The 144,179-nt window shown below is 37.9% G+C and overlaps 1 protein-coding gene across 1 annotated transcript; it reads right to left on the reverse strand.

The window, feature by feature from the left end:
• Positions 1–27,347: 27,347 nt before the first annotated feature.
• On the reverse strand, positions 27,348–114,468 carry ZNF280D (zinc finger protein 280D; the record flags this gene model as incomplete). The annotated part of the gene is made up of 19 exons (XM_080691626.1): positions 27,348–27,963; positions 31,762–31,817; positions 44,432–44,477; positions 54,986–55,022; positions 55,170–55,288; positions 59,727–59,789; positions 69,025–69,165; positions 69,303–69,580; positions 71,410–71,544; positions 76,200–76,346; positions 77,525–77,625; positions 78,258–78,415; positions 81,304–81,527; positions 96,976–97,085; positions 97,436–97,603; positions 106,475–106,592; positions 111,309–111,448; positions 111,542–111,607; positions 114,336–114,468. 19 exons carry the CDS (start codon positions 114,466–114,468, stop codon positions 27,348–27,350), a joined length of 2,856 nt encoding a protein of 951 aa, XP_080547752.1.
• Positions 114,469–144,179: the final 29,711 nt, after the last annotated feature.

Here is a 144,179-nt window from a genome sequence, read left to right on the forward strand (position 1 = left end):
TAATCCCCAAACCAAATAAAGATACCTCAAGAAAGGAAAACTACAGACCAATATCCTTAATGAACATAGATGCAAAAATTCTAAACAAAATACTAGCTATACGCATTCAAAACTATATCAAGAAAATAATACATCATGACCAAGTCGGTTTCATCCCAGAAAAACAAGGCTGGTTCAACATACGCAAATCAATACATGTTATTCACCACATAAATAGAACCAAGAACAAAAACCACATCATCATAGCAATAGATGCTGAAAAAGCATTCGACAAAATCCAACACCCATTTATGTTAAAAACACTGCAAAAAATTGGGATAGAAGGAAAGTACTTCAACATCATTAAGGCAATATACTGCAAACCCAAAGCCAACATTATATTGAATGGGGAAAAACTGCAAGAATTTCCGCTACAGTCAGGAACAAGACAAGGATGCCCACTATCACCACTCCTTTTCAATATAGTCCTTGAGACTCTTGCTGCAGCAATCAGACAAGAGAAGGAAATCAAAGGAATTCACATAGGAAGAGAGGAATTAAAATTATCCTTATTCGCAGATGACATGATCCTTTATCTGGAAGACCCAAAGAACTCAACCAAAAGACTTCTGGAGCTGATTGACAAATTCAGCAAAGTCGCAGGTTACAAAATCAACCTAAAGAAATCAGTGGCTTTTCTTTATGCCAACAACGAATCCACAATGAAAGAAATAAAAACAACAATTCCATTCACTATAACCTCAAAACCAATAAAATACCTAGGAATAAACCTAACCCAAGATGTAAAAGACCTCTACAACAAAAACTATAAAACATTAAAGAAAGAAATTGAAGAAGACCTTGGAAGATGGAAAGATCTCCCGTGCTCATGGATAGGCAGAATAAATATCATCAAAATGGCCATTCTGCCAAAACTGATCTATAGGTTCAATGCAATTCCCATTAAAATACCAGTGACATTCTTCAGAGACCTAGAAAAATCAATCATGAATTTCATATGGAGAAAGAAAAGACCTAGAATAGCCAAAGCAATTCTCAATAACAAGAAACACGCAGGAGGCATTACAATCCCAGACTTCAAACTATACTATAGAGCAATAGTAGTAAAAACAGCATGGTACTGGCACAAAAACAGATATACTGACCAGTGGATTAGAATAGAAGATACAGAAACAAACCCACACATCTTTAGTCAATTAATCTTTGACAAAGGGGCCAAACACATACGCTGGAGAAAAGACAGCCTTTTCAACAAGTGGTGCTGGGAGAACTGGCTAACCATTTGTAAAAAGATGAATCTAAACCCCTATATCTCACCAAACACAGGAATCAACTCAAGATGGATCAAAGACTTAGAAATTAGACCTGAGACTGTGAAGCTAGTAGAGGAAAGCATAGGTTCAACACTACAACATATTGGCACAGGCAGTAACTTTCTCAACAAAACCTCCAAAGCTCAGGAAATTAAAGCAAGAATAAACAAGTGGGATAACATCAAACTAAAAAGTTTCTTCTCATCAAAGGAAACTATCAATAACCTAAAGAGGAAGCCTACAGAATGGGAAAGGATCTTTACCAGCCACCATTCTGATAGGGGGCTAATATCCAGAGTATACAAAGAGCTCAAAAGACTCTACACTAGCAAAACAAACAACCCAATCAAGAAATGGGCAAATGAACTAAATAGACACTTCACAAAAGAAGAGATACAAAGGGCTAATAGATACATGAAAAGATGTTCTTCATCACTGGCCATCAGGGAGATGCAAATCAAAACTACACTGAGATTCCATCTAACCCCAGTCAGAGTAGCAAGCATAAAGAAATCAAATAACAACAAATGCTGGCGAGGATGTGGGGAAAGAGGAACTCTTTTACACTGTTGGTGGGAATGCAAACTAGTTCAACCACTATGGAGATCTGTGTGGAGATTCCTAAGAAAGGTGGGAATAGATCCACCATATGATCCAGCTATACCACTCCTGGGTATCTTTCCAAAGGAGTTGAATTCAGAGAACTACAGCAACATATGCATACCTATGTTCATAGCAGCACAATTTGTAATAGCCAAAATATGGAACCAACCCAGATCACCATCAACAGATGAATGGATAGCAAAACTATGGGAAATACACACAATGGAATTCTATTCAGCCATAAAGAAGAACAAAATTATATCATTTGAAAGAAGATGGAAAGCCCTGGAGAACATTATGTTAAGTGAGATCAGCCAAGCACAGAAGAAGAAGATACATATGTTTCCTCTAATATGCCCAAACTAGGAAACACAAAGAATACCAGAGGGACTCCAGATATTGAAGGGGAAATACTAGCTAAGTTTGGATGGTAAGATAGGAGAGGAGGAAGGCCGGTCTCGATTAATAAGGGTCTACACTTGAACATGTGTAAAATTATGAATAAGACATGGTTAACCTGGACAACCATTGGTGTGTGTGTGGGGGGAAATGTGGGCGGGGGGAGGGCACCAAATATAGTGTAAATGTATACTATTTATGTTCAATAAAAAAAGTGTTATATAAAAAAAATAAAAAAATAAAATAAAAAAATAAAAAAAAGTAGTATTCACATAAATGAAAAAACAAGTTAGTTGGAAAAACATGTTTGTTAATGTTCAAATAAGTGCCTGAACACTATTAATTAGGCACCAGAATTTGTTTAGTCCAGACAGTGATTCTAAATCTATAATGCATGCAATAAAATAAAAAACAGTTAAATAGCACAAAAAAAAAATAGATTTCTATGCTTTCAGTTTGTAACTCTTCTCATTCATCTATTCTAATTATGTACACATTTGGTCTTATAATGGTGTCCCAGAGATCTCTATATTCTGTTCATTCATTTTTTTTCATTACCTCTGAATGTGCTAATTCATCAGGCTCATCTTCAAACCATGATATTGTCTATTCCACCTGCTCAAGTCTATTTGGTGAGATTTTAAACTTTTTTTAAAAATCTGACTTACTGAGCTTTTTTTTTTTTTTTTTTTTTTTTCAAAATTGCCATCTCATGGCCAGGTGTGGTGATGCACACTTGTAATCCCAGCACTTGGGAGGCTGAGACAGGAGGATCGTACAGGTTCGAAGCCAGCCTCAGCTACTTAGTGAGGCTCTCAGCAAGTTAGTGAGACCCTGTTTCCAAATCGAGTATAAAAAATAGGTCTGGGAGTGTAGCCCAGAGGTAGAAAAGCCCCTGGGTTCCCCCCCAGTACCACACACACACACACACACACACACACACACACACACACACAAATTGCCATCTTATTAATGAATTGCTCATTCACATACTGTGTTGGTTGTTTTTCTGAATTCATTCAGCCATTTATTTATATCTTCTTGTAACTCATTGATTATTTTCAATGTCATTCTTTTGAACTCTTTGTCTGGCATTTCATCCACTTCAATATTTTTTAACCAGTTGCTAGAGAGTTAAAGGGGAAGCAGCTTCCATTCCTTTACACACAGTCCAGTCTCCCACCATATAGATTCTCAGTGAGTTTTCATGAGAAGTACTCCCCTGGAATCAAACTAACTCTCAAGGCAGCATCTTCCGTGTTAGTGTAATAATACTGCTGCATGGACCTGGAGATAAGAAAATTCAGGGGCTCAAACAGACCTTTGTAGAATAGATTCCGTGCTACACACCATGAGAATACAGAGAAGTTCAGAGAGTTTTTCCAGAGACAGATATTCAGATCAGCAGGATCTGAATACCTACTGATGTAAACTATCTTCTGTTTAGAATATATTTCCTCAGAGCACCAAATCCTGTGCTCTTGTGCTCACTGGGACTCTTTCAAGCCCCTACCTCTAACCGTGGCAATGTAATTGGCACTGGGTCTGCCTCTCCTTCACCCTGTGAAAGAGAGTCTCTGTGTTTCTCCAGACCTCTCTGTCCACTATTGAACTTTAGTGTTCTCCCATAGTCACCCATCTTAGTACAGAGTTGCTCTCCTCTTCAGTTGTTTTCACTCTAACTTATGGAGAAGCAGACGAGGCTGGGTGCTTCTAATCTGCTATCTAAAATCAAGTTATAGAGTCATTTTTTATTATCAAATTTTGCTTCATGCAAAATATATTTTGGTATAAGTTATCCAAACATGATTTAATGGAGAATCTTTTTTCTCACTAATTCCATATTTGTCCCATACTATTTATTGGACTTTATTTATGTATTGTATTATGTTCCATTAATCATTCCATATGTACATGATATTATGTCCAAGTATTGGTAATACTCACAATCATGAAAAATGAGTGTGCATCTATTTATCTTTATTTTCATCCGTGAAAATAGAAGATAAATAAAAAATAAGCCCACCCTGCCCAGCTTATTTTTTATTTTGAAGCAGGATCTCATGTTGCTGAGAGCCTTGCTATGTTTTATTGGTGAAAATAGAAGATAAATAATAGAAGATAAATAATAACAAAGATAATAAGTAATTTCTAAGATTAATACTTTAATAAATTTAAGACAAAGCATCAGCCTTTCAATGGTCGATTACAGACTGTTGCATTTATATTAAATCAGAATAATAAAAATTCTAACAGCAAAAAATGTAAAAACTTAAAATACTAGTTAAATATTTTGGTATCAGTGAATGAACTTGTACTATTAAATTTAGTTACCCTACTTAAGACCTCTGACATAACAAAATCTTTTTGTAGTTTTATGGCCTCCTCCAAGGAATGATTGGTAATTATGTTTAGTGCCGCAAATGGTGGCTTTCTGATTGCCCTGTTATTCTAGTTCATTAGGGCGAGGCTAGAATGAACTTGCACATTTAGAATTAGACTGCAAAAGGGTACAAATGGTAAATGAGCCTTGGTACCATTTCCAGATTAGCATGTAAAAACCCAAAAAGTACCCTTTGTCCAGAGTCAGTTTTTAAATACTAAATAATTAATAATACTTATTTTCTTTAGAAAATAAATATGCTAAAATTGGAACACTAGTGAACAACTATATTTGTTAATAACAGGTTTAGTCAACATTAATCATCATCTGTCCAAAAAATACAGCTGTTTGTAACACTAGATGGTTTTTTGGTGGTTTTTTTTGTTTGTTTGTTTCTTTTTTTGTTTGTTTTTTGTTTTGGTGGTCCTGGGGTTCCTGAAAGCCCTTCTACCTTCGGGCTACACTCCCAGACCGATTTTATTTTTGGAAACAGGGTCTCTTAAGCCAGCGCAGCTGGCTTCAAACCTGCGAGGTCCTCCTGTCTCGCCTCCCACGCGTGGGGATTACAAGAGTGCACCACCATGCCCAGCTACTAGATGGTTTTCCATGGTCTCCCAACATGGGTAAAAATAGAGAGTCACAGTATCAACTTCGAGTCATTATGATTTTTGTGTCATAATATTTTAGATGAGTTCCACCTATAAAACATACAAATCTATTATATTCTGAAATTTATTTCAACAATATTTTTAAAAATGGTACTGGGGATTGAACCCAGGGGTGTTCTATCTCTGAGCTCTACCTTCAGCCTTTTTTTAATTTTTTTTTTTTTTTTGTAGTACTGGGATTGAACCCAGGGGCATTCTTCTACCTCCAAGCTACACTTACAGCCCTATTTTATTCCTTATTTTGAAACAAGGTCTCACTAAGTTGAGGAGGGCCTCACAAGTTGTTGAGGCTGGCCGAAACTTATGATCCTCCTGTCTCAGCTTCCCAGCTGCTAGGATTACAGGAATGCACCACCACATCTGGCTTCCTATTTAAGTTTTAATTTTTAAATATTTTAAATTTACTTATTTACTTTTATTTTTGCAGTACTGAGCTACACCCCAGCCATATTTTTTATTCCTTATTTTGAAACAGGGTCTCACTGAGTTGTGAAGGGCCTCACTAAGTAGCTGAGGCTGTCCACAAACCATGGTCTTTCTGTCTCAGCCTCCCAAATGCTGGGATTACAAGTATGCACCACCATGCCCAGCTTATTATTTTTTTTTTTTTGAAGCAGGGTCTCATGTTTCTGAGAGCCTTGCTATGTTACTGAGGCTGACCTCAAACCTTGCTCTTCCTGTCTTAGTCTCCCAAGCACTGGGATTACAGATGTGTGCCTCTACACCTGGCTTAACAATCTTTCTATTTCAAAAGCCCGGCGTGGTGGTGCAGGCTTGTAATTCCTACACTTGGGAGGTAGAGACAGGAGAATCACGCAGGTTTGAGCCAGCCTCGCTGGCTTAAGAGACCCTATTTCCAAATAAATAATATAAAAAAGGGTCTGGGAGTGTAGCCTGGAGGTAGAAGGGTTTCCAGGAACCCCAGTACCACCAAAAAACAAAAAACAAAAAACAAATAAACAACAGTTTAGTCTGTTTTCACGCAGTTTTTAAACTTGTTCCTACCATGATATTGTGATTTCTTTCTTTGCTTTTCATTTGTTCTTTCTCCCACATTGTTCTCTTCTATGTAATTTTTGTTTTCTAGCTTCACTTTATTTTTACCATATTCATCATAGTGATTCTTCATTATTTTCTTCCTTTTTATGTATTATTCATTTGCTTCAGTCATGTTTTTTTTATTATTTTTATTATTCTTATATCCCCCACCTTACTCTTACAAATAAAAGGCACAGACCAAAAACTCCATATCATGGAGGTAGGAATGAGTCCAAATACATGAGTGATCATGTTAATCAAAACAGACTAAGAGGAAGCAGGGGGAAGCCTGTCAAGTGGTGTGTGCATGTAGGTCACTATCTCTATGACTTACGTTATGATATGAGACTATAACGTACCAACAAAAGTGTGTAAAAACATATTAAGCTGATCTTTTGAATAAAAGAAGCCAGACAAAATGATATAATTTATATTTTAATGTATATAAAAATTAAAAACCAAGAAAGCTAAATTGTAGTATTTATAGATACAAATTTTATGTAGTCAAGTATAAAAAAAGACTCACAATTACCAAAGTAGACCCTGAAGATTTTACAAAAATGCTATTAGAACTAATAAGAAAAATTAGCAGTTACAGGATACAAAACGAACCCCCACAAAACCAGTTGGGGCCAAGTGCAGTATGCTTGTAATTCCAGTACTTGGAAGGCAGAGACAGGAGAATCTCAGGTTTTCAGCCAGTTTCAGCAATTTAGCCAGGCCTTCTGCAACTTCATGAGACCCTTTTTCAAAACTAAACATAGGACCAGATTATAGCTCATAGGTAGAACATTCCTTTCTGGGTTCTAGTTTCAATCCCCAGTACCAGATGTGTGTAAATGCGTATACACACACACACACACACACACACACACACACACACACACACACACCAAACAAAGCCATTTGAGTTTCTGTACATTAACAATTAAAAATTCAAAGGAAATCAATAAAATAATTTAATTTACATTGAAAAGAATACAATGCTAAGAAATAAACTTAACCAAGGAGGTGAAAATCTTGTATACTAGAAATTTTTATAAAATATTGCTGAAAGAAATTAAAGAAAATGCAAATAAATAGAAAGACATCTGTCTGTGTTCATGAGTTAGAAGAGTTAATTTTTTTTTTTTTTTTGGTGGTACTGGGGATGGAACCCTTCTGCCTCTGGGCTACACTCCCAGAACTATTTTTTATATTTTATTTTGAAACGGGGTCTCTTAAGCCAGCGAGGCTGGCTTCAAACCTGCGTGATCCTTCTGTCTCTGCCTCCCAAGCATGGGGATTACAAGCATGCACCACCACGCCTGGCAAGAGTTAATATTTTAAGATGGAAATATTACATAAAACAATCTATAGATTCATTGTAATGTCTATCAAAATTCCAACGGTGTTTTTGGAAATATAGAAGAATCCATCCTAAAATTCATATGGACTCCAAGGGAACCTGAATAGCCAGAAATAAACATGGGGACACATGTTCAATTTTTTTTGGGGGGGGGGTTTCATCAGAATTTCTCAAATGAAAATGGCTTTCTTTCTTCTTTTTTTAAATTTTATTTATTTATTTTATTGGTGCACTGTATTCATATATCATAATGGGATAAAAATAATACTTTTGTAGACATACATGCACACATGGCCCAGTTAGCTCCTACCCGATCCCCACCCCGTTCCCTCCCCATCCCTCCTTCCCATGCTTGGCTTAGTGGTTGACATCTTGTATTATAGCAATTTATCCAATATTAACGTTGATATTCTCACATAAGAGTTTCATTTGTCTGATACCAAGCTTTTGATGACTTAAAGATAACATTTCAATATTTCTTTTTGCTTTTTTTCTTACCAGAGAATATTTCTTTCTTTTTCTTTTTTAAGGTGAAACTATCATATATTTATTTATTTATTTATTTTTCACAAAAAATCTATCCTAATATGGAATATGGACTCTAGATACCCAAAACGATCTCGAAGAAGAACAAAGCTAGAAGATGTATATTTGCTGATTTCAAACCATATAAAGCTACAATAATTGAAACAGTGTAGTACTGTTCTAAAGGCAGATATATAAACCATTGGAGTTAAATAAAAGCCTAGAGATACATTCTTCCCTATATTGTCAAGTTATTTTTGACAAGGTTTCCACGAACATTTGGTGGAGGAAATAATTATCTTTTAACTAAATATTGTTGAAAAATAATAATTACATGAAAAAGAATAAAATTGGACCCTTACCTAACACCATATACAAATATTAACTCAAAATAGATAAAAGATCTAAATATAAATCTTAAGATTATAAACTTTTAGAAGAAAATCTGGGTTATAAAACCTCACAACATTGAAATTGGCAGTGATTTCTTGGATATGATTTCAATGGCACATGCAACAAAAGGGTAAACAAACTCCCTAAAAATAAAAAAAAATTGTATATCCAAAGACAATGTAGACAGAGTTAAAAGTTACTGATAGAATGGGATAAAATATTTCCAAATGCTATATCTGAAGGTATATTAGTATTCCAACTAGAAATCCTAAAAATTAGCAACAATAAAAGCAAACAATACAATTTAGAGATAGGTAAAAGACTAACATAAATAATGAATCTCCACAGATAACCAATCTTATTTGTCTGTTGGATGGAAAATCTTGTTTCTCTGGTTCTGGTGTGAGTTACCTATTTCTTCTTTGTAGTTAATCTCTTTAAGTATTTTCTCTAGTGCTGGTTTTGAAGACATAAATTCCTTCAGTTTCTGTTTGTCGTGGAAGTTTCTTATTTCCCCATCTAATTTGGTAGAAAGTTTTGCTGGGTAGGAAATTTTTGGCTGGAAGTTGTTTTCTTTCAGAGTTTGGAATATGTTACTCCAAGCCCTTCTGGCTCTCATGACTTGGTTTGGGAAGTCTGGAGTGATTCTAATTGGTTTGCCTCTGAATGTCACTTGGCCCTTTGTTTTTGTTGCCTTTAAGATTCTCTGCTTGTCTTCCACATTGGTCATTTTGACAATTATGTGGTGTGGGGATCCTTTTCTCTGATCCTCTCTAAAGGAAGTTCTATAAGTTTCCTGGACCTGTGTATTGACCTCTTGCTCTATGTTTGGAAAATTTTCTGCTATTATTTCTTTAAAGATATTACTTATCCCTTTGGTTTCACCTTCTTTTCCCTCTTCTATTCCAATTATTCTTAGGTTAGCTCTCTTAAAATGGGCCCATATTTCTTCAATGTCAGATTCCTGCTGTTGGAGGTTTTTTTCTAAATTAGAAACTATGCATTCATTTTTTGAATGATCTTCTTCTAAGATCAAGATTCTATTCTCCATGTGGTCTAATCGGTTGTTTGTACTTTGAATTGAGGCCTTTACTTCATTAATTGCATCCTTTATCTCTTTTTGACTCTCTCTGAATTCTTTTTGAAACACCACTATTATTTCTACAGTTATTTTCCTGATTTGATCTTCTAGAAATCTCTGAATTTCTGTTTTATCGGGTTCTGATGTTGTGGGGTTGTGGGCATTCATTGCTCCACTGTTATTCCTCTTTCCCATGATTTTGAAAGTTTGTGCCTTCTCTGGGTTCTTCCCTTGGGTCACTATGACTTCACTTAAGGTGCTCTGGATCTTGAGTCTGTGATATCTCAGTTACCACTACTCCTTTAATGGGTTGTATCGCAGAGTCTCAGACCCTGGGAGTCAATCTAGGCTGCTTTAGACCATGGGGTGGTGCCAGGTTGGGCGTTCTCCTATGGTGTGATATCTCTGCCACTGCCACTCCCCCACTGGGTCAAGTCCTTGGGAGTGCAGTACTGGGATTTCTCCTCAGGGCCTGCAGTTTGACTCACTGTTGTTGAGTGCGCAGATGTAGCTGTAGTGAACTCGGTGAATTCGCTGCTGCTGCCGCCTGTGGCAATATGGTGCTGCTGTCATGCCCTCGGCCGTGAGGCTGGCGTATTTCTTTTCTGGTTTTGAGCTCCGCTCTGAGTCCCTGCAAGGTGTGCTGGGCCCAGACCCTAGGAGCTTTAGATGCTCCCTGCGCCGAGAAATCTGCCGAATTCCTCCTGGCTGATCTGCAGCGGCTCACCTCGGCTCGCTGACCGCTGCTCCTCTCTAGAGCCTGGTGGGCTGTTGAGTGCGTTGGTCTGTAGCCGTCCGGTGAACTCACCCTTGCCGCCGGCAGTAAGGCACTGCTGCCGCATCCTCGGGCATGAGGCCGGCATATCTCCTCTGTAGCTCTGGGCTCTGTTCTGAGTCCCCCTCCTCTCTGGGGCCTGGTGCTGCAAGAAAAGATGGCGCCGGCGCCATTCCGCACCGTGGCTCCAGCTGCAGCACTGCAGTCTTGTTTCTTTTTGGTGTCTCGTTTTTCCAGCCCTCTTTTTCTCTGTCCCCTGTAATTACATTTTTTGTTTCTCTGCTGATGGTGTTTTATGGCTATGAAAGGCACTGATTTTGTGGTAATAGAGATTAGTTGTTAGCAGGGCTCGTAAGCCCCGCTTTCCTCCGTCTCCCACATGTTCAATTTTTGACAAGGGTGCCAAGATCATTCAGAGGGTACAGTCTTTACAACAAATGGTGCTAGATTTGATAATGCTTTTTTGGAAGTGACACCAAAATCATAGACAACTAAGTAAAAATAAACAAATTAGGGTATTTTTAAAAATTTCTTTGTATCAAAGACACAGTCGAGCTGAGCATGGTAGTACACACTTGTAACCCCAGCGTTTGAGAGACTGAGACAGGAGGATCATGATTCCTGGCCAGCCTCAGCTACTTAGTGAGTTTGCAAAATAAAGAATGAAAAATGTGCTGGGTGTGTTACTTGGAGGTAGAATGGTCCTGGGTTCCATCCCCAGTACTGCAAAAACAAAACAAAACAAAAAAGCACAAACAATGGAGAAAAAGGCAAACTAGGAAATGGGAGAAAACATTTTAAATCATGTGTTTGTTATATGATTAGTATCCAGAATATGTAAAGAATTTCTACAATTCAACAACAAAAGAAGCAATTAAAAGATGGGCAAAGACTTAAATATCTTCTTTGAATCTTATCCAGAGAAGACATATGAATGGTCAATAAACATGTGAGAAGATGGTCATCATCACAAAACATTAGGAAAAATAAAAATCAAAACTACTAGATACCATCTCACATCCATTAGGATGACAGCTATAAAAAAGAAAAACAAAAAAATTATTGGTAAGAATATGGAGAAATATAAACACTTGTACACCCTTACTGAGAATGTAAAATGTTATAATTGCTATGGAAAGCAGTATAACAGCTCCTAAAAAATTAAAAATAGAGTTAACAAATGATCTAGAAGTTTCACTTCTGAGTGCATACTCCAAATAATTGAAAGCTGAGTCTTAAAGAAATATTTGTACATCTATGTTCATAGCAACTTTATTGACAATAGCCAAAAGGTAGAACTCAAGTATCCATCAATGGAAGACATAAGCAAAATTATATATGTATTAGTACATATATTATATACATTATATATGAACATGATACATGAACATTATTCATCCTTAAAGAAGAATGAAATTTTGACATATGAGATTTGTGCTGCGATTACAGGCATGTGTGCCACTATGCCCAACTTCCTTTACTATAATTTTAATAGTACTTTGGAGGAAGTGAGGTAAAGTATGAATTTAAAACATAGTAGCCAGGCATGGTAGAGCACGCTTGTAATTCCAGCGCTTTGGAGGCTGAGACAGGGGGATTGCACAGGTTTGAAGCCAGCCTCAGCTACTTAGTGAGGTTCTCAGCAACTTAGTGAGACCCTGTTTCCAAATCAAGTATAAAATAGGTCTAGGAGTATAGCCCAGAGGTAGAAAAACCCCTGGGTTCCACACCCAGTACCACCCAAAAATAAAAAGTAAAATGTGGTAAAATTTTGCATTTGCCTAGGTCTCCATCAACAGATGAATGGATTGCAAAATTTATGGAAAATACACACAATGGAATTCTACTAAGCTATAAAGAAGAACAAAGTCACGTCATTCATATGAAGATGGAAAGACCTGCAGAACTTTATGTTAAGTGAGATCAGCCAAGCACAGATAGAAAAGGGACATATGTTTCCTCTAATATGCCCAAACTAGGGAGTATTAGAAATACCATAGAGACTCCAGATAATGGAGGGGAAACATAAACAAAGCTAGAATGGAAGGATAGGAGGGGAAGAAGGCTGAGGTTGATTAATGGAGGAGCTACATCCGAATATGTGTAAAGGTGCGAATGTAGCATGGTTAACCTGGACATTCAATGTTGGGAGTAGGTAAGGGGGACTAGGACGGGGAGAAGGCACCAAGCACAGTCTGAATATACGCCATTTTCAATGATCCACATAAAAATATGCCTTTTTTTTTTTTTTGCAGTACTGGGGATTGAACCCAAGGGCATTCTACCTCCAATCTACATCCCCAGGCTTAATTTTTTTTATTATTTTTTAAGATTTTGTATTGGTTCATTACAGTCATACATCTTAATGGAGTACAAGATGGTGGAGACATACATGCATACACCACCCAATAAGCCCTTATTCCATTCCCACCCCATTCCCATCCCCTCCCTCCTTCTCGTGTTTGGCTTAGTGATTTATATGTTTGTTAAAGTACATAATATGCTTTAGAGAATTTCCTTTTTCCACTTTCCATCTCTTTAGTTAGGTCACCTTATTTGCTCATCTATAGTATCTCCTTCTTCATCTAGAGTTCCTCCTATGACCCATTTTATCCCTAGCTTCCACATGTTAGGGAGAACATTCAATTTCTTATTTTTTGTGACTGACTAATCTCACTTAGCATAATGTCCTCAAGTTCCATCCATTTACCTGTAAATGATGTAATTGTGTACTTCGTTATGGCTGAGTAAAATTACATTTTGTTCATATCCCACAGTTTTGTAATCCATTTATCTGTTGATGGCTGGTTCCATAGTGGTTAATGTGCAATGGTAGCAATGGTGAATTGTGCAGCTATGAACATAGATATACATGCATTAGTTTGGTAATTTTATTTCCATTCTTTTGGGTAGATATCTAGAAGTGGTATTGCTGGATCATATGGTAAGTTCATTCTCATTCTTCTGAGGATCCTCTATACTGTTTTCCAAAGTAGTTACACTAATTTGCAATCCCACCAACACTGTAGTAGAGTTCCCACTTCTCCACATTCTCACCAGCATTTTTTGTTGTTTGTGGCAATCTCAGGGTAGTTTTAATTTGCATCTCTCTAATTGCTAATGATGTTAAGCATTTTTTCATACATTTATGGCCATTTGAATTTATTCCTTTGTGAAGTGTCTATTTAGTTCACTTGCCCATTTTTTTATTGGGTTATTTGTTTTTAGTGCTGAGTTTCTTGAGTTCTCTGTATATTCTAGATATTAGTCCTTTATAGAAGGAGTAGTTGGCAAAAATCATCTCTTCATTCTGTTGGCTCTCGATTGAGGTTCTTGATAGTTTCCTTTGCTGTATAGAAGCTCTTTAGTTTCATGCAATCTCATGTATTGATTCACCAATCCCAATACCTCCAGGACCAATACCCAATTTGAAAAACAATAACCTTCCTATGTTCAGTTACTGTCATGCAAAAGATCTTGCAATTTATACATACTCATTATACTACTCAGTTTCATTTCCATTAAATATTGGAATTGGGCTCCATTATTTTCTTTCCACAAGTTTAGTTCAATATCAGCTTATATTACTATATAGCACAATCCAAACTATAGGTTTAGAAAGAACTGTGGAGCTCAGGTTACCTGGGTAAAGGGAAAGGTGTGAAAACTGGTAGAGAGATGGTTCTCACTAGTTTTATTGAGCACATCTCTAAATCTGTGTTATTGATTGTAAATAGGTTATGCCACTTAATATTTGTGAAAACCCTATGAGGTATATATTGTCATTTTCTGTTTTATAAATTAATAAAAAAGAGGCTTGAGAGCTTTGGTAACATTTTCAAGATTAGCTAAATTATATGATATTAGGAAACTTTGAAAAACTCAGCTGCTGTGTCTGCTCTGACTTTGTCTTCTGTTCTACTTGGGGTGGTCAGCTCTGAGTTAATGAAACTTGACTATAACCAGAGAGAAGTCAGAAATCAGCCTTTAACTGAGGTAATAATATATTATTGCCCATTTCATTTCATCATGTACCTTTTTCCAGTTGCTACAGCAAAGTTACTTCTCTAAATAGAATAAATCTACACTTTGCCAAGAGGAAACAGGATTTACTCTCAACAGTTTGGCCTTGGTTCCTACAATAATAGTGACAGAGGATAAACAGATTCAAATGCTGTCACTATAAATGTAGGAACCAAATATTTGTGGTTTAAAAATAAAGCATCACAAACTAAGTGATGGTTACATTAAAGTTTATTCTTGCTACAAATGACAAAATAACAAAAGAAAATAATGATGATGGGTGAGTTTGCATCAATTCAGACTTTGTGCTTACTTATTCATGAATGCTACAAGGATTTCCCCCAACTCATAAAAAATTTATAAGAATGCAGAAGGAACATACTGAAAAGTTTTTAAATATTTAGTAATTGAATGGCAAGTTTTCAAATTATGATGGAAAATTAAAGTCATCTTTCTTGTTCAATGTAATAAGCCTACATTAGAATTTTGAAGTAGTTTGTTGCTTAGAAGAGATCCTGTTTATGTCCTTAGAATTTACTTTCCTTCTATAAGAATACAAAAATGTGAATATAATTCTAGATCTATATAAAGAAAACCTTTGCTATATTGTCACTTTCTCCAGTCTCTTCATCTCAAGCTGACCTATTAGCCTTTCTTTAATCTTGCTTATTATAAGAAGTACCTGATTATTTAGCTGGAAGCTCCTTAAGGATAGTTCAAAATAAAGAATAAAAAATAGGGCAGGGGTTTGGAGGTAGAGTGCCCCTGAGTTCAATCCTCAGTACTCAAAAAAAAAAAAAGAAAGAAAAAAGAAGCAGAAAGAAGAAAGAAAGAAAGAAAGAAAGAAGAAAGAGGGAAATAAAGAAAGAAAGAAAGAAAAAAGAAAGAAATGAAGAAAGAAAGAAAGAAAGAAAGAAAGAAAGAAAAGGAAAAGAAAGGAAAAAGAAGCATTGTCTCATTAAGTTGCTGAGGGACTTGCTAAATTGCTGAGGTTAGCCTTGAACCTGCAATCCTTCTGTCTCAGCCTCCAGAAACTGGAATTACAGGCCTGAAGCAGCATGTCCAGTCCTAATCAGTTTTAAAAAGAAAGGAGCCAAAGTAATATTTGAATAGATAGTGGCTAAAGTATTCCAGAAAGTCACTATTCTACAGATTCAAAAATTTTAATAACTCAAGCAGAGTAATAAACAGAAATCTATACCCAAACATATTATGAATTGACAGGACACACAATTCCAAGATCTTAAAAGCAGTCTGAGAGTCAGCAAGGTAGACAGTTGCCCTTCTTGGCAATAAACCCAGAGGCCAAAAGAAAATAAATGGCATTTCAATATGCTGAAGGAAAAGTACCATTCAGCTGGGTGTGGTGGCGCACACTTGTAATCCCAGCATTCAAGAGGCTGAGACAGGAGGATCCAGGTTCATGGACAGCCTCAACTACTTAGTGAAGTCCTCTGTAACTTAGTAAGACCTTGTTTCAAAATAAAGAATAAAAAATAGGGCTAGGGTATAGTTTGGAGGTAGAATGCCCCTGGGTTCCCTCTCTAGTTCTGCAAACAGAATAATACCATTCAATTTACAATTCTATACTCAGAAAAGTTTTTTCCATAATGAGGACTAAAACAGTGACAAGTAAAGCTGAAGCTCTGCCATCTGAAACCCCCAGTGAAGAGCATCATAAAGGATGCATGTGCTTCAGGCAGGGGAGTAGACCCAAAGAGAGGAGTGAAGGAAAGGAGCATGCTCAACCTGAGGGTAAGCCTGGGGGAATCTGACTGTGATATGCTAATTACCCTCCTGGGAAATTCTCAGACCTGGAATGCAAGTGAGTTCCTCTAAAGGAAATTAGGTCTATCAAGCATTTGCAGCACAATTTACCAAGTGGTTAAAACAAAACAAAGGACGAAAGCACATGACAGCTGCAGAGGCTCAGCATTTAATGAATGAATGAAAAGGTGGATGGATATTAAAATTAGCAGAGGCTAAAACTGGTTTCTCCCCAGTCATTCTGGCCTGCAAATGTTTGGGCCAACAACATATTGAAAAAGACAAAGACAAATAAGAAAAAAAAAACCTAGGAAATTGTACATCATGCACTACATACTTCTTGTCAGTAGTGATGGGAGCTGACTCACAGCTGACACTTCTCAAGGGTTATGGAATCTTCATTTGCAATTCACACTGAAGTACTTAGCTCTCCTTGTTTGGGTTGAAGTTAAACATAACTGATTAACTTTAAGCACTAATTAATTAAAGATACATGGTATAATTTCTAGAGTAGTAAGCAGAAGTTACCAGAAGCTTTTACTTCTCTTATATATGGGGAGAAAAGTACCCCACTGCCGCCATCTGTCCCCTCTTAGCATATACGAGCGTGAGAAATGCTTGTCTTTATTGGCAATGCTTCACGGAAGCAAAAATGCCCCGAGAAGGAAGTGTCATCTGGCAAAAATACTCCCTGCTCTTGGATTTCCATACTAATAAGCTCCAATGATGTAAAACAGGATCCCAAGAATTAGGACTGTGGAAGAAGTTGAGTCCATGAAAGATAAATTTTCTAGTAAAATGTCTGAGCCTTCAGAATTTCTCCGTATTGTTTCAGCTGTAATAAAGGGCAGCCAGAATTCAAGGGCTGCAAAAATTCTTTTCAGTTTTTCTGCAGGCAGGTCCTTTGATCTAAAGATTAGCTCCCAGCACCTCTCTGCCAGCAGGGGAGGCTGCAAACCTACCTTTGGCCCCAAAGAGATGTAAAACTGTCTCTGGAATCTGGGCCATTTGTTTCCCTCTGAAGAGATGCTAATAAGCTCTTCTCTGGCCTTAACAAAAGCCTACCATTTGTGACTCAGCAACAGGGCATTAAAAAACCCAAAAGTCTGCTTCAAGATTATGCATTAAAGAACAATTGTAGAAATCCAATCACCTGTGTTATAATGTTTTTGCCCTGTCTACTAACTGTAATATAAGTATTGCCTTATAAAGGATGGAGGAGCAGACAGGACCGAACAAATCCTCAACGCAGCCCTATGGATCTTGATAAAGGAGGGCCTGGACTAAGCCCTAGAGACAAAAGACTCTGGAAGGATCAAAGGAGATCCTAGAAGACTGAATACAAAATGGACTTTGGGTGTGACCCCCGCCTTTGAGGATGCCTGTCCAGGTGCCTTTCTGGACCCCCTAGGGTTTACCTGTGAGGCCAGAAACCTGATTTCAGTCATAAAATCCAAGTAGGCTGACTAATTGCCCAGTCCCAGACGAATCTTAAACTGTGACGCCATGGATCTTCTTTTATCCTGTTTATCTTGTTTACACTTAATGACTCACTATTGTCCTTTGGTGCTTACACGGGGTATAGCGTATAAGTACTGGTGATGGAAATTAAAACTTTGTCAATTGCACAAGAAGCATTTGTCCATGCCAGTCATTTCAGATTTTTTTTTTCCGGAGAGGAATCTCCACTTTTAGCATCATAAACAGAAACTTAGTTTATTTCATAAAAAGGGAAAAATTGCTGTAGAGAAGTCTCTGCAGAACTACAACTGAAGCCCTTGCCCACCTTTCTGAGAAACTCGGTCCCGAATGGAATACTGAGCTAGTCGTCGTACCCCACATGTGTCTGGAGACCACAGTTAGGTTTTTCAGTGTGACAGTAGCTGCAACCATTACTAAATAAAGACATAATTAACTTTTCTCTTTCTTGGTCTTAGCAGGGGCTTCTAACTACCGAAATGTCTATATGTTTTTATTTAGCACATTTTTAGTTAACAGTTAAAAAATCAAGAGAATTTATATCCCCTTCTGAGCCTGCATTTCTGAATGGCAGTTTTGGACTACAACTGAGTCACAAAGACCACCTTTAGAAAAGAGTATATGAACTCAAGTGGAATTTAAGTATTTTTAGGCTCCTGCTTGGGAAAGGGTAAATAGAATTAACTTTGTTTTAACAAATTAAGGACACATGGTGTAATTCTGGAGGAGGGTACCCACTAAAAGACTGAAAGAAAAGGAAATAATAATGCAAAGTATATAATATCCCCAAACAGTAGGATTTTTAAAATGCGAAAAAGAAAGAAAGAAGTTTAAAAATAGGCAAAAGGCAAGATAAATAGAATATACAAAACTGATCATTTCCATAGAGTAAATGCTACAATCAAAAGACAAAGGCTTTCTGACTGAATTTTTTAAAATTATGTATATGTCACTGAAAGATTGAAAGTATAATAGTGGAAAATATGTATCATGTGAATACTTGTTATAACCCAACTTAAGCAAGGAATAAGAGACTCGGGAGTCCAGGAATAGGTGTCAAATGAAGCTTTTATTAGCTGGCCAGCAGTGGTGCCCTCAGTCTAGAAATCTGAATTGAGGGGTGCGCTGGTTGCCCAGGAGAGGGGCTTATAAAGGAAAAACCACAGGCAGCTGGCCTTGGGATGAGCCAGAGCAAGCAAGCCATCTTACAGAAGCAAAACTGGCGCCGGGCGTGGTGGCGCACGCTTGTAATCCCCGCGCTTGGGAGGCGGAGACAGGAGGATCGCGCAGGTTCGAAGCCAGCCATGCTGGCTTAAGAGACCTTGTTTCCAAAAACAAAATAGGTCTGGGAGTGTAGCCCGAAGGTAGAAGGGCTTCTAGGAACCCCAGTACCACCAAAAAAAAAAAAAAAAAAAAAAAGAAGAAGAAGAAGCAAAACTGGCAGTTATCTATATCTTGTTTGGCAAGAGCTTAATGTCTCAACTTTGAAAAAAAACAACTTACTTCTACACAGTGGGGAAGAAAGGAAGTGGTCGGTAAGTGAAATAGTGCAAAATGGCTGACAGAAACAAACTACTTTGTTTCTTACATTCCCCAATGGGTTTTGTGAATATTGAAGCAAATCTTTGTTTCAATGGCACTCCAAGAGTATCCATGGTGTATAATGGAGTGTGTAGGTGCAGCAGGAGTTGATAGAAGAAAACCTGAGGCATTTCATTAACATGGGTTTGTATACACTTGAGGAGGTAGGTTGCATCATGCATAAAAGGCAAACTGTAACAATTGGTCCTACCAAAGGCATTAGCAGGGTCAGGAGGGGGTTTCTTATCCAGCTCCATGGATCAGACACTCTGGCTTTTTGCAACAACTTTTAGCTTGATCATAAGTAAAACAAGCATAATATCTGCCACGTTTGCTTACAGATTTAAGGGACACTGAGACAGTAACAAGGCGGTTACATCCTCCTGGGGAACAATCCTGGGTTCCAGCTATTCTCTCTTTCCATCTATCTTTATCCTCAAAACTTTCAACTATTCTGAATCTATAGACAAACTGAACATTTTTTTATAACCTGGAGACCTGTTAAGAGTAAAACCATAAGATTTATTAACATCATTTTAGGTAGAGACGTTTTTGGGAGTCATCTTAGTAGGGTAGTCAGTTGGGAAATTGTCCATGTCTCTTGATTCTTTTTTTTCAGCTGGTCTGCAGCTGCTTAATGTAGGTCCAGTGAATGCAAGAGGATTTTCCTGCCACCTTGATCGTGGTGAGCATGGTCAGTATTATGGTCAGGGACCTGTCCACCTGGGTTCCAGTGATGAAGAAGGCAGCTTTCTGATGTAAACCTGGTCTCCTGGCAGGTATGAGTGCAGGGCAGGTAACATGTGAACACTGACCAAAGGGTAGGCTGTGTCAATAGTCTTTTTTGTCTCCACCCAGACTGATTTCAATGCCTGCAATGAACTGATCAGGTCACAATTAACATTGTCCCAATGTAAGAGCATGAGTTTTGGTAAAATCAGTGATGATCTACCAAAGAGAATCTCAAAGGGTTTAGGCCCTGTACATAAGGAGTACACCTGGCTCAGAGAAGGGCAAAGGGGAGGAGTTCCACCCACTTTTTGCCAGTCTCCAGAGTCAATTTATTAGGCCAGTCTGTTCTCCTTCATCTTGATTATCAGTCTGGTCATGTAACAAATATTCCTCACCCAGCAGACAGGGTACAAGGATGTGGCACACGCCTGTAATCCCAGTCTATTCCCATAAGTAATTTGCAAGGCCTTCCTGAGTTCTCTATCAAATGTCCCACTTCAAATTATTCATTCAACAGTACATATACTGTTTCTTGTCCTTTGATTGTTTCAGATTGTTCTTTTTTCAGCCCCAGGTAGTTTCTTTACAAACAACCCAATCTTCTGCTGAATATGGCAAATTGCTGTGCAGTTCTCTTCTATAGAATTTAGTCCTAAGAACTTTCACTCTGAGTCTCAGGCCTCACTTCTATCTTTTTAACTCAGGGTATCTTTCAGCTTTTGCTTCATTTCCCATTTCATGTGCTATGGCCTTAAAACTCTCAAGGCAGTAAGAAAAGATAATCGTAAGGCTCACCTCATTTGCTTTCTGTCTCTCCTGGGTCACTGTCCTTCATCCTAATGTTATTGTCTTCAAAAACTTTTTATTTGTGTTTGTTTGTTTGTTTCAGGTGGAAGAATACTCCAAATTGGCCAGAAGTGAAAGTCCTAAAATTATTTTTAATAATATGATAAAATCATTTTTTAAAAATCTCTAAGGGAGCCAGGCATGGTGGCATACACTTGTAATCCCAGCATTTAGGAGGCTGAGACAGGATTGCGGTTTGCGGCTGGCCTTAGCTACTTAGGCCTTTTGCAACTCAGTGAGACCCTGTTTATAAATAAAGAATGTAAAAAAAAAAAAAATAGGGTTAGGGGTGTTGCTTGGAGGTAGAATGCCCCTGGGTTCCATCTCCAGTACCACAAAAAAAAGAAAATCTCTAAGGGACTAATAAAATACTATGAAGATACGTTTGCATAGTAAAATGGGAAATGCTGAGATAGATATACAAAGGTCTAGATATTATTAAATAGGTCCTCAGGCATTAAAAAATGTTCATTTATTAAGTGTATCAGTCACTGTAAGTTAGAATGGCATCATATTACCTCAAATTTCAGTGACTAAAAGAAACAAAGGTGTTTGCATATTTATTTATCAATTTATTTATTTATGTGGTACTGGATTGAACCCAGGGGCATTCTACCTCTAACCTATATCCCCAGCTCTATTTTTTATTCTTTAAAACAGGGTCTCATTAAGTTGTGGAGGGCCTTACTAAGTAGCTGAAGCTGGCCAAAAACCTTTGATCCTCCTGTCTCAGCCTCCCAAGTACTGGGATTACAAGTGTGCTCCACCACACTCAGCCTCTCATTATTTTATTTTATTTTATTTTTTTGTTGTGTTTTTGTTTTTGTTTTGCGGTACTGGGAATGGATTCTGGGGCATTCTACCTCCGAGCTACATCCCCAGCCCTATTTTTTATTTTTTTATTTTGAAACAGGGTCTCACTGAGTTGCAAAGGGCCTAAGTACCTGAGGCTGGCCGCAAACCGCGATCCTCCTGTCTTAGCCTCCTGAATGCTGGAATTACAAGTGTACGCCACCAAACCCGACTTCCAGCCTCTCATTATTTTAGAAGTTCACTGCAAACTGGAAGGTTGGTTCTTCTGTTCACCATAGTAACTCAGATAACAGAGCAACCACCTTCTCAAATATTGCCAGAAAACCAATCAGAAAAGACAAAAGTCTACCAGCCCTCACATAGGTGATCTAATGCTTTGTTTCAGAAGTGACATGTCATATTTGCCCACAATTCACAACACACAACCAGACAGATGGCTCCATCCAACCATAAGGGAAGTGTAATCCTGCTCTTTCTCTGATTCTTTGTGGCAAATCACTACTGTGTAATCTATCTCTTTTAAAGAGAGATAACTCAAACTTCCCATGGAATAAATTACAACAGTCTCAAAGTTTACTATTTCTGGCTAGTCTCTGAATGGAGGGAAAGAAAGGATACACCAATATTTTTATCTGTTAACCTATGAAAGTCTGTCCACTACAAACAGGAATAGAAAAAATTATTTTTAAAATTAGTCTTATCCAAAAAGAGAAAGATGGAAGATACACAACAGTCACTGGTTCTAAGTAATTCTCTAAGACAAGAACCTTCTATTTAGGTAGCACAATTCCTGACGAAAACCTGCTTCTGCTTCTTGGAACAAGCAACCTTCTCAGTCTGCTACCTCCTATAGAAAGTTGGGGGCCCACAGTAATTTAAATCTTAAACAATTATAAACTTTTAGTCCTGAAGTTTCATGGTTTCTTTTGAAGAAGAAACCAAGTTGTTAACAACTTTCTCAAAAAACATTTATGATTTGAATCAGTACTGACCCACAATTTTTAAAGATGAGTCTCCTCAGCTCCTCCCTACACTCAACTGAAGTACCTTAAGCTTATCAGGCACTGATGAAAGACTGACAGTTGACTATCTGCTTCCTAAGCAATTTTGTATAACTAAAAATTTGGTATTAGTATTTCCAAATTCCTAGTAGATATTAACAGTTGAGATGTGGCAATGAGAAATCAAAATTTTGGGAAATTCTCAGGAATTTCCAAATTATACAAAACAATGTCTCTTTACATATAGAGAGATAGATATAGATATATACATACACACACATGTGTTTACTAGATATTTGTTTAAAAGTATTTCCTAAAATAAAAATTTAAAGCATATTTAAATTATTCTACCCAACAGTCTTTGCCTAAATTTCTAACAAATATTTCAGATTCAGTTGTAACCAGGCATGGTGGCACACACTTGTAATCCCAGCATTTGGGAGGTTGAGACAGGAGGATCACGGTTCGTGAACAGTCTCAGCTGTTTAGTGAGGCCCTGCTTCAAACTAAAGAATAAAAAATAGGGCTGGTGATGTAACTCAGAAGTAGAATGCCCCTATGTTCCATCCCCAGTACTGCAAAAAATCAAAAAACAAATAACCAAAAAAAATTGAGTTGCTAAGGGTGTGTCCCCAAACATTCTAAAGGTGGCATTAGGGTACATGCTACTTCACAGAAGCTCTTCCTGCAACCCCAACACCAGGCACTGAGTCCAAGGGCTCTTTACTACAGAGCTACATCCCAAGCTCCCTCTTTTTTCTTTCTTTTAGCAATGGGAACTGAACCCAGGGGCATTCTTCCTTCTGAGCTTACAGCCTAGCTCACTCTTTAATTATTTTGTTAGAACAGGGTCTTGCTAAGTTGTCCAGGTTAGCTTCAGTCTCCAGAGTGGCTTGGGGTTACAGGTGGTACCTTGCTCTTACCCTCTTTTAAAAACGATTAAGATATTTTGTCTGAGCTAGCCATGGTGGCTCACACTTATGATGCCATTATTTGGAAGGCTGAGACAGGATGATTGCAGGTTTGCAGCCAGCCTCAGCAATTTATAGTAAGGCCCTTCAAAACTTAGTGAGACCTTGTTTCTTTTTTTTTTTTTTTTTTTTGGTGCAGTACTGGGTATTGAACCTAGAGGCATTCTACCTACGATCTACACCCCAGCCCTATTTTTTATTCTTTATTTTGAAACAGGATCTCACTAAGTAGCTGAAGCTGGTGGCAAACCTGTGATCCTCCTGTCTCAGCCTCCCATGTACTGGGATTACAAGTGTGTACCATCACCCCTGGCTAGTGAGACCTTGTTTCAAAAGAAAAGAATAAAATAGGGCTGGGGGTATAGCTCAGACTGGGCTCAATCCCCAGTACACAAAGAAAAAAATTGCTTTGATTTTGATCTCACTGTTGAAATTGATACCGATTTTGCTCATTTGAGCTTAGATCAGTTTCTGATTTCATTTTGGAATGTTCCACAACATTCACATCTCTTCTTTGTGTTTTTTGTTAAAGTATTTGTGAAGAACAATAGCCTCTGGCAAATAATCACCCAGTGGGAAATGCCAACCAATTTATTTGGCAGTATTTGCATAATGTAACATTTGGATCTTTTAGCAAGGTTAATAGCAGCAGTATGTAGAATCGCAAGTCAGAACTGCCAATTTAAGGAATTATTTTGCTTCCACAACATGTCATTTCTTAGGACACATTGTGGAATTGAAAGGATTTGCATAAAGTATTCCATGCATATTAGCCTATTAACATTTATCAGCTATATAAGAGCACCAACAGCAACAGAAAGGGACACAGACATTTGCTTAGGACACAGAGGTAGCTACACGTAGGGCAGATGGATTAGTTGGTAACCACTTCTCTTCTATGTGTTCCTGTTCCAGGTCCTGGAAATGCTGACCTTAGCCATAAACCCCACATATCAGCATTCCCTGCTCTTGCTTCTGGGCTTGATTTCAATGGATTCCTTCAAATAGTAATGGTTCTAAATTGATTAAGCTTTAATCTCAAAGGACAGTATAACACTATTTCCTGTTTCAACAATTTCTTGATTTACTTGTCTTGATCTCCCAAGAAATGGTGAAAGGAATTCCCAATATAAGAACGCTATAAGTCTTCTTTTTAACTTAGAACTTTTAACAATTACTGTGATGGACATATTGTTGATTTGATTAACCTGTAGAGAAAATGTTTCTTGTCCACTACTCACCGCTACCCAGAGATTTGGTTTGCATATTTGTCTTGCTAGTTTCTGACTGGAGACTGGACAGATTGTATGAGAATATAAGCCAACTGTGTTACCAAGCACATGCTTATTTCAACTTCTTTTTTCATTGCCAGACTTTTTCAGTGAAGGACTTAGCAATTTGGTACACATTCCTTTGTTCATCTATAGGTAGAAATGGTTCATAGATCAGCTACTTTAAATCCCTACTCTGAAGATATATGGAACAGGGACTGGAAATTACCCAAGTTACAAAGGGATTTTGGTGTCACTCATGAGACTTATTTTGGAAGAATAGAGTTCTGTAGCAGAAGGTGATAGGCTTGGCAACAAACTGAATGAAACGGGTCTTTATATAGACAGATTTTTTTTCTATTTTCTGATCTTCTATGGTTTATATTATTCCAGAGTTATTTCCTGCTATAGATTTATGCTTCAACAAAGTAAAAGATGAAAGCTAATGGGTTTCCCATCATTTCTTGGGAGCAGGAAAGATGAAAATATTAGCCTTCTCTCAAATTCTCAAGAAAATAAACACAACTGTATATTTTGAATATGTAGCCTCTTTACATTGCTGCGCAGATTTTAAAAAGTACAGTATTAAACTTCATTTCTCTGGAATTGAAAGAATAAAGCAACCATTCCTTGAAAATATCAGCACTATTATCATCTGCATGTTAATTTTTTATTTTATTTACTTTATTTTCTTCTTTATGGTATCAAGGATTGAACCCAGGGGCCTAATTCCTTTAGGCTACACCCCAGCCCTTTTTTATTTTTTGTTTTGAAATAGGGTCTCTCTACTTTCTGAGGCTGTTCTTGAACCTGCAATCCTCTGGTTTTAGCTTCCCAAGTGCTTAAGTTTTACCTGCCCTATTTCTTATTCTTTATTTTGAAACAGGGTCTCCCAAAGTTGTGGAAGGCCTAAGTAGCTGAGGTTGGCCGCGAACCACGATCCTTCTGTTTCAGCCTCCCAACTACTGGGATTACAAGTGTGAGCCACCATGGACAGCTTAATTTTTAATTTTAAGCAAATCAGGTATCAGTTAAAGAATATAGAGTGAAATCTCACTATTAACTTTAAAAATGTTTTGGATGAATATATAATTTCTAATAGCACCAAGCAGAGCAGTAATCTGAAAAATAAAATTACCCAGGGACAGATTTTTATTGAAAATATTTACTGAAAAACTACTATATACAGCAGAATTTTAATAGCCATTTAAAACATTTAACATTTAGGGAAATAAAATAGAAGAATACAAAGCACATTTGAAGAAGTAAAAATGTAGCATTTAAGTAAAATTTTATTACTGCTTCAAAGTAGACTATTAATCTTTATATTATTTTTTCTGTACCTATTATCTTCTGAAAAAAATCAATTTAATAGCCAACTTGTGCATAAATTAATTTCCCCAAACCAAATTATTCTATCACCATTTAAAGTCCCATTAGAAGTTTCTATTTTACAATTAAAGAAAAGTCATATATGCCAGGATATGTTCAATTTACTGTTTCATATTATCTCCACTTTACCATACTTTGGTTTGGCTTCCAGATCATTTTTTGGGGTGTCTATTTCTAAATAAGATCATTAAAACAATATTAAAAGCATATGTATCTATAGGAATTTCAACACTGAACTTCTACTTTACACAACTGTACATCAAGGGGTTTATATACAGTTTATACACTGACTTAAAGCACAAATATAATTTTATATTTAATAATTTCACTTTCACTGAAAGTTTATTTAAAGGCAAGCTTACAGGCTGATAGGCTGACACTTATATAAAGATACACAGATTCAAATATTCTGTTTACATGCTTCTGATAGACTGGAATGTTATAATGAATCCAAAATTAGGTTTATTTTTATTAGATCAATTCAGCACTCTAGGCATGCTCCATTTACTAGCATTATATTCAAAATAAAGCCTGCATTAGTAATGACTATAAGCCATTATTTAAAATCAGTTGTTCCAAATCTCTTCCTTAACTGAAAAGAATACACAAGTAATAAGAATTTTAAGATTAAACTGATGAGAGTTTAAATTTTTTTATTAATATAATATTCTTATAATCAATTCATGTCAGCAACCAAGTCTTATTTCCTGAAAAACTTAACCTTTTGATCACAAATGTAGCCTTAATTAAAATCTAGTTCATGCTTTTAAAAAGTTGAAAACTCATACCATTTGTGTATAATTAGTGAACTGATTTAATAACTTAAATTGAACAGACCAGTTTATGAATAACTTCTCTCACATTTTTCTATTTCTGAACTCTACCATATTGCTTATGAGCCCACCTGATAGCACTTTCTGTTGGTACACTAACACTTAGGAATGATTAAATAATTTCAACTTTTTCTTTTTCATCTTCCAGGTCTACTGTTGTCTCTGCTGTGCTAAGACTATTTTCTCCAGGAATGTCATCTGTTTGATCTTCATCAGTCTTGGCCAAAGAATCACCACTACCTTGCTGAAGAATCTCCGTGACTTCAGACTCAAGTACCTTTGATGGGATCAAAGGCTCAAAATGAATACTACCTTGCTCACTAATATCAGAACTTACAGATTCTGATTCATCTCTTTTTCTCAAAAACTGATCAATGCTATCCTTATCTGCAGTTAATCGCAAATTCTTAATATTTTTCAAAGAAAATCTAGCTTCACTGGAGGAGTAGTGATCTTTAATTTGATCACTTAAAATTGTGTTTTCTGAACTTTGGCCCATCTTCAATTCTATTTCCTGACAAACATGCTGTATTTGTTTTTCCTTTCCAACTTTATCTGCACTAATATTTAAAGCACTTGAGTCAGCTTCCTTGTTAGCAACACAGGTGTCGTTTTCTTTTTCTGAAACTATTATGTTTCCTTCAGTGTTTGTTGCTGCTGCTGAGCCTTCAAATAAATTTTCATCACATCCATTTTTTTGTTCTGATGAAGAAGCTTTATCTTGCTTACTGAAAAAAACAAAGCCATTATTACCCATTTCTTCATAAATAATGTATTTAAATACTATCAAAATAAAACATACTCTAAGAAATAAATGAAAATGTCAAAGCATATTTGCTCACTGAAAAAGAAAACATGCAGGTCCCCAGTCCTTGGAACAAGAGTACAATTTAGGAGGAGGACATTTCTTAGGCAAAACTGTGAGAAACTCTGGAGTCGCACATTACAAGGAGATGAGGAAGTCTATCATCAACTGATTTTAGTCCTGGCTGTCATTGTTTCCATCTGTTCAAATTCCTGGCCTATTTTTAGTTAAAATTTAAGCGTTCTTACTAATTTTTAAGAACACCTAAGAGAAGGAACATATTTGAGAAATACAATTGTTTTCCTGTAATGCTTTATCTCTTATATGTCTTTCCCTCTATGTTGGGAGTGTTGGACCTACTCCCTAATCTATTAGCTTTAAAGTTTATGGTCTAATTTCCATGTCTTTGATCCATCTTTGGTTGGGAGGTAGAGGGATTTAGTTCCATTTTTCTACAACTAGATAACCAGTTTTCCCAACACCATTTGTTGAACTTTGTTATCTTTTCTACAATGTATGTGTTTGGCACCGTCATCAAAAATCAATTGGCTATAAATGTGTGGTTTGTTTCTGTATCTTCTATTCTCTTCCATTGGTTTATGGGTCTGTGAGACTATAAAGTACCAATAAAAGCATAAGAAAAGAATGTCTTTCCCTATACAAAATTGGATATGCATTGACAACATTTCCCTACATTTTAATAGCCAGATTTTATTTTATTTTTTATTTTATTATTTCTTTTTGGTGGTACTGGGATTCCTGGAAACCCTTCTACCTCCGGACCACACTACCAGACCTATTTTTATATTTTTATTTGGAAACAGGGTCCCTTAAGCCAGAGAGGCTGGCTTTGAACCTGCACGATCCTCCTGTCTCCACCTCCCAAGTGCGGGGATTACAAGCGTGCGCCACCATGCCCAGCAATAGCCAGATTTAAAAATGTAAACATGTGCCTGAAAAATATGTATGAACACACAATATATACACATATGTACACATGTGTGTATACATATATATGTAATACATATATATATATATATACACACATACAATGTGTGTGTGTGTGCGAGTGTGTGCACATGGTACTGGGAATTGAATCCAGGGGCATTCTATCTCTGAACTACACCCCTAGCCCTATTTTATTTGGAAACAGGGTCTCACTAAGTTGCTGAAGGCCTCTCTAAATTGTTAAGGCAGGCCTCAAACCTGCAATCTCCTGTCTTAGCCTCCTAAGTACTGTGATTATAGACATGTGCCACTGCACTGGCATTAGATATTTATATGTGTTTCTCTACCCCTGGTAGATTAACGGAAACTAATAAATCATAAAACAATAGAAAAAATATTTCTAAGATTTCAATCCTTTACCTATATTTTATTTAACCAAAAATAAATGATCACATGTACCTATTTCTTCTATTTATAATCTACCTATAATTTAGACTTTTTTCCCAATAAGCTACACAAACATTCCAGCAATGTTTGCAAGTATTCATTTATTATCTATTAAATTATTTTTGTGTGTGTGGTACTGAGGATGAAACCCACGAGCATTCTACCTCTGAGCTACAACCCCAGCCTTATTTTATTCTTTTATTTTGAAACAGGATCTCATTAAGTTGCAGATGGCCTCACCAAGTTGTTGAGGTTGGCTTCAAATCTGCAATTCTCCTGTCTTAGCCTCCCAAGTACTGTACAAGCATGTGCCCCCATTCCCAGCTATTATTTTAAGAATGAGGATATTTCGTTACAAATTTTTTGTTCTACTGATCTGTGTTTAGACTATTCTTGGGACAATACTACAAAATCTTAACAATAGATTAAGAATGTACTTTATTATCTAGTAAAGAAAATTACCTGCTTTTTTTTACTCTTCAGAAATTTTATAGTTAAATAATGTAAACTATACTTGTACAACAATGATAATTAAAATAATGTTCAAAATAGGGAATATATGTGAATTCTCTGACATGAAGAAATAATTAAATACATGAAATAATTAAATACATGAGGGTAGTCCCACCAAGATTTTCAACCAAGTGTTGATTAAATTTATAAATTAATTTGGAAAATAGATATTATGCAGTTATCTCAGTAAATTTTTGCATTTTAACACATATTTCTTACTTTTGTTACTATTGTGAACTTTTTTGTCCATTTTATTTTGTAATCATGTTGCTGATCTATTAAATTCTGATTTTGACATGAATCTACCTTAATATTCATAAATTCCAATCATTCTTAACTAATTTTATTGGTTATATCACACACAATAATTACATTTATCCCATATTTCAAATTTGTATAGTTTTATTTTTGTTCAGATCACATTGGACTGATTATAATTTACAGAAATGTTAAATAATACAGAAATGATCAGAACTTTAGAAAAAATACTGGATGAAAGGATAGATAACTTTACTAATGAATCCAAGAAACATCTTCATATGGCCTTATTCAGTAATTCTTATATTTATTTATTTATTTATATTTGTGGTACTGGAGATTGAACCTAGGGACATTCTATGCCTGAGCCATACCCCCAACCCTTTTGTTTTTTATTTTGAAACAAGGTCTTGCTAAATTATTCTGGCTTTGAACTTTCTATTCTCTTCTCTCAGCCTTCCAAAGTAATTTACTTTTTTTAGGCAAGAGATTAATTGCAATAGATGAACAAATAACCTACTATGTAAAATATTTGGTGTAAAGATTGAAATGGGGAAAACAATTTGAAAGACCAAATAAGCTGGGTGTGGTGACCCACTCCTATAATCTCAGTACTTGGAAGGTTGAGACAGGAGGATCACAGATTGGAAAACGGCCTCAGCAACACAGTGAGACTCTCAGCAACCTCGGAAGAATTTGTTCCAAAAAATAAAAATATGAAAATGACTGGGAATGTAATAACTGAGGTAGAATGCACCTGGGTTCAATCCCCAATATTAAATAAATAAATAATAAATTATCTTTATCTGGAATAAGTTTCAAATTATAATGCTGAGCGCCGGGTGTGGTGGCACACACTTGTAATCCTCGCACTTGGGAGGCAGAGACAGGAGGATTGTGCAGGTTCAAAGCCAGCCTTGCTGGCTTAAGAGACCCTGTTTTCAAGTAAAAATATAAAATAGGTCTGGGAGTGTAGTCCAGAGGTACAAGGGTTTCCAGGAACCCCAGTAACTAACACACACACACACACACACACACACACACACACCACACAATTAGAATGTTGAGATCCTCTTTTGCTAAAAAGGACAATGAAATAGGCTGTATTCTTCAGAAGTCTACCAAAATTGTGATACTTCCATGTTTAGATACAATAGAAATAAAACTGTCCCAATCTTATAACCTGTACTATTTTGTAACTCTTCATTCAATAGGAGCAAATAAAATTATTTTATTTCCTCCTAAGCACTTTTTAAAATTTCAGGATTTTATTTTAATTAAAAGATATTTCTAAAAGCAGTTACCACTGAGCTATATCCCCAGTCCTATTTTTTATTGTTTATTATGAAACGGTCTCACAAAATTGCAGAGGGACTCACTAAGTAGTTAAGGCTGGCCATGAACCCACAATCCTCCTATCTCAGCCTCCCAAGTACAAAGTAGTATTATATAAAAAAAATTTAGAGTCCTTTGCCAGTTTACTGTGAAATAATATAGGTCACATGTTATTTTACATACTGAATTTTAAGAGATTCAGTTTTTCCTTATTATTTACCTTTTGGAATGTGATGTTTTTGTTTCTCCTTCAGCCACATTAGATCTTGTAATTCCCTGAAATGATTAATAATAATTTTATTTTATACTCATAGCTAAACTTAAATTTTATTAAACTAGATATTTTCATTATACTACACATTCTGGATAAAATTTGGGATTTATGTATACAAACCAACATATTGAATAAACAGGAAAACAATTTTCAAATCTAAAGTATGCATTATAATAACTTTTATATTCCAACTTAAGCATGCATTTTGTGGGACTCTTGGTTCTTATTTTCCTGAGTTAAGATTTTACACAGCCGTGGTAAGAGTCCCACAAAATAGCATCCTTAAGTTGGAATGTAGTGGTACATACTTATAATCCTAGCACCTGAGGGAGGCTGAGACAGGAGAATTGTAGATCCAAGGCCATCTTCAGCAACTCAGCAAGATTCTCAGCAACACAGAGAATGCTTCGAAAAACAAAAATTAAAAAAGGCCAGGGTTATAGCTGGGAGGCAGAAAGCCCCTGGGTTCAATCCTGAGCACCAGAAGAAAAAAAAAGAAAATAAAAGGCATCCTTAAGGCTTCAGATATACCTAAAAATACAAAGCCCTGCACACCATGACTTGGAAAGGCTGCTATTCCTCATTATTTTGCATAATTAGTACATATAAAACCTAAAGTAGTCAGATGGTCTTACCAAACCCATTCCTCCAGCCTAAAAAATGATGGTCACACTTAAATATCTTTTCCCAAGAAGAGCAGAGATTACTGAGTAAATATTTAATGCTAACAGTGCTACATGGAAAAATATGTCTTATAAACCAACACTTTAACTCAAGACTCAGAATCAAAATTCTACACTCAGTAAATTCTCCTTCTGGGCAGACTAACAGTGTCTGTTTAGCAGGAACGGAGAGGTTTAGGGTCTGCTCTCCAGCTGGCTGGGCTGCTGGTGACATTCCTCTGTCCTCATCTGCTCTCATAACGTCTCTCATATGGTGGGGTGTGGACTGTGGACCGTGGGGTCTCTGGATATGTTACTCTGTTGGTGGAGGCCATTTCTGATCTGCTCCTGCTGAGAGATTTCTGCTTACTATCTGGTGAAGTCCAGGGTCAAGAGACAGAGCAGTCTGAACTTAATGCTTTTATATCTACATATTCAAATAAATTGAGTTTCAAATAAAAAAGGATAACTTTCATAATAAAAATTAGGATTTAAAAAGTTATAACTGTAGAAAACCAGTCAAACAAATGAATTTGAGTAACAAGATGCATCAACAGTACTTTATACATGAAAAACGCTTAGAGAAAACATTTCTGAAATTGTGATTTCAAATTTAAGAGACATTATTACCTGTCCACTGTCAAATGAAGGATATGAAACTAACAGAAAAGTACTTTATTTCAGATGTCTTATGGAGAAGAATATAATAAAGTCTCAGTATGCCTGGAGGCCAGACTAACATTTGCCAGATACTGAGCACGTCTGGTGTGTGAGGTAGTATGCCTTACATTTGCCATCTCACTTAGCCCTCATATAAGATATCATAAATGCCATTTTTACAAATGGAGAAGTGGGTTAAGTAAAGAACCCAAGAGAATATCAAATGAATGGTAAATATTCAAATCTGGGTCTAGCTCTTAATATTTATGGACTGTTAAGTTGATAATAGTTCACTGCTTACTATTCAGACATATATATTTATTCACTCTCCCAAAACTCTGCTAAAATTGAAAGCAAAGAATTAAAATACTTACACTAATAATACTAAGAAAACACCAAGTGATTTTTTAGAAGATGGGAAGTGGCTGAAGGAGTGGTAAATAACTCTAGCAGTGTGGAGGACATTACGATGAAATGTTTACAGTGAAACAGTACAAGGCCAAGAGTCAGTTTGCCCAGAGAACCTAAGACATTCGGTATGTACAGGAACCTAAAAGAATATCTAGTATATAAAAGGCAAAAAACAAAGCAAAGGACTGCTAAAAAATCTAAATGCTCCTTCCCCCAACTCACAGAAAAGGTTCCTATCTGCAGTCAGCCATGAAGTACCAAGAGAGAAAGTAAAGTTTATAATACTGAACCCACAGTCCATCTCCTAACCTAGTTCCCAGAATGCCAGCATTCAGGGAACTCACTCCCTATCCTATCACCCCCACTCCCTATCCTATCATCCCCACCTAGAATTTGGAAGATTTCTCTTTGGAAAAAGTCATCAGTTCCAAAGATTTCCCCTAATGACTCTGAGAGCATTCTCTTCACAAAATGAGTCAGCTTGGCATCTGATTTTCCTGCACTGAAATCTAAACCATTCCCATGCAATTCAGTAAGCAACCTTCACATTATAACTCACATCAGTGGGTCTCACAGTGTGACTCACAAACACCCGGAGAATGCAAGCTACTTTCAGTAGGCATAAGAAATCACAAGGTATAGTAGAAATGGTAAAAAGCCTGGAGTGGTGGCGCCCTTGTAATCCCAGCATCTGGGAGGCTCAGCCAAGAGGATCACGGTTTTGTGGACAGCCTCAGCTACTTAGTGGGGCCCTGTTTCAAATAAAAAATTAAAAAAAAAAAAATAGGACTGGGGATGTAGCTCGGAAGTAGAATGCCCCTGGGTTCCATCCCCAGTACCACACACACACACACACACACACACACACACACCAAAAAAAAAAAAAGAAAAAAAGAAATGGTAAGAAAACACTTATGCCCTTATCATCCACCAAGGCAGCAGCACCAAACCCTAGCTATACTAGGAGTCACTGTGTTCTTCACTACCACACACACGAGCAGTAAAACTAATTTTAATGAATCTCAATTTTTGAGCACGGATTTTTAATATTCTGTGTAACAAAGTAAGAAATATGCATAAAACACTCTTGTTGTAACTGCAAACACTTAGTTCTATGACTGCGTTGTAAGCTAAAAATGTTTCTAAACCACGGCTGCCAAGCAAGGTGTGGTGGCACATGCCTGAAACCCCAGTACTTGAGAGGCTGAGACAAGAGGACTACAGGATGAAGAAAACCTGAGCAAGTAGTGAGACTGTCATCAACCCAAAAAAAAAAAGAGCACTGCCAAGATATGGATATTTACATTTCAATATTTTTTTATTTAGTAGACATTTTTTGTGTGTGGTACTGGGGATTACACCCAGGGACATTCTACCTCTGAGCTATACCCCCAGCCTATATTATTTTCTTAAAATTTGAAACAGGGTCTTGCTAAGTTGTAGGGAACCTTGCTAAGTTGCTGGGGCTGGCCTTAACCTGCAATGTACACCATCATGTCCAGCTTCATACTCAATTTTTAATTATGTATGGGCAGTCATTGTGACACAAGTAGATACTTGTAAATATGAGGAAGACAGATTATTCTGAATTGTCTTTGATATTTTAAGTACTGAATTAAAATATTATTTTCTTGACCATTACATTTCTTTTTTGGAGAAATTAAATTTTGTCCCAGAGGAATTGAGGACCTCCTTTGTCTCACTTGCCTGTAATTCTAACCCTGACTAGAATGTAAGGAGGGGCCAGAGGAAAGTAGGGCTGCTGGTCTAAATAAATAAATCCTTAGTGCCACAAAAAGCAAAGTATATAGAAATGTAATATGCTTACATTATTCAGAGATATGGAGGTAATAATATCTTCGTCACTGTGGAAAATCTGTACTTTGTTGATCTACTGTAACCTCATCTGCTATAGTTATTTTTTAATCCATAGGCTGATGATGAAAACAATGGGTTTTCCTTTCAGCCTCTACCTCAACACCGAGGGCGAGCTCCTACAAGTAGAAGGTCTAAGTCTTGGTACGACTTTATCCTTTCTGGGCCACATCTCCTCAAATGAAACCTAATCCTAGATTGAGGTGGACACCTAGCTTTTTGGACCCAAACCTAATTTTGCATTTGTTATTCAAATGAAAAAAGGGAGTATGGGAGAAGGATGGGAGAGGACATGCCTCTTCTTCAACACTCTGTTCAGCCAGGATGACTGGCCTGAGAAGAGGTGAGCTCCAAAGTGTTAGCAGCTTTGTTTTTCTTTCCCCAGGCAACTGACCTTAGAAAGATAATAAGCCTGCCTAGGGGTTAGGCCGGTTCTGGGGCCAGCGAGGCCGGCATCGGAGCCTGCCGTGAGGCAAAGCCAGTGCTGGGGCCTCCGAGGCCGGGATCAGAGCCTGCCAAGGGGTTAGGCCAGTGCTGGGGCCAGCGAGGCCGGCATCGGAGCCTGCTGTGAGGAAAGGCCGGTGCTGGGGCCTCCGAGGCCGGGATCGAAATCCTGCCAGTGAGACCAGAACCTCATGAGGCAAGGCCGCTGCTTGAGCCAGCGAGGTCTGGATCAGTCCACTAAGTAGCCAGGCCACTACTGAGGCCGTCAAGTGTGGTTCGGTACTTGCAACGCAGCATGCACAGAGAAATATCGCAGAAAATATAAATCAGACACTTCCCCTAATCAGCAATAACTAGGAGGAAAGGGCAACAGGAAGAGGTTGAGCTATAGAAAGGGCCCTGTAGTGCTTGCAACTAATGTGACCAATCAGAGGGTATGGAATAGGGGAGGACGGAGCCTCTTTAAAAAACGCAGGAGGTACATAAACAAATGTATCAAAGTTAATCACCAAAGAGGCATGGGATCGAGGGAGGGGGAGGGAATGGGATGGGGGCTGGATGAGGGCTAATTGGATGATGTGTGCTTGTATATCCTCTCAAGTCTTGTACTCCAATGTGATTGATATATGACTACAATGCACCAATTTAAAAAATACATTAATTAAAAAAAAAGAATGTAAGAAAAGGCCTCGCCAAAGCACCTGAAATTTTAGCTTTCTTTATATTTAGTGACTATCTAAGCCAAAAAAGCATTAAATTGTTCTTGCTTAACTAAACAAAAGAAATATGGAAGTAAATATTAGCTCAAATACCTAAAAAGATTAAAAAAATAATTGTCTCTAAAGATTAGAATGGGAGAAAGTAGGGCTGACGAACCATTCATTGTTTTTGATATTCTAGTGCAAATTTTTAGCTAATTTTTAAAAAAAATTATCAAATCTGAAAAAATTACAAAGCAAAGAGAGAACAGAAACAAAAACCTTACAAATACCTTATGAATAACTCCATGTAGTTTTATAGGAATAGAGACTAGATTTATTTTGCCATTTTGCTGATGAACTACTAGGGAACTTCTATTTTGACATATTTATGTATATGCTTGAAGTGAGAAAAGAATACTAAAAAGAGAAGAAAACACTTCACAAAGTGATTCTGAAATGACTTCTCTGTGCATCCATTATCCTTTATATACTTGGAATATGATAGCTCTTTTAATGGATTACTTTCATGTCTAATTATCCTACTAAAATTGTGACCACCTTGAAGATGAGAGCTAGGTGGGGTGGTGCACACTTGTAATCCCAGTACTTGGGAGGCGGAGACAGTAGGATTGCAGTTCGCAGACAGCCTCAGCTACTTAGTGAGGCCCTCTGCAATTTAGTGAGACCCTGTTTCAAAATAAAGAATAAAAATTGCTGGGTGTGGTGGCGCACGCTTGTAACCCCCATGCTTGGGAGGCAGAGACAGGAGGATCGTGCAGGTTTGAAGCCAGCCACGCTGGTTTAAGAGACCCTGATTCCAAATAAAATATAAAATAGGTGTGGGAGTGTAGCTCAGAGGTAGAAAGGTTTCCTGGAACCCCAGTAGCACCAAAAATAATAATATAGGGCTGGGGGTATAGTTCGGAGGTAGAATGTCCTGGGTTCCATCCCCAGTTATGCAATAAATGAATGGAAGAAAGAAAGAAAGAAAGAAAGAAAGAAAGAAAGAGAAAGAAAGCTTTCATGGAACAAGGTATCATGTGTCCCTAGAAGCTAAGGTGGAAAACAAGAAGAAGAAAGGCATGTGTACCTATCATGAAACTAGACTAACCATCACAGTGTAGGGGAAAGTCATGGTATACACAGCAGACAAAAGCAAGTGTTGTAGCATAGTCTACATAACAGAACAGAGGCAACTGAGTATATGAGAAGGAATTAATTTTCAAAGAGGAAATGTAAAAATGTACACAAATTTATTCATTTATATATTTATTTATTGTGGTACTGGGGATTGAACTCAGGGGCTTTCTACCTCCAAACTATACCCCCAGCCCTATTTTTTATTTTTTTTTGAAACAAACAAACAAACGTGATTTCACTAAGCTGCAGAAGCCTAAGTAGCTGAGGCTAGCCGTGAACCAGCCTCCCACAAGCATGTGCCACCACGCCCAGCTTGTACACAAATTTAAAAAGTGATGACAAGAAAAAAGGGGGTATGATTATATTGATTCCATTACAATGCATCTGATGAGAATCTTGAGATCAACTCCTTTCCACTATATTATATGTATACTTCATATAAACACCTGGATTTATTCAAGGACTATACAAATCACATATATACTTGAAATATCTGGACTTAGAGTTTCCCATGTGGCCCTCCATTCTATGTAGCTTTCTTTATCCTATGGCCTGCTAAATTTTTATTTTTATTTTTTTATTCTTAATTTTTTTATTGGTGTACTTGTATTCATACGTCATAATAGTATAAAGAAAATACTTTTGTAGACATACATGCACACATCGCCCAGTTAGCCCCTACCCGATCCCCACCCCGTTCCCTCCCCATCCCTCCTTCCCATGCTTGGCTTAGTGGTTGACATCTAGTTTTATAGCAATTTATCCAATATTTGTGGCGAGCCGCCATTAGAAGATGGCGCCGGCTTCCTGCCTCTGAACTAGAAGATGGCGCCGGCTTCCTGCCTCTGAGCTTGATTGACACATGGCTGTGCAGGAAGCAACTCCATATTTGGAGGCTAAGGTTATGTAACGCATGACGTGGTGGTGGCCTGACGAGCATGAGCTAATGAGTAAGTGAGACGTGGCAGGGAGTGATTGGGAGGGTTAATGTTTATAATGCCCTGTGCAAGGCAGATCGCCGCCATTCCGCCATTCCGCCATTTTCTTCGACTTGTATCCTGAATAAACGGCTTGCAAGAAGAGCTTCGTGTTGCGTCTTAATCGCTGGTCGAGGGACGCGACAACTGGTGGCCTGTACGGGGAAAAATCAGCTCCCGTGCGTGAAGCTCAGAACTTGCTGTCGTCAGGGAAGGTGCACCGGTAAGTCCCCTGGTAAGTTGGGGGGTCCGTGAAAAATGCGGGTAACCGCTCTCACCTGTGGATAAGGGGAGAGCAAATCAAGTAGAGCTGCGATCAAAGCAGACGCGGGAAAGTGAAAGTAGAGCTGTGATCAAAGCAGACGTGGGAAAGTGAAAGTAGAGCTGCGGTCAAAGCAGACGCGGGAAAGTGAAAATAGAACTGCGGTCAAAGCAGACGCGGGAACGCGAAGGTAGAGCCGCGATCCAAGCGGACCATTTTTGAGTTTCATTTTGAGCTTAGTTTTGGGATGGGGGCTTTGCAATCTCATCCAATTCTTTTGGCTCTTCAGGAGCTATTTCATTTTAAATCTCATCCAATTTTTTTCGCTCTTCAGGAGCTACTTCATTCTAGAAGTTTAGAAATTAGAAAGTCTACTTTAGAAAAATTTTTAAATGATTGTGACAGCGCCGCTCCATGGTTTTCTGTCTCAGGTAACCTGACAGTTCCTAGTTGGGAAAAGCTTGGCCGAGATCTTGAATATGCCGAGCAACAGGGAAGCCTTAATCCCTGTGTTCTACCTATTTGGAAATTGGTCAGAGGTTGTTTAGAAGATCAAAAACATCATGATGCTATTAAGGAAGGGCAAACTGCCCTTGAATTACTCAAAGAACAGAAATCTGAGGAGCATAAGTCAAAACGGGCAGTTAGTGAAGCAAAGGAACCTGTCCGTTCCTCACTCTATCCGAATTTGTCTGAATTTAAAGGGCCAGACTCCTCTTCTGATTCTTCTGATGAAGAAAAAAGTTCGTTAAAGAAACAAATGGCATGTGTGTCGATTCATTCAGCCTCAAAAAAATCCTGTTTGCCTAAATTAGATCCGGACTTTCCTATGCCCTCAGGACAAGATTATCCTCCTCCTGAGCCACCGCCATCCTTACCATCCTCCACTCAGGGATCTCGTAATTCCTTTTGCCCTCAAGTTTGGTCACGTGTTAGAACTGAGCTCCCGTTGGCCTTTCCTATTTTTCAAGATACACAGGGTGCTTGTTTTTATGAACCCCTTGACTTTAAGGTCATTAAGGCATTAGCAGAATCAGTTCGCATGTATGGGGTCGCAGCTTCCTTTACATTAGCCCAAGTGGAAGCTCTGGCTAGAAAATGCATGACGCCAGGGGACTGGAATGGATTAACACGAGCGTGCCTCACCCCTGGACAATTTTTGGAATGGAAGGCCTTTAACATAGAATATGCCTCTGATCAGGCTGCTGCTAATGCTCTTGCTGGAAATCCTCAATGGGATCGAGATATGATTTTGGGACAAGGGCCCAAAACCAAACCGGACTTCCTTTGGAAGTTTATAATCAAATAAATTCTTGTGCTATCAGAGCATGGAAATCCCTTAGAAGCTCAGGGGAATCTGCTGGTAATCTAACCAAAATTATACAAGGACCTACCGAGCCGTTCGCAGATTTTGTAGCTCGTCTCCTCGAAGCTAAAAGTAGAATTTTAGGTCCTAATGTGGAGGTGGCAACACCTTTGATTAAACAGTTAGTTTTTGAACAGTGTACAAAGAAATGCCGAGCTGCTATCCGATTATGGCAGCTTGCTCAGCTTGGATGTGAATGGAGATACCCTGGTCTCTGTGTTACCAGCGTTCAATATGAAAACTCTACAAAAGCCGCTAACCTGTCTCGGGAGTTGTCAATTTATCTTTTAGGCAACTGGACGGGAAAATTGGAGACCCAACTAGAGAGATTACACACTGCCGTGGTCACCATCAACTCGAGTTTGGCCAAAGGACTATCACCTTGGATAACTCGTGCCATGAATCATCTAAAGGAATGGGCTGGATTGGGGACCTTGATGGGATTATTGGTTGTGGCTGTGTTGTTTTGTGTCTGGTGCATTGCTCGTTTTCGCCAAAGTTTTAATCATAATACAGCCATGTTTATACAGGCCTGTGTGGCTATCGAGGCGGGACAATCACCCCAAGCCTGGCTCGCGGCAGCTAAGGCATAGTGGCTCAGGTTGCAAGGCAACGCACTGCAGCTGAGGGCACAAGTTTGGTCCTCAGGAAGAGTACGCTTGACTGCACACGGGTTAGGCACCCAAGTACCCGTCCCTAGAAAAAGGTGCCAGTGATTAATAGGGGTCAAACCTCTGCTCTTACCTGTTGCCTATAAAAACAAAAAGGGGGAATTGTGGCGAGCCGCCATTAGAAGAGGCGCCGGCTTCCTGCCTCTGAACTAGAAGATGGCGCCGGCTTCCTGCCTCTGAGCTTGATTGACACATGGCTGTGCAGGAAGCAACTCCATATTTGGAGGCTAAGTTTATGTAACGCATGACGTGGTGGTGGCCTGACGAGCATGAGCCAATGAGTGAGTGAGACGTGGCAGGGAGTGATTGGGAGGGTTAATGTTTATAATGCCCTGTGCGAGGCAGATCGCCGCCATTCCGCCATTCTGCCATTCCGACATTTTCTTCGACTTGTATCCTGAATAAACGGCTTGCAAGAAGAGCTTCGTGTTGCGTCTTAATCGCTGGTCGAGGGACGCGACAAATATTAACGATGATAATCTCACATAACAGTTTCATTTGTCTGATACCAAGCTTTTGATGACTTAAAGATAACATTTCAATATTTCTTTTTGCTTTCTTTCTTACCAGAGAATTTTTTTTCTTTTTTTTTAGGTGAAACTATCATATATTTATATATTTATTTTTCACAAAAAATCTATCCTAATATGGAATATGGACTCTAGATACCCAAAACGATCTCAAAAAAGAACAAAGCTAGAAAATATATATTTTCTGATTTCAAACCATATAAAACTACAATAATTGAAACAGTGTAGTACTGTTCTAAAGGCAGATATATAAACCACTGGAGTTAAATAAAAGCCTAGAGATACATTCTTCCATATATTGTCAAGTTATTTTTGACGAGGTTTCCACGAACATTTGGTGGAGGAAATAATAATCTTTTAACTAAATATTGTTGAAAAATAATAATTACATGAAAAAGAATAAAATTGGGCCCTTACCTAACACCATATACAAATATTAACTCAAAATAGATACAAGACCTAAATATAAATCTTAAGACTATAAACTTTTAGAAGAAAATCTAGGTCATAAAACCTCACAACATTGAAATTGGCAGTGATTTCTTGGATATGATTTCAACGGCACAGGCAACAAAAGGATAAACAAACTCCCTAAAAAATAAAAAAAATTGTATATCCAAAGACAATGTAAACAGAGTTAAAAGTTACTGATAGAATGGGATAAAATATTTCCAAATGCTATACCTGAAGGTATATTAATATTCCAAGTAGAAATCCTAAAAACTAGCAACAATCAAAGCAAACAATACAATTTAGAGATAGGTAAAAGACTAACATAAATAATGAATCTCCACAGATAACCAATCTTAGTTGTCTGTTGGATGAAAAATCTTATTTCTCTGGTTCTGATGTGTGTTACCTATTTCTTCTTTGTAGTTAATCTCTTTGAGTATTTTCTCTAGCGCTGGTTTTGAAGACATAAATTCCTTCAGTTTCTGTTTGTCGTGGAAGTTTCTTATTTCCCCATCTAATTTGATAGAAAGTTTTGCTGGGTAGGAAATTTTTGGCTGGAAGTTGTTTTCTTTCCGAGTTTGGAATATGTTACTCCAAGCCCTTTTGGCTCTCATGACTTGGTTTGGGAAGTCTGGAGTGATTCTAATTGGTTTGCCTCTGAATGTCACTTGGCCCTTTGTTTTTGTTGCCTTTAAGATTCTCTGCTTGTCTTCCACATTGGTCATTTTGACAATTATGTGGTGTGGGGATCCTCTTCTCTGATCCTGTCTAAAAGGAGTTCTATAAGTTTCCTGGACCTGTGTATTGACCTCTTGCTCTATGTTTGGAAAATTTGTTGCTATTATTTCCTTGAAGAGATTGTTGATCCCTTTGCTTTCACCTTCTTTTCCCTCCTCTATTCCAATTATTCTTAGGTTAGCTCTCTTAAAATGGGCCCATATTTCTTCAATGTCAGATTCCTGCTGTCGGATATTTTTTTCTACATTAGAAACTATGCGTTCATTTTTTTAACAATCATCTTCTAAGAGCGAGATTCTGTTCTCCATGTGGTCTAATTGGTTGTTTGTACTTTGAATTGAGGCCTTTACTTCATTAATTGCATCCTTTATCTCTTTTTGGCTCTCTCTGAATTCTTTTCAAAACACCTCTATTATTTCTACAGTTATTTTCCTGATTTGATCTTCTAGAAATCTCTGGATTTCTGTTTTATCAGATTTTGATGTTGTGGGGTTGTGGGCATTCATTGCTCCATTGTTATTCCTCTTTCCCATGATTTCACAAGTTTGTGCCTTCTCTGGGTTCTTCCCTTGGGTCACTACGACTTCACTTAAGGTGCTCTGGATCTCTTGTCTGTGGTATCTCGGTCCCCACTACTCCTTTACTGGGTTGTATCGCAGAGTCTCAGACCCAGGGAGTCAATCGAGGCTGCTTTAGACCTTGGGGGGTGCCAGGTTGGTGTTCTCCTATGGTGTGATATCTCTGCCACCGCCACTCCCCCACTGGGTCAAGTCCCTGGGAGAACAGTACTGGGATTTCTCCTCTAGGGGCCACAATTTGACTCACTGTTGTTGAGTGCGCAGATGGAGCTGTGGTGGACTCAGTCCTGCTAAATTTTTAGAATAAGCTTTTGTTTTTTAAGCAAATAATAAATTCAAGAAATTTATGTATGAAAAAACGGGTTTCATTTGGCACGTTTGAGAAGGGCAATCAAAGAAAAAGAAGAGTTTTATTATTTATCTAGTCAAGTATAAATGTAATTAGGAAAGAATCAATAGATGATTCTCTAAAGTATTCAATTCATAAATTTCATGTTCATATCTTTACATATTTGGAAAGAAAAGAAATAGACTCTGTTGTCCTCCAAGCACAGAGACTGACTAATGCTGAGGGAATAAAGAAGAAAAAAATCCCACCCTTAAGTCTCAGGGACACAGATTCCATTTAAGAGTAACTAAAATACAAAAGAGAATATGACCCCAGGTCCTGTCACACACCACCAGGCTCACAAACACTAACAAGCACCAGTAGTACTGCTAGATGCAATGCAAGACAGAGAGACTCTTGGAGGCTCTGTCTCACAGGGAAAGTCAAAAGCTGACTATGAAGCAAGAACATTAAGAAAAATTCTCTAGCAATGTATTTCCCACCTTCAACACAAGGAAGTATCACAGACATCAAATTTGGTGGTGACTTAGATAACAATAAGAAAACCAAAATCCAGATCAACTCCTTACAAGATCGACACACACCCACACAGATGGTATGCATATTTCCAGATATATATATTATGTTCACCTCATAATGGCTGGCTTTCAACCAAATACAACACATAGAAGAAAGGGGGAAAATGCACTGTGAAGAGATAAGAACCAGACTCAGACACTGGAATCAGGAAATTTAATAAAACACACAGCAACAAAGCTTTCAAATGTATAAACTATTAAGTTATGAAATAAAACTTTACCTTAAACACAGGTTCTTGTTTCTTAATGGGAACTTCATTTTTTAATCTTGAAAGCAAAATAAGTACAGGTTATGTTAGGTTACATTTACAATTACAATATAGAGTTTTTGCATGTTTAAAAAAATTAAAACAAATCTAAGCTAATGCACATTTTATGTTATAACAGTGAATGACTGCTATAAATATTTTAAGGTAAAAATAAAACGCATTTAATAAAGCAAAGACTTCGTAAGTATACTAAATAAATAATAAGTAAATGTATTTTCCTCTCTAAAACCAAGAGTACTTAAGGAATGTTCTCTTCATAGGTATAATTAAAAATAAAAGATATATCGCCGGGCGTGGTGGCTAACGCTTGTAATCCCCACGCTTGGGAGGCAGAGACAGGAGGATCGCGCAGGTTCAAAGCCAGCCACGCGCGCTGGCTTAGGAGACCCTGTTTCCAAGTAAAAATGTAAAAATAGGTATGGGAGTGTAGCCCGGAGGTAGAAGGGCTTCCAGGAACCCCAGTACCACCAAATAAATAAATAAATAAATAAATAAATAAATAAATAAATAATAAAATAAAAGATATAACAAAATAAATATAATTTCAAAAATTACTCTTTAAAAACTAAAAGGTTTTAATCCAGGAGTGGTGGTGTAGCCCGGAGGTAGAAGGGCTTCCAGGAACCCCAGTACCACCAAATAAATAAATAAATAAATAAATAAATAAATAAATAATAAAATAAAAGATATAACAAAATAAATATAATTTCAAAAATTACTCTTTAAAAACTAAAAGGTTTTAATCCAGGAGTGGTGGTGCATGCTTTTAATACCAGAGCCTGGGAGGCTGAGACAGGAGGATCGCACAGGTTCGAAACCAGCCTCAACTACTTAATGAGGCTCTCAGCAATTTAGCGAGACCCTGTTTCCAAATAAAGTATACCCCGGAGGTAGAAAAGTCCCTGGGTTCCACCCCCAGTACCAACAAACAAACAAACAAACAAAAAACAAAAAACAAAAAAAGAAAAAAAGAAAGGAAAAAAGGAAAAAGAAAACTAAAAGGTTTTATCCAGGCGTGGTGGCTCATGCTTATAATCCCAGCATTTGGGAGGCTGAGACCTGAGGATAGCAGTTCACAGATAGCCTCAGCTTCTTAGTGAGGCCCTTTGCAACTCAATGAGACCCAGTTTCAAAAATAAAAAAAAGAATTAAAAATAGGGCATTGCTCAGAGGTAGAACACCCCTGGGTTCAATACCCAGTACCACACACACAAAAAAAAACTAAAAGGTTTTATCTTACATATCTTACATATATAATATATATTGGCATATACTATTATAGGATATAGAAAGTAAGAAAACAAATCTTTTCTATTGTAAAATTCAATGTGATAATGCAGCTTTCATATATTGTTGGGAGCCATTAAGGCCTTCCTCTAGATTGTCCTTCGCCCAGTCAACAAGGTTTGGGGTTATGGAAAGTTCAAAGAGATCTGAGAAAAGATCAGGTGGTGATGACACGAGGGTACTGATAGACCTATCTGTAATATGTGTTTTGTATTGGTCTGTATTGTATTCTGTGGTGGTAGCACGAGAATGTTGATTGACCTGTAGCTGTGTATAAATACCTCTGGAAAAACAAACCCGAGGTCAGCGTCGATGCAATAAAGACGAGATTGACCCAGAAGCTGCGTTGGCCAGGAGTGTCCGCGCAATAGAGAATACTGACCCAGGCATAGTCGTTGACCCATAGGAAATATTGACCCACGAACAGGGGTCAACCAGTAGAGATAGTAAGCTGGCGGCTCCCCCACGTTACAATTTAAAATTCTCCATCCTCACGCCTCACTTCAGAACCCGTACTCTTGCCAGCTGCTCCAGCAATATATATTAAAATTAACTTATTCTGGATGCAGTAACATTTCAGAAACAATTTAGGATTTTGAAAAAATATATTCTCTTAAAAGCCTTTATAAGAACTGTTCTAAATTAATCCTATTTTTTTTTTGTTTTGTTTTATTTTGTGTGTGGGTCTGGGGATGGAACCCAGTGGCATTTGACCTCCAAGCTACACCCCCTGCCCTATTTTTTATTCTTTATTTTGAAACCAGGTCTCACTGAGTTGCAGACGGCCTCACTAAGTAGCTGAGGCTGTCCGCGACCGCGATCCTCCAGGTCTCAGCCTCCCAAATGCTGGGATTACAAGCGTGTGCCACCACGCCTGGTCTAAATTAATCCTATTTTTAAAAACTCCTCGACTCCTAAAACATGTCAATCATAACATATTACAATATTAACAAATGTATATGCCATCTTAAAAAAATATTGTAAAATATTTAATAGTATAAAAACTATCCAGAGTGGTGGTGCACACTTGTAATCCCATTATTCAGGGGATAAGACAGGAAGATCACAGGTTCACAGCCAGCCTCAGCAATTTGTGAGAGTGAGGCCCTGTTTCAAAAAAATGAAAGAATAAATAGGGATGGGGTGTAGCTCAGAGGTAGAATGCCCTTTGCTTCCATCCATAGTACCACAAACAAACAAACAAAACAAGCTTTTCCAAAGGATCTGGGTTTTTTTGTTGTTATTGTTGTTACTGTTTATTTTGTTTTAGGGGGATACTAGGGATCAAATCCAGTGAGCTAGACCCCAGGCACTGTTTTATTATTTTATTTTGAAATGGGGTCTTGCCAAGTAGATGAGATTGGCCTTGAATCTAAGATTCTCGTGTCTCAGCCGCCCACATCCTGGGCATGATGAGTGTATATCACCCCCAATGGATCTTTGCTTTAGAAACTGCTAATGACTAGATAACTATATGTTGAATCCTGAGCACCACACAAAAAGGATTTGTTGATGTTATTTGTTAAGTTCAATTTTAATATAAGTAGAGCAACTTCCTTGGCCTAAAATGTCACTAAAGATGTGATTCTAAACTTTAAGAAGGGTCAACAGCTACATGTACAGAATGATATGTTCAATATAAGTAATAGTACTACAGGGTTGGCAAATATGCTCCTTTTATCCATTCTCCAAGGGAACTTAGTGGTGTTCGTTGACAGGTGAATGGATAAGGAAAATGTGGTCTATACACACAATGAAGTTTTATTCAGCCATAAAGAATAAAATTATGTCATTTGCAGGCAAATGAATGAAACTAGAGAATATCAGACTGAGATCAGCTAGTCTCAGAAAGTCAAGGGTCATGTGTTTTCTCTCATATGTGGAAGCCACAGATCTGGGGAAGATGGCGACCGAGAAAAGCAGCGTCTATGAGTACTCCTGATACTCGATCTCCATAGCTTCAAATAAAATGCCTTACATAGCCAGAAAATACTATCAATAGAGAAATAAAAGCTATAAATACAAGTCACAGAGAAAAATAGTGGAAGAACAACCAGAGAGCAGAAAAAAAAAAACCTGCCTGCCTTGCAGTGGCAGCTGGCACCACACCAGCACCATCTTGCCTCACAGAACCAGACTATAGGGATGAAAACAAGGAGCTGAAGTGACCAGTTGCAGGCCAGTCAGTTGTAATTACTCAGTTGTAATTACTCAGTTCTTTCAGCACAAAGACCAGATAAAACTTCCAGTGGCCAAGCCTATTATACCCTTCAGGGATTCAGAACAGAGCTCAAAACCAGAAAATATGCCAGCCTCATGGCCAAGGGTGTGGCATCAGCACCATATTGCCAGCAGCAGCAGCAGCAGCAGCAGCAGCAGCAGCAGCAGCAGCAGCAGCAGCAGCAGCAGCGAAATCACAACGCTCGCGAGAGCTCCAGTACAGCGGGCACTACACTCATAAGTGAAATTGCGGCCCCTACAGGAGAAATCCCAGCGTGGAAACCCCAAGGACTCGTGCAGCTTTGATAAATTCCCTGGGTATGAGATCTTGCAATTCAACCCAGTGGTGGCAGAGATTACCACACCCTAGCTACAATTCCCAGAGGGAAAATGCCCAGCCCAGGGCCCCCAGGGTCTTGTGTGACTAAGTCCCTAGGTCTGAGACCTTACAATACAACCCATGAAAGGAGTGGTGGTGGCTGAGATTACCACACCCTTTAGAGATCCAGAGCACAATAAGTGAAGTTGTTGTGATCCAGAGAAGAACCCAGAGAAGGTGGGAGTGGGATCTGCTGTTGATCATATCAGAAGCTTAGACAGACTCAGACTCTGATCAGTGGAAAGTGTGGGAGTAGCCTTAGGCTTAACACTAAACCCAATGATTAGGATCTCCAGGAACACCACAGACATCCCAATTGTGGTGAACAGGGAGAAATCAGACTAGCCCAGCCCCAGAACAGAGACTCCTACATTGAGTTTGGTCTCAAAGGCATATGTTACCAACAGCGGCAGGGAGAGACCTAGACTCCAAATCTGTAGAAAGTGTGGAGGGTGACCTTCACTCAATATTAAATCCAGCCCCATTGATATCGACCATCTGCATAGACTGAGAAGACACAGAGAACCAGACTTCCAGAGGGAAAGGTGCTGGTGGCATTCGGTATCTATACAGAAAAAGACTGCAAAAATAGTCATTTATTTGTAGAGTCACATTAATTCATTGCTGGGTTTGTTTGGTTTTTTTCGTTCTTTTTTTGGGTGTGACATTGTATACCTGGCTGTTTTTGTTTTTTTTTTTTTTTGAGGGGGGTGGGGTTTTCTGTGTTTTTTATTTATTTATTTATTTATTTTTTAATCTCTTCCCAAATCCTCTCCCAAGCATCTTTCCTTGTACATACCTACTCTCTCCTCTCTATTCCCTTTCTATCTTTTCTCTTCTTTTCATCGCTCCCTTGTCTTGTATTAAATCCACTTCATATCACTATACCAGAAACTCTACATTGGTTACCAGAATACTACTACATTTGTACTATCTCTAATCTCTAGTATATACTACCTTAACAAATTCATATACTCATACTATTCGACCCTGAGACCTTACCCTATTCTTCCATTTATTCCTTCACTTCCCTCCTTACTCAACCTTCACTGTTGAATACAATACAACTTGCCCTTGAATATACCAGCTGACACCTAGAGACTGAGAGAAATCTACCAAATCAACAGGTACAAACTTTTGAAATCATGGGAAGGAGGAACAGCAACAGAGCAATGAGTCCCCACAATCCCACAATAACAGAACCCGATAACACAGAAATGCAGAGATCCCCAGGAATGTATCTGTATGTAGAAATAATACAGGATTTTAGAAAAGAATTTAGAGAGTCTGAAAGAAATAGAATGCAAACATTGAAGTAAAGGCATCAATTCAAGCTATAAACAATCGATAGACCACATGGAGAATAGAATCTCGCTCCTAGAAGATGATCACTCCAAAAATTAATGCATAGTTTATAAGACAGAAAAAACAATTTGACAACAGGAATTGGACATTAAAGAAATATGGGCCCATCTTAAGAGAGTTAACCTAAGAATAATCAGCATAGAGGAGGGAAAAGAAGGTGAAACCAAAAAGATCAACAATCTCTTCAAAGAAGTATAGCAGAAAATTTTCCAAACATAGAGCAAGAGGTTGATACACAGGTTCAGAAAACTTACAGAACTCCCTTTAAACAAGATCAAAGAAAAGGTTCCCCTCACCACATAATAGTCAAAATGACCAATGTGGAAGCCAAGCAGAGAATCTTAAAGGCAACAAAAACAAAAGGCCAAGTGACATGTAGAGGCAAAACAATTAGAATCACTCCAGACTTCCCAAACCAAGTCATGAGAGCCAGAAGGGCTTGGAGTAACATATTCCCAACTCTGAAAGAAAACAACTTCCAGTCAAAAATTTCTTTCTTTCTTTTTTTTTTTTGGTGGTACTGGGATTCCCGGAAGCCCTTCTACTTCCAGACTACGCTCCCAGACCTATTTTTATACTTTTTTATTTGGAAACAGGGTCTCTTAAGCCAGCACAGCTGGCTTCAAACCTGCATGATCCTCCTGTCTCCGCTCCCAAACGTGGGAATTACAAGTGTGCGCCACCACGCCTGGCCCAGCCAAAAATTTCTTACCCAGCAAAACTATCTCTCATATTAGATGGGCAAATAGGAAGCTTCCATGACAAACATAAGCTGAAGGAATTTATGTCTTCAAAACCAGCGCTAGAGAAAATACTCATATGTGGAAGCCACAAAGAACAAACAAAAGGGACTTCATATACACAAGGAGAAGGTGGCAGAATGGTGGAGGGGCTGGGGAAGAGACGTGGGGAGGGGCACCTTGAAACAATGACATGTCCATGTATTAAGGGGCTACTACCAATCTCACTAACATGGTCACAGAGAGAAGGGATCGATGTAGGATACAGAGGGAAATACACAAAATGCTGTGTATTTATGAATTGCTTTGAATCTCACAATTATGTATAATTATAGTATAATTATTTAAAGTATAAGAAATTAGGGATTTAGGGGGACAGGAATGTAGCTCAATGGTAGAGCATGTGCTGAGCATGTACAGTCCTGGGTTAGATGCCCTGTACCACCAAAATTAATAATAATAATAATAATAATAACAACAACAACAAAAATAATGCTTTAGTAGATTAAAATTAACTGTATAAATTATTTATCAATATTTTGCTACTATACAAAATTAGAAACAACTTAAAACAGATCATAACCTTTTTGTAGAAACATATACAAGACAATAATTTATAATTAATTTCTTAAACAAATTGAAATATATAAAACTTACACAAAAAATTGACCAAATGCACAAATATCAATAATTTGAGGTGTTAAAGATTTCATAATTTTCAAGCCAGGGATGGTGGCGCACGCTTGTAATCCCAGAGCTTGGGGGGCTGAGACAGGAGGATTACACAGGTTCGAAGCCAGCCTTCGCTATGTAGTGAGACTCTCAACAACTTAGTAAGACCCTGTTTCCAAATAAAGTATAAAATAGGTCTGGGAGTATAGCCCAGATTAGAAAAGCCCCTGGGTTCCACCCCCAATACCACAAAAAAATTTTTTAATAATTTTCTTAAGTATGAACAACATTAATAAAGATGAGACTATAAAAATACACATATAATTTATTTCTTTAATGAATAAAAGTTATGAAAAATAAAAGTTTAAGAATAATATGTATAAATAAGAAACATTGAGTCTATAAACCAAAACATAAATACTTTAATGAAGCTTTGAAGTAAATGTACCTATTAAAACTATTTGGGGAGGTTACTAGAGACTAAACCCAGGGGCAGTATACATCCAAGCTGTACCCCCAGTACAACAGTATTTTTTCTTGTTTTTCTTTCCTTTTTTCTTTCTTTCTTTCTTCTTTTTTGAGGGGGGGGGGATAGTACTGGGGATTGGGGATGGAACCCAGAGGCTTTCAACCTCTGGGCTACACTCCTAAGCCTATTTTATATTTTATTTGGAAACAGAGTCTCACTAAGTTGCTGAGCCTAAGTAGCTGAGGCTAGCTTTGTACCTGTGTGATCCTCCTGTCTCAGCATCCCTAGTACTGGAATGACAAGCATGTGCCACCACACCCAGCTCAGTATTTTTTATTTTCAAAGAGTCTTGCTAAATTGCTGAGGCTGACCCCAATCCTGTAATTCTCCTGTCTCAACCACCTAAGTATTGAGATTACAGGCATGGGCCACCACATCCAGGTTAAAACTGATTTTTATTTTGATGTATTTTTATGTTTATTTCTAATGCATTCCATCATTTAAATTCACCCTAAACCCAAGCATGGTGGCACATGGCTGCAATCCAATACTTGAGAAGTTGAGACAGAAACATCATAGGTCTGAGGCACACCAGCAATTCACTTAGTACCCTGAGTATTTAGTGAGAACCTGTTTCAAAATAAAAAATAAAAAGGGCTGGAGTGTAGCTTGAAGGAAGAACTCCCCTGGGTTCAGTCCCCAATACTTCAATGTTTGCATTCTTTATTTCTTTCAGACTCTCTAAATTCTTTTCTAAAATCCTGTATTATTTCTACATACAGATACATTCCTGGGGATCTCTGCATTTCTGTGTTATCGGGTTCTGTTATTGTGGGATTGTGGGGACTCATTGCTCTGTTGCTGTTCCTCCTTCCCATGATTTCAAAAGTTTGTACCTGTTGATTTGGTAGATTTTCGTTTTTGGGTTTTGTTGTGGTTTGAGGGAAATTGTGTCCTGGACCCTAACAGGGGTCCCCAGGAACAGTTTCCCCACAAGCATATTCTCCCAAATCAGTAACAGTGATCAGAATTGCAAATAAGTGATTTTTCTTTATGAAACCCTGCTGAAATAGAAAGTTTTCACATTAAGCCAGGAGCAACATCAATCAGTTCTGAAGACCTTCCACTTAAGACATTGAGGACTAAAATCTAAAATAGTAATTATCTGACCAAGAAATGACAATAACATGTTTAGTACATATGTCTGATCATTTCCTCTGAGAAGTGTCAATAGATATATGCGTGGGAAAAGTGCCTGAGCTAAACATTCACCACACTACATATACATAGGTGTACGAAGTGTTCTGGTCCAAAAACTAAAGACAAAGACTTTCCTCTCAGTAAGTTTACTGTCAAGGACACACATTGAAGCAAATGTTTAGAGAACTGTTAAAAGTTTTACCATAATCGCTGCACAAGGATTGAGCCACTATTACAGGGGAAGAAACAGGAAGCAGGAAAGACAATAAAGTGAACCTGCAAAAGGAGGGAAGGTGATTCCAAGCAGAGAAGGCGCAGCAAAGAAACAGGAAACAAGATGGCAATTATAATGAGACACACTACAGTCCTGAGCACTGAAAAGTACGAGCACTGAAAAGAACATAGTCAAAGACCATCAAAGAGATGTCAAAGGCCACTGATTCAGGGAAGATGGTGATTGCCTTGCTAAAATGTTCATTTTAAGGACTTTGAGACTAGCTGGGTGTGGTGGTACATGCTTGTAATCCCAGTACTTGGAAGGCTGAGACAGGAGGATTGCAGGTTCTAGACCAGCCTCAGCAACTCAGCAAGGCCCTCAGCAACTTGGTGAGAACTGTACCAGTATTGGGAATGGCCTAGGAGTATTTGAGAAAACTCTGATTATTAATATATTTCAAAAATAATTGTGCCAAAATGATGGCAGACCTGGAGATAGAAAGGCTTGGCTTTGGTCAGGAAGCAAACAGCTATTGAAACTTAGATTAACTTAGCTAAATATAATTAGCAAGTCAATAGGAGAGGAGAACTAGGCCTTTATCTAAAGTCAGATCTACATGATTAGATAAGCTAGATAGGATGGGAGGAGGGGTCCACCTTCATGAAATGAGACACTTTGCCACACCTTCCTGGGGGAGGTACCTTACAGAGATGTTCATTACGTCAGAATTACACAAACAAGATGGAGGTTATGGGTATAAAAAGGTCGAGTCCACGTGTGATCCCTGTGGTGTATTCATTCGAATCATCCCTCCATGCCACTCTGGCATGGGGCTGTATTTCTATTTTCTGTATTTCTTTTTCCTCTTTTTCTGTTTTCCTGTGTTTTTCTGTTTTTTTTTTTGTTTCTTTGGGGAGTCTTTGGGGCTATTAAGACCACAAAAGGCACTTTACTAGTCTTTACCAAAGCTGCCTGTGGGAAGTATGCTCAATTTTGTGGGCCTTTAAGCCATTTCTGGCCAAGTCACCATCAGCCTTATAGGAGACAAGCCATGTAAGAAGAAAGCCTCCCCTAAATAAGATTTCTGAGGGCCACAACCTAAAGCAGGTCCGAAATTCAAATTATTCTCATTCCTTGGAAAGAGAGAAAGGCATCAGTTGTGTCCATCAAAGAGGACATTGTCCAGGTGTACTCTGGACATTTTTAAAAATCTCTGGGCTACTTCTGCATCTGAAAAAACAAATAGCATACTGACAGATAACTCAAGACTAAAGAAAGCAGACAAAAGAGAAGACAAACAGCCATATCATTTGGAATGTTACTATTTTGAAGGCAAGTGCAACAGAGAAAATCAAAATTTTAAGCAAAATAAGAAAAGACCATAGCAACAAAGTTATCATTATAGAAAGCTAACTGGAGAAAACATATATGTTAAATTATGTCTACCTGACACAAAGATAAGATAGAATATGAATCTCATCTGAGAGCTGAAAGGACCTGAATAAGGAGAGGTGATGGGATAAGTGACTACTTTGACTGCCTTGTATATGAAGATTTCAGAACTTTGAACTTGGAAATTCCAACTCATCTTGCACCAGGTCATGAGCTCCAGAGAGTAGAAACCTATTCAACAAGCAGCTTTAAAAAAATAATCTTTGCCTACAAAGATAAAAAAAATCTTGGCCTACACTTGTAATCCCCACACTTGGGAGGCGGAGACAGGAGGATCACACTGGTTTAAAGCTAGCCTTGCTGGCTTAAGAGACCGTGTTTCCAAATAAAAAATATAAAATAGGTCTGGGAGTGTAGCCCAGAGGTAGAAGGGTTCCCAGAAACCCCAGTACCACCAAAAAAAAAAAAAAATAAATAAATAAAAAAATAATAATCTTTGTCATTCCTACCAGTGGTACACTTAAAATGTAACATCCAAGTGAATTGCACTGAAAAGAAAACTTACTCAGAAAGATGCTCAGAAGTTGGGATACAGACGGAAACTGAAATTAGAAGAAAAGTTTTAGATTTACAACAGCATTATAAGTACAATGAGAAAGAATAATAATTTTAGTAAAGGGCTCACATAGTGACTGACCAAAATAATGGAATAAATATCAAAATCTAACACAGCAGGTACATATACATACCTTTCTTTATTACAACTTGGCAAACATGAGTTTCCTGTTGATGCAAGTGTATAGCCATATTATCTAAGCCAGAAACATCAGTTAGGAAATCACAATTAAGGCACGCTAGAGTAATGCCCCTATTAAAAAAAAAAAAGCATAAAAGAAGATTTTTATCTTTTGTGAAATCCATATATAAATTCAATGATTATTTTTCCATGTCTTGATTTTTGTGTCATAACTGTAACTTACCATGTTTATTATGTAAATTATAACTAAAATGATTCTCTAGAAGATGGCAAAGCCATGTCTAAATTATGCTACCATTTACATACAGCATTATAAACCTTTCATATTGCTGATAAAAACTAAGTCAAAATATCTACTAACAACTTCCATTAATATAGGAAGTCACATTCTATTTATTCCTCTGCCCATCTACAAAGTGAGGATATAGCATTCATGCACTCAGTATACATTAATTATACATACTGTACTGCTAGGTATTATGAATATAATGATGAACAAAATATATACCATTTGCTCTTTAAAGTATTTAAATAAAACTGGCATATTAAAGCATGTGTCACTAACCTTAAGAGTCTATTATGTAAACCTGTCTTTAGAATGAGGAAGTCCTAGTTCCCCTCTCCTATGTACTTTTTAGTTGAAAACTATTTTAAAATATTATTAAGGATGTAAAAAAATACTCAATGTTTCAAAGAAATGTATTAGATTTATAAGAGTTAAGCAATTAGGAGCATGCTGGATCAAGCATTTGAAGTATTGTTAAAAAGAAAATCAAAGCAGCCAGGTATGGTGGCGCATGCTTGTAATCCCATTAGCCAGTTTCAGCTACTCAGGCCCTCTGCAACCTAGTGAAACCCTCCTGTTTTAAAATAAAAAATAAAAAATAGGGCTGAGGGTATAGATCAGATTGATTCCAGGATAGAATTCCCTGGGTTCAATCTTCAGTACCACCAAAAAAAGAAGAAAAAAAAAATCAAGTATATTAAGTATATAAATACTGTTAACGTTGTTTAAAGTAATTTGAATTATAAATACCATTGTTGAAAAATAACTTAGTCTGTTCAATTTAAATGAATTATATCATATGTTAATTAAAGGTCTCATTGAAAGTGATTAATAAAAAGTAGTCAATTTCTAAAAGCATTTGTAAGTTAAACCTAAAAGCTTAGAGAAAGTTAAAATTCAAAAATATTTAGCTTAGTTTGTCTTTTCTATGAACAAATTACTTTTACAGACATTAAAAATTGTCATTGGTAAAAAAAAAAATAAGCTACATTCCTATTCCACTGGACATAATTAATTTTATAAGGAACAGCATGCCTAACTTGCTGTCTCTAATGAAAATTTTTAACTGGAATTTACATTTTTAAAAGTTTACTTATTTTCAATTAATTAATTAATTACTTTATTTTGTGGTGCTGTGGATTGAACCCAGGGGCGTTCTACCTACAACTACACCCTCAGCCCTCTCTTTTATTTTTCATTAGAAAACGAGGTCTTATTAAATTGTTGAGGCTGGCTTCAAACCTGCAATCTCCTGTCTCAGCCTCCCAAATACTTGGGATTACAGGGCGTGCTCCACAGTGGCAGGTAGGTAACTAGAATTTATAATCAAATTTCTTTACGTGAGAAAATGTGAGAGAATGGGAATGGTAGGTTTGAATCATTAAGAGAGAAAGTTGGTCTATAAAGAGAAAAGAAAAACCCCAAGTAATGTAAAATATTGGTGTATAGAATTATACGTTATGCTAAGTTTCAATTTGAGACCTATGCAATTGAAAGAAAAACACCACAGACCTTTTAAATTACATAGTTCAGGCCAGGCATGGTGGCACACCCTTGTAATCTCAGTACTTAGGAGGCTGAGACAGGAGGACCACAATATTGCAGCCAGCCTCAGCTACTTAGGCCCTCCGCCACTTAGTGAGACCCTGTTTCAAAATAAAAAATAAAAATAGCATTGGGAGTATAGCTTGGAGATAGAATGCCCCTGGGTTTGATCCCCAGTAACACACACACACACACACACACACACACACACACACACACACACACACACAAACTGAGTTTGACAAGTTAAAAATCAAATTAAAATCTTATTTTTAAAATATAATAAAATCCAATAATAAAAAATAAAATAAAATATAATAAAATCCTTTTCATATAAACGTTTTCAGCAAAGTCACCATCTAACATAAGAATCAATTTCTCTGGATTAAGTAAACATTTGAATACTATTTTAAAATTCTTTTTACTGGTGCAGGATAGTGTTACATCATAGTGATAGTGAATAGATGCATTCAGCATTTGGTGGGCTTGCCTGGCTTCTCCTTACTCCCTCCCTTCCCAATACTGGGTAAGGAGACTGACCTTGGTATTCTCTCATGTTAATGGAGGTAATTCCTTAATGGATCCTCCCTCTCCTCTACCCTTACCCTTACCCTATCCACATCCCTGGCTCCACTGAGGTTGATCCTCCATCATCTGGAGTCCCTCTGGTACCCCCATTACTCCCTAGCTTCCACATATTAGAGATAACATATGACCCTTCTCTTTCTGTAACTGGCTAATCTCACTTAACACAATGTTCTCCAGGTCCTTCCATAATCCTGCAAATGATATAATGTTGTTCTTCTTTATTGCTGAGAGTAGAATCCCATTGTGTGTATATCCCACAATTTTTTTAATCCATTCATCTATTGATGGACATCTAGGTTAGTTCCATAATTTATCTAGTATGGATTTTGCTGCTATAAATGTGGATATACATATACTAATGTAATTCTCTGATTTTAATGCCTTTGGAAAGATACCCAAGAGTGGTATAGCTGGATTAATATGTTTTTTTTAAAATTGAATCTTTTTCTTTCTGTGAGCTACTGCTCCATAACCCAACATCATAAATGGGACCTATTATCCACATACAGCATTTTCACCATGTACATTAATTTAACAATTTATTTACTGAATGCCTAGTACATAGTAGGCAAAGACAATAAAAAAGCCAAGCCATATAAAAAGGACAAAGACAATACACAAAAAACTAAAGCATATGGTTTGTTAGACACACTAGAGGAAAAATAAAACATAAAAAGGAGGTTGGAGTGCTAAGGTGAAGCTTGGATAAGAGAGAAAAATGTTAAATGTAGTAAAGGAAAGGCTCACTCACTAGAGTAGAGATAAAAAAAACTAACCACACAATACATGGGGAAGACCAAACTAGGCACAGAGTGTAATAAACACAAATGTCCTGAGCTGTCCTCCTCCACTTCTTTCCACTAACCTAAAGCATCAAAATAAACATTGCCTAAACGTGTATCAATAAATTAGCTTGGTAGAGTAAAAATACTGATATTTCAAGGAGAATGGTAACATCTGAATAATAATAAATAAGATATGAATAACAATAATAATAAAACAAAGAATCCAAAGAGATTAGAAGAATGTGAAAAAATAGCGCTTGGTGGATTCTGAGTTAAATGCATGGTATAACCAAAGCTGTCAATGCACTTGGAAATATTCATCCATAGCTCTTTCTGTACAACAGCCAAGTTGTACGCTTCTCTTTTCTTGAAAAACAAAAATTAAAAATCGTGAAAGGCTATATATCAAATTTCAAGAACCTGAGCATTTTAAGAAATCTGCTTTGAAAGCTGATGGTCTCCATCACTTAACTAGGTATCTTAGATATTTTAATATTCAAATATTGAAAAGACTTATTTTTGTTTTCATTTTATAATGCAAATGTGTAAGCATTTCATCTTGACACCATTTATCACTACCAAAATAAATTTAGCAAGAGGACAATGGTATACCTATGGTCTAATGACATAATAAATAGAATTCCGTAGTGTCCAATAGCAATCACTTAGCTTTCCACGTTGGTATGCCCCAATATCAGGTTAATAATTTTATAGCAAATCATGATGATACACCACCTCATAATTACTAGGATGGCTATCACCAAGAAGAGGTAGTAAGAAGGACTGGAAAAGATGTAAAGAACTAGGACCCTTATATACTGCTGGTAAGGATGTAAAATAGTGAAGCTACTTTGAAAAAACATCTAGTAGTTCCTCAAAAAGATAAAGAGTTACAATATATACAAGCAAGTCTTATCCTAAATATATGCTAAAAAATAAAAAGATACATCCTTACAAAAACATGTACACACATGTTCACAGCATTACTTATAAACCTCAAAAATAAAAATAAAAATGAAAAAATCATATGGACTCAAAATGAATATGACCCAAATGAATAAACTGGTATATCCATGAAATCAAATAATATTCAGCAACTTAAAAAATGTTGATAGACACAGCTATTACATGGATGAACTTTTACAGGCCATCACAAAGGACCACACAGTGTATCATCACATGTGACTCCTGCACAGCTCTGTGTGTATACTAAAATCTACTACTTCACATATTAAGTCCATGGATTGTAAGGCATGTGAAATATATCTCCGTAAAGCTGTTAAATAAAGAAAGATTCAATTTGATCAATAAAAATAATTTAAAAATAAAAAGATCAACCAGTTACCTGAGATCTTCTGAATGCTTCTTAAATATGCAAAACCTTTTACTTGGATGGTCGCTATGAAAGCTAAAGAGATAAGAGATTTTAATAATTTTACTATATGGCAAGGCATCTTAATTTATCAATACATTTCAAAAAAAAATTTTTTTTTTTTTGGTGGTGGTACTGGAGTTCCTGGAAGCTCTTCTACCTCCAGGCTACACTCCCAGACCTATTTTTTACATTTTCATTTTGGAAACAGGGTCTCCTAAGCCAGCGCGCGTGGCTGGCTTCGAACCTGCGCGATCCTCCTATCTCTGCCTCCCAAGCGCGGGGATTACAAGCGTGCGCCACCACGCCCGGCCAATACATTTCAAATTTAGACTTAAGTTTCTGTTTTTAACAAAAGACCATAATGTAAATACTGGAATGTTTGTCATCCCTTGTTGTTTAATGCAACATTTTATGTTACATTACATTTTATCTTTTAATTACTTATTTTGTGATACAGGGGATTGATCCCAGGAACTATACCCCTAGTCCTTATTTTTTGTTTTGAAACAGGGTCTCTCTAGATTGCTGCGTCTTGCTCTATTGCTGAAGTTGTCCTCAAACCTGCCGTCTTCCGGTCTCTGTCTCCCAAACACAGGGATTACACGCATGGCCCACACACATGGCTCTTTTTATTTTCTAATGACACATATTTCCCTGAACACATTCTTTTGATGGCCAGTTCCTCACCGTTGTATGAAAAATAAAAAGTTTTTAAAAGGTAGAGAAAATTAAACATTTTCATCTACAAAGCATTTAAGACAATTTTAGCCAGGCCTGGTTGCACACACACGTAATCCCAGTATTTGGGAGGCTGAGACAGGAGGATCACAAGTTCCAGAACAGCCTTGAAAGCACAGGGAGATAGCAACCTAGGAAGACCTTGTTTCAAAAGAAAAAATAAAAGGGTTGGGGTGTAGCTCAGAGGTAGAATGTCCCTGGTTCAACCCTTGATACCACTAAAAATAAATTAAATTATATTAAAATAAAGCAAAACAAAACATAATGAAATATTCTAGCCAGGTGTAGTGGTGCACGCCTGTAATCCCAGTACTTGGGAGGCTGAGACAGGAGGATCACAGGTTCAAGGGCAGTATCAGCAAGTAGTGAGATTCTCATTAACCTAGAGAGACCCTGTTACAAAAGAAAAATAAAATTGGGCTGGGAGTGTATGTTGGAGGTAGACTGCCTGGGGGTATAGCTTGAAGGCTCAATCCCCAGTACAAAAAAAATATTCTAAATTTTTACCAACAAAATATTTTTGCTATAATATGAATGGTTATCAGTAAAAATCACTTTCTAACCCTGACATACTTGTATAGGGGGAGGGAAGCAGAATTCAAATGATTTCAGAAATACAAATACTTGAGCTAAATGCCACTGCTTAAAACCTGTAAATTCTAACATTTAGATAGTTATTTGCAATTACAAGTAGTGGTTTATTTTCATTTATTTATTATTATTATTATTATTATTATTATTATTATTATTATTATTTACAAGTAGTGGTTTAAAAAGATGTAAGCAGAACTGGGCATGGTGGTACATGCCTGTAACCCCGTGAGGCTAAGATGGGAGAATCACAGGTTCAAGGACAGCCTCAGCAAGTAATGAAACTCCTATCAACTTTAGTGAGATCCTGTTTCAAAATAAAAATAAGGTAGAGCTAAGGGTATAGCTCAGAAGTAGAATGGTCCTGGGTTCAATCCCCAGTATCACTCTCACACACACACACACACACACACACACACACACACACACAAATTAAAGCAAAACACATACTTAATGCACAGAACAGAAAGCCACTAACCAAACTTTGTAGCCAGTAACAATAGTTTTCATATACTCTTTAAATTCCAGTAAGGAAAGCTTCCCTATATTAGAAAGCCAGGATTAGATTAGCACAGTATTCCTAAAAGTAGAATCACAGACTACAGTATCAGTATTACTTGAGCACTTATTTACAAATGCAGTTTTAGGCTCCCCACAAATCAACTGAATTAATCTTCAGTAGTGGGGCCCAGGAATCTGCTTTAACAAGCTTTTTCACTGATACTTAACCAAACTAACATTTGAGACACAGTAGTCAACACACCAGGTACGTGGTTACTTATACCAACATAGGCTGTGTGTATGGAAAAAATAAATGTTCTGGATTAGACAATCCCCAGGAAGTATCTTCAGAAGATTTCAGGTAGTCATTTCTTCAACCTGAGGTTACTACTAATTCCCCCCCCCCCCCCTGGTAGTAGCAGTACTGGGGATTGAACCAGAAGCATTCTACCTCTGAGTTACACTCCCAACCTTTTTTACTTTTTGTTATAAAACAGGGTTTCACTAGGTGGCCAGACATCTTGTTAGGCTGTCCTTGAAGCCTCCCAAGGGCTGAGATTACAGGTGCGTGCACCAGACCCATCTTAACCACTACTATTAAAGAGTTTATAAGTTTAAGACAATGTCACAAAAGTAATGTTTCTTAAAAATTTTATTGGTGCACTATAAGTATATATCATAGTGAGATTCAAAGTAAGATATTTATATCTGCATGCATCACTTGGTATGAAAAATAAAGTTTTGGGGAGAATTTCTCAGGAGGTTGGGAAGCCCTGAAATTATATGTAAAAATTTATAAATGCAATTGTTTCCTCAGAGGAATGAGTCCAAGGTTTTGTCTGATTCCTAAAATGTAAACCAAAGTATGTTATTTTTTCAAATGAGATTTAAAAGTTCTCTTCAAACAAGCATTGTTTTACTTATCTATTCCTAAGAACACAGAAAAAATTATATTATAGGGTCTTTTGACAGCTTTCATATTTGTCTACGACTAGAACTAACATATTAAAATGCTGGTGGCTTTAAAATTTTGTCAGAATCCAGATTTAGAGTTCTCTAAAGTCTCTCTCAAAAAATGGACTCTATCTCTAAAAAATATATATATACTTATACCACTTTTTTTTTTTTTTTTGCAGTACTGGGAATAGAACCCAGGGGCATTCTACCTCCAACCTACACTCCCAGCCCTATTTTTTATTCTTTATTTTGAAACAGGGTCTCACTGAGTTGCAAAGGGCCTCATTAAGTAGCTGAGGAATGACCGCGAACCAGGATCCTCCTGTCTCAGCCTCCCAAATGCTGGGATTACAAGTACACACCACCACACCCGGCTTGATTTACTGTGTATTTAATATACAATATCCGCACTTGAAGTTTTGTGTATTATAGGAATGTTAAAGTGATCCACTATGCACAAGGAAAAGGGGAAAAAGAGGTCATCCTTTTTATTAGCGCTCCATAAAGCTAATAGTAATGCAGAAATAAATCAGAGAAAAAGTCCAGATTTTTATTACAATATAGTAAAAATATGTTAAGACATAGTTTTTAAAAAAATCTGCTACCTGATTACATGACTGTGTACAATTATCAAAATTCACTAAATTACCTATAAATTGGTAAATTTTACTATATATTGAGTTATACCTCAAGAAAACTAGGACAAAATCCCTTTGAACATGTTTTAATAATCTTGATTCCATGTAAAGGACGACTTTCTAAGAAACACAAAAGGAATGATTTTCCTTAACATACAACAATACTGGTTGTATGCCTATTATTTAAAACACTGGACTGGAGGCTGATGATACAATAACAAGGGCAGCAGGTGGACTGCCCTAGAGTTCATGGTTGAGAGTGAAAGATGAAATGGGCTGGTACAGAATAAAAGCCCAAATATTTGTGAAATGAATACACATCCATAAATTAATGCAAGATAAAAATCAGTAGTGACACACAGAGTTCTGTGGTTCTACAAAGGAAAACAGAAGACAGATGGGAAGAAGGTTAATAATAAGTTCATTTCAGTTAAGAGTGGATGGATATGATAAATACTATATTCAAGTATGGAAATAACACAGCAAATTTAATTAATATGTGTTGGTTTTAAAAATTAAGTGAAAAAAAATTCTTACTGCTTTACTATAAGCAAAGCAAAGAAGACCAACAAATATATGAGACATATAGATAAATATACACATATACAGCTCTTCAAGAAAATAGAAGTTGAAGAATCTGAAGATTTAGAATTAAACATTGAAAGGTCTCATAATTTCCTGAATATTCATTCTATCAATGTAAGGAAGTCAAAGGATTTCAGACTAAAAAAATGACTTAACCAGATATGCTGATTCTAGCAGAAGGAAAGAAGTATTTGGAAGGAGTGAAACTGAAAGCAGAAGACCAATCATGATGCTAACATAATATGTCAACTGCTCTAGTGACTTATTTTGTGCCAATAAATCTATGTTAAATATATAATGAATTAAGTAGATAATTTACAAATTCATTATTCTTCTTGCCCATTGTACAGGAACAAATTTTTATACCAGCTTTCTTTTTTCCTAGAAAATTTAAAAAATTCCCTTCAAGGCCTAAGTGAAATGTCATTTACAGAAAGTCTTCCTTCCCTTCATGTTTAAAAAAATTCATCCTTAGAGCCAGGAGTTGTGGCACACATTTTAAACCCACTACTTAGGAGGCTGAGACAGAAGGATCACAGATTCCAGGACAGCCTCAACAAGCAGTGAGAGAGTCTAATCAACCTAGTGAGATACTGTGCCAAAAGAAAAATTAAAAAATAGGGCTGGGAGTGTAGCTCAGATGCAAAATGCCCCTAAATTCAATCTCTAGTGCCACAAAAAAATAAAATAAAATAAAACTCTCAAAATCCAAACGAAGGAATAAAGTATTCTTCTATTAGAGAGATCCAAATGATATTAATGTCGGGTCTGAAGGATTTCCCTAGCCATAAATAGCAGGTATTTAAATAATTGGATTAATTAAATGAAATAAATTAAATTAATGAAAAATAATTCCAAATAGTGGCATTATGACCAGAATAGTCTGATAGATGGACAATATATATAGAGAGACAAAGGGATTACAGACCCAGAAAGGAAAACTAAATAAGCCCAATAAAGTTCCTAAAATCACTGAAAATCCTATTGTAATATTACCTAGTAATGGAATGGTTATAGCTATTGGTTCAATAAAAAGGCTAACAATTTCAACTATCAATAAACTTAGGTATGGCCAATACATTATACAGAAGAGCAGTAATCACTGGATTTCATCACAAAAAAAAAAAACAGAATCTCTCAAAGTGACTGCTTAAAAACAAAATCCCGAGGATACATTGAAGGCATTATTAAGAGGAAAATTTACTGCACTGAATGCTCACATAAGAAAACCAGAAAATCTTCAAATAAATAACCTAATGACACACCTCAAAGCCCTTGAAAAACAGGAACAATATAACCCCAAAGCCTGTAGAAGACAGGAAATTATTAAAATCAGAGCAGAAAATAACAGTAGAGAATTAAAAAAAATTACAGAAAATCAACAAAACCAAAAGCTGATTTCTTGAAAAAATTAACAAGATAGATAAACTACTAGCCAACCTAATTAAAAAATATATCAACCCAAATTATGAAGATAAGAGATGAAAAAGTAGACATTACTACTGACAGTAGAAATCCAGAGGATTATCAGATTATTATAAACTACTTTGAAAAACTATACTCAAAAAAAAAGGAAAATCTGAAGAAAATGGACAACTTTCTAGATAAATACAACCTTCCTAAACTGGATCAAGAAGATAGAGAAATTTAAACCAACCAATAGTAATCAAAGAGATTGAAATAGCAATAAAGAGCTTACCATCAAAGAAAAGCACAGGAGCAGATCGTTTTCCAAGTGAATTCTATAAAACCTTTACAGAAGAGCTAACCCAAATATTCCTCAAACTATTTCATGAAATAGAAATAAGTGGGACTCTCCCAAAATACATTCTATGAAGCCAACATCACACTAATACCAAAACCAAATAAAGACATTTCAAGGAAGGAAAACTACAGGCCTATATCTCTGATGAACTTGGATGCAAAACGATTAAACAAAATACTAGCAACACGCATTCAAAACCACATAAAGAAACTCATACACCATGACCAGGTAGGGTTCATCACAGGGATGCAAGGCTGGTTCAACATATGAAAATCAATCCATGTAATTCATCATATAAACAGAATCAAAGACAAAAATCACATGATCATTTCAATATATGCTGGAAAAGCATTTGATAAAATCCAACACCCATTTATGATAAAAGCACTGCAGAGAACTGTAATAGAAGGAACATATCTTAACATCATAAAGCAATCTACAATAAGCCTACAGCCAACATCATATTAAATGGGGAAAAAATTCAAGAATTCCTCCTAAAAACAGGAACAAGACAAGGATGTCCACTATCACCACTTCTCTTCAATATAGTACTAGAGACTCTACCCAGAGCAATAAGACAAAAAAAGGAAATCCAAGGAGTACAAATAGGAAATAAGAACTTAAACTTTGCAGATGACATGATACTATATTTAGATGACCCAACAAACTCAACCAAAAGGTTTATAGAACTGATCTACAAATTCAGCAAAGTGCCGGGATACAAACTTAATCTCAAAAAATCAGAAGCTTTTCTGTACACCAACCATAAATACACTGAAAAAGAAATTCAGAAAATACTTCCACTCAGGATCTCCCACAAAAAAATAAAATACTTAGGAAGCAAGTTAACCAAGGAGGTAAAATATCTCTACAAAGAAAATGATAAAACATTAAAAAAAAATCTAAAAAGATCTTAGAAGATGGAAAGATCTTCCATGTTCATGGATAGGCAGAATAAATATTAAAATGGCCATCCTTCCAAAAGTGATCTACAGATTCAATGCAATACCCATTTAACTACTAAGATCATTCCTCAAAGACAAAGAAAAATCAGTCCTAAAATTCATTTGGAACAACAAAAAACCAGAATAGCCAAAGTAGTTCTCAGCGACTAAAACCATGCAAGAGGAATCACAATACCTGACTTTAAACTATACTACAAAGCCATTGTAATAAAAACAGCATGGCACTGGCACAAAAACAGATACATAGACCAATGGAGCAGAACAGAAGACCCAGAAACAAATCCACACACTTTCAGCCAATTGATTTTTGACAAAGGGAGCAAAAACATACACTGGAAAAAAAGTTAGCCTCTTCAACAAATGGTGTTGGCAAAACTGGTTAACCATATGCAGAAAATTGGAAATTAATTTCACTTTCTCATTCTGCACAAGAGTTAATTCAAGATGGATCAAAGACTTGGAAATTAGACCAGAGACCTTGAAGCTCCTTTAAGAGGGCATAGGTACAACACTGCAACACATAGGCACAGATAAAAGCTTTCTCAACAAGACCCCAAAGGCACAACAAATTAAAAGGAGAATCAATACGTAGGTTTGCATGAAACTGATGAGCTTCTGTTCAGCAAAGGAAACTGTCAAGAATCTCAATCGAGAGCCAACAGAATGGGAGAAGATTTTTTGCCATCTACTCCTCCAATAGAGGACTAATATCTAGAATATACAGAGAATTCAAGAAACTCAACACTAAAAAAACAAATAATCCAATCAAAAAATGGGCAAGCGAACTAAATAGACACTTCACAAAAGATGAAATTCAAATGGCCAACAAATGCATGAAAAAATGTCCAACATCATTGGCAATGAGAGATGCAAATTAAAACTACTCTGAGATTTTGCCTAACCCCAACTTGAATGGCAATCATTCAAAACACAAACAACAACAAATGCTTGCGAGGATGCGGAGAAGTGGGAACTCTAAAATATTGTTGGTGGGACTGCAAATTAATGCAACCACTTTGGAAAACAGTATGAAGAATCCTCAGAAAAATGGAAACAAATCTACCATTTGATCCAGTAATACCACTTCTGGGTATCTACCCAAAGGATAGGAAACCAAACTACCAAACTAATGCATGTGTAACTATGTTCATAGCTGCACAATTCACCATAGCCAAACTATGGAACCAGTCAAGATGTCCATCAACAAATGAATGGATTACAAAACTGTGGGATATGTACACAATGGAATTTTACTCAGGCATAAAAAAACAAACACAATTACATCATTTTCAGGGAAATGGATGGAACTGGAGGAAATTGTGCCAAGTAAGATTAGTCAGTCCCAAAAAATAAGAAATCAGATGCTTTTCCTAATATGTGAAAGCTAAGGAGAAATAAGTCATAGGAGAAACTCTAGATGAAAAAGAAAATCCTATAGAGGAGCAAACAAGACAACCTAAAAGAGGGGATGGGAGGAGGAAGAAGGAAATTCTCTAAAGCACACAAAGTACTTAAACATATTGAAGTCAACCACTAAGCCAAGCATGGGAAGGAGGGATGGGGAGGGAATGGGGTGGGAATTGGGTAGGGGCTAAATGGGTGATGTGTACATGTATGTCCACACAAGTTTTTTTTTTACCCCAATATGATGTATGAATACAATGCACCAATAAAAATATTTTTAAAAAAATAAAAAAGAAAACCTTTGAGAGAGTATATGTATTTGTCTAGTAAATGTGCTTAAAATATTTAAACTTTTCTTTGAAAATAAGCATTTTTAAAACATGTATGGGGGAAATAAATATCATAGGGTACTTTTTCCTCAATAAACCTATTCAATTTCATTAGTTTAACTGGTTTTTTTTTTTTTTTTTTGGTTTTTTTTTGCAGGTCTGGGGATGGAACCCAGGGGCATTTGACCTCCAAGCTACACCCCATGACCTTCTCTTTGTTCTTTATTTTGAAACCGGGTCTCACTGAGTTGCAGAGGGCCTCAGTAACTAGCTGAGGCTGTCTGCGAACCATGATCCTCCAGGTCAGCCTCCCGAATGCTGGGATTACAAGCGTGCGCAACCACGCCCACCTTCTTTAATTGTTTTTTTTGTTTTTTGTTTTTTTTTTTTGGTGGTACTGGGGTTCCTGGAAGCCCTTCTACCTCCGGGCTACACACCCAGACCTATTTTTACTTTTTTTTTTTTTAATTTGGAAACAGGGTCTCCTAAGCCAGCGTGCGCGGCTGGCTTTGAATCTGCGCGATCCTCCTGTCTCTGCCTCCCAAGCGCGGGGATTACAAGCTTGCGCCACCATGCCCGGCCTTTTAATCGTTCTTTTAATTTTTGGCCAGTAATTTCTGGAGTTACTATGCTAGAAAATAGTACCAGGCACTATCTTAGAAATTCCATATTACTAGGCCCTTTTAGCTCTTTAAAGAGAAAAACTGGCTTCCAATGGGGATAACTTGGTTTTCAAAAAAATACTTCTTGAACTATAACTTTAATTAAAAATTTATAGGTTTTTACTCATCTTACCTTATCATATGATTTACATAGGCTTTGCTACAGTTAGTGTTGTATCTGCAAAAACTACAGCAGACATTTGTAGGAAAATGGTTTGCAAAATCTTTTATTTCAGAACAACACTCAATGCACTTGTGAACGCCCCGATGATACCTTATGGAGACATAAAGAAAATGATATGAATATATTTTAAAACAAAAGTAATAAGAAAGAGCAGGATTACTGTGTAAAATGCAATGTTTTCATTCTTATGTTTAAATTGGTATCATATATCAGGAATAACATATTACCTTAAGTTCCTCAATGCTGTATTAACTTTACTTTTTTTATTGCTACTAGACAATGTGTTTTGTTTCTCTTGCACAGTAGAGGTTTCTGATTTGGATTTACTTCCATTAGGTTTACTTGCATTGGATTTGATTATATTAGGTTTACTTATATTCAGTTTTGTGGGGGTTACATTGCTAGTCCGTGAAGGTGAGGGCTGAAGGGTAGAAGTGCTTTCATTAATGGAAGGTGTAGCTGCAGATCCTGACTGAAGAGGTAAAAGTGAAGCTCGAATAGTAACCTACAAGATTAAAGAGAGTATTTACTTCAAAAAATTAATCATTATATTAATATTAAAATATCACTGTGCAAAAAAGTACAGAAAAACTATAATTGATTTTAATCTTCTATTTACCCTAAAAGTTCAAACCAATTAAATCAAATTACACTTGATATTTATTCACTTATATTTTAAACTGATATCAGTTACATGTTAACATAGTTATTAATAGATAATTAGGAGTTAATGCAAATTATATGATCATTAAAAGAACACATGTCATAACTCAAAAGAGAAAATTTCACAATTTTTATGCTCTGCTATAACTTAAAAATTTTCAAATAGAGCTCAAAATTTAAATCACAAAGTTTAAAAAAGAATTCTAGAAAGACCTGCATTACCTCTTGACAACTACTACAAAACAAACAGATCGATAGTTAACGTCTGACCTCTTCCTTCCAGGGGCTCATTGCCCAGAATTTATGCTTACAAATGTCATGAGAGGGGTTAGATCAATTCATTACACTGTGTGAAGTTTAATGTTTAGAATTTTCTTAAAAGGAACTAATACGTAGCTTATCATTTAGTATTGAGAAAGGAAAAACATTCAATTATATCTGTTTGTTGACAATGAAAAACAATTGCCTACCAACATCTCATTAATCATTTGAGTATACTCTCCTCATATATTTGAAGAATCTGAGGAGGTCCTATGAAATATAGGTGCATGTATATTATACTAAAACACTGGACCACGAATCAAAAGACCTGAGGCTAAATCTTACATGTGATCTCGAATAAGTAACTTCTCTTCTTTATGTCTCTTCAGATCTATAACATAGGCCAATACTTGTATTGTCTACATTACTAGATTTTTGTATGGATCAAATAAGAGAACAAATAAAAAAGTACACTCAAAGCCTAATTCTAAGGTGTTATAAAAACATTTATTATTATTACTATTATTAATATATTATTACTATCATTAATAATAATAAAGGGAGAGATGAGAGAGGACTGTACTGCTTACATTAGTGTTCTGCAATTCTAGTTCCAGCAAGAAATGAATGCAGGGAAGGATGCTGGATAACTTCTCTTGCTCTAGGTCTTCAGAGCATAGCTTTATATTGTTTTAGTTAATTCAAATAACAGACATACCCACATTCAAAGGTAAGTACCCAAAGCCAAATATAAATGTTTTGGGGATTATTTCACTTTGGTTTATCCATGTCTCTGTTTCCCTCCTCTGGAGCAAATATTCAAGAGCTGACTGTATATAAAGAAGTCAGAGAAAACAGATGTATATAAGGCAAAAGGGAAAAGCAAATTACAATCATCAGTATGTTGTCAGACATGTGTTTGCTCATTAAAACATAATGCTGTCCAACAGCAGAAAATGCATCTCTGAGAGTAGACTTAATAATAACAATTTCAACATACGTCAAGAACTTTAAATGCAGTAGTACATCCAAGGCACATATACTAGATGCTGGGGATATAAAGATAAATAAGATACCCAATATCAAGCATTCTACAGTTAAGCTGCTAGAGCGGATATACACATTGTCCACTGGGATAGCTCAATATTAGTCTATATAATATTGAACCAACCCACTAACCCGGAGATCAGTTAATTAGTACACTTTTATGAAGAAATACCACTCCAATATAGTACCTACCACTGAACTAAAAATAATGGTTAGAAATTTTTCTAAGCATAAAAATAATAAAATCTAAAAGAAATTTTAATATCAGCAGTCATTTTTATAATATTATATTCAATAGATAAAACCAGGTAGGAGTTCATTTTTATTATACAAAATGCTACAATATAACATATTTGAACTCACTTTTGTTCCAGGAGGCAATCCTTCTAGTTGTTTAGGTTTCATAAATGTTCGATGATGTTGAGTCTTATGATCCATTTTCTCCTTGCATGTCAAAAATTGCAGTCTGCATTTTGTACAACGATGTATTCCTTTTTTCTGTCAGAAAAAGAACATAAGAAATGTAGTAACTATAAATCCTGTATCCTGAAACTGCCAAACTTAGTTGGAATAATTTTCTATTTCTTGTCATAAACAATTTATGTCATAAACATAAAAAATATAATTTCATTATTCTTAAACTTATATTAGGATTTGGTTTTCAAAAGTGTTTGTTACATTACGTGAGATCAGCTAAGCACAGAAAGAGAAGGGACATATGTTTTTTAAACTAAGGAGTATTAGAGGTACCAGAGGGACTCCAGATAATAAAGGGGAAACCTCAGCAAAGCCAGAAAGGAAGGGGAGGGGAGGAAGAAGGCTGAGGTTGATTAATGGAAGAGCTACTTTCGAATGTGTATAAAAGTGTGACTGTAGCATGGTCAACCTGGACACTCAGTGTTGGGGAGGAGGGGAATGGGGGGAGGGCACCAAGTACTGTGTGAATGTATGCCATTGTCAATATGACTCACATTATGATGTGAGACTATATATGTACCAATAAATAAAAAAAATAAAAGTGTTTGTATACAGAAATCAAATGTAAGACTTCTATTAACAGCTTCTAATAAAAGTTCTGCCATTGTGGTGTGAAAGTGTTTTTAATTATAAACTTAAAGTATCTACAGACATATTATGAAAATGAGCTATGCTACTTATTCCTCCTAGAAAAAAATAAATTATTTAAAAATTTTTGCTATCTTCTATTGACTGACAAGTTGGTAAAATAAACTCCCTAAAACCAAATAAATCTAAACAGACATTTCAAAAAAGGGTATGCTATAGAAATGCTTATACAAAGCAATGTTGGCCAATAAAACTTTCTGCAATGATGAAAATGTTCTAAGGCTGTGCTGCACAACACAGTAGTCACTAGTCACATATGGTTACTTAGGACTTGAAATGTAGCAAGTGTAACTGAGAAATTGAACTTTTAATTTTATTTATTCTTAATTAATTTTAATTAAAATAGCCAAATGTGGCCAGTTACTACTTCAATGAACAATATGGATATGGGGGCATAAAACAGACCAACTGATCCCAATCTACTGCTAGCTGAAAACTCCCTGAGTCCCTCCTAATATCCTCTTCTGTTATTGCTCTACAAATAGGAGGGGGTCCAAGAGAACTCAAAAATCTCTGTTCCATAGCCAGTCAGTGACAATGCCAGACTCCTCAACTACTGTTCTTTTTACTTTATAATATCCAGAAATCTTTACCTATATACTCTCATTACTATAAAATTTTTATTTTATTTTATTGAGGTACTGGAGATTGAACCTCTGAGGGGGTTCCTATCTCTTGAGTTACACCCCCAGCCCTATTTTATTTTTTGTTTTGAAACAGGGGCTCACTAAATTGTGGAGAGCCTCACTAAGTTGCTAAGGCTGGCTATGAACCTGTAATTCTCCTCTCTCAGCCTCCAAGTACTAGGATGATAAGCATGCACCACCATGTCTGGCTTAAAATTTTATTTTATATATATGCTTATATAAAGATAAAAGATTTAAAGCAGCATATAAATATAAAAGAATATCTTCTCTAAAGCCGTATCTCTGCCACATATATCACTCTTCTCACTTAAATACAACATTCATTTAAAAATTCAAATAGAAGATAAATACTGCATATTCTCACTCATGTGTTAGGTAAAAAAGATATCTCATAGAAGCACAAAGTCAAATAGGAAGGTAGGAGGGAATGGGGCTAGGGAGAGGTCAAATATTGGGTAACATGATACAGTTTGATAAGAATAAGTTCTACTATTCTACAGTATGGTAGAATAACTAGAGTTTAAAGAAATACATTCATATACACACATATACAAATATGTGTATATACTCACATACACACACATACCACATATATACTCAGCCTTTTTCTTATTTTTTGAGACAGGGTCTCATTAAGTTGCCCAGGCTTACCTTGAACTTGTAATCTTCCTGCTTCAGTCCCCACCAAGAAGTTGCAATTACAGGCATGTGCTACCATACCCAGTAAATTTTTTATATATTTATATTTATGTACTTGTTACATATTTAATAAGTAACTAGAAGAGAAGGGTATGAAAGTTCCCAACACAAAAAAATGATAAATAAGCCAGTGATGGTGGCACAAACCTATAACCTAAATTCCATGTGAGAGGATTGAGGTTTGAGGCCAGCCTTAGCAACTTATCAAGAACCTGTTTCAAAATAAAAAATAACCAATGTAGAAGCCAAGCAGAGAATCTTAAAGGCAACAAAATCCAAAGGCCAAGTGACATGCAGAGGCAAACCATTTAGAATCACTCCAGACTTCACAAACCAAGTCATGAAAGCCAGAAGGGATTGGAGTAACATATTCCAAATTTTGAAAGAAAACAACTTCCAGCCCAAAATTTCCTACCCAGCAAACTATCAAATTAGATGGGGAAATAAGCTCCCATGACAAACAGAAACGGAAGGAATTTATGTCTTCAAAACCAGTGCTAGAGAAAATACTCAAAGAGATTAACTACAAAGAAGAAATAGGTAACACACACCAGAACCAGAGAAACAAGATTTTCCATCCAGCACACAACTAAGCAAAGAAGAATAAACAGTATTTCAAACAGAAATAAAATCTTAACTTGTTAGGAATTAAAAGTTATCTCCCAATAATCACACTGAATGTAAATGGCCTCAATTCCCCAATATAAAGACATAAAGTGGCAAAATGGATTTAAAAACCAGAATCCATCCATCTGCTGCTTACAAGAAACACACTTCACAAGTAAAGATAGTAACAGACTCAAGGTAAAGGGCTGGAGCAAGGTAATTCATGTTAAGTAGCCATCCTAACAAATGTGAAGTAGTATTTCACTATAGTTTTTATTTGTATTTCCTTAATGATTAGTTATATTATGATAATGATGAGTGATATTCATGTGTTTATTGGTCATATAAAAATCTTTGGAGATTTGAATGTACAACAGTTTTCTATTTTTTATGAAGTTTGTTTATTCTTTTTTTGCCTGTGCCTTTGGAATCATATCCAAGAAATCACTGCCAATTTCAATGTTGTGAAGCTTTATGACCCTGGTTTTCTTCTAAAAGTTTATAGTCTTAAGATTTACATTTAGGTCTTTTATCTATTTTGAGTTAATATTTGTATATGGTGTTAGGTAAGGGCCCAATTTTATTCTTTTTCATGTAGTTATTATTTTTCAACAATATTTAGTGAAAAGATTATTACTTCCTTCAAATGTTCTTGGAAACCTTGTCAAAAATAACTTGACCATATATGGAAGAAAATAAAACATATCAAAGTTAATAGGAAACCAAGCATGGGAAAGAGGGAGGGGGAGGGAAGGGTTAGGGACTGGGTAGGAGCTGATTGGGTGATGTGTGTGTGTATATCTCCACAAGTTTTTTATCCCATTAAGATGTATGACTACAATGCACCAATAAAAATTTATTTAACAAAAATAAAAATAAAAAATAAAAAGTAAGCCAGGTGTGATGGCACATGCTTGTAATCCCAGCATTTAGGAGGCTGAGACCGTAGGATTGCAGTTTGCGGACAGCCTCAACTACTTAATGAGGCTTTCTGCAACACAGTGAGACCCTGTTTCAAAATAAAGAATTAAAATTAGGGCAGGGAGTGTAGCTAGGAGGTCGAATGCCCCTGGGTTCCACACCCAGACCCAAAGAATAAAAAAGTTGTAAAGGGCCTCACTAAGTAGCTGAGGTTGTCCCTGAACTGTGATCCAAATGCTGAGATTACAAGCCTGTGCCACAACGCCCACCCTGATAATGATTATTTAACAATTTAAACTGACAGCAAAATGAGCACCAAGAATGAATAAATTGGCATGCTAGTTTAATCAATGATAAGAAAATGCACTAAGTTCTTTAATGCATTAGCAAACACCTCACATAATCAAATCTAGTAAATCTTTCTAGTTTTGATAAAGACATTGTTGCTCTTTCAAGCACTCAATAGTGGAATTAGTACTGCATCAATATTTTTAGTTGAAACAAGAGATGGTTTGTTTTAGGAGCAATAAGCATAACATCAGAATTTCAAGGAAGGATACAAGCACTAAAACTGAGTCCAAAATATTATAAAGCAGAACTGGCAACATCACCCAGAAAACAAATTATGATCTAAATGTGGCTCTCTCTAATAGAGCTTAAATACTGACCAAGCCTTGGTCACATAGCTGTAAAAAGTCTACCCTGGGTCAATAATGACATTTTCTCATAATTACAGGAGGTTAGAAAGTGGAAATAAAGTTTGAAGAGAAAGAGAAAAACAATATTATGAGTCCTCTATCTTTTCTTTTTCAGTACAAATTCATTTTTTCCTACCTCTTAATAACTCCCTTCAAAACCATTCTTATACCTACTCCTAGATCCCAAAATATTTGATCTTTTATATATTCCACTCACCTCACTTTTCTCTCAATCCTGCATTACTTATTTCTAGCTATCTTTCAGAATTTTCATTATTTCGAACACACCATCACTCAAAAAGAAACACAGTAGAAGTTTCACAAGTAATGCATCATAAATCATAAATTAATTGTGTTATTTGGAACAACTCTGCTTCCTTTACAGAACAAATATAAACAACATTCTGAGCCTTTCAGTCTTTTCAAATATAAACAAATAAGAATTAGTAAATCTCACCTGATGTTTCATATAATGATGTATATAGGGTGTTGCAATTTTAATAACTTTGAGGCAAAATGGACATAGTAAGTTCTTAGTGTTTTCATGGAATGTTCTAAAATGATTTTCTACATCAGAAAATGATGATGATCTATAATTGCAAACCTAGAAATAGAAAAGTTTTGCTTCAATCGAAAACTTGTAACTCATATGCAATTACAAAATAACAGTGATGGAGCACTGTTTTAGGTTTAGAAAACCATCATGTGCTGTTAATTCAGAGACCCACAACCAAGAAGACTACCTTATAAACCCACCATAAAAGAACCAAAAGAGAGACAGAGAAGTTATCTTTCAAAATAAAGAAATGTTTCCAAAATATTCTTTTTATTAGATTATTTGTCTGCCATCCTGTATTTTACCTTGAATTTCAAGCTTTGGCACCTTCTGTCCTATAAAATGTTTTTTCTGCTATATAAGACAGAATTCTCCTTTAAATTTTAAATGGCCTACAGGCTATAGCAGTGGCAATTTATCTTTCTCTTGCTTTCCTATTCCTTCAAATTCTGAAAGAACCCTGGTTCCAAAACATTTGATAAGAGTTCTTCCTAACTCACAGAATTTTTATTCCCTGTACCTACACATACTTAATTCTTCCCTATGGTGAAGTCCATGTGTATGCCCTTCCCTAGCAGAGTTCTTCTTGTCTAGCACAGAGGTGAAGAGTCAATAGCCTAGAGGCCAAATCAACACCTCATACATCCATGAGTTATGCCAAGAGACTTTCTACTCATAAATTATTTATGAGGGGCTTTACTTTTAGTAACGAATCTTACCTAAATGTTTAAAAATAAAAGCTTCATATATTTAATGACACATGAAATTAAATGAAATTCAAATTTCATATATATAAAGTTTTATTGAAACACGAACATATCCATTCATTCACTATTATCCATGGCTGCCTTTGTGCTATAATGGAAGAGTTGATTGGTTGCAACAGAGATCAAACTCTCAAGACCTCAAATATTTACTATCTGGCCTTGTACAGAGAGAAAATTTGCTGACCTTTGGCTAGTAGGTTTAAAACTTATAATTAAAACAATAAGCAGGCTGAGACAGGAGGATCACACAGGTTCGAAGCCAGCCTCAGCTACTTAGTGAGGTCTCAGCAACTTAGTGAGACCCTGTTTCCAAATAAAATATAAAATAGGTCTGGGAGTATAACCCGGAGGTAGAAAGCCCCTGGGTTCTACTCCCAGTACCACCAAAAAAAAAAAAAAAAAAAAAAACCAATAAGCAAACAAACCAAACACTTAAAACACATTAAAATATGTGTGTACCTGGCAGATATATGGCATTTCACCGGGTTTATGATTATCCTTCATGTGTTGTAACAGAGCATGTTCTGTTTCAAATGATAATTCACAGATTTTACAAATGGCTAAAAGTTAGAAGAAAAAGATATTAAATTTTAAGCAAAAATATTAAAAAAAAATTTACAAATCTAATAATAATAATAATAATATCAGTAGCAGCAGTAGCTCTGCAGAGGTGAACAGTTAATAGTTTGTTAACTGGATGTCAAGCATGGTTCTAAACACTTTACTTATAGTAACTCAATAAGGAAGGCATTTCTATTATTTTTTGCAATACTCAAGCAGTAACTTGCCTGAACTCATGTAGACACAACAAGTGGATAATCTGGGATTTGAACTGGAGCTAACTACCTCCAAAATCCAATTTTTAACTACTAGCATACTTCTCTAATTAAAGTTTATAAGAACAATATTAATTTCAAGTTTAAAAACTATGATCTGAGACTTTTAATTAATTCCCCCATGAATACTGGCCAGGTTATATCTAGGAAGTTGCCATAAAGAATTCTTTGCAAGAGAGAATTTTAACTTCTTTTTAACAAATCTTAATTAAAACTTTATAAAAGTTAAAACTTTATTTTTTAATTACCCCCCAAAATTCCAAATTCTACTTTTTATTTTTCTAACAGACTTAAGGTTTACACACAGTTTTTATTGTCAAAACCAGCAGCACTCAACACTTAGTTTTGTAACTTACTAGAAGACTCATGGGGAGTATGTGCGCCCTCGATGTGACACTGTAGCTGAAACGGTGTGGGAAACTGACGATAGCAGTGCTGGCAGGTCGTGTGCTTTTCCCAGCTCTCACTGCCCTGCTTCTCAAGTTCCAAATGGTGTTTCATATGGTTCATAAACCTATAAGTGATTGTCAATAGATGCAAAAATTCAGATTTGAAGAAAAAAAGAAAATCTCACCAATAAGTAACTGAACCTAAATGATAAAAATAGAGTATTACTCAACATAAAACCTAATATGTCTTAAAAGACCTCTAAAAAAAGTATGTATTTTAAATCATCACATTAAGTAGCTAAGTGCATATCTTTTCATTTTTACTTATTAATGCAATTAATCTGAAATACCACTAATTTTCTAACTCCTACTCAATATTCAAGGCAGGCTTCTTTTCCATATCTGATGTACTATTAATATTTTAAAACAAGCCAAAGCCGGGCGTGGTGGCGCATGCTTGTAATCCCCGCGCTTGGGAGGCTGAGACAGAAGGATCACTCAGGTTCGAAGCCAGCCTCAGCTACTTAGTGAGGCTCTCAGCAACTTAGTGAGACCCTGTTTCCAAATAAAATATAAAATGGGTCTGGGAGTATAGCCCGGAAGGAGAAAGCCTCTGGGTTCCACCCCCAGTACCACCAAAAAACTAAAAATAAATAAATAAATAAATAAATAAATAAATAAATAAATAAATAAAACAAGCCAGGCATGGTGGCGTACACTTGTAATTTCAGTACTTCGGATGCTGAAACAGGAGGATCACAGGTTCAAAGCCAGCCTCAGCAATGTAGCAAAGCTTTCAGAAACCTAATGGGACCCTGTTTCCAAATAAAGAAATAAAAAATTGGGCTGCCTTGGAGGTAGAATGCCTCTAGGTTCAACTCCTAATGCAAAAAAAAAAAAAAAAAAGGAAATTAAAAAAAAAAAAAACTTAAAGGAAACCCTAACCAAAAGCAGCTAGAGTCATGAGAGAAATCTTTTAAAGTCTTGAGGATATATAATAGACTTCAGCTGCTTTAAAGACAAATTACTGGTATTTTTACTTTTTTTTAAATGCATGTAATAGAAATTTTAATATCTACAGTTTCAATAACCATTTGTTTTATTTAATGATACTAGTTTACTGTTAGCACAGATTGTTCATTTTAACTTGCAGACTGTGCCCTTTGTAAACAATGTCCATTTTTCAGTTTTACATTCTACTATTCATCTTCCCTAAAAGTCTTCTTATGAGCAGGAACTATGACCTTTAACAGCAGAGAGTGCAATAAAATGGGAATACCTATTTAAAAGAGTTTACTGAACCTTTTTGCTGAATTTGAAAGTAAAGTTATTCAATCAAAACAATTTTTGGACTGGGTCAACTACTAAAGTGAACTAGATGACCTAAAGGAAATAATTTTGGTACATAATAATGTCATCAATCCAGATAACAATCATCATGAAGGATATAACATATTTATTTATTTTCTCTTTACACCAGGTTATGATACACCTGAAAGTATATTTCCCTCCTTTGGTTTTAACACAAGCTCTACAAACACCTACGGAAAATGTTGTCTTGGATAAATATTTACATATAGAACCAATAATATTTCAGCTTACAACTTTAAGCACTTAAGTATATCTATATGAAAGAATTCCTAAACCAGTTAGCTGAAGTCTCTCAAATATTGTATGAGCCCCAATCTGTGGCTCATACTTCTAAATCAATATATGAGAATGCAAAGGAAAAATTTCCTACAATGATGGTCACAGAACAACTTGAAAATAAAGTATGTGAATTTTAAAAACTATAAGGCATTAATATTAAAAAAAAAACATTAATAACTGCTATAAGAGCATATCACATAAGGCAGGAAAAGAAACACTGAGCACAGAAGTGTTATTAGTAAAATGCTAATTACAGATAATAATAATCAAGAATAAAAAGCTGATATCTACAACTTACTTTGAAATGCATTAAAAATAATCAGTTCTCAGAAAGCATGAAGAATATATGATAAAGTAAATTGTAAGGTTAAAAATTAAAGTGATAAGTAAGCCAGGCGTGGTGGCGCACGCTTGTAATTCCCACGCTTGGGAGGCAGAGACAGGAGGATCGCGCAGGTTCAAAGCCAGCCACGCGCGCTGGCTTAGGAGACCCTGTTTCCAAATAAAAATGTAAAAATAGGTCTGGGAGTGTAGCCCGGAGGAAGAAGGGCTTCCAGGAACCCCAGTACCACCACTACCAAAAAAAAAAGAAAAATTAAAGTGATAAGTATAAAAGTGCCCAGTGTAAAACTTTAAATTTGTGATGAACTTTTGAAAATTTATTAAAAAATGGTAGATAACAACATTTTCTACTATATCAGGCTATATAATCAATGAAAAATGTCATTCAATGTGTCTTATTACTTTGTTCTTGTTACTAACTTACATAACATACCTTCATAATGTCACATAACACAAAGAATTATAGTTATGAATTCCTAAACTATAAAGCATTTGTATATATAATCTTTAAAATTCCATTGAGAATAAAATCTCTAATTGTTATATCAAATGTTAAAATCAAAACAGACATGTCTCCAAGAACTGATATATCTTTAAATGATCTAAATATTTTAAGTATTAACTGAAAGATTTGATTAGTATAAAGAAAGCCAAACTAGATACTTCTGAAGAAGTACTTCTTGTAATATGAAGAAAAAAAATAATCAAAGATAGCAAGGAAATAAAAACTACCTAACAAAAGTTACTACTTTTACTACTTTCTTTTACTACTAAAAGAAAAAAATAAGTTAAAATAATCTTTGTCCTTTCTTAAGCTATGTGAAAGAAATAAGTACGAAGACCTAGAAATCAAATTCTAAAACAAAAGCTTTTCAACAATAAGTCGGCACTTGTCTGTAGTAGAAAGTGTTCAAAAGTATTAAAATTGCTTATCTGCAATAGTACAGAAAATGCAAGATCAAGATACAACATTTATATTGATAAATTTCAATTTTTAAGTGGAAATCAAATATTTACATACCTAATATTATTTTTTAAAATTTTCAAGCAACTGAAGCATCTAAAGGTTGTGTGAGTCTTCTGTTCTTCCTGAACATCTCCTTCATGTTTTCCATAATAAAATTCATTAACTAACATAACCAATTTTCCTTTCTCTGAATCAACAGACTTATTTTTATTTGCTGTATTTGAAAATTCTGTTTTAGCCACTCCTAAAACGTTACTTATCATGTCTGGACAACAATACTGAAAGAAAAAATATCAAAGCTTTATTTATTTATTTGATTACTTATTTTAAAGGACAGCAAAGAATTACTCTTCTACTACTGTAGTAACAAGTACGGCCAGACCATGTAAAACTCTGCTGGATAATATATTAGGAAAAACAGCAGAAATCTGTGGTGCATATACATATTTTTAAATGGAAGTAAACCCCACTTTCTCACCCTGCATAAAAGTCAATTCAAGATGGGCCAAAGACTTGGAAATTAGACCTTGAGACTCCTTGAAGAGGGTATAGGTCCAACACTGCAACACATAGGCACAGATAAAAACTTTCTCAACAAGATCCCAAAGACACAAGAAGCTAAAAGGTAGATCAATACATGGGATTGCATGAAACTGAAGAGCTTCTGTACAGCAAAGGAAACTATCAAGAACTTAAACCAAGAGCCAACAGAATGGGAGAAAATTTTTGCCAATTATTCCTCTAATAAAGGATTAATATCTAGAATATACAGAGAACTCAAGAAACTCACCACTAAAAAAGCAAATAACCCAATAAAAAATGGGCAAGTGAACTAAATAAACACTTCACGAAAGAAGAAATTCAAATGGCCAATAAATGCATGAAAAAAGGCTCAACATCATTAGCAATCAGAGAGATGCAAATCAAAACTATCCTGAGATTTCACCTAACTCCAACTAGAATGGCAATCATTCAAAACACAAACAACAACAGATGCTGGCGAGGATGTGGAGAAGTGGGAATTATAATACACTGTTGGTGGGATTGCAAATTAGTGCAACCATTTTGGAAAACAGTACAGAGGATCCTCAGGAGAATGGGAACAAACTTACCATATGATCTAGCAATACCACTTCTGGTTACCTACCCAAAAGAATGGAAACCAAAGTACTAAAATAACGCATATGTATCTATGTTCATAGCTGCACAATTCACCATTGCCAAACTATGGAACCAGCCAAGATGTCCATCAACAGGTGAATGAATTACAAAACTATAGGATATGTACACAATGGGATTTTACTCATACGTAAAGAAAAACACAATTACAGGTAAATGGATAGAACTGGCGAACATTATGCTAAGTGAGATTAGTCAGTAACAAAAAATAAGAAATTGGATGCTTTCCCTAATATGTGAAAGCTAGGGAGAAATGGGTAACAGGAGGAACTCTAGATGAAGAAGGAGTCCTATAGAGGAGCAAATAAGACGACCTAACTGAAGGTATGGGAGGGGGCAAGAGGGAAATCCTCTAATGCACAGGATGTACATTCACAAACATATCAAAGGCAATCACGAGGCCAAACATGAGAAAATGGGAGAGGGGAAAATGGGGCGAGAATTGGATAAGTGCTAGTTGGTGGATGTGTGTGTGTATGCCTCCATCATCTTACACTCCATTAAGATGTATGACAACTCTGGGCGTGGTGGCGCACGCTTGTAATCCCCACGCTTGGGAGGCAGAGACAGAAGGATCGCACAGGTTCGAAGCCAGCCTCACTGGCTTAAGAGACCCTGTTTTCAAATAAAAATATAAAATGGGTCTGGGAGTGTAACATGGCGGTAGAAGGGTTTCCAGGAATCCCAGTACCACCAAAAAAAAAAAAAAAAAAAAGATGTATGACTACAATGCACCAATAAAAAATTCAAATTATAAACACACACACACACACACACACACACACACACACACACACACACACACACATATATATATATATATATATTTTTTTTTTTTTTTTTTTTTGTGGTACTTGGGTTCCTGGAAGCCCTTCTACCTCCGGGCTACACTCCCAGACCTATTTTTACATTTTTATTTGGAAACGGTCTCCTAAGCCAGCATGCGCGGCTGGCTTCAAACCTGCGTAATCCTCCTGTCTCTGCCTCCCAAGCGCGGGGATTACAAGCGTGCGCCACCATACCCAACTAAACACTTATATTTTTTAAAAGAAAACCTTAAAACCAAGACTTGGTTATAGATCTAGTAACTTTTCTCTTGCAATTTATCTTTTCATATGTATATATTTGATAGTAATTTGTGGCATAGACCAAAATCATTCACTTCACATTGTTAAGAGTTTCTGAAGGAAATTTAGTTTTATATGCCCTGATGTATACATTTAATTATCAAGTGATACACAAAATTTCATAGAGCTTAATTAGAACCAGACTTTGAACACAGCTAACCTGCCATTCTACAGATTCAAGGTACTAGAAAATGTACGTGACACAAAGAGAAATGTATCAGTTACATCTTGAACTCTAGAATGACCAAATACTGGAATAGAAAATTTACCTCCTCTTGAGTAATATTAAAATGTCATATAAACTGGTTCTAACAAGGAATACTTCCATACTAAAAATTTATATCTTAATACTAATAATGACATCAGTAGCATCATTTTGACAGACAAAACTCCTTATTTGTAGGCTTCCTGAGGGAAGACCTCAATAACAATGGGGAAAAATTACACTGCACAAAATTAAATAATATATAATAGTCTCTCCCTAACTAGAAATATGAATAATCTCATATCTCAAACATTAGATCTGGCTTTTGTAGAAGTTACTCTGTGTCATATTTGGCCCTTTATTCTTTTCTGAAATATATAAAATAATCTAGGTAGACTGTGCTGAAGGGTTTATATTCTCCACAAATGTCAAATTAGACATTAGGTATCTATGAAGTTAAAAGTTACCTTAAAATTCTCATACATTAGCCTGGCGTGGTGGCACATATTCGTAATCTCAGCGCTTGGGAGGCCGAGACAGGAGGATCACACAGGTTCAAAGCCAGCTTCAGCTACTTAGTGAGACTCTTGGCAACTTAGTGAGACCCTGTTTCCAAATAAAATAGAAAATAGGTCTGGGAGTATAGCCTGGAGGTAGAAAAGCCCCTGGGTTCCACCCCCAGTACCATCCCCAGAAGTACTTGCTGTTTTTCTATTTTCTTTTTTTCTCTTTTACTGAAGATTACAAAATAAGACTTTTAAAATAAGCATCAAATTTTGTTTATATTAAATGTTAAACAATATTTCAAATCTCTATGTAAAGATGCTGAGTAATCTACCATTGTGTACTCCATTAAGATATCTGACTACAATGCACCAATAAAAAAAATTTTTTTAACTAAATAAAGCTAGACATGATGGCAAAAATAAAAATAAATAAATAAAAAAGAACTGACACCAAGTTATAGTGATCAGGGGGAGGCAGGAAAAAGATTTAATCATTGTGAAGAAAGCAAAATATCTTCCAGGAAATACCCAAAAGGTAAAAAAGGAACTTAAGAAATTAGAACTAAGCTTAGATTTAGGTTTTATATGAGGACAGCACTCCATAGAAAGCATTGTTGAGATATGTTCCAAAACTAACTGGTTGGTCATCTGTAATTTAGCCCCAGAATCCTTTTAGTTCTAGCCCTTTACTGCAATTCTTTATTTATCCCGTATTTTCCTGGGATGGCAATTTTACCAATTAAGTATCTCTAATTGCTATATACTGTAGTTGGATAAATAACAGACACCAACCACAAGTCAATCTTATCGTTATCCTTCCCAGATTATAAACCAGGTCTTATTAGTGCCCCAAAACTTATGTTGACATAAGTCAACATTTCCCCCCTTTCCTATGAATAGGAATTCATCCAAAAGTCACAATAACCAAGTTCCACAAATGAGATTTTCATTGAAACTAAGATTCAGACAAAATCCACAGATAATACAATATACAAAAGCACTAATCAAAGCTTCCAAGATTAGGGAGAAAGCATGTAGTTAAATATAAATCACAGAAGCCAAGAGTACCCAATGGTAACAAACCTTAGAAAATATCAGTAAAGGTGGATGGGACTATACTCAGTGGTAGAGTGCTTGCCAAGTGTGTACAAGGGGTCAATCCCCAGCACCATACACATACACAAATCAAGATACATAAAAAATATACATCCTGTAGGTGACAGATACTGAAATGCAAAAGTATATCCTTTCTTTGCAAAAGCAGATGTAGAAGATGGGCAAGAAGGTTAGCAAAAGGACCCAAACCTGATTTGGTACCGAAAAGCTAAAAAACTAATGCTATATAAAGAACGAGGCACAAAAATCACACTTACAGGAAGACTTCTGCTCAACAAAGAGTTGTGTAAACCTACTAGCAGGCTGTGAGACTGTCTTGGCAATCTATGCTTCCTCCCTATAGAACCTTGTACAAAACAGTTGGCCCAAGAAAATTCAACTTGTTCAGCATAATGGTACTTATAGCTAAACAAAATACTGTAAGATAAAAAAAGGTAAACAAAATAGAAAAATGAGCCAGGCGTGGTGGCACACGCTTGTAATCCCAAGCTTGGGAGGCGGATACAGGAAGATCGCGCAGGTTCGAAGCCAGACTCACTGGCTTAAGGGACCCCTGTTTAAAAAAAAAAAAAAAGTTTAAAATAGGTCTTGGAGTGTAGCTCAGAGGTATAAAGGTTTCCAAGAACCCCAGTACCACCAAAAAAAAAAAAAAGAAGAAAAAAAAAAGAAAAGAAAAATGTAAAATTCTCCCCCCAAAATATCAGAAACATGTTGTCACAGAGCAAATACAGATGAAAACAGTGGCCAAAATTTTTATAACAAATTTAAAAATTTTAATAAAGCAACTGTTTCTATTTGGAAGATCAGAAAAGCAAGAAGAAATTGAAAGATAAAAAAGAGTGATATATATATATAATAGGTCTGGGAGTATAGCCCGGAGGTAAAAGGGTTTCCAGGAACCCCAGTACCACCAGAAAAAAAATAAAAAATAAAGAATAAAAAATAGGGTTGGGGGTCTAGCTCAGAGATAGAATGCCTCTGGGTTCCATCCCCAGTAACAAAAATAAATAAATAAAAGAGTGATAAGAAATTTTATTTAAAAATTGAAAGTGAACTTAAAGGAAGAAGATCCTTCATGATAGGTATAAACTAAGAATTCATGACCACTAAATTAGCATTATAGAAAATATTCAAGAGATTCCTTCACCCAAAAAAGGAAAAAAGATAATTGTAGATGGAAGCCACGTCCTGGCATGACCCCAGAAAGATGAGGATGTTCTGCCGAAAGGCCTGGTGTGATCTGCACACCCATCAAGTTAGAACAGAAAAAACTTCAAACAGTTCTCAGTATAGGACTCCTCAAGGACAGAGAGAAATAAATATCTGCTTGAGAGGCATGTGAAAGGCAAAGTTCTCATGCTATGTTTAGTTACTTAGAAATGTAACCAAAAGTTTAAAGATATCTCCAGCTTGAACTGATTGTTTCTTGGCTTATGCTTCACTGCTTATGCTTTGTTAATTGTTCTCTGTTGAAATAAAAGCTATGATGAGACTTGGGAGTTTTGCTACATGCCTGAGTGAGCTGTAGCCCTCCACTCATCTTAAAAACATCTTGTCTACCAACTCCTCCTCAGCAACCCCGTTCACCTGTGGACCACCAGCAGATAATACAATACTTAAGGCATAGAAAAGAACAAATTTCACTACAACACTAGAGAAACAAAAAAGAATTAGGAAAAAAACACTGCTAATATATTCAACCTGCAAAATGAATCAGAGGAAGACACAAACATAAATAAAAAATCAAAACAAACAGAAGAAAAACAACAAAATGACAGAAATAAGTATATACTTTTAAATAAGAACTCTGAATATACATGGTTCAAACTCTTCAATTAAAAGAAGTAGACTAGATGAATGGATAAAAACCAAACCAAACAATATGCTGCCTGCAAGAAACTCTTCTGACAGGCAAAAACATATATAGACTGAAAGTGAAAGAACAGAAAATGATATTGTAAGAAGATGGAATCAAAAGCAAGGAAAAGTAGCTATATTCACATACTCATATCTGACATAATAAACATAATAAGCCAAAAAGGAGACAAAGAAGGCAAAAAAATATTGATAAAGGGAGCAACAAATCAAAACGATATTACAAGGATAGGCGTGGTGGCACACGCTTGTACTCCCAGTATTTGGGAGGCTGAGACAAGAGGATCACAAGTTTGAGGACAGCCTCAGCAATTTAGTGAGACCCTCAGCAACTTAGCAATAACCTGTTTCAATTTTTAAAATAGGGCTGAGGCCAGGTGTGGTGGCACACGCTTGTAATCCCAGCATTTGGGAAGGTGAGACAGGAGGATTGTGGTTCGCAGCCAGCCTCAGCTACTTAATGAGGCCCTTTGCAATTCGGTGAGACCCTGTTTCAAAATAAAAGATAAAAAATAGGACTGAGGGTGTAGCTCGGAGGTAGAATGCCCCTGGATTCCATTCTGAGTACCGAAAAAGTAAAATAAAATATAATAAAAATAGGGCTGAGGATGTGGCTCAGAGGTAGAATGCCCTTGATTTCAATCTCCAATACCCCCCCAACACACATATCAAAGATATAATGATTATAAACATATGGACCAAAAATTGGAGCACCCAACTTTATAAAACACTACTGGACACAAATGGAAAAATAAACCCTAACAGTAAGTTTATTAATAATAATAAAAGTAGGTGACCACAATACCCAACTCTAACCAAAAAATAAATTATCTAGAATGAAAAAAATAAATAACAAGGAAACAGCAGTGTTAAAATATACTATAGATCAAACAGATTTAACAAATATACAGAGAAGTCCAACTAACAGTTGAAGAATACAAGGTACTTTTTCCTACAATTGATCTTATTTTAAGCCATAAAGCAAGTCTTAACATATTCCAAAAAACTGAAATAATTTCCTGTATCTTGTCAGTTCATAAAAGAATAAAAGTAGAAATTGCTAGCAAGTGAAACTACAGAAATTATACAAACACATGGAAACAGAACAATACACTTATGAATTGACAGATTGGGTCCCTCTCTGCAGGGGCGGAACCCTAGAAAAGGAGGTGGAGACTCTGCTGGGTGTTATCAAAGGTGATATCGCGAGGCAGGCGATGTCACGAAAGGGGCAGCATTCCTGCACATAGCCCCACGCACAAGATGTAAACCTTAAAAACAGAGGTATTTTCTTCTCCAGCTGCAGAGGGGCTCGGAGGTCTCCAGGAGCGGTCCAGTCCCTATCCCCGAGAGAAGACCACATTAAAATTCTTTTCTGTACCTGGTCTCTCAGGGCTCTTTCTGCATCAAAACCTAACATCTGGTGCTGAAACCCAGGAGGATTACTTTATTTTATTTTAATTTAATTTAATTTTTTTTAAATTTGCTGCTGCCGCTGCTGCAGCATACTCTGGGCAGTCTTGGCAGAAACATCCGCCTGGATCCGCTGGGGTGCTCGATCTGCTGGGACCATTCCCACCCCGCCAGTCACTCCAGGACCACTGCAGCTCCAGGACCTCCGCCTACGCCACCGCCACCCCATGCTGCCTGCCCAGACCGGAGACCATAAGCCATCTTCCCCAGCCCCACATTCTCCAGGAGAGCCGGCGGCCATCTTCCCAGCCCCAGCCCCTGCTGAGAGTGGTGGCCATATTCCCATCCCTGGGCTCTGCCTGAGGGCCGGCAGCCATCTTCCCCAGCCCCAGCCCCGTGTGCTGCCGCTGCCGCCGCCGCCGCCGCCACCCCCTGCCTGCCCAGACCGGAGATCGTAAGCCATCTTTCCCAGCCCCGCGTTCTCCGGGAGAACCAGTGGCCATCTTCCCAGCCTCAAGCTCTGCTGAGAACCAGCAGCCGTCTTCCCCAGCCCCATGCTCTCCAGGAGAGCCGGGGGCCATCTTCCCAGCCCTGGGCTCTACTGAGAGTCAGTGGCCATCTCCCCAGCCCCAGGCTCTGCCTGAGAGCCAGCAGCTATCTTCCCAGCCCCAGCACCGCGGTCTCCAGGAGAGCCAGCAGCCATCTTCCCAACCCCAGGCTCTACTGAGAGCCAGCGGCCATCTTCTCAGCCCCAGCCCCATGCTCTCCAGGAGAGCTGGCAGCCATCTTTCCCAGCCCCACGTTCTCCAGGAGAGCTGGTGGCCATCTTCCCGGCCCCGAGCTCTGCTGAGAGCCAGCAGCCATCTTCCCCAACCCCAGCCCCGCACTTTCTGGGAGAGCCAGTGGCCATCTTCCCACCCTCAAGCTCTGCTGAGTGCCAGCGGCCATCTTCCCAGCCCCAGCCCCGCGTTCTCTTCCAGAGAGCCAGCGGCCATCTTCCCCAGCCCCAGCCCCAGCCCCATGCTCTCCGGGAGAGTCGGAGGCCATCTTACCCAGCCCCACGCTCTGCCTGAGAGCCAGTGGCCAGCATCCACGACACACCCAATACACGCTCAGAACCGGCGGCCATCTCACTACCCAGCCAAGCCCCAGCAGCCATCTTAAATCTCATCCGGCCTTGATTCCACCCAACAGCCCCACAACGTGCACTCCCGCCTCAGCGCTTCGGTTTCAGTAAGCACTGGCTTATAACACTACACTGTGGTAAGCTTCCCCTTCCTTGGACAAGCGGGTTCCAGCTTTTAACCTCTTCTGGACTTCGGCTCATAGCTATTAAAAAAACCCAAATATTTGGTGTCCAAGTTCTCCGAGGGTAGCCAGGCTGCCCTACGGTTGTGTAAAGGGAATGGAGACATCCTTCTCTAACACAACCACGCTGTTTCTGGACATTAGGCAGGTTCTTGGGACGCCAAATTCCTGTTTTCGTCCTCACCCGCTGACGAGTTATGGGGGAAAGCTATTCATCAAAAATAGACTCCCAATCCACACTAGGCTGTGTTCTGGTTAATCTCCAGACTCCAGGTTTATCTGTGGAACTGTGTCCTGAGAGGTTCATATTTTTCTGCACCTTCTTAGGGAACATGCTGACCGGTATCTTCCGCAACCCAGGGCTGAAAAAGCAGCTCCTCACCCTGCACTCAAGGCCCTTAAGCCAGGGGATCAAGTCCTCCTCAAGTCACTTCAACCAAAACATCTCCAACCATGGTGGACTGGGCCTTTCACACTGATCCTTAGCACACCTACCGCAGCCAAACTGCTGGGGAACCCCAACTGGCATCATCTTACCCGGCTAAAAAGGGCTCCATTGAAACAGTCCCATGACAAATTCTCTTGCACAGTGTTGGGGCCTACTAAGCTTCGTTTTTCTCAGCATAATTCTCTTTGATGTTTTATTTTAGCTGATCCACTTGTTCACATACTACAGTCCTCTCCCTCTTCGGATGCTATACTATCGTAACTCCTCGTCTGCTAACATCTCCTCGAGCACACATCACCAAGCTGTCCAGGGTAACCCCTGACTCATGCTGCAGCCATACGCCCATCTGCCCATTTCTGGAGGACCCGACCTCTCCTGGCCGAGGGGCCCCTTACGATGCCCCTTGATAGCAGGAAGTATTTTAAGATTCGAAACTCTGCCCATTATCACCAAAAAGTTGGGATGATAGGTTGGGTCCCTCCCCGCAGTGGCGTAACCCTAGAAAAGGAGAAGCAGACTTTGCTGGGCGATATCGCAGGCGATATTGTGAGGCAGGCGATGTCGCGAGTGGGGCAGCGTTCCTGCGCGTAGCCCCACACAAGAGATGTAAACCTTAAGAACAGAGGCATTTCCTCTCCAGCGGCAGAGGAGCTCAGAGGTCTCCAGGAGCAGTCCAGCCCTTATCCCCGAGAGAAGACCACATTAAAATTCTTTTCAGTGCACCCGGTCTCTCTTGCCTTTTTACTGCGCCAAAACCTAACATTAATGAACAGCAAGTCATTGAAGATATTGGAGGGGAGAAATTAAAATATACCTATAATCAAATAAAAATGAAACCCAACATACCAGAACCTGTCGGATAAAGTGAAACTAGTACTAAGGGGAAAATTTATAGTTATGAGTGAAGAAGAAAAAAAAGACAGAGAAGTCAGTCCCAAATAAATAACCTTATGAAACATCTCAAGTCTTAGAAAAACAAGAACATACTTAGTCCAAAATCAGTAGACAGAAAGAAAGAATAAAATCAGTGTGGAAATAAGTGAAAAGGAGATTAAAAGAACAATACAAAAAAAAGGTCTTTGAAAAGAGAAGCAAAATTAACGAGCACTTAGCTAAACTAACCAAAAGAAAGAGAACCAAATAAATATAATTAGAGATAAAAAAAGAATATTTCAACAAATACCACTGACATTCATATGGAATTCATAAAGAAAAACTATATGGCAATAAACTGGAAAATCTAGAAGAAATGGACATGTTTCTGGACATGTATGACCTTTAATTTAACCAAAAAGTTATAAAAAATCCAAAAGAGAAATAAAAAGCAATGATACTGAAGCAGGAATAAAGAATCTCAATACAAGACAGGCGTGGGGGCGCACACTTGTAATCCCAGCATTCGGGAGGCTGAGACCGGAGGATAACGGTTCGCAGACAGCCTCAGCTACTTAGTGAGGCCCTCTGCAACTCAGTGAGACCTGGTTTCAAAATAAAGAATAAAAAATAGGGCAGGAGGTGTAGCTCGGAGGTCAAATGCCCCTGGGTTCCAACCCCAGACCCGCAAAAAAAAAAAAAAAAAAAAAGAATCTCAATAGAGAAAAGCCCACAACTGGACAGATTCACTGCTAAATCTTAAAGAAGAACTAACACTAATGATCCTCAAACTATTCTACTAAATAAAAAGAGAACCTTTCCAGACTTATTCTGCAAAGTCAGAATTACCTTGTTAACAAGACCTGATTATGGAAACAACAAAAAGAAATAACTGTAGACATAATAGCCTGATGAATACAGATGTAAAAATCCAAAATAAAATCTTTGCAAATTGAATTTAACAGTACACTACAAAGACCATATAACCATGAACAAGTTGAGTTTATTCTAGAGATGCAAGAGTAGTTAAACATATATAAGTTAATAAATATAATAATTTATATAACATAAGTAAAATGAATGATAAAAATCACATAATTATCTCAATAGATGCAGAAAAAGACTTTGATAAAATTCAACATCTCTTCATGATAAAAGCCCTGAATAAATTAGATATATAAAGAACATAACTCAATATAATAAAAGCTAGATAAATTCATAGCTAAAATCATACCAAATGGGAAAAGGATGAAAGAAATTCCTCTAAAATCAGGAAGAAAGCAAGAGTCTCTTCTCAGTACTCTTATTAAATAGAGTACTTGAAATTTTAACCAGAGCAACCAGGTAAGAAAATAAAATAAAAATGATAGAAATAGGACATGAAGAAGTCAAATTTTTCCTGTTTGCAGGTAATATGATTCAATACTTAGAAAACCCTAAACACTTCACCAGAATACTCTTAGAACTGATAAATTCAGCAAAGTAGCCAAATACAAAATCAACATACAAACACTAGTATTTTTTCTGTACATCAATAATGAACTCACTGAGGTAAAAACCAAGAAAAAAATCCCATTTACAACTGTCTCAAAAAATAAAAATGCTTAGGAATAATTCTAACCAAAGAGATGAAAGATCTCTACAATAAAAATTACAAAGACTCCATCAACCTAGCGAGACCTTGTTTCCAAATAGGAAATAAAATTGGCTGAGGTATAAGGCTAAGGTAGAATGCCACTGTGTTCCATTGGAAGGAAGGAAGGAAGGAAGGAAGGAAGGAAGGAAGGAAGGAAGGAAGAGAGGGCGAGAAGGAAGGAAGGAAGAGTTAAAAAAAAAACACTAGAGAAAAAGCCTCCTGTGTTCATGGAATGAAAAAATGTTGTTAAAATGGCCATACAACTGAAAGCACTCTACAGATTCAATGCAATCTCCAATGACATGAATCACAGAAAAATATTCTAAAATTCATATAGAAGCACAAAAAAAACTAAACCTTAAATAGCTAGCCAAAGAAATTCTGAGCAAAAATAGCAATGTTAGAGCCATCACAATAACCTGATTTAAAAAATACAGTACAGGGGCCGGGCATGGTGGCGCATGCTTGTAATTCCCGTGCTTGAGAGGCGGAGACAGGAGGATCACGCAGGTTTGAAGCCAGCCGCATGTGCTGGCTTAGGAGACCCTGTTTCTAAATAAAAATATAAAATAGGTCTGGGAGTATAGTCCGGAGGTAGAAGGGCTTCCGGGAACCCCAGTACCACCAAAATAAATAAATAAATAAATAAATAAATAAATAAATAAATAAATAAATAAATAAATAAATATACAGTACAGGGCCACAGCAACAAAAACAGGATGGTATTGGCATAAAAACAGACATGTACACCAAAAGAACAGAATAGAGGGACTAGAAATAAACTATGCATTGACAGCCAACAGATTCCCAACAAAAGTACCAAAAACTAAGTCAGAGAAATAAGTCTATTATTTGAGACTATTATCCTTTCACCCTGAACAAAAATGCAAGATGGGTCAAACACTTTGAAACCAGTAGAAGAGAACATTCAGGAAACTCTTCAAGATATTGACACTGGCAGTAATTTCCTAGATAGTCCTCCCATAGCTAAGAATACAAAAGCAGGAATTGACAAATAAGACTACATCAAACAAAAAAGCTTCTGAACAACAAAGGAAATAATCAACAGAGTGAAGACAAAATCTTTGACAGCTCTTCATATGACAGAGAATTAATAATCTAGAATATATGAAGAACTCAAAAACTTAGTAAAAGAGCAAGTTATTCAAACCAAAAATGGATTAATGATCTGAACAGATATTTTTCTAAAGAGGAAATACAGATTACGCATCATCCCCATTTTTGTGGGGGTTTTTTGTTGTTGTTGTTGTTTAGTTTAGTATTTTGCTATATTACGGATGGAACCCAGGGATAAACTACCAGTGAGCTACGAAGCCAGCCCTTTTTACTTTTTTATTTTAAGACAGGGTCTCACTATGTTGCCAAGGCTATCCTCAAACCTGCAGTCCTCTGTCTTAGATTCCCAAATTGCTGAAATTATAGATGTGTGCCACCACATCTGGCTTCAATCATTTTAGAAATTAAATTTTAAAAGTTTTAGCAGGATGATGGCGACCGAAAACCAGCATTTATGAGTCCTGCTAACACTCAATCTCTATTTCCACAAAATCAGCACTTTTCATAGCCAGAAAACACTATCAGCAGAGAAATAAAAAATGTAAATACAAGGGACAGATAAAAAGAAGACTAGAAGAACAACCAGAGATGAGAAAAAAACAGCCAGTATTGTGTCGGAGCCAGCGCCATCTTGCCTCACAGCACCAAGCTCCAGAGCAGAAAAGGTAAACAAGGAGCTGAAGTGAGCAGCTGCGGTTCATTCGGGTAGAATTAAGCAGTTCTTTCAGCACAAAGAACATCTAAAACTCCAGTGGCCAAGCTCATCATGCCCTCAAGGGGCTCAAAACGGAGCTCAAATACACCAGCTTCATGGCCGAGGGTGTGACAGCAGTGCCATATTGCCCAGCAGCGGAAGTTCCAGATCAGCAAGCTCAACAACCGTAAGTGAAATTGTGACCCCTAAAGGAGAAATCCCAGCACTGCCCCCCAAGGGACTTGCGCAGCTTTGATCATATCGCTGGGTCTGAGATTCTGCAGTCCAACCCAGGAAAGGAGTAGTGGCGGATGAGATTACCACAAACTCGAGATCCAAAACACGCTAAGTAAAGTCGTGGTGACAGAGAGAGGAACCCAGAAAGCACAAACATCTGAAATCATGGGAAAGAGGAATAACAATGGAACAATGAACGCCCACAACTCCATATTATCAGAACCTGATAACAAAGAAATTCAGAGATCTCCAGAAGATCAAATCAGGAATATAAATGTAGAAATAATACAGGACCTTCGAAAAGAATTTAAAAAGAGTCTAAAAGAAATAAAGGATACAATAATTGAAGTAAAGGCATCAATTCAAACTATAAACAGTTGAAGTTGATTAGGCCACAAGGAGAGTAGAATCTAACTCCTAGAAGATGATCATTCCAAAAATGAACGCATAATTTATAACTTAGAAAAAACAATCCAACAGCAGGAATTTGACATTGAAGAAAAATGGGCCCATTTTAAGAGAGCTAACCTAAGAATAAGCGGAATAGAGAAGGGGAAAGAAGGTGAAACCAAAGGGATCAATAATCTCTTCAAAGAAGTAATAGCAGAAAATTTTCCAAACATAGAGCAAGAGGTCAATACACAGGTCCAGGAAACTTATAGAACTCCCTTTAGACAGGATCAGAGAAGAGGTTACCCATGCCAAGTAAATGTCAAAATGACCAATGTGGAAGCCAGGAGAGAATCTTAAAAAAAACAAAAACAAAAGACCAAGGGACATTCAGAGGCAAACCAATTACAATCACTCCAGACTTCCCAAACCAAGTCATAAAAGTCAGAAGGGCTTGCAGTAACATAGGTCCAACACTGCAACACATAGGCACAGATAAATGCTTTCTCAACAAGACCCCAAAAGTACAACAAATTAAAAGGTGAATCAACTCGAGGGATTGCATGAAACTGAAGAGCTTCTGTTCAGCAAAGGAAACTGTCAAGAATCTCAACCAAGAGCCAACAGAATGGGAGAAGATTTTTGCCACTTACACCTCCAATAGGGGATTAATAACTAGAATATACAGAGAACTCAAGAAACTCAACACTAAAAAAAGGAATCCAATCAAAAAATGGGCAAGCAAAGTAAATAGAGAGTTCACGAAAGAAGAAATTCAAATGGCCAATAAATGCATGAAAAAATGTCCAACATCATTGGCAATCAGAGAGATACAAATCAAAAACTACCCTGAGATTTCACCTAACTCCATCTAGAATGGTAATCATTCAGAGCACAAACAACTACAAATGCTGGCAAGGATGTGGAGAAGTGGGAACTCTAAAACACTGTTGGCAAGATTGCAAATTAATGCAACCACTTTGGAAAACAGTATGAAGAATCCTCAGAAAAATGGAAACAAATCTACCATTTGATCCAGCAATACCACTTCTGGGTATCTACCCAAAAGATAGGAAACCAAACTACCAAACTAATGCATGTGTATCGATGTTCATAGCTGCACAATTCACCATAGCCAAACTATGGAACCAGCCAAGATGTACATCAACAGATGAATGGATTACAAAACTGTGGGATATATACACAATGGAATTTTACTCAGCCATTAAAAAAAACTCAATTACATCATTTTCAAGGAAATGGATGGAACTGGAGAACATTATGCTAAGTGAGATTAGTTAGTCACAAAAAATAAGAAATCAGATGCTTTCCTAATATGTGAAAGCTAAGGAGAAATGGGTCATAGGAGGAACTCTAGATAAAGAAAGAAATCCTATAGAGGCACAAACAAGACAACCTAAATGAGGGGATGGGAGGGGGGAAGAAAGAAATTCTCTAAAACACACAATGTACTTAAACATATCGAAGTCACCCACTAAGCCAAGCAAGGGAAGGAGGGATGGGGAGGGAATGGGGTAGGGGCTAAATGGGTGATGTGTACATGTATGTCCACACAAGTGTTTTACCCCAATATGATATATGAATATAATGCACCAATAAAAAATTTTTTAAAAAGTTTTACCTTCATGTGATTTTTCAGAGGGTCTGAAAGTTTGAAAAAAAGACTGCACTTTGGACAAGCTTGTGGAAAATGTGTTCCATTTTGGGATTGATTTGATGAAGTATTTGTACCTAAAATAAATTAAAAACATTATTATATAAAACTCAACACTCTTTAACTTTATTAATTTATTTAAGACAGTAGTGACGAACCCAGGAGCATTCAATCTTTGAGTTACAGCCCCAGCCCTTTTTTATGTCTTATTTGAAAAAAAGTCTAGCTAAGTTGCTTAAACTGACCTCGAACCTGAGATCCTACTATCATAGCCTCCCAGGTACTGGGCTTATAGGTATGGGCCAGGACACCCAACCACTTTTTTACTTTAAATAACAACTAACATTAATTTTCAAATTTATAGTAATTCTGAAAATATACACACAATGCTACAGTAATTCTTTTCTATGCCAGATTTCATATTTACCTTTTGATGGAACATTCTGAGAAGATGTGAATGAAGGAGATACAATTGAAGGGAATATAGATGAAGAATTTGTTCCAGAAACAGATTCACTGGACTTAGGCTTTTTTGGATTAACAGTTTTTACTTCAGAAGCAGGACGTTTTGATAAAAACACACTTTCATTTGTACCTACAATGATTTAAATAGTGGGAAAATATTTTAAATACTTTAGAATATTACATACAACTAAATTAAAATACTTCTGGGCTAAATTGCAAATAATGTAAATGAATTATCCTATCACACACAAAAATAAAAACTGAGTGAATCAAATGTGTGATAAGGAGAAATAGCATAAACATTTATTATGAACTACATGTATTAATAATTAGTGAAATAATCTTTGCATGTAAGAAAATTCTAAATATGGCTTCAAATACACAAATATAAACATCTATTATAAAAGTAGCCAAACCAAAATATTCAAGGCAGGGAATATTCTTAATCGAGCACCGACAAATGAATTATTTTAGATGCTTAACTATTTGTAAAAACAAATAATAATAATAGTACTTAGTATCTCATCCAAATATTTAGGTATTTTTATTTTTATTTATTTATTTTATTTCCTTTTTTTTTTGGTGGTACTGGGTATGGAACCCAGGGGCCTTTTACCTCCATGGTATACCTCCAGACCTACTTTTTTATATTTTATTTGGAAACAGGGTCTCACTAAGTTGCTGAGAGCCTCACTATGTACCTTAGGCTGGCTTCAAACCTGCGATCCTCCTGTCTCATCCTCCAAGCGCTGGGATTACAAGCGTGCGTCACCATGCCCAGGTTCATGCTTTTTATTTAAAAATAATAATAGAGTCCGGGCATGGTGACGCACACTTGTAATCCCCGTGCTTGGGAGGCAGAGACAGGAGGATCGCGCAGGTTCGAAGCCAGCCGCACTGGCTTAAGAGACCCTGTTTCCAAAAAAAAAAAAGTATAAAAAATAGGTCTGGGAATGTAGCCCAGAGGTAGAAGGGTTTCCAGGAACCCCAGTACCACCAAAAAATAAAATAAAAAAATAAAAATAATAATAGAAATTATTATTTCTTCCAAATATTTAGATGCTTTTTGTTTAAAAACTTAAAGTTTCTACTGCAATGTTAGTTCTTTTCCCACCTAACAAATTACAGAATGGTCTACTCATGGCATTAGGTGATTCTACCCATTCACTGCTTTGTACAAAGTAGAAACAGAATCTTGAATGGTATTTTACGCATTCACATGAAAGGAAACATAATGGAAGGAGTGAGTATAAGGATTTTCATTCTATCTTTCCAGAGGTTAAGGGGTTCATTTTATGGGATATACTAGGCAATGTCCGACAAAGAAACTCTTTTCCATTTTATTTATTAGACTTTCACATGAGTTTTGTTTGGATAAAGATTTCATTCCAAGCTGGGCATGGTGGCACATGCTTGTAATCCGCTCTCTTGGGAAGCAGAGACAGGAGGATCGCACAGGTTGGAAGCCAGCCTCGCTGGCTTAAGAGACCCTGTTTCCAAATAAAAATAATATAAAATAGGTCTGGGAGTGTAGCCCAGATATAGAAGGGTGTCCAGGAACACCAGTACCACCAAAAAAAAAAATATTTCATTCCTAAAAATACTCTAAAAATACTTTTGTTTGAAAACTAGGATTTTAGCCTTATTTAGAGCATTAGCAAGAAAAATGGAGATATTTAAGCTATAACTAGGACAAGCAAAGTACTTTTTGAGAATAACACAAAAATGTACTTTGCAAAAAGGATTCTAAAACTGCACTTTTTTTTTTTTTTGCGGGTCTGGGGATGGAATCCAGGGGCATTCAACTTCCGAGCTACACCCCATGCCCTATTTTTTATCCTTTATTTTGAAACAAGGTCTCACTAAGTTGCAGAGGGCCTCACTAAGTAGCTGAGGTTGTCAGTGAACCGCAATCTTCCTATCTCAGCCTCCTGAATGCTGGGCTTACAAGCGTGCGCCATCACGCCTGGCTCTAGCTCTGCACATCACATTTTAACACTCTCAACTGTACCCTAAAAGTAGAAGTACTGAATATATTAGAAATACTTAAGGCTTTTATTTATTTTGTATATGTGTATGTGTGGTACTAGGGATTGAATCCAATGGTATTCTACCTCTGAGATATACCCCAAGCCCTATTTTTTTTATTCTTTATTTTGAAACAGGGTCTCACTAAGTTAGTTCCAAAGGGCCTCAATAAGTAACTGAGGCTGGCCTCAAACCTATGATCTTCTTGTCTAAGCCTCCCAAGTACTGAGATTACAACCATGTGCCACCATGCCCATGCCCCGGTCCACTCAAAACTTTTATGTCAGACAAGTTCAAATTCACACTCTGTCAATCTCTAGCTATGCAATCTGATTAATTATGCTGAGCCTCAGCTTCCTCTTTTGTATAAGTTATGATGTCATGCGTGTGTGTGTGTTTGTGAGAGAGAGACAGAGAGACAGAGAGAGATACTAGATATTGAACCAAGAAGTTTTCTACTTCTGAGTTTGCCCAGCCTTATTTTATTTTTATTTTTATATAATGTCTCACTAAATTGCTGAGAGCCTTGCTAAGTTGTTGAAACTAGCCTCCAACTTGCAATCCTCCTGTCTCAGTCCCCCAAGTACTAGGATTACAGATATGTGCCACCACACCCACCTATAAGGCCTTATTTCACAGACACGTTTTCAGAATAAATTAGATTAAATTAGATAATGTATTTCAAGTATGGCAATAAAATAGTTGGGACATATCACTCAATGATAAATGGCAACTACTTATATTATTAACACACTATTTTCAATCTTAACTTTCTTTAGAGGAAAAAATTATTCCAATAGATACACCTATAAGTGTTTTTAAAAGGGTAAGCATGGAGCAGAGTGTGGTGGCACATGCCTATAATCTCAGTGGTTGGGAGGCTGAGACAAGAGGATCACAGGTTCAAAGACAGCCTTAGCAAGTAGTGAGACTCTCATCATCATAGTGAGATGCTGTTTCAAAAATAAAAATAAGAAGTAGGACTGAGGGTGTAGCTCAGAGTTGGAATTCCTGAGTTCAATCCTTAGAAACACACAAGAAAAAAGGGGGTAAAGGGCAAAGATGTCACACAAATAAGAGTAGTATACTACTTAGCTTCTCTATTTCATCCTTTGAGGTAAAGTAAAAATGATTTCCCCCATCTGCAAAGTACTTAATTATAAATATATATATTTAGCAGGTACATAGGAAAAATTCTGTGTATTCACATTACCATCCTTGTGAGATGTTCTGGTAACTTGAGTGCTAATATTTTTAATTAACTGATTATATAATAGTTGAGATAGTAGGAATAGACTGTTGTAATGTTCCATTAGGCTTATATAGTTCCCTATTCTCAAACAGCTCTATCTCTGACAGTAAAAATATTATTGTTATTCAAGTTCAAGCTCAAATCTAATCTTTTCTAATCCACATAATATCCAGAGAGCAGTATTTTAATTATCCTACTGAACATACAGCACAAATCATTATTCATATATATCATATATAACAACTGAATGTTGTCAAGTCCTTTAAACATTATAGATTTCATATTTTGCTTATATTATTTGGCAACCAAAAGAGTCCTAATTAGGAGGAGCATAGGTTTGAAGACAGCCTCAGAAAGTGGTGAGACTCTCATCAACTTAGTGAGACCTTGTTTCAAATAAAAAATAAAATCAGGCTGGGGAGGGTAGCTCAGAGGTTCAATCCTCAGTACCACAAAAAAAAATTTTAAAGTCCTGATTAAAATAGAGAGCAATTGATATATAGTAGAATTTAATTAAAGGAAGATGGCGACCAAGAAAAGAAGCATTTACAAGTCCAGCTAACACTCGATCTCTATTGCCACAAAATCAGTGCTTTTCATAGCCACAAAACACTATCAGCATAGAAATAAAAAATGGTAAACACAAGGGACAGAGAAAAAGAAGACTAGAAGAACAACCAGAGACCAGAGAAGAAATCAGCCCGCACTGCAGCAGCAGAGCCGCACCGACGCCATCGTGCCTCACAGCACCAGGCTCCAGAGAAGAAAGGTAAACAAGGAGCAGAAGTGAGCAGCTACAGATCATTCGGGTGTAATTCAGCTGTTCTTTCAGCTCAAAGAACGTCTAAAAATCCCAGTGGCCAAGCTCTTCACGCCTTCCAGGGACTCAGAACGAAGCTCAAAACCAGAAAAGAAATACGCCAGCCTCATGGCTGAGGGGGTAGCAGCAGCACCATATTGCAAGAGGCACCATATTGCCAGCAGTGGTGGCAAGTTCACCACACCCACGAAAACTCCACATCACGAAACGAAACTCCACATCACCCACGAAAACGCACACAATAACAGTAAGTGAAATTGTGGCCCCTAAAGGAGAATCCCTGTACTGCACTCCCAGGGACTTGGGCAGCATTAATAATCTCCCTGGATCTGAAATTTTGCAGTCCAACCCAGTGAAGGAGTAGTGGTGGCAGAGATACCACACTCTACTCACAGCTCCCCATGGGAAAACCCCCAGCCTGGCACCCCCACGGTCTCATGCAGCCTCGATTAACTCCCGTGTCAGAGACTTTGCAATACAACCCAGTAAAGGAGTAGTGGTGGATGAGATTACCACAGACTCAAGATCCAGAGCACCTTAAGTGAAGTCGCAGTGACCCAGGGAAGAACCAAGGGAAGACACAAAATTCTGAAATCAAGAGGAACAAAAATAGAGCAGTGAATGCCCACAACCCCATATCATCTGCAGAAGATCAAATCAGGAATATAAATGTAGAAATAATACAGGACTTTCAAAAAGAATTTAGAAAGAGTCTAAAAGAAATAAAGGATGCAATCATTGAGGTAAAGGCATCAATTCAAACTATAAACAATCGATTAGACCACATGGAGAATAGAATCTTGCTCCTAGAAAATGATCGCTCCAAAAATGAATGCATAATTTCTAACTTAGAAAAAAAAATCAGACAGCAGAAATTTGACATTAAAGAAATATGGGCTCATTCTAAGAGAGCGAACCTAAGATTAATCGGAATAGAGGAGGGAAAAGAAGGTGAAACCAAAGGGATCAATAAACTCTTCAAAGAAATAAGAGCAGAAAATTTTCCAAACATAGAGCAAGAGTTCGATACACAGGTCCAGGAAACTTATAGAATTCCCTTTAGACAGGATCAGAAAAGAGGTTCCCCACACCACATAACTGTCAAAATGACCAATGAAGAATCCAAGGAAAGAATCTTAAAGGCAAAAAAACCAAAAGGCTAAGTATGACATGCAGAGGCAAAACAATTACAATCACTCCAGACTTCCCAAACCAAGTCATAAAAGCCAGAAAGGCTTGGAGTAACATATTCCAACTCTGAAAGAAAACAACTTCCAGCCAAAAATTTCCTACCCAGCAAAACTATCTATCAAATTAGATGGGGAGGCCAGGCGTGGTGGCACACGCCTGTAATCCCCGCGCTTGGGAGGCAGAGACAGGAGGATCGAATCCAGCTGCTCTGGCTTAAGAGACCCTGTTTTCAAATAAAAATATAAAATAGGTCTGGGAAGTGTAGCCCGGTGGTAGAAGGGCTTCCAGGACCCCCAGTACCACCAAAAACAAACAAACAAACAAACAAACAAACAAAAACAAATTAGATGGGGAAATAAGAAGCTTCCATGACAAACAGAAACTGAAGAAATTTATGTCTTCAAAACCAGCGCTAGAGAAAATACTCAGAGATTAACTACAAAGAAGAAATAGGTAACACACACCAGAACCAGAGAAACAAGATTTTCCATTCAGCACACAACTAAGCAAAGAAGAATAAACAGTATTTCAAACAGAAATAAAATCTTAACTTGTTAGGAATTAAAAGTTATCTCCCAATTATCACACTGAATGTAAATGGCCTCAATTCCCCAATAAAAAGACATAAAGTGGCAAAATGGATTCAAAACCAGAATCCATCCATCTGCTGCTTACAAGACACACACTTTACAAGTAAAGATAGTAACAAACTCAAGGTAAAGGGCTGGAGCAAGGTAATTCATGTTAAGTAGCCATCCTAACAAATGTGAAGTAGTATTTCACTAATAGTTTTTATTTGTATTTCCTTAATGATTATATTATGATAATGAATGATATTCATGTGTTTATTGGGCATATAAAAATCTTTGGAAAGTCATTATCTATTTTAGTCTTTTACCTATTTTTAAATTGTATTGCTTGTTTTTATTGCTGCTAATTTTTAGGATTTCGATTTGGAATATTAATATACCTTCAGATATAGTATTTGGAAATATTTTATCCCATTCCATCAGTAACTTTTAATTCTGTTTACATTGTCTTTGGATGTACAACATTTTTTAAATTTTTTATGAAGTTTATTATTTTGTTGCCTGTTCCTTTAGAACCATATCCAAGAAATCACTGCCAATTTTAATGTTGTGAAGTTTTATGACCTAGGTTTTCTTCTAAAAGTTTATAGTCTTAAAATTTACATTTAGGTCTTTTATCTATTTTGAGTTAATATTTGTATATGGTGTTAGGTAAAGGTCCAATTTTATTCTTTTTCATGTAATTATTATTTTTCAATAATATTTAGTGAAAAGATTATTATTTCCTTCATCAAATGTTCTTGGAAACCTTGTCAAAAATAACTTGACCATATAGGGAAGAATTTATTATCTAGGCTTTTTATTTTACTCCACTGGTTTATATATCTGCCTTTATAGCAGTACTACACTGTTTCGATTATTGTAGCTTTATAAGGTTTGAAATCAGAAAATGTACACCTTCTAGCTGTGTTCTTTTTCGAGATTTTGGGTATTTAGAGTTCATATTTCATGTTAGGATAGATTTTTTTCTGAAATAAAATAAATAAATGATAGCTTCACATTAAAAAAGAAAAGGAAAAATATCCTCTGGTAAGAAAGAAAACAAGAAAGAAATATTGAAATGTTATCTCTAAGTGATCAAAAATTTGATATCAGACAAATGAATCTGTTATGTGAGATTATTATTGTTAATTTTGGATAAATTGCTATAATATTAAAAAAAAGCTACATAATAAAAAAAGAGAGCAATATTTATATCTCTAAATAGATAGTTCCAGATATGGAAAATGAACACAATATAAAGAAAAATTAATATCTCCATTTTAAACAAATCAGTAAACTTAAATGCAAAGAAGTTAATTGACTTGATAAAGACTAAAGACTTTAAAGAACAGAGGTTCAAACTTACTTCTAAATTATCCTGCTTAGCGGGGCGTGGTGGTGCACGCTCATAATCCCTGCACTTGGGAGGCTGAGACAGGAGGATCATATAGGTTCAAAGCCAGCCTCAGCTACTTAGTGAGGCTCTCAGCAACTGAGACCCTGTTTCCAAAAAAAATAAAATGGGTCTGGCAGTATAGCCTGGAGGTAGAAAGCCTCTGGGTTCCACCCCCAGTACCACCAGAAAAAAAAAAAAAAAAATTATCCTGCTTACTACTCAGGGTAAAGTTTCATTCTCTGTAGTAGAAAACCTATATATAGAGTCATTGTCCTTTCAAAAAGTTTCAAAAATTCATGTTTTTTTTTTCTTTTTTTTTTTTGGTGGTACTGGGGATGGAACCCTTCTACCTCTGGGCTACACTCCCAGAACTATTTTTTATATTTTTTTTAAATTTGGAAACAGGATCTCTTAAGGCAGCAAGGCTGGCTTCAAACCTGCATGATCCTCCTGTCTCTGCCTCCCAAGCGCGGGGATTACAAGCATGCGCCACCACGCCCAGCCTAAAAATTCATGCTTTTTCTATAAATAAAGTCCATGTGTTTTGTAAAACTAGATTTAACACCATTATTTTTTTCTCTCTTTCTTTTGGTTCTTATCAATTTTATTAACTAGATATTTACTAAGTATGTGATACTCAGAGAAGTGAGTATCAAAGTATTATTGAAAGAAAAACCAGTGAGCCAGGTATAGTACTGCAGGCTACTTAGGAAGCTAAGGCAGAAGTTCATGTATAGTCATGGCCAGTGTGGGCAACTTGGCAAGACCCTCTCTCTCAAAAAAAAAAAAAAAACAAACAAACAAAAAAAAAATATATATATATATAGTGGAACCTCTGAACTATACTCCCAGACCTATTTTACTTTTCATTTTGTTTTTTGTTTTTTGGTTTTTTTTTTTGGGGGGGGGGTGGTACTGGGGTTCCTGGAAGCCCTTCTACCTCCAGGCTACACTCCCAGATCTATTTTATACTTTTTTTTTTTTTTTTGAAACAGGATCTCTTAAGCCAGTGCAGCTGGCTTTGAACCTGCGTGATTCTCCTGTCTCCGTCTCCCAAGCGCGGGGATTACAAGCATGTGCTACCACGCCCGGCCTTACTTTTCATTTTGAAACAGGGTCTCACTAAGTCACTGCATACTGGCCTCAAACCTGTGATCCTCCTGTCTTCAGCCTCCCAAGTAGTAGGATTATAAGCATGCATCATCATGCCCAGCTAATAAAAAAATCATTTAAAAAGCATTGAAGATGTACTCAGTGGCTGAGCACTTGCCTAGAACATATAAGGCACTGGGTGCAATTCTCTGTACTGCAAATAAATAAATAAAAAGATCAGCTCCAAGTAAGAATGAGCTCAAAGCAGTTTAGCTAGGAATTTATATAAAATGACCAAAAAATCCTAGCACTAGTTCATATTACAATATATGGAAGACTTCACAGAAGGTTACAGGCTTCAAAACAGAAAGTTGACTCCATATGTAAATCATAAAAGTTGCTTGTTTTTTATTTGGGGGGGGGGTACTGGGGTTCCTGGAAGCCCTTCTGCCTCCGGGCTACACTCCCAGACCTATTTTTTTTTTTTTTTTTTTTTTTTGGAAACAGGGTCTCTTAAGCCAGCGTGGCTCCTTCGAACCTGCACAATCCTCCTGTCTCCGCCTCCCAAGTGCAGGGATTACAAACGTGCGCCACCATGCCCAGCATAAAAGTTGCTTTTATTATTCTTAAGGAAAAGTACTAAAACTAACCTGCTGTAGAAAGTATTGCTCCCCCTTGGTAATGTGATGATCCAGAATCCTGGGTCAAATCAAACAGTAACTCTGAAGAATTATTAGCCACAACTTGTGATGAGTTCATTATGTAATCCTGTTAAAATATTTAAAAGAAAACTATTTTATTTATTCAATATACATATAATATTTTGTTTATAAATTTGGGAAAAGGCAAATTTAACTGAATACCAATATTCTGAGGATAACCTTGGATGCCTCAACTATTAATAAGCTTAACAACACAAAAGTAATTACTAATTTGCCAAAATTATAATCTACTAAAATTAAAAGCAAGCTAATAAAGCTGGTTTATTCCTTATTAGCTAACTAAACTAGTCAACTAATTCAGGAGGCAAAGTCTAATCCAACTTTTTCAAGACAAAAGAAATATAAATCCACTTTATATCAGTTATATTGATACACTCTGGATGGGTTCTAAAAATGCAGTATCAGCATCAAAAAAAAGTAATAGAGCTCAGAAAAATTGGGGGCATTAACAAGGGGAAAAGTAAGAAACATATTGGCATGCTTATAAAAAAGGAAAGGTTCTAAAAATATTGGGGCAAAAAAACTGAGAAACAACCTGTAGTGTTGTGCATGAGTTGGGCATTCACTAAGAATGAATATATCTTAAGAATTTGGAAGCCATCTTCTTGGAGAAGAATGAAAGAATAGGCCCTTACTCTTCCTCATCCCAACGAAAACTGTTAGAACCAGGAATCTCCCACTCATAAGGCAAATATGAAAGCAACATGGCCAGTAGGCTGAAGAAATTAATATGTGATACAGACAGGACTTAGAAGTTTTTTCTAAGAGTGATTGTAAGAGTGATCCCATTCAGTGGTTCTGTTCCTAGACACCTGAGGCTCAAAAGAATTTTTAGCCCTTTAATTAGGAGAAAGGATGGTCCAAATTAGTAGGAAGATCACCTGAGAACAGAAATAAGAGCTGGGGAAATAGCTCCGTGGTAAAGTACTTGCCTAGCATGTCCAAGACCCTGAGTTCAATCCCCAACATCACAAAGAGAGGAGAGAGAGCAAGAGAGCACACACGTGTGCAAGAGAGATGGGGGGAGTGAAAAGCATGGTATCAGATAACTACAACATGGTCAAGTATAAAGGAGTATAAATGTATCATAAGCATATATATATTTAGCATAAGTAATTATGAAAAGTATAACCAATATAAATTAGGGGATACATGGATACATGTTTCAATAATATTCTGAATATTCTGCTTATACACACAAATATATTCAACAATATTTCTAAGAAAAAGTCATTATGGAGCATAAGTTCTCTGTGTGACTTCTGGACTGTCCTACATGTCATAATATATAGCAAGCATGCTTGAAGTTTATCAGTGATTAGGCAAGTCACTTCTGAGCTCCAGATTATTCACTTTTCAAACTGAAATAGAGCCATAATTGTAGGTTTTAGATGCAATTGCTTTTCACAGTAAGTGTATTATCAGTACTAATAAAGACCTACTATTATCCCCATTTAATAAATAGGTAAGCTATGGTTAGGTATGGTTGAATAAGGTTCATGGTGCAGCTCCACTCATTAAGGATGGAGTTGTAAATGTCTTGCATCTCTAGTTTAATTAAAAAAACTTCTATATCCTCTTTACTACTTCTGCTTTTAATCTGTTAGGATTATTTTGGTTGAAGAATATAAACAAAATCTGGCTTCATAGCAACATATAATTAAGAAAGAGTGTTTTAGTAGTATTTTAAGATAACTGTGAATATACTAGTTTGATACTATACCAAAACTCAACATGGTACCTTCTTAACGGTTTGCTACAACGTGAATTCTGAAGCCCTATCCCTGAACTTTGGTATTCTGTTCCATTAAAATCACTGCTCTATCTTACACTATAAGTGTATCTTACCCACACATAATTTGTAACATATACATTAGTTATTTGGGAAATACTGATTTCCTTGAGCCATACAGATCTTCCAAATATTGGTAAAGTTTATTACCCAATGTAAAAATCATACTCACTAATCACCCATCAAAAGTATAGAAATACTGGAAAGCAGAAAAGATATAAGTTTTCCAAAATTCTAATTTTTGCTTAAAAGTTCTAAATTTTATCATGGCAAGAAATACTACTGTCAGTTGAACAGGTGTGTCCTGTTCAGTTCCGAGGAAATGTTTGCCAAATACTCAAGACTATTTATAAAACACAGAGTATAAAATGGCCTTCATGAGCTCCACAGACTTATTCTAACAACAGAATGCAGCAAAAGTGACAGGATACACATGATTTTCTGTACATAATTATGTCACCTCAGATTCTTTTTTTTTTTTTTTTTTGGTGATACTGGGGTTCCTAGAAACCCTTCTACCTCCATGTTACACTCCCAGACCCACTTTTTTATATTTTCATTTGGAAACAGGATCTCTTAAGCCAGCTGGCTTCGAACCTGCGCGATCCTCCTATCTCCACCTCCCAAGCGCGGGGATTACAAGCGTGCACCACCACGCCTGGCATTTATGTCACCTCAGATTCTAAAGGCACCTTTCCAAGGACTCTGCTTGCTATCTTTAAGGAAGCAAGCAGAAATGAGCTATCTGACAAGGAATGAGCCTAAAACCAACAAGATACTGAGAATCTCAATCTCATGACCCCTTACGGAACCGAATGATACCAAGGACCACATAAACTTGAAAGTAATACTTCCCCAGAGAAGCTTCAGATGAGACTACAACTTCAAGAACCACACCTTGAATGCAGCCTAATGACTAGAGGATCAGACTCAGTCAAAATCTAACCTACGACCCACAGCAACATTAAACGGTGGCATAAGTATGTGTTAAGTCACATAAATTTGTGGTAATGTTGACACAAAGAAATAAATAATACACCATGGTTTGTCAGTCATTATTTTCAGTAAAATTGGTGTTGCTTTTAAAAAGCAGGTATTTAAGCCTGGTGTGGTGGTGCACGCTTGTAATCCTAGCATTCGGGAGGCTGAGACTGGAGGATCGCGGTTCACAGACAGCCTCAGCTACTTAGTGAGGCCCTCTGCAACTTAGTGAGACCCTGTTTCAAAATAAAGAATAAAAAATAGGGCAGGGAGTGTGGCTTGGAGGTCAAATGCCCCCAGGTTCCATCCCCAAACCCACACACACAAAAAAAAGTAGGTATTTTAGCTCACAATTCAATTACACAAGTGCTTTTCCTCAAGAAAACCATCATATTTGATACACAGAAGGGATTTATATATGTTACCCATTTCACACACACACACACACACACACACACACACACACACACACACATAATTTTTTTTTTTTTTTGGTGGTACTGGGGGTGGAACCCAGAGGCTTTCTACCTCTAGGCTATACTCCCATCCCTATTTTATATTTTATTTTTGAAACAGGGTCTCACTAAGTTGCTGAGAGCTTCACTAACTAGCTGACGCTGGCTTCGAACCTGCGCAATCCTCCTGTCTCAGCCTCCCAAGTGCGGGGATTACAAGCATGCGCCACCACACCCGGCTCAAAAAAATATTTTAAAAGATTTATATTCAAGGGTAGAAAGTTAACAAAATTAAACATTAGTTAATGTTTAGTAGTACAATGTTTAATCTATTTTAATAATTTAAACTTAATTAATATTATTGTTAGTGCATGGTGGGTGACTAATACAAAAACTACTAGTACGGTTTGGTGTTGCTGCCTTGGTCCACACTAAGGCATCAGCAGCTTCCTCACCACTGCTTTTGTATCATCAATGCAAATGTCAACACAGAGGAAAAACAAACAGTATCTTTGACTATGATAACAACACTGTTAACTTCCAAACCCGAGAAGAGTCATGGGAAAACCCAGGGGATTACAAGCCATCATTTGAGAAATACAGGAACTAAGGCGATACTTCCATTTTTAAAAAGTATACATTCAGCCTTCCATTTTTAAAAAGTATACATTCAGCCGGGCGTGGTGGCACACGCTTGTAATCCCCGCACTTGAGAGACAGAGACAGGAGGATCGCGCAGGTTCGAAGCCAGCCATGCTGGCGTAAGAGACCCTGTTTCAAAAATATAAAATAGGTCTGGGAGTGTAGCCCGGAGGTAGAAGGGCTTCCAGGAACCCCAGTATCACTAAAAAAAAAAAAAAAAAAAAAAGTATACATTCATATACAGCATGTGTATATGTGTATATATCAACTATGGTTTCACCTACATTGAAATCCCAGCTCTATCATCTCCTAGCTACATAATCTTCAGTGAATCATTTGACCTCTTTAAGCCACAGTTCCTCAACTATAAAATGGGGAAAATAATACTACCTACTTCAGAGGAATGTTTAAGAAGTAGGTAACATTACTTATATATAGCCCTTAGCAAAATCCTTTTATATATTAATAGGTCAGTAAATGATAACTATTTCCATTATCTATTAATTTTTTATATGTTTTAACTAAACAATGATGGTATATTTTCAGAATAAAAACTGCAATGGCTTCTCAATAATATTCCCAATCAAGAAAACCTGGCCCAATTTTTCTACTACTAATGATACTCTCATTCATGTTTTCACAGTATAGTTTTCAATACTGTACCTACTCAATTTGAGCATATTACCTGACTTATTAATAGGTTGGGTACTTAGCTCCTGAAGTTATTATTTGGGGTACTAGTTGAACTATCATACAGATTGTGACATTATCTGGTACTTATTCTGCTCCTACTAGATGACAACCTGTGATAGTTCAGAATTTAACTGGGTACTGATATTGGTAAATAATACCAAATGCATTAAGCTGATTATGTAGTTTCAAAAACACTTACAGGTTTAGAAAAAGGCTGAACAATAACAGAGCTATCTGTAGATCTAGATTCAGGATGAAAATTTACTGGCGAGGCAGCCACTGGATTTGATGTTGGGTTCATAGAGTGTTGATTTGTAGGCTTGATTGCAGCAGTAATACCTGTATTTTAAAATTACATAATGTATTGAATATTTCTTATAATTTTGTCAAAATACTACACTTTAAAATTAAAATAATACAATAATACTTTACCTCGATTGAGTGTGCCATTCTTTATTCCTCTTGAATATGAGCTGGGGTTAACTCTATTCAAAATATCTATAAAATATATTTTAAAATTCATTGTTTTAAATTAAATATATACTAAGATAACAGAAACCATGAATTGAAAAGAAACAATTTTCTGGAAGGAATATATAAGTTAACACTCATTTAAGAATACAGCAGGGTGTGGTAGTGCATACTTGTAATTCCAGTACTTGGGAAGCTGAGACAGAAGGATTACAGGTTCAAGACCAGCCTCAGCTACTTAATGAGGTCCTCTACAACATAATTAGACCCTGTTTCAAAATAAAGAATAAAACAGGGTTGGGGGTATAGCTCAGAGGTAGAATGCTCCTGGGTTCAATCCCCAGTGAAGAAGAAAAAGGAGAAGGAGAAAGACAAAGAGAAGAATTATTATTTAAGAATAGTTAGCTGGCTGTAGTGACACACACTTGTTATCCCAGTACTTCGAAGCCTGAGACAGGAGGATTATAGGTTCAAAGCCAGCTTCAGTAACTTAGTGAGGCTCTCAGAAACCTAGTATGACACCGTTCCCAAATAAGATATAAAACTGGACTGAGGGTGTATCTTGGAGGTAGAATTCCCCTCAATTCAATCCCCAGTACCAAAATACACACACACACACAGAGTTAATTTGCTAGGCATGGTGGTACACATTTTTAATCTCAGTACTTGAGAGGCTGAGACAGGAGGATCATGGTTCATGGACAGCCTCAGCTACTTAGTGAGGCCCTTCACAATTCTGTGAGACCCTATTTCAAAATAAAGAATAAAAATAGAGCTGGGGGTGGAGCTTGAAGGTAGAATGCCCCTGAGTTCCATCCCCAATACTGCAAAAAAAAAAATTATTTTCCCTGTGATAAAACTGAATAAAAGTACCATTCCAAATTTAAATGCATAAGAAGCAAGAACTACGCATTCAGAAAAATTTAAAGTAGTCTCTTAAGCCAAGCATGGTGGCACATGCTTGTAATCCCACTACTTGGGAATCTGAGACTGGAGGATCACAGGTTTGAGAATAGCCTCACCTACTTAGGGAGGCCCTCCACAACAGGTGAGAGTCTGTTTCAAAATAAAAAATAAAAGCCAGCTGTGGTGGCACACACCTGTAATCCCAGCATTCGGGAGGCTGAGAATGGAGGATCTGTGGTTCGCGGACAGCCTCAGCTACTTAGTGAGGCCCTCTGCAACTTAGTGAGACCCTGTCTCAAATTGAAGAATAAAAAATAAAGAATAAAAAATAGGGCAGGGGGTATAGCTCAGAGGTCAAATGCCTCTGAGTTCCATCCTCAGAGTCGCAAAAATAAAAATAAAATAAAATAAATAAATAAAATGGGGCGGGGGTATAGCTCAGAGGTAGAATGTCCCTGGGTTCAATCACTAATATTGTAAAAGAAATAAAAAATGTAGTCTCTTAATAATATTTTTAAGCACTGCCATGGTAAGTAGAAAAACATTACTATACTGGGTATATTACCTTCTTTGGTAAAATTCTCCTGGCTTAGAACAAACATATAAATAAAATGGGAAATGAAGCCAGGTGTAGTGGCACACACCTATAATCCCAGCACTTGGAAGGCTGAAACACGAGGATCACCTCAGCAAGTAGTGAGACTCTCGTCACCTAGTGAGACCCTGTTCAAAAATGAAAAAAAAAAAAAAAAAAAAAAAAAAGAACTGGTGGCATAGCTCAGAAGTAGAATGCCCCTGGGCTCAATTCCTAGGACCATAAAAAGGGGGGAGATTATCTATTTTCTATTTCTACTTGAAATAAGTACCTTATTTCTCTACACTTTAGACATTTCTGAATGGACATTTTAACAAGTATTGGTATTTCTCTGCCTTAACAATATAACAATGTCAAGTACAATTCAGTGAAAGCTCATAATCACAAAGGTTCTTATAGGAATCCAAAGGATTCTGGTGCACTAACTGCCACATCAGCAGAGCACTGTCTATAGGCAATGCCCCTCTCACTCATACATACATAGAAATTGCTAAGATGGATATGATCAAAAGGTACAACCCAGGTCAGAGGTTATATAATCATTTACTGCCTATACATTTTTTAGTATGATGTATTTATGTATGATGTATTTATGGATGGATGGATGGATGGATGGCACTCAATGAGGCCTGGATGTGAGAATGCTCATCTGAGACTAATGTCTATCCCAAAGTTTTAAGCTAAGTATTTAAATCCTTCCTTTTCTCTACTTCTGGGTTTAGGTGAGAAAAAAAGAAAAGTAAACAGACAAATGGGTTACTCAGATCCACTAAAAATTATATTTTCCAATCTCAGATGATCTCCAATGCCATCAACTAAAGTCCACTTCTCTTTCACACATCATATATAATCTCTTACTTCCCTTCCTCAAGTCCCTAATCACATCCTTATTTTAATCCTCAAATTCTTACTGTCCTCCCATCCAATCTCTCATCACTAACTTATAGTAGAATAAGGACATCAGGTACCTATAAGACAATTTACAAGTTTTCCAGGTGAAAATAACATTATAAAGCAAGGTGCTGTGACTCAAACCTGAAATCTCAGTATTTGAGAGGCTGAGGCAGAACAATTATATGTCCAAGGCCAGCCTCCAACATGAGACCTTCAGAAACTTAGACCTGTTTCAAAATAAAAAATAAATAAAAAGGGGCTAGAGTATAGCTTGGAGGTGGCATACCCCTGGATTCAGTTCTCAGTACCAAAACAGAAAAATAAATTAAGAACTTGCCTTCACTGAAAGTAAATACTTACTTGAAATCACTGGTTTTGAATTCGAAATCTCTCCAACAAAAATTAGCTCATCATCATCATCCTCAACTTCTTTTATTTTCTTCTGCCATGGTTCCAATTCTTCTTCTTCACATTCCATAAAGAGTTCTGCCATGTTTATATTATCTAATATTCAAAAGGAGAGAAACAGGACTTATTTAAAAAAACAAAATCATTTTTGTAGCATACATTACGATCATGAAAATCTACTAAAGAGTAATTTCTGAATTGATATTTGTAGTCAGTATATGGTGGCAATAGTAAGAAACTCAGATTTTGCTTTTTAAGATATTAGATTGTAAATTATCTTAGATCAATTTATATTGATAAATTAATATTGCTATTAATTGATATTAATTATTGATATTGAATTATTGATAAATCCAGTAAAATTAGATAGATAATTATAGATATATAATGAGTAGTATAATTATTTACACTGGACAAAAAATTTATGATCAGTCTTACTCAAAGGGATTTTCAGTCACACATCTAGAATATGATTATCTCTATGAAAGGTACTAAGCCTAACCATTATGTTTTTAAAGAGATATTAAGAAAAGGCAAATAAAACAGACTAAGACTAAGAAATAATAGGTAGAAAACAAACTAGAATTACTATACCAGATTCAGGAATGCCACACATAAAGCAGAGACGAAGTGCTAAACTAAACTACAGGAAATGAGTTGGGTATGATGGTACATGCCTATAATCCCAGTACTTGGGAGGCTGAGACAGGAGGATTACAGGTTCAAAGCCAGCCTAAGCAACTTCAGGAGACCCTGTTTCAAAATTTAAAAAATGAATAAAATGGGCCAGGGGTGTAGATTAGAGGTAGAATGCCCCTGGGTTCAATCCTCAGCACCATAAATAAGTAAATCAGGTTCAAGATAGTAAACAGTAACTCAGTAAGACTGTTTGAAAATTAAAAATGAGCTGGGCATGGTGGCACACACTTGTAATCCCAGCATTTGGGAGGCTGAGACTGGAGGATCACGGTTCGAGGACAGCCTCAGCTACATAGTGAGGCTCTTTGTAACTCAGTGAGACCTGGTTTCAAAATAAAGAATAAAAAAAAAAAAAAAAAAGGGCTGGGGGTGTAGCTCAGAGGTTGAATTCCCCTGGGTTCCATCCCCAGACCTGAAAAAAAAAAAAAGAAAGAAAATTAAAAATGAAAACTCTATGTAAAAAATCAATTGGGAGCCGGGCGTGGTGGCGCACGCTTGTAATCCCAGCATTCTGGAGGCTGAGACCTGGAGGATCGCGGTTCGCGGACAAGCCTCAGCTACTACTTAGTGAGGCCCTCTGCAACTCAGTGAGACCCGGTGTCAAAATAAAGAATAAAAAAATAGGGCAGGGGGGTAGCTCAGAGGTCAAATGCCCCTGGGTTCCATCCCCAGACCTGCAAAAAAAAAAAAAAAATCAATTGGCTATAAATGTATGGACTTGTTTCTAGGTCTTCTATTCTGCTCCATTGGTCTATGTATCTGTTTTTGCGCCAGTACCATGCTGTTCTTATTACAATGGCTTTGTAGTATAGTTTAAAGTCAGATATTGTCATTCCTCCTGCATGGTTTTTGTTGCTAAGAACTACTTTGGCTATTCTGGGCTTTTTGTTGTTCCAAATAAATTTAAGGACTGATTTTTCTATGTCTCTGAAGAATAATTTTGGTAATTTAATGCACATTGCATTAAATCTGTAGATCACTTTTGAAAGTATGGCCATTTTTATATTTATTTTGCCAATCCATGAACATGGAAGATCCTTCCATCTTCCAAGATCTTCTTCAATTTCTTTTTTCAATGTTTTATAATTTTCTTTGTGGAGATCTTTTACCTCCTTGGTTAAGTTTATTCCCAAGTATTTTATTTTTTTGTGGGAGATCCTGAGTGGAAGTATTTTCTAAATTTCTTTTTCAGTGGATTTATGGTTGGTGTACAGAAAAGCTTCTGATTTTTTAAGACTGATTTTGTATCCAGACACTTTGCTGAATTTGTTGATCAGTTCTATAAGCCTTTTGGTTGAATTTGTTGAGTTTTATAAATATAGTATCATATCATTTACAAATAGTGAAAGTTTGAGTTCTTCTTTCCCTATTTGTACCCTTTGATTTCCTTTTCTTGCCTTACTGCTCTGGCTAGAGTCTCAAGTACTATATTGAAGAGAAGTGGTGATAATGGACATCCTTATCTTGTCCCTGTTTTTAGGGGCCACAAACATACACTGGAAAAAAGATAGCCTGTTCAACAAATGGTGTTGGCAAAATTGTTTAACCATATACAGAAAATTGGAAATTAATCCCACTTTCTCACCCTGCACAAGAGTCAACTCAAGATGGATCAAAGACTTGGGAATTAAACCAGAGACCTTGAGGCTCCTTGAAAATGCACAAGTCCAACACTGTAACACATAGGCACAGAAAAAAAATTTCTCACCAAGACCCCAAAGGCACAACAAATTAAAAGGCGAATCAATACTTGGGATTGCACGAAACTGAAGAGCTTCTGTACAGCAAAGCAAACTCAAGAACCTCAATTGAGAGCCAACAAAATGGGAGATTTTCACCACCTACTCCTCTGATAGAGGACTAATATCTAGAATATACACAGAACTCAAGGAACTCAACACTAAAAAAAAATAAATAATCCAATCAAAAAATAATCCAATCAAAAAATCCAATCAAAAAATGAACAACTGGCCGGGTGTATTACGCTTGTAATACCCGTGTTTGGGAGGCGGAGACAGGAGGATCGCGCTGGTTTGAAGCCAGCCTTGCTGGCTTGAGACCCTGTTTCCAAATAAAAATTATAAAATAGGTCTGAGAGTGTAGTCTGGAGGTAGAAGGGTTTCTAGAAACCCCAGTACCACCAAAAATAAATAAATAAAAGGACAACTGAACTAAATAGACACTTCATGAAAGAAATTCAAATGGCCAATAAATGCATGAAAAAAAAGCTCAACTTCATTGGCAGAGAGATGCAAATCAAAACTACCCTGAGATTTTACCCTTTTTTTTTGTTTGTTTGTTTTTGTGGTTTTTTTGGTGGTACGTGGGGTGGAATCCAGAGGCTTTCTACCTCTGGGCTATACTCCCAGACCCATTTTATATTTTATTTGGAAACAGGGTCTCACTGAGTTGCTGAAAGCCTCACTAAGTAGCTGAGGCTGGCTTCGAACCTGTGCGATCCTCCTGTCTCAGCTTCCCAAGCGCGGGGATTACAAGTGTGCGCCACCACACCTGGCTCGAGATTTCACCTTTTTTGAATGGCAAGCATTCAAAATACAAACAACAACAAATGCTGGCAAGGGGCGGAGAAGTGGGAACTCTAAAACATTGTTGGGGGAATTGCAAATTAGTGCAACCACTTTGGAACAGTATGGAGAATCCTCAGAAGAATGGGAATAAATTTACCATTCGATCCAGCAATACCACTTCTAGGTATTTACCCAAAAGAAAGGAAATCAAACTACCAAACTAATGCATGTGCATCTATATTCATAGCTGCACAATTCAACATAGCTAAACTATAGAACCAACCAAGATGTCCATCAAAAGATGAATGGATTACAAAACCCTGGGATATGTACACAATGGAAATTTACTCAGCCATTAAAAAAAAAACACATAATTGCAGCATTTACAGGGAAATGGATGGATCTTGAGGACATTATGCTAAGCAAGAATAGTCAGTCGCAAAAAGTAAGGAATCGGATGCTTTCCATAATATGTGAAAGCTAAGGTGAAAGAGGTGATAGTAGGAACTCCAGGTTAAAAAGGAGATTCTATAGAGGAGCAAATAAGGCAACCAAACTGTGGGGATGGGAGGGGGTAGAAGGAAACTCTTTAAAGCGCATGATGTACTTATACATATCATAGTCAATCACTAAGCCAAGCATGAGAGGGAAGGATGGGGAGGGACTGGGTGGGGACTGGGTGGGGACTGGCTGGGTAATTTATGTCTACACAAGTTTTTTTGCTTCATTATGATGTATAAATACAATGCACTAATAAAAAAAAAAAAGAAAAGAAAACTCTAGCTCAGAAGTAGAAAGCACCTGGGTTCAATCCTTAATACCACACATACACAAAAAGCCAAAAATTTTAAATTCAACACACAAAGAAATCAAATGCTAGGTTGAGTAAATGTCCCCAGAGGTGAAACTAAAAGAGAAAAAAATACACAGAAACAAATAGAGAAGATTCTTAGAAAATCAGCTTGAAAAGTACATACAACATTGGTCCAATAAAATTCACAGAAGCCAGGCGTGGTGGCACACACTTGTAATCCTAATGCTTGGGAGCCTGAGACTAGAGGATCGCAGGTTCAAGGCCAGCATCAGCTATTTAGTGAGGCCTTCTGCAACTCAGTGAGACCCTGTTTCAAAATAAAATATAAAAAATAGGGCTAGGGGTATAGCTTGGAGGTAGAATGCCCCTGGGTTCTAACCCCAGTTCTATGGGGGCAGGGGGGATTTCACAAAAGAACAGAAAAAAAATAGAGATAAGCTATTTAAAAATATAATGAAAGAAAATTTCCTACTGGGAGGATATAGATTTCTGGGTTGAAAGGACCCACCAGCACTTAGCACAATAAATATAATTAAATAAAAATTACCCAAAGACATAAGACATATTTTTCATGAAATTTTAGAACAATGGAGAGAATATATATATATATATATATATATATATATATATATATATATATATATATATTAAGAGTAGCCCAGGGACAGGGAAGGGCAAAAGCAGATCATATACAAAAGATCAAGAATAAGAATAGAAATTAGAAGACAGTAAAATTAAAAATAAAGCTGGGCATGATGACATACACATATAATCATAGTACCTAGCCGGGCATGGTGGCGCACGCTTGTAATCCCCACGCTTGGGAGGCAGAGACAGGAGGATCGCGCAGGTTCGAAGCCAGCCGCACGCGCTGGCTTAGGAGACCCTGTTTCCAAATAAAAAATATGTCTAGGGGTATAAATCATAGGCAGAACACCCCAGGTTCAGTCCCAGTCACAAAAGAAAAAGAAAAACATATCATTATCCCCCAAAATTATATCATGTTCATCATGGTGTATTAAACTGGAAAAATGAAAATGTTTGCAACAAACATGACCAAAATGTCTAAACACCACACCTCGATCCTCTAGGATTTCGTTAACCATTTCTTACTTTGGAATATCTCTGAAGGAAAAGCTTGGAAGAAAAAAATGGTTAACATCAAAAATATTTTAGAATAGAAACCTCCAGGAACAACTTTCTAAATCCTATTTATTTGAGATGTAGTGTGGTAGGTTAAAAAAATCCATCCTTGTAGTAAGAGCAGCAGGTAGGCTTAATCTGTGTAATATGAAGCTCAAACTGCTCAAATTAGCTCTTAACCTTCAAAATACCATCAGAGTCCACAGGAAACTATTTTGTTGTGTTGCAGTGTGAGCAGAGGGGGTGCTGTTATTTTGTTTTGCTGTTTTTCTTCTTGTGATACTGGGGGGGAGGGGTTGAGCCCAGGCACATTCTAAGTTATACTACCAGCCTTATGTTTTTTCTTATTTTGAGGTCTTGCTAAGCTCCAGCTGGACTTGAACTTATGATCTTCCTGTCTCAGCTTCCCAAATACTAGGATTACAGGTGTGACCCCCCCCCCTGCCTGGCTGGTTTTAGTTTGTTTTTTGTTTTTGTATTTTATTTCCTCAGCAGTTCTGTTGGTAAAGAATGACATTGTATGATTTACATTATTTCTCTAGAGATCTTCATTCTCTCTTACAATCAGTACATGGTTCTATGGAAGAATAACTCTGCCCTGTCTTTATAATAATAAAATTGCTTAAGCTTACAGCAAATGCTCAAGAACAAGAACCCAGCTACATCTCACACTGTTAACAGTCTCCTTGGGCTCCATAACCTTCTCAGCTGGCAGCAAGCCTCCAAATGGAGCCCCTGCCTGGGCATATTTCTCCTTAAAAGCGTTAAAACCTAACTAGTTTGGGAGGAACTCTTTCGACCACCTAGAAGGCAAACCACCAGAGTGAGGGGGGGGGCCTTCGGGGGAGGCCAGCGGGGAGGGAGGGAGGCCTTGGGGGGGAGGCCGGGAGGGAAGGGAAGCCTTCGGGGGAGGCCGGGCAGGAAGGGAGGGAGGCCTGTGGAGGGAGGCCTGTGGAGGGAGGGAGGCCTGTGGAAGAGGCCAGGCGGAGGGGGGGGGGGGGCCTTGGGGGAGGCCGGGCGGGGAGGGAGGTCGGCGGGGAGGGAGGCCTGTGGAAGAGGCCAGACGGGGAGGGAGGCCTTGGGAGAGGCCGGGAGGGTAGGGAAGGAGGCCTGTGGAAGAGGCCAGGCGGGGAGGGAGGCCTGTGGAAGAGGCCGGGCGGGGAGGGAGGCCTTGAGGGAGGCCGGGAGGGGAAGGAGGCCTCCGAGGGAGGCCGGGCGGGAAGGGAGGTCGGCGGGGAGGGAGGACTGTGGGAGAGGCCAGGCGGGGAGGGAGGCCTTGGGGGAGGCCGGGAGGGAGGGAGGCCTGGGGGGGGGCGGGGAGGGAGGGAGGCCTGTGGAGGGAAGGAGGCCTGTGGAAGAGGCCAGACCGGGAGGGAGGCCTTCGGGAGAGGCCAGACGGGGAGAAAGGCCTTGGGGGAGGCCGGGCGGGAAGGGAGGTCGGCGGGGAGGGAGGCCTGTGGGAGAGGCCGGGAGGGGAAGGAGGCCTGTGGAAGAGGCCGAGCCGGGAGGGAGGCCGGCGGGCGAGGCCTGCGGGAGAGGCCGGCTGCTCCCGGCTCCGCCACTCGCCCGCGAGATGGCCGGGCGACCGAGGACGCTTCCGGGAGAATGGGGCGGGCGCAGGCCGGGCCTCCCCGGGCCGCCGCAAGATGGCGGTGCCGCCGCCCGCCCGCCTCCCCGCCCGCCTCCCCGCCGCCTCGCCGCCGGCGCTTACCGGGAGCCGGCGCCGGCACGGAGCCCCGGGCGGAGCCAGGAGCCTGGAACGCGGGCGGAGCGCGGGCCGAGCGGCGGCGGCGCCCGGGGCGGGGCGCAGGGCGGGAGGGCCGCGAGGCCTCCTGGGTAGCGCCCTCCCGCGCCCGCGGGGCTGGGCTGAGTGGGGCTGAGCTGAGCTGAGTGGGGCTGAGCTGAGTGGGGCTGAGCTGAGTGGGGCTGAGCGGGGCTGGGCTGAGCGGGGCTGGGCTGAGCGGGGCTGGGCTGAGCGGGGCTGGGCTGAGCGGGGCTGGGCTGAGCGGGGCTGGGCTGAGCGGGGCTGGGCTGAGCGGGGCTGGGCTGAGCGGGGCTGGGCTGGGCTGAGCGGGGCTGAGCGGGGCTGAGCGGGGCTGGGGCTGGGGCTGAGCTGGGGCAATCCATACAAGAGAAGGAATGGTGTCAGGAGCTTTTCATAGATGACCCGCTTTACCAAATTTTTTTCCGGCATGGTTTTGCTTGGGTATCCTTTGATTCTCAGCGCTGCCGTACTGATGAGGTAGGATAGTTTAAAAAAAAATGTTTGTGTGTGTGTGTGTGTGTGTGTGTGTGTGTGTCTGTGTGTGTGTGTTAGGTAGAAAGGAGATGAACTGGGAAGGAAAGGGAAAATATATTCTTCAAATCTATAAACTTCATAATCTCCAACTCCAACAAGGTGTGTCTTTTCTTAGGAGCCTCAAAGAACCCCACCCTAAGTCCATAAAGGCCCCTCTCCACACCTGGATCCTAAAGGAGGACAAAGTCAGGCTCCACCCAGTAGAGAACCTGAAGACTAAGAAAGTGCAGACCTCCACCTCTGCTTTGCGACCCTACCCATCCCCTCAAGAGGCTTCTATAAAATAAGGACTGCAGAAGCTGCTGAGTCTGGCTCTCCCTGCACACACTTGCTCTTTCCTCTTGTTCTCCCTCAAATGTGTATCCCTCATGTTCCTAGATAAATCTCTGTCTCTGGCCTACGTGGTGCAGAATTCTTTTATGCCACAGAAGCCAGGAACCCCATGGAATTATGTTTTCTCATGACAGTGAATATTAGCCCGTAATAACTTGAAAAACTATGCCCAATAAGAGCCCTGGTTCCATAACCACTTGGAAAACATTTATTTTGATATAGGAGCAGTTTCCTCTACCCATTATTCTTAGAAGAGCCACCACAGTAGCAGTTCAATTCCCAAGAGTGACCAGGACTTGAAATCTTGCCTGCCAGATCTTTAACACCTTCCAGTCACTGAATCTTTCTAATTCTCTTTCTGTTCAAGTGAAGTTATGCCAGTATTGGGAAATGTCTTTGGTACTACTTTCAACATGTATTAACTTCAAATGCTTTGGCATTAATTTTAAAATAGAGAAAGTAGTCAGGTGTTTCCCAGGTCAGAGTTCCTGGCACCAAGGGTGATTAGCAAAGAGAACAATAGAGGTAGCCCAGGGCCTTTTCATTTTAAAGACAACTTTACATGGTAAATAACTTCTAACAAATAAGCTAAAATTCCCCAAGGATGCTGGAGGATGGTACTTAGGTCGTCCTCAAAGAAAGTAAATACCATGAGACCCCTGTCTCTGATAATCAACACAGTTTGGGGCATAACAAAAGGCTTGAGTCTATACCAGAGACAAGGCAGGCCTGTAGGAAGGAATCCCTACATCAAAAGGCTTGCCAGGGAGACGGGGCGGGTCTAATTGGGTCAGAAGATGATGATTGGTTAAGCAAAGATTCAAGATAAAATTCTTTATAAAAATTGTTCTAGAGTGGCGCCATATTGCTACCGACGGCAGCAGCAGTGAATTTACCGAGTCCACGACAGCTCCATCTGCGCACTCAACAGTGAGTCAAAATGCGGGCCCCAGAGGAGAAATCCCAGTACTGTACTCCCTGGAACTTGACCCAGTGGGGGAGTGGTGGTGGCAGAGATATTACACCATGGGAGAACGCCCAACCTGGCACCCCCACCATGGTCTAAAGCAGCCTCGATTGACTCCCTGGGTCTGCAATACAACCCAGTAAAGGAGTAGTGGGGACTGAGATACCACAGACTCGAGATCCAGAGCACCTTAAGTGAAGTCGTAGTGACCTAGGGAAGAACCCAGAGAAGGCACAAACTTCCGAAATCATGGGAAAGAGGAATAACAATGGAGCAATGAATGCCCACAACCCCACAACATCAGAACCTGATAAAACAGAAATTCAGAGATTTATAGAAGATCAAATTAGGAAAATAACTGTAGAAATAATAGAGGTCTTTCGAAAAGAATTCAGAGACAGCCAAAGAGAGATAAAGGATACAATTAATGAAGTAAAGGCCTCAATTCAAAGTACAAACAACCGATTAGACCACATGGAGAATAGAATCTCGCTCCTAGAAGATGATCATTCAAAAAATGAATGCATAGTTTCTAATTTAGAAAAAAAAATCCAACAGCAGGAATCTGACATTGAAGAAATATGGGCCCATTTTAAGAGAGCTAACCTAAGAATAATTGGAATAGAGGAGAGAAAAGAAGGTGAAACCAAAGGGATTAACAATCTTTTCAAGGAAATAATAGCAGAAAAATTTCGAAACATAGAGCAAGAGGTTGATACACAGGTCCAGGAAACTTATAGAACCCCCGTTAGAGAGGATCAGAGAAGAGGATCCCCACGCCACATAATTGTCAAAATGACCAATGTGGAAGCCAAACAGAGAATCTTAAAGGCAACAAAAACAAAGGGCCAAGGGACATTCAGAGGCAAACCAATTAGAATCACTCCAGACTTCCCAAACCAAGTCATGAGAGCCAGAAGGGATTGGAGTAACATATTCCAAACTCTGAAAGAAAACAACTTCCAGCCAAAAATTTCCTACCCAGCAAAACTTTCTATCAAATTAGATGGGGAAATAAGAAGCTTCCACGATAAACAGAAACTGAAGGAATTTATGTCTTCAAAACCAGCGCTAGAGAAAATACTCAAAGAGATTAACTACAAAGAAGAAATAGGTAACACTCACCAGAACCAGAGAAACAAGAGTTTCCATCCAACAGACAACTAAGATTGGTTATCTGTGGAGATTCATTATTTATGTTAGTCTTTTACCTATCTCTAAGTTGTATTGTTTGCCTTTATTGTTGTTAATTTTTAGGATTTCTAGTTGGAATATTAATATACCTTCAGATATAGCATTTGGAAATATTTTATCCCATTCTATCAGTAACTTTTAACTCTGTTTACATTGTCTTTGGATATACAATATTTTTTTTTATTTTTTAGGGAGTTTGTATACTCTTCTGTTGCCTCTGCCATTGAAATCAGATCCAAGAAATCACTGCCAATTTCAATGTTGTGAGGTTTTATGACCCAGATTTTTTTCTAAAAGTTTATAGTCTTAAGATTTATATTTAGGACTTCCGGGAAGATGGCGGCCGAGAAAAGCGGGGCTTAAGAGTCCCGCTAACAACCAATCTCCATTACCACAAAAAGAGCGCCTTTCATAGCCAGAAAACACCATCACCAGAAAAACAAAAAAACCACCAGGCTCCAGAGAGAAAGCGGACTGAGAACAGAGCTCAGGGCCACAGAGGAGACACACGCGCCCGAGGACGCGGCAGCAGCGCCATACTGCCGGCGGCAGCGGCGAACTCAGCGGACGGCTACAGCAAGCCGAGGTGAGCCGATGCGGAACAGCCAGGCGGGATCTTTCGGCGCAGACAGCATTTAAAGCTCCCAGTGGCTGAGCTCAGCACACGCTGCAGGGATTCAGAGTGGAAATCAAAACCAGAAAAGAAAAAATACGCCAGCCTCATGGCCGAGGGCGTGGCAGAGGCGCCATATTGCCACCGGCGGCGGCAGCAGCAGTGAATTCACCGAGTCCAGTACAGCTACATCTACGTACTCAAGAACAGTAAGTCAAATTGTGGGCCACAGAGGAGAAATCCCAGTATTGTGCCTCGTGGGACTTGACCCAGTGAGGGATTGGTGGTGGCAGAGATATCACACCATAGGAGAGCGTGCAACCTGGCACCCCCCATAGTTTAAAGCAGCCTCTATCGATTCCCTGGGTCGGAGACTCTGTGATACAACCCAGTAAAGGAGTAGTAGGGTCTGAGATAATACAGACTCGAGATCCAGAGCACCTTAAGTGAAGCCATAGTGACCCAAGGGAAGAACCCAGAGAAGGCACAAACCTCCGAAATCATGGGAAAGAGGAATAACACTGAAGTAATGAATGTGCACAACCCCACAACATCAGAACCTGATAAAACAGAAAATCAGAGATTTCTAGAAGATCAAATCAGGAAAATAACTGTAGAAATAATAGAGGTGCTTCGAAAAGAACTCAGAGAGAGCCAAAAAGAGATAAAGGATGCAATTAATGAAGTAAAGGCCTCAATTCAAAGCACAAACAACCGATTAGACCACATGGAGAACAGAATCTCGCTCTTAAAAGATGAGCAATCCAAAAATGAATGCATAGTTTCTAATCTAGAAAAAGATATCCAACAGCAGGAATCTGACATTGAAGAAATATGGGCCCATCTTAAGAGAGCTAACCTAAGAATAATTGGAATAGAGGAGGGAAAAGAAAGTGATACCAAAGGGATCAACAATCTCTTCAAGGAAGTAATAGCAGAAAATTTTCCAAATATAGAGCAAGAGGTTGATACACAGATCCAGGAAACTTATAGAACTCCCTTTAGACAGGATCCGAGAAGAGGATCCCCACGCCACATAATTGTCAAAATGACCAATGTGGAAGCCAAGCAGAGAATCTTAAAGGCAACAAAAACAAAGGGCCAAGTGACATTCAGAGGCAAATCAATTAGAATCACTCCAGACTTCCCAAACCAAGTCATGAGAGCCAGAAGGGCTTGGAGTAACATATTCCAAACTCTGAAAGAAAACAACTTCCAGCCAAAAATTTCCTATCCAGCAAAACTTTCTATCAAATTAGATGGAGAAATAAGAAGCTTCCATGACAAACAGAAACTGAAGGAATTTATGTCTTCAAAACCAGCGCTAGAGAAAATACTCAAAGAGATTAACTACAAAGAAGAAATAGGTAACACTCACCAGAACCAGAGAAAAAAGAGTTTCCATCCAACAGACAACTAAGATTGGTTATCTGTGGAGATTCATTATTTATGTTAGTCTTTTACCTATCTCTAAATGGTATTGTTTGCCTTTATTGTTGTTAATTTTTAGGATTTCTAGTTGGAATATTAATATACCTTCAGATATAGCATTTGGAAATATTTTATCCAATTCTATTAGTAACTTTTAACTCTGTTTACATTGTCTTTGGATATACAATATTTTCTTTTATTTTTTAGGGAGTTTGTATATTCTTCTGTTGCCTGTGCCATTGAAATCATATCCAAGAAATCACTGCCAATTTCAATGTTGTGAGGTTTTATGACCCAGATTTTCTCCTAAAAGTTTATAGTCTTAAGATTTATATTTAGGTCTTTTATCTAGTTTGAGTTAATACTTGTATGTGGGATTAGGTAAGGGTCCAATTTTATTCTTTTCCATGTAATTATTATTTTTCAACAATATTTAGTTAAAAGATTATTATTTCCACCACCAAATCTTCGTGGAAACCTTGTCAAAAATAACTTGACAATATAGGGAAGAAGTTAGCTCTAGGCTTGTATTTAACTCCAATGGTCTATATATCTGCCTTTAGAACAGTACTACACTGTTTCAATTATTGTAGCTTTATATGGTTTGAAATCAGAAAATATACATCTTCTAGCTTTGTTTTTGCTTCGAGATTGTTTTGGGTATCTAGAGTCCATATTCCATATCAGGATAGATTTTTTTCTGAAAAATAAATATATGATAGTTTCACCTAAAAAAAAGAAAAAAATATTCTCTGGTAAGAAAGAAAGCAAAAAGAAATATTGAAATGTTATCTTTAAGACATCAAAAGCTTGGTATCAGACAAATGAAACTGTTATGTGAGATTATCATTTTTAATTTTGGATAAATTGCTATAATACTAGATGTCAACCACTAAGCCAAGCATGGGAGGGAGGGATGGGGAGAGAATGGGGTGGGGATCGGGTGGGGGCTGACTGGGCGATGTGTGCATGTATGTCTACAAAAGTTTGTATCCCACTATGATGTATGAATATAGTGCACCAATAAAATAAAATTAAAAAAAAAAAAAAAAAAAAAAAAAGATTTATATTTAGGTCTTTTATCTATTTTGAGTTAATATTTGTATATGTGTTAGGTAAGGGTCCAATTTTATTCTTTTTCATGTAATTATTATTTTTTAACAATATTTGGTTAAAAGATTATTATTTCCTCAACCAAATGTTCATGGAAACCTTGTCAAAAATAACTTGATAATATATGGAAGAATTAATCTCTAAGCTTTTGTTTAACTCCAATGGTTTTTATATCTGCCTTTAGAACAGTACTACACTGTTTCAATTATTGTAGCTTTATATGGTTTGAAATCAGAAAATATACATCTTCTAGCTTTGTTCTTCTTCGAGATTGTTTTGGGTATCTAGAGTCCATATTCCATATCAGGATAGATTTTTTTCTGAAAAATAAATAAATGTATGATAGCTTCACCTAAAAAAAAAAGAAAAGAAAAAAATATTCTCTGGTAAGAAAGAAAGCAAAAAGAAATATTGAAATGTTATCTTTAAGTCATCAAAAGCTTGGTATCAGACAAATGAAACTGTTATGTGAGATTATCATCATTAATATTGGATAAGTTGCTATAAAACTAGATGTCAACCACTAAGCCAAGCATGGGAAGGAGGGATGGGGAGGGAACGGGGTGGGGATCGGGTAGGGGCTAACTGGGCGATATGTGCCTGTATGTCTACAAAAGTATTTTCTTTATACCATTATGATGTATGAATACATTGCACCAATAAAAATAAAAAATTAAAATTAAAAAAAATTGTTCTATATCCAAAAACTTCAGTAACTTATTTTCAAGTTATTCCACTGCAGTTATTCCTTTAATGTAGCGCTTTAATTTCTGTCCTATCTTTCTGCCTTTGTAATAATAAAGTTGCTTAAGCTTATACCAGAAGAGTATACCAGAAGAGTTCAGGCTATTCATTTCTGAAATAGCTAAGAACAAGAACCCACAGCTACATCTCACACAGGTACAGTTTTGCTGTGCCACCGTAACAAAGTTTCTTCTCTCATCCCAGCTGTCCAGTTTTTCTCAGATGTTTTCATTATTGTAACCTTCATATTAATTACCTTCCATTATTAATCTTCTCCAAGGGCCATTTAGACACCTAGTATAACTGGTGTCCAAGGGTAAAAATAATTTCTCTTCAACTTTTATAACTTTGTGATTGTGACAAATTCCTGTAACACAAGACCAATTAAAAGCAGAAAGACAAGCAAGTTTATTAAAGCGCAGTACACCGCATGTGGGGAAAACCTCCATTAAAGGTAACTCAAGGCATTGGCTTAGAATTCTGCTTTATATTGGCTTAGGATTCTGCCTTATATGACATCTTTAGCAAAGGACAGTCAAGCTGTAGGGGAATGACAGGACAAGGGAAAGCAGTTTTAGGCTTCCAAACAGAGGAAACTGAGAAGGTAAATATATGGGATGACACTAATGGAATAAGATTTAGTTGTAGATTCCTCTAATGTGATCACTTCGCCCATAAAGGATACTTATAGGTAAATAATATTGTGGGGTGGCATATTCTACTTTCCTTCATGTTACGGTACCAGTACAGACAAATTGTACCAGTGTGAGATGCAGCCACAGGTTCTTGTTCTTAGCTATTGTAGAAAACAATAGCCAGAACTCCTATAAGCCTAAGCAATTTTATTATTACAAAGATGAAAAGATAGAAAAAGATATTAAATGTTGCAGTGAAATGTGTTTGGTGTGTGTGGGGGGAGAAGTAATTCCCCCAACACAGTCACACACACAGAACAACCATAGATTCTTGTCCTAAGCTAAGAATAAATATGCATAACTTGCACTGTTGCTGAAAATTTAAAGAAGGTTATTAGAAAGATAGCCGGGCGTGGTGGCGCACGCTTGTAATCCCCGCCCTTGGGAGGCTGAGACAGGAGGATCGCACAGGTTCGAAGCCAGCCTCAGCTACTTAGTGAGGCGCTCAGCAACTTAGTGAGACCCTGTTTCCAAATAAAATATAAAAAAAAAAGGTCTGGGAGTATAGCCCGGAGGTAGAAAGCCTCTGGGTTCCACCCCCAGTACCGCCAAAAAAAAGAAAAAAAGAAAAGAAAAGAAAAGAAAAGAAAGATAGAAATACAGAAAATAGAAATACAGCCCCATGCCAAAATGGGTGACTTGAAATGAATAAACCAAAGGGCTGGCACGTGGACCAGACATTTTATACCCATGACCTCCATCTTGTTTACGAAATCCTGACATAGTAACCGTCCCTGTAAGGTACCTCCCCCAGCAAGGTGTGGCAGGGTGTCTCCTTTCATGAAGGGCAAGGTCAAACCCTGCTCCATCCTCCCTAGATCATCATGTAGATCTGTTTTTAGATAGAGAAAGGCCTAGTTCTCCTCTCCTATTGACTTGCTAATTACATGTAGCTAAGTCAATCTAAATTTCAATAGCTGTTTGCTTCCTGACAAAAGCCATGCCTTTCTCTGTGCAGGTCTGCCGCCATTTTGACACAATTATTTTTGAAATATATCAATTATTTTCTTTTGAAATATATTAATAATCAGAGCTTTCTCAAATCTTCCTTGGCCATTCCCAATACTGGTACATTAAAGCCCTACGCCCAAAAGTACAAGAGAGTGACTTGAAAATATGTCACTGAAGGTTTTGGATACAGATCAGTTTATAGCAATAATCTTCTGACACAAGTAGATCTGCCCCTTCTAGGGCAGGTCTTTTGATGTGGAGATTCCTTCCTGTAGGCCTGCCCTGCCTCCAGTGCAGACTCCAAGCCTTTTGTTATACCCCAAAATGTGTTAATTGATCATTGGAGTCTGGGATCTCTTAAAGACTTAGGGCATCCTCCAAATCCTCGGGAAATTTTGGCTTATCTTTACAATGAAAACGGGCCCTGGGGCTATCTCTGTTCTCCCCAGTGCCAGGAATTTGCACGGTTCCTTCTCTGTCTGAGTGCCTGCCTGCACCCAAACTCTGGATTTCTAATACCAAAACTATTTTTAAATATATTTTGATGCCCTTTCCCAATACTGGCACACTTCATAGTAGTTATGACCTATGCTTGACCCCACTGAGCCTTGGATAGCCTTTCCAGCTTTTCCTTTCCTGCTGACTGTTGCAGATGAAATGTGTTTGGTGTGTGACGGGAGAAGTAATTCCCCCACCACAACCACACAAACAGAAAAACAGAGAAAAACCGTGAGTTCTAGTTCTGAGCTAAGTATAAATACACATTAGTCCGAACTCTTGCCAAAGATTTAAAGAAGTTTATTAGAAGATAGAAATACAGAGCACAGGAATAGCTCCATACTAGACTGGCATGGAGGATGACTCGAATGAGTACACCAAAGGAATTACACTGGACTCGGCCTTTTTTTATACCCATGACCTCCATCTTTTTCACGTAATCCTGACTCAGTAACTGTCCCTGTAAGGTACCTCCCCTTAACCCTGTAAGGTACCTCCCCCAACCAGGGGTGGCAAGGAGTCTCCTTTCCTGAAGGGCAAGGTCAAACCCTGCCCCATCCTCCCTAGATCACCACGTAGACCTGTAGAACTGTCGTAGAACTGTCTTTAGAAAGCAGAAGTCCTAGCTCTCCTCTATTGACTTGTTAATTATTTTGAGCTAGGTCAATTTACATTGGTATAGCTGCCTGTTTTAGGCAGAAATCAAGTCCTTTCTTTACCCATGTCTGCCGCCATTTTGACCCAACTATTTTTGAAATATATCAATTATTTTCTTTTGAAATATATTAATAATCAGAGCTTTCCCAAATCTTCCTAGGCCGTTCCCAATACTGGTACACTGACCTTGAAAATAAGCCTTACAGGGAAGGACAGAAAATAATCAGAATTTCAAGTATAGAAAGTATTCCCAAATCTTGAAGCCTTCTTAGCTCAATGGTTTTCTTTTTCTTTTCTTTTTTTTTTTTTTTTTTTTTTTCTTTTTGCAGTACTGGGGATTGAACCCAGGGGAATTCTACCTCTGAAGTATACTCCCAGCCCTATTTTTTACTATTTTGAAGTAGAGTCTCATAAGTAGCTGAGGCTGGCAGAGAACCTGTGATCCTCCTGTCTCAGCCTCCCAACTACTGGAATTACAAATGTGCACCACCATGCCCAACCTCACTAGTTTTCAAATATAATTCCTGAAGGTTAGCAAAGCATATTACAGTATAAAAATCATCAAGTTAAGATTTCACTCTGTATTCTAGTTTCATCTTTAGTTTGCAGAGGACTGCAAAATTTTGCAGCCCTCGACACAGGGGAATGATTCATCCAAATAAAGTTTCTAGAGACTGATATAGAACCACAAATCTCAATTTGTTCTTTCTCTCTCTTGTACCAGTATCGGGAATAAAGGATCCGAGAATCACCCACCAACCCAAATATCAAAGGACTCACAAGAGATGTAAAATGCAAGCGAGGTTTATTGTGCTGCATCTCTGTCCCAGCTAGCCAGGGGTCGAGACCCAGACACTATGGTTGAGTTTCAACCCCGAGCTCACTCCACAGTCTGGATTTATAGCCCCAGGAGGGAGTGGTTACATGGCAGAGCCCACCAAAAGTCTGAGCCCGCCAACCTTAAAATACAACCAATCAGATACAAGGACAAACAAGTACAACCAATAATTTTTTTTTTTTTTTTTTTGGTGGTACTGGGGTTCCTGGTAACCCTTCTACCTCCGGGCTATGCTCCCAGACCAGACCTATTTTTATATTTTGGAAACAGGGTCTCTTAAGCCAGTGCTGCTGGCTTCGAACCTACGTGATCCTCCTGTCTCCGCCTCCCAAGCGTGGAGATTAGAAGCGTGTGCCACCACGCCCGGCCTAAGATTTCCAATTTTAAAACATATCTGTGGTGGTAAAGAAAGCCAGGAGCTTCAGGGAAAAGTGCCTTTTTTACATTTCTAAAGAGAGGCAAACTTCCTAAAGGATGTGAGGAAATCCCAGATTCTGGATAAACAACTTAACATATTCTCAGAGTGTAACAAAAGGTGTGGGGGTCTGGGGAGACATTCTGCAGGATCTCTTCCCTTGTCTGAATGCCTGCCCCATCTCCCAGCTTTCTAATACCAGACCTATTTTCAAATACATTTTGAAGTCATTTTCCAATACTGGTGCATTAATATCAAAGCTATTTTTAAGTACATTGTGGGGTGCGGGGTTCTTTTAACAAAAAGTGTGACTTTTTGAGGATCTTCCTGGAGGCAAATTGGAACTTTGAGAGGGGGCGATCTGGCTGGAGACAGGGCAACATATCAAACAACCCGCCGCAGATCTGGTTGGGGCAGAATAAAGAGACTTCAGGTTCAGGAATCTTGGTGGTGAATTCATTTGAACCAACCCCCCACCCCAATGTGGCACGGGGCTGTGACTGTCTTCTGTATTTCTATCTTTTTAATAAACTCCTTTAAATCTTCAGCCAGAGTCCGGGCTATTGGATATTTATCCTTAGCTCAGGACAAGAACCTGTAGTTTGAAGGGAATTGTTTCCAGGGGTCTAACAAAGGTCCCCGGGGACTGTTCCCTTAAACGGTAACGGTCACCCCCAAACGGTAACATTCATCTTTCACCACAACATCCTAAACCATCATTCAAAAGAAACATTTACATGAGAAGCCAAAAATTAAAGAAGACACCTGGTGAGAAGGGAATGGGCAAACAGGAAGTCACTGAGGTGATCTCAACTACTCCTTAAACTGCTAGGATGCCCTTTGGGTTCTCTTGATTTATTCTCTATACGTTCCTGCCATGGGTAACACGATAACTTCTGTGGGTTCTTGGCTTCCATGGTGAAAAGAATTTCAGCACATGCCAGTCAGAGATAAAGGCAGAGGTTTTAATCCAAGTAAAGTAAAGATAGACTTTCAGGGGAAACACGAGCCATCTCTAGAGTGTGAGGGAGAGGGGCAAGAGCTGCCCCAGAGGTGCGCTAAATGACCCCAAAATGGCTACAAAAGAGCTGAAACTGGCTAAATGGCAAAATGGCCCTAAAAGGAAGGGCTAAGAGCTCTTCTAAGCTCAGCTTTTTAATATTTATCGCTTTTTTATATTTATTATATACTTTTTATAGTATATTTATTTATGGCATATTAATATTCTTATAGTATAGGAGATCCCTCTAGAGAGGGGGTGGCCAGGAGCACATGGCATGGCAGCCTCTTTCTTTGAAGATTACTGGTTCACAAAAGGTAAGAATTCTGTTACGGTGGATGAACTGTTATGGGGGCCCTGTTGGGCTCTCGAAATTGTAACAGTGAGGTGTAGCCATGGGTTCTTGTTCTGAGCTATGGGTAGAAAACACTAGCCTGAACTCCTATGAGCTTAAGCAATTTTTTTATTATTACAAAGACAGAAAGATAGGACAGAGTTAAAGCCCTATACCAGAGGTAGTATAAGGGGGTGACTTGAAAAGAAGTCACCAGAGGTTTGTGGACACAGAACATTTTATACCAATAATCTTCTGGCCCAACTAGATCTGCCCCTTCTGGGGTGTCGTGTGTATGTGTGTGTGTGTGTGTGTGTGTGTGTGTGTGTGTGTGTGTGTGTATTATTGAGGGTGGAACCCAGGGGCTTTCTACTTCTGGACTATACTCCCAGACCTATTTTATACTTTATTTGGAAACAGGGTCTCACTAAATAGCTGAGGCTGGCTTCGAACCTGCACGATCCTCCCAAGCACGGGGATTACAAAAGTGTGCCACCATGCCTGGCTTGGGGCAAGTCTTTTGATGTGGGGATTCCTTCCTATAGGTCTGCTCTGTCTCTGGTACAGACCCCAAGCCTTTTTTACACTAAAATGTGTTCATTGATCATCAGAGTCTGTGATCTCTTGAAGGCTTATGGCATCCTCCCACATCCTTGGGAAATCTTATCTTTACAATGAAAAAGAGCCTTGGGATTATCTCTGTTATCTTGCTAATCACCCTTGGTTCCTGAAATTCCGCAGGATCTCTTCCCTTGTCTGAATGCCTGCCCCATCTCCCAGCTTTCTAATACCAGACCTATTTTTAAATACATTTTGAAGTCATTTTCCAATACTGGTGCATTAATATCAAAGCTATTTTTAAGTACACTGTGGGGTGCGGGGTTCTTTTAACAAAAAGTGTGACTTTTTGAGGATCTTCCTGGAAGCAAATTGGAACTTTGAAAAGGTGAAACTTTCAGGTTTAATCACCTCAGGAATTTCCTGAGGCAGCCCATTAAAAATAGGGCCTTGCTTGATGGGGTGGGCACACTTGTAATTCCAGTACCTGGGAGGCTGAGACAGGAGGATCGCAGTTTCAAGGCCAGCCTCAGCTACTTAGTGAGGCCTCTGCAACTTAGTGAGACCCTGTTTCAAAAAATAAAAATAAAAAATAGGGCTGGGGGTGTAGATCAGAGGTAGAATGCTGCTGGGTTCCATCCCCAGCACCGCAAGAAAAAAAAAAAAAAAAAAAAGTGGGCCTGAATAACCAAGCTCTGTTACACTGAAGATTCTGGATCTTAAAGCCATATTTTCCTTCCCTTCCCAGTGCATCTCCTTTCTACCTAAAATTTATTTCCTCTATTCTACCTCATCATTCCTATTATAGATTGGGAGAGTATGGTTTTGGGGAAACTGTTCCTGGGGACCCCTGTTAGGGTCCCGGACACACTTTCCCTCAAACCACAATAAAACCCCAAATGACCAAAAACAGAAAAAAAGCTGCAGGTTCTTGTTCTGAGCTAAGTATAAATATACATTAGCCTGAACTCTTGCTGAAGATTTAAAGAAGTTTATTTAAAAGATAGAAATACAGGAGATAGTTACAGCCCTGTGCCATTGGAGAATGGCACAGGGGGGCAATTCGAATGAATTCTCCAAAGAATCTCAGTATACTGAGTGTTCTTATCTTGGCCAAGTCTGGGGCAGGTCCTTTGATCTCTAGATATGCTGCCCTATCTCTAGCTCAGTTTTCTGTTGTCTCCATCTCCGAACACAGACTTCTACACCTCTTGTTACCCTCCCAAGATGTGTAAAATTGCTTCTCCTGAGATCTGGGGTTTCCTCCCATCCCTTAGGCCATCTCTGTCTCTCCTTAGAAATGTAAAGTGACCTCTTCCCTGGCTCCGGCTTTCTTTCCTTCTCTTTAGAAATGTAAATTACAAGTCTCTTTTTCCTGACAGTCCTGGCTTTCTTTAGTACAAACGATATATTTTCAAAATTGGAAATCTTTCCCAATACTGGTACATTAATACATTTTAAAACCTCTTCCCAATACTAGTACAATTCCTATTGTTTTTAGGGGTTTTTTCTTTTTTTTTTTTTTTTTTTTTTTTTGGTCCTGGGATTAAATCCAGGGGTATTCTACCTTTGAACTACATCTCAGCCATCTTATATTTTTTTAAACAAGGTCTCACTAAGTTGCTGAGGGAGTCTTGCCAAGTGCTGAGTCTGGCCTTGAACCTTCAATCCTCCTGTATCAGCCTCCCAAGTACTGGGATTACAAACCTGTACCATCCACCCAGCTCACACCTTTCTACTGTTGTTTTAAGAGTTTCTCCTCTAACTTATGTTTTCGACCCCTTTTACATGCTGTTCATGCAGGTTGAATGCCCTCACAGGACTCACCTTAACTGACAAGCTCCAGATTCTTCCCCGACAGATTATAAGAGATACAACAAGTTTACCAACTTCTACTTCAGAATTCCTTCATGCTCATTCATTCATACATTTTGTGCAGAATGAATTCCTACCTCTCACAATCCACAAATGATCAAACATAACTAAAACTATCAGAACTACTCTCCAGCTTTTGTTTCAGAGGCCATTCAGAGTGAATCCCATAGATTGTGATTGCAGGAAAAAAGAGAAGTTATTTTCTTCCTCTGGATTAGAATGTGAATACCAAAAGAGCTGCAATATTCTTTTTTTTTTTTTTTCAGCTTTAAAGGGAGCCAACAGAGAATAAAGCTAACACATGGGAGAATCTATGGTTGAAAAAGGAAGCCAATTGCTGAAAGCATCCTAAACCTCTAATCAAAGCCACTCTGAACCTCATGCCACCTCTTGACTTCCCTGTTGCATGTGTTAATAAATTGTCTTTGTTGCTTAGGCTGAGATCCAAAATAAACTATTATGGCCTAACAATTATTTTGAGCTGAAGGCATTTAAGTTCCTGAAATCTCTTATCTGCCTAATAGCACAGACTTCCCAAAAAACTCAATTGTTAGAAATCCCTTCCAGGGGAATAACCAGAAAAGATTGTCTCTTATTGCTAGAGACTGTGAGGATTATCACCACACCCAAACAAACATTGCCACACAGCTAGCACATTGCCCATCTGTTTTTCAAAGGATCAGCTTGTCTTTCCTAAACATCATTAGTGTTCCTGTAAGAGCCCTTTCTGCTTCACCCTCCTTCCCCCACCTTCTGAAATTTCATTCTGTCTTCCCTTAAGTCATCTTCTATCTTCACCTTCAGGTGACTATACAAGTTTATAAGCTGCAAATTCTGAACAACACCTCGAGTTACATTTTTTTTCCCAGTACTCTGAGCTACACCCCAGCACTTTTTATTTTTATTTCAAAACTGGGTTTCCCTAAGTTACTGTTGCTGGACTCAAACCAAGATCCTCCTCTCTCAGCTCTCTTACAAACATTAGAACCTGTCTTTTATCTAGCTAATCTCTTGGTTAACTACATGGGTGCTCAATGACTGAATTCACAAAACCAATTTGAGTTAAGTTTTCTGTTGCCTACCACTGAAAACTTCCTGTGCTGAGACAATGATATACATTTGTCATCTTATTTTTCTCTTTGTGTCTAGGAAACTCACATTTCCTAGCTCTCCTACCTCCAAATCAGGCTCTGTGGCTATTTCTGGCCAGTGGAAGGTAGACAGAAGCAGTGATCACCCAACATAAGCCTGAGTTTTAAGACCTCCAGTGATTTATAGTTGTTGTTTTTCACATGTCAGTCATCAGTTAGATTAAAAAAAAAAAAAAAAAAAACTCTGAAATCCTAGGAGATGGTATCAACATTACATAGAGAGACTTCAGGTCTCATAATGACTGCATGGAACATATCACTGATCCTTATGGACTGATTAGAGCAAAAAATAAAGCTTTATTGGGTTCTGACACTGAAATTTGAGGGTTGTTTGTTACAATAGCTACAATCACTAATCCTGGTGATTGGTGGCCTACCATAACAACCAAAAGAAAGAAAGAAAAATAACGAACAACAAAAACAATATGTAGCCAGGCGTGGTGACGCACGCATGTAATCCCTGTGCTTGGGAGGCGTAGACAGGAGGATCGTGCAGGTTTGAAGCTAGCCACGCTGGCTTAAGAGACCCTGTTTCCAAATAAAAAAATATAAAATAGGTCTTGGAGTGTAGCTCGGAGGTAGAAGGGCTTCCAGGAACCCCAGTACCACCAAAAATAAATAAATAAATAAAAACAATATGTAGCATTAGCTTGGTACAACCATCAGGAAGGCTGGACAATGAGGAGTCTTAGTAAGCATTGACTAAATTTCTGCTTACAATGCCTCAGAGGACAGATCAATATCTACATAACTTATTGCTCTAGGGGATGAGTTCATAATGCAACATTAATAGTAGATATTGAAGCTTACTTCAGCAACACATACACTAAAATTGGAATGACACAGAGGAGATTAACATTGTCCTTGGCTGAGGATCACATACTCTTTAGGAGGCATGCTATATTTTTTAAAATGTCTTCTCACTGACTTTGTTTTCTGGATTTTATTTATTTATCTATCTATTTATTAATTATTTATTTAGTGGTACTGGGGGTGGAACCTAGGGGCATTCTACCTCCAAGCTACACCTCCAGCCATATTTTAGTTTAGAAACAGTCTCACTAAATCGGTGAGCATCTGAAGCTGTCCTCAAGCCTGCAGTTTTTCTCTCTCAATCTCCCAAGTACTGGGATTACAGGCATGTGCCACCACACCTGGATTTTGGCATCCTATATTTTTTGGAAGAATCAATATTGTGGAAATGTTTATACTACCTAAAGCAGTATACAGATTCAATGTAGTATTCATTAAAATACCAATAGCACTCTTCACAGAATTAGGGGGTAAAAAGTCTAAAATTCATATGGAAGCACAAAAGGCTCCCCAAGTAGCCAAAGCAATCCTGAAGGGGGAAAAAAAAAAAAAAAAGCTGGAGGCATCACAATACCTGACCCGGAGCACACTACAAAACTATAGTAATCGCCACAGTAGGGTACTAGCAACATATAGACCAAGGGAACATAATACAGGTTGCAGAGATAAATGTATGCATATGCTGGGCATGGTGGTACACATCTGTAATCCCAGTACTGGGAAAGCTGAGACAGGAGGATCACAGGTTGGTGGCCAGCCTCAGCAACTTCAACCCTGTTTCCAAATAAATAAATAAACAACAAAAATAAATAAATAAAATAGGGCTGGAATGTAGTTCAGAAGTAGAATGCCCATAGGTTCAGTTCTTAGTACCACACATGCATGTACACACACACACACACACACACACACACACACACACACACACACACAGCCAATGGATCTCTGAAAAAGATACTGAAAAAATATATTAGAAAAAAGAGACAGTCTCTTCCATAGGTGATGATGACAGTGTCCACAGCGTGATGTGATGCTTTGGGTATTTTGTGACAGACCCCTCCCTTATGACAGTCTCTGACACAGCTCGGTCATTTTGTCCCTTCTAAAGTTGCAAGAGTCATGAAGAGACTTGAAGATTTTCTTTTGAACTGACTGAGGGAGATGTATTTTCCCTTCAGCTGACAGGAGCCAGCCATAGGGTGTCAGATATACCCACAAGTTTGGATCCTTTTGCTACACTATCTGTCTCTTAGTTATTCCATGGGTTGGGGACAGGGCCCCGTTTTATGTTAAGACTCCCGATGCTATGCCCCATCTCTCATGTACATAAAAGGTGAAGTCTTGCTTGTGGCCAGGGATAAAGCAGGGGCTGTTAGGAAAGCCCCTTTAGTTTAGAGAAAGCTGTCCTGGCCTCTGGCATCCAATCCAGTGTGTTACAAGATTCTTGCTATATTAAGTGATAAAGTAGATGAGCCAATTCTCATATCTGGGAAACCATAGTGGCAATACCCTGCTATTCCCAGAAAACCCAACTATCTGAAAGTATTAGGTGGGGAAACTGGATGAGGAAAATGACTCTGCCTATCATTTCCCAATTCTTGCTTGCCTTCATATAGAAAAACTCCTACATATTTAATCTCAGCCTGGGAGGGCTGTGCTTTTGACCAGAAGACTTGATGTACCAGTATTTGGGAAATGGCTTTAAAATGCATAAATGTACCAGTATTGGGAAATGGTTTCAAAATGTGAAAATAATGTCGGTATTAGAAAGCCAGGAACTTCAGGAAAAAGACTGCAGAGTTCCAGGCATCCAGGGTGATTAGCAAGAGAATAGAGGAAACCCGGAAGCCTAGGGTCTTTTACATTTCTAGGAGAAGTGAACTTCCTCAAGGATGTGGGGGAATGCCATGATCCTCCAAGAGATCTCAGACTCTGATAATCAACTAACACATTTTGGAATGTAACAAAAGGCATGGAGTTTGCTGGAGACAGTGCAGGTCTACAGGAAGAAATCCCCACATCAAAAGACCTGCCCCAGAGAAAGGGAAGATCTAGTTGGGCCAGAAGACTGGTTATAAAGATATTCTGTATCCAGAAACCTTCAGTGACTTCTTTTCAAGTCACCCCACTATGTCACCCTCTATGGCATAGTGCTAAGCTATGTTCTTTCCATCTTTGTAATAATAAAAATTGCTTAAGCTTATAGCAAAAGAGTTCAGGCTTGTGTTTTCTATACCTAGCTCAGGACAAGAACCCGCAGTTACATCTCTCATTGTTACAGTCCCAGGAGCCCAGCAAGGTCCCCAGAACACTTCCACCACTGTAACAGTTTGGCGCCCAACTTGGGGCTCTCTATCTTTGGAGCCAATGGCAGTTCCAGCCGACGGTGGTTCTAGTACCATTGCACCCCAAAAGGTATGTATCTTCCTGGAGCAATAAGGAGTTCCCCCAGAATGACCGTGATTGTCTGGCATCTGGGAGGCAATTCTGGTTTGTGGGGACCCCCCAGCCAAGGAACTAGCCCACGGTTGAATCCCCTCCAGGAAGTAAACCCTTTAAATAGTGTAGGGTAGACAAGAAGGAACTCTTGGCCCTCCTCAAGCTTACTGTATGAACTCATAGGCAACCAAACAGCAACTTGAGAGCCTCACGCCTTTGGAGGTAATGGCTCATGTTGCCTTATGTCCTTGTAAGTGAGGCTAGACCCGTGTCAAAAGTTTATGTTGGGGACCTGCAGAAACCCACTATTGTCTCCTTAGGTCCAAATGAGTGCTCATCCAGTCTGCCCCCATCAAAGATGGGACACTCTTTCAAAAGCCCTGTACAAAGTTAAATCTAAAAAAAATGTGCATAGCCACCTCCAGAAAAATTCAAAACAGGAGATGCCAGCCAACATTCCTTGCTAGACAACAGCCAGACACTTCTGCTACAGGCCTGTCGGTGTTACCAGTGATTGCATTCAGCAGGCAGACACAGCTCAGGGCAAGAACCTGTGGTTACATCTCTCACTGTTACAGTTCTGGGAGCCCAACAGGGTCCCCAGAACACTTCCACCACCGTAACAGTTCACCCACTGTAACACTTGATAGATCCTTTCTGCCAGAATTTTTTTTCCAGTACTGGGGATGGAACCCATGCTACCTCTGAGAAACACCCCCCCAGCCCTTTTTTTAATTCTTTATTTTTAAACAGGATCCCACTGAATTGCAAAGGGCCTCACTAAGTAGCTGAGGCTGTCTACAAAGCACAATTCTCCTGTCTTAGCCTCCCAAATGCTGGGATTATAAGTGTGCACCACCATGCCCGGCTCTGCCAGAAATTTTAACACTTGTACTGTATTTTGAAGGATGATAGGATCAGGAACATTAAGATAATTTAAATCAGAAGCCAGAGATTATCCAAAAAGATAGAGGCTACCTTGCAGTCCACAGGGCATTACTGTCTATGTTGAGTGTGTTATCCCAAGGGTCCTCAAAAACAAATAAAAACTGTGAGTCCTTGTGTACCCACATGTAAAGCAAAACAAACCCCTGAAAAAATGTGTCCTTAAATTCAAAGACAAAAAAAATTGACTGTCTTTGGAGATTTTTACTAACAAAGTATAGGGATCTGGAACCACAGGATATAGGAACACAACAGCCTCATTGATGAAGTGTAGGTCTTGTACTGAGATAGGAAGCCAAGCTGGGGTCTTGGAATTATTCTTAGAAATTTAGACATAAGGTAGGAAAATTAAAATTCCTCCACTCTCACTCTTTCCCCACCCCAGTTGCCAAAGTTGACAGTAGAAGATGAAAGACAGGATGAGTCCCTTTCAAAGTTAATTTAACTGTTCTCTAGGCAACCCCAGAGTCATGACCCAGGGACTCTTCCTAATGTAAACAAAGCAGAGCTTCCTTAGGACAGTTGCAAAATAAGAAATAAGACAGGCAGAGGGAGAGAACATATATGATTTAATACCCTTTCTGTTTTTGTGTTTCATGCTAAGTAAAATAAGAATCATATGATCTCTTTGTTTGAGGCCCAGTTCCAAAGCTGTTGCTTACTGAGTCTTCCCCAGTGAATAAAGTAGCCTGATTTTCTTATTCTGACCACCAGCTTTCCTTTGTCTCTGGGGCATAGGTAGTGGGCATCAAGTATCCTGCTACACTTTGGCGAGCTAGCTAGGAGGGACCAGCCTGGTCCAGACAGGACCTGGGCACTTTGCGTCCTCTGATCTGTGCCTTCTGGGGAGTCAGCCTTCTTCGTTACAGACACCAACCCATTATGCATGCCCATGGCCTCTTTTTGCCATTGTGTGGGTGGCTTCTCCGAAGGGAAATGGGGGTTAACAGCCACTGAAATTTTAGGCCAGAAAATGAAAGGTCATTATCCATTCAGGATTGACATCTGAACTGCGTAGGTCACCCCAGGGCTCAGATAGTTTCAAGTCCCCATAACTAGATAGTGAAAAAGGAGACTACCACCCCTTTTTCACAAAATTCTCTGAGTAGTGTCTACAGGAAGTGACACAAAACTGTAATTCAGTTCAGGAATTGCGTTGTGTGTGTGAATGGTGAATGCAAGTGTGTGATTGAAACAGATGCTGAGGTGAGACCCCCGTTTGCACCTCACAGAGCTGAAGCAAGTTCATTACTTGGATCCAGAGCCATCTTGTAATGGCTAAATGACAAATCCAGCAAAGACCCTAAAAAGTCCTTGGTCTGGCCAGGATAGGAAATGGTACCACCTTGCCAACTGCTAGGGGATGCCTGAAATACCTCTGTAAGGTGGATGGCCTGGCACAAATGAAGTGAGTGCTGTCTTTTATCTATTTTAGGTGCCCTGACACTAGATGGGACTTTCTAGGTATGAACATGAGGAAAATGAAGTAAGTCTGTCCCCCTTGAAAAGTTCTGAACAGAAGTAAAGAACCTTGCTGAGTTACCTTTGAGTTAATGAGTCTTTATTAATGCTGCAGGTCCCCCACTCAAGGGAAATCCAGGTCCAACTACCTTGTTGTAGAGCCCCTGAGTGTTTGAAGTGGTGTTGCAGATCCCTAACTGACCAGGACTTGATGCTAAAAGTTTCATGGCAACATACAGGAAAGGCCTAAAAGGAGTACAAAAAAAAAAAAAAAAAAAACCCTGAGAGAACCTGCAGGTCAGATAACTTTGAATGCAAATCAAGGTGAGCAATGCCACAGGGAAGATAGCAAAGTTTTGTCTTGGTGGCCCACTCATTTCAGAGGCTATGTGAGTGGAAATCATGTCTGAAGACATGGAGTAAATATGGAATTCCTATCTGCAGTTTAGGGTGGCATATTTATATGGCTTAATATGGTAGTCTAAGAAACACCTAAAATTCTCACAAGAAAATTGGGCAGTTAGGAGTTAGGCATCTCAGGTAGAGCAAAAGACCTTGGATAAAGGGGTTGAGCATGACTAAACACTCAAAGTTTGGTATCTTAAATGAGAAACAAATAAAATAGAAATAATTGTGATTAGAAAAAGAAAATTGGGAATAAGATCCCCTCAAACACCCCCATGGGCTATATGCTCAAATTGCTGGAGTGATAATACTAGGAACAAAAATAAGGGGAAAAAAGGAGTTCTTTTTTCCCCACATCCTCACCAGCATTTGTTGTTATTTGATTTCTTTATGCTTGCCACTCTGACTGGGGTTAGATGGAATCTCAGAATAGTTTTGATTTGCATCTCCCTGATGGCTAATGAAGTTGAACATCTTTTCATGTTCTATTGGCCATTTGTATCTCTTCTTTTGTGAAGTGTCTATTCAGTTCAGTTGCCCATTTCTTGATTGGGTTATTTGTTTTGCTAATGTAGATTCTTTTGAGTTCTTTGTATAGTCTGGATATTAGCCTCTATCATGATTAACCTGGACACTCATTGTTGGGATGGGGAAAGGGGAACCTGGGGGATGGAGGAGAAGACACCAAGCACAGTCTAAATGTATGCCATTTTCAATATGTTCCACATAAACATAAAATTAAAAAGATTTATACTCCTTACCTATTTCTATAATTAAAACAATTCTTAGCCAGGCGTGATGGTGCATGCTTGTAATCCCCATGCTTGGGAGGCTGAGACAGGAGGATCGCATAGGTTCAAAGCCAGCCTCAGATGGCTTAAGA

The sequence above is a fragment of the Muscardinus avellanarius genome (genome assembly GCF_963383645.1).
Source record: "Muscardinus avellanarius genome assembly, chromosome: 3".
Taxonomy (NCBI): domain Eukaryota; kingdom Metazoa; phylum Chordata; class Mammalia; order Rodentia; family Gliridae; genus Muscardinus; species Muscardinus avellanarius.